The sequence below is a fragment of the Hemitrygon akajei genome, chromosome 1, assembly GCF_048418815.1.
Source record: "Hemitrygon akajei chromosome 1, sHemAka1.3, whole genome shotgun sequence".
NCBI lineage: Eukaryota > Metazoa > Chordata > Chondrichthyes > Myliobatiformes > Dasyatidae > Hemitrygon > Hemitrygon akajei.
This window is the reverse complement of record NC_133124.1, coordinates 181,779,823-181,893,618: the sequence shown is the minus strand read 5'-3', so window position 1 is coordinate 181,893,618 and position 113,796 is coordinate 181,779,823. Positions and strand designations below refer to the sequence as shown.

Sequence of the window (113,796 nt, the reverse complement as noted above, 5' to 3'; positions counted from 1 at the left end):
TGTTTTGGAGTTTAGAAGTTTAGTGAGTGACCATATTAAAACATTACAAATTTTCAAGGGACAGGGCAAGGTGTGTCACACAGTACAGAAACAGGCTCTTCAGCACTACTGATAGAGTGAAGTGGGCAGTATCAGTCTCCGAGTCCTGTGTCAATACCCAAACTAATTCCAGTGGCCAAATCCTCCCACAACCCTGTATCAGAGCCAAACCAACCACACTCAATGTGATGACGAAAGCTCATGCCATGGAATATCTGATTGGCCTTCACTTGTGACGTTTAAACAATGTTACCGTTTCCTCCTTTAATAAAGACCTGCACTCTATTGATTTCTGTTGAAGATTCATGCATTGCTGTGGAGTTTTAGTGACTGCTAATGTACCTATGCCCTATTTTTTTGTTTAGCTTTACCATGGGAATGCAATCTGTAAGACTGTTGCTAATATATTACGGTGAGTATTTGGAGCAAAATTTGACAAATATGATATTACCGTGTAGGTATTAAGTGAACGCGGATATCTTTTCTCTTAGCTCTGAGATCTAGAAAAGCTGGTTGAATGTGTGTGTGTGTGTGTGTGTGTGTGTGTGTGTGTGTGTGTGTGTGTGTGTGTGTGTGTGTGTGTGTGTGTGTGTGTGTGTGTGTGTGTGTGTGTGTGTGTGTGTGTGTGTGTGTGTGTGTGAGAGAGAGAGAGAGAGAGAGAGAGAAAGAGAGAGAGAGACAGAGAGACAGAGAGAAGGGCAGAAGAGGGGGAAGAAAGAAAAGGAGGGAGAGAGGAAGAGAGAAGAGAGAAGAGAGGGAAGGGGAGGGAGTGAGAAAGGAAGAAGGGGAGGGAGAAGGAGATGGAGAGATTTTGAAGGTTCGCCTCGGCAGCTACCTAAAGTAGGCGAATAGGTTTAATCTGCTACTGTGAATTGCCTGCACCGCGCACCCTCTGCTCTGGGTCGGTGGGAATTCAAGGAGAATGAAATGGGATTGACGACAATGTGAGTGTGATAGATGTCTGAGGGGTTTGTTATCGTTCTATGCAACTCTATGACACTTCCTACTTAGAAACAATTCCGTTGGATCTGAGGTAAAGTTCCCGCATCTGTCTAATGCGTGTTTCCATCTCCACCACAGTTTTCCTATCGGAGGTAGCTTTCACGGTGTTCTCCTTGGGTAAGTCATTGCAAATTATTATTGCGTCTTCCTTTACCAGGTTTGTTGGGCGCTACGTTCTGAGCGCAGCGGCTGTCCCGATCTCTCCGTTACCTTTTCAGCTTTGTACCCCGATCCCACATCGACCTGTCCGTCCTCGGACATCTTCACCACCGGTCTCAGGCCCAGCTGAGTATTGTGTATCTCTGGGAGGGATGAACGTTGACATTTTAAAGCATCACGGAACTGTTCCCACAACCGATAGACTCACTTCCAAGGACCCTTCACAGCATATACTCGATATTCATTGCTTATTTATTTATTATAAATATTATTGATTTTTTTTGCATATGCGCAGTTTATTATTTTTTGCATATTGATTGTCCACTCTCCTGGGTGCGTTCCTTCATTGATCCTGTTATAGTTATTAGATTTATTGAATCTCAGGGTTATACAGTATATGGTAAAGCAAATGCACTTTGATAATAAAATTTCTTTCAACTTTTAAAGTTAAATTTGAGCTTATTGTCAGATGAACAAGTCCATTTGTGTACAGGTGCAATAATAAACGTACTTTTAGCAGCATCACAGACACACATTCACAAGAAAAGGAAAAACAAATTAAACATCAATTACGCACAGTTGTTGCAAGAATGAACATAATCGGAACAAAACAGCGAAGCCCTTTATGGTTCTAGTGTTGCTATACTGAGGTAGTGATCGGGGTGTGCCGGATGGTTCAAGAACAGAATGGTTGGTTGAAGGAAAGTAACTGTTCCTGAACCTGGTGGTGTGGGACATCAGGCTTCTGTACCTCCTGCCAGTGGAAGCTGTAAGTAGATGGCATGACCTAGACCAGATGGTGAGGATACTTAATGATGGATGTTAATAAAGCATAGCAGCGGAAGTAGGCCATTCAGCCCATCAAATTTGTTTCAATCTATGACAGCTCATTCATTTTGTTGCCGTCTTAATGCAACATCTCCTGTGGATACAACCGATGGTGCAGTGAGATGTGCCCCTGATATATTGAGCTGAGTCCACTTTTCTCTGCAGGTACATGAGCTTGAAGCCCATGCACCACCAGATTCAGGAACAGCGACTTCCCATCAGCCTTTTGCTTCTTGAACCAACCAGAACAACCCCAATCACCACCTCAGTACAGCAACAGGAATAGCATCTTGTACTACAATTAGACTCTTATTTTTGTTTTGTGTTCTTTTGTTGTAAAATTGTGTTTATGTATAAATTCATATTTTCCCTGTGAATGTTGTCCATTTGATACCCTGCGCGTGTGATGCTGTTGTGAGCAAGTTTTACTTTGCACCAGTGCACATGCGGACTTGTGAACCTGGCAATAAACTTGACTGTGACCTTGACTCCGGCACTGCTGAGTGTTTGAATTGCCATTCCATGCCATTTCCCTGTCATGCTAGGCTGCAAGTGACATAGCGGTAATTTCTCCACATCAAACCCAAGAAGAATAGAGTCGAGTTAACTCCTTGATCTCAGCTTTGTGAATCCCATCTCAAAACACACTATCCAGACAAACCAGCAACAACAATTAATAACTGTATTTGCAGTAAACACACTAATCGTGTTTGACCATATTATATACTGTACTCCTCTAAAAGATGTTACTAACACTTGTACAGGTGTTCATAAATCAATAATATTATTTATTTATTTACTTAGACATAAAGCGTGGAACTGGCCCTTCCCGCCCTGCAAACCAAACATCAATCCTTGCCTAATCATGGGACAATTGACTAATTAGGAGGTTAATGACTAATTAACCTACCAACCAGTACTTTATTTTTGGACTGTGGGAGAAAACTGGAGCACCTGGAGGAATCCCACACATACACAGGGAGATCTACTTTATCTGGTGCTCCCAGTGTGGCCTCTTCTATATCGGAAAGACCCGAATGGCCTAATCCTGCACCTATTTTCTATGTTACTATGTTTCTATGTCTTTACATCATCCCCTCTCCATCTCCTGGTTTCACCTTTCACCCACCAACTTGTACTCTCCCCCTTCCCCACCAACCTTCTTATTCTGACTTCCCATCTCTTTTTCCTGTCCTGCTGAAGGGTCTCTGCCCAAATCGTCGACTGGTTACTGTTCTCCATAGATGCTGCCTGGCCTATTGAGTTCCTCCACATTTTGTGTGCCTGGCATTGAACAAGATGGGACTTTTCTCTATGGAGTAACAAAGGTTAAGAGCAACTTGATTGAGGTGTATAAAATTATAAGAGGCATAGATAGAACTTAGAGCCAACATGATTTCCCCCAGGTCAGCAGCGGCCAATACCTAACTGAGGATGTACGGGGTAGGAATTCTTATACATGTTGAAGGTCAGTGGAGGAAAGGATAGTGGGATATTGGTGGTAGGTATTTTACACAAAGTAGTGGGTGTGTGGAATGCACTGCTGGGGTGGTGGTAGGGGCAGGTACATTGGGGACATTTAAGAAAATCTTAGATAGGAACATGAATGATAGAAAACTGCAGGGTTGTGAATAGTATAGGACGGAAGGGTATGATTCAATGTGGTGTGGGTTTATACAGGTCACACAACATCATGGGATGAAGGGCCTTTGTTGTGATGTACTGTTCTGTGTTCTACAATCAAAGACACCAGCCATCTTCAACATTCTTTCTTCTCCCCTCTCCCAATGGGCAGAAGGCACAAAAGCCTCAAAGCATGTACCACCAGGCTCAAGGACAGCTTCTACTCCATGGTAATAAGACTATTAAATGGTTCTCTAGTATGATAAGATGGACTCTTAACCTTACAATTTACCTCGCTATGATCTTGCATCTTATTGTCTGCCAGCACTGCACTTTCTTCGTAAATCTAACACTTCATTCGTTCTTCCCTCATTACACCATTGCAATGAAATGATCTGTATGGATGGTGTGCAAAATCCATTATATCAGGTCACATGTGACATTAATCAACCAATACGAATTACGGAGATAATAGATAGGACTCACAGTTGTTAGCTCAAGATAGAGGAGTACAAACAACAGGGCCGAGGTTGAAAAAGAGAGGGTGAGATTTGAAGGGGGTGTTTTTCAAAGAGAGGTTTTGAATATATGGAATGAGCTACCAGACGAGCTGGGATTGGAATATTCTTGTCACATGTATCGAGATATATCTTGCGTAAAGTCCAAACAGACCAGATCATTAAACATAGCCTTGAGGCAGAACGAAGAAACGTGGTCACTGAATGCAGAACAAACTGTCACAGCCACAGAGCGAGCACAGTGCAGGAAAGAAGGTGCAAGGGCCACGAGGAGAAGAGATTGTGAGGCTAAGAGTCCCTTTTATTGTACTGAGGAATCATTTAATACTTTCATAACAGTGGAGTAGAAGCTGTTGTTCAGCTTGTGGTACATGTTTGCAGGTACTTGTATCTTCATCCCAATGGGAGTGAGGAGACCAGGGAACATGTGGGGTGGCTGGGGTCTTTGATTACACTGGCTGCTTCTTATGTCAAATTCAAGAATAACTTGAATGCTGCCCATTTCTGTAATGGTGAACTCAATGTTGCTGTGACTTTACAGGCGATTTGTTCTACCCATTTGGTACCAGTAGTGGCGATATCACCAATCCGATCAGAGATGATGGAAGCTCCCCAAACATATCCATCTCAACATGGTTCCCATTCTTTGAAAGATCCTACAAGTCCTTGTATGTAAGTGCACTGGTGGGTTTTGGGATGAGGTGGCTTCTCTATGGTGAGGAATAAATAGAATCGACCAGCCAGTGCCTTTTCCCCAGGGTAGACATGTTCAAAACTAGCGGGCCTGTTTCTAAAGTGAGAAGGGGTAGTTTCAAGGCAGATGTGGGGTCAAATCGTTTTACACACAGAGCAGTGGGTGGATGGAATGTTTTGTCAGGAATGGTGGTGCAGGCAAATATGTAAAGGCATTTAAGAGGCTCCTAGATAGGTAGACAAATATGCAGATAATGGAAAGATATCGGTGTTGTCTTGGCAGGCAGGATTACTTCAGTTAGACATTAAGTTACCAATTTAATTAGCTCAGCACAGCCACAGGGTTGGTGTTGGGATTGCTTCTTTTCATGATATCTGTCAATGATTTGGTTAATGGAATTAATGGTTTTGTAGCCAAAATTGAGAATGATATAAGGATAGGTGGAGGGGTAGGGTAGGTAAGATTGAGAAAGCAGGGAGTCTGCAGAAGGATTTTAAAAGTATCGGAGAATGGACAAAGAAAAGACAGTTGCAATATAGTATTGGAAAGTGCATGGTCATGCACTTTAGTAGAAGGAATAAAGACATAGACTATTTTCTAAATGGAGAGAATAATCAGATATCAGAACTGCAAACACGCCTAGGAGTCCTTGTGTAGGATTCCCTAAAGGTTAACTTGTAAATTGAGTCAGTGGTGAGGAAGGCAAATACAATATTAGCATTCATTTCAAGAAGACAAGAATATAAGAGGAAGTGTTTAATACTGACGCTTGAACAGGCATTTTTCAGACTGCATTTCGAGTATTATGAGCAGTTTTTGGCCCCTTAACTAAGAAAAGATATGCTGGTATTGGAGAGGACCCGAGGAGGTTCACGAGAATGATGCTAGTTTTGAAAGAGTTAACGTATGAGGACTGTTTGATGGCATGGACCTGAACTCGTTGGAGTTTAGAAAAATGAGAGGAGGTCTCATTGAAATCTATCGAATAGTGAAAGGCCTAAATAGAGTGGAATGTAGAGAGGCTGTTTCCTATAATGGGGGAGTCTAACAACAGAGCTCACAGCATTAGAATTGAGAGACGTCCATTTAAAATATAGATTAGGGTTAATTTTAAGCCAGCGAGCTGTGTATCAGTGGAAATAGATTGGTGTTTCTGCGGCCGGAAACGAGACTCCAGGATGGTATGTTGCCTCCCTGTTCCAAGGGTCAAAGATGCCTCTGAGTGGCTGCAGGACATTCTGGTATGGGAGGGTCGTGGTGGTGTGGTCAGAGCCAGTAGTCGTGGTGTACATAGGTACCAACGATATAGGTAAAAAAAAAACGGGATGAGATGCTACAAGATGAATTTAGGGAGTTAGGAGATAAACTGAAAAGTAGGACCACAAAGGTAATAATCTCTGGATTACTACCAGTGCCACGTGCTAGTCAGAGTAGAAATAGGAGGATATTGCAGGTGAATACGTGGCTTGAAAAATAGTGCAAGGGGGAGGGATTCATATTTCTGGGGCATTGGAGCCAGTTCTGGGGGAGGTGGGACCGGTACAAAGAGGACGGTCTGCACCTGGGCTGGACTGGAACCAATGTCCTAGGGGGAGCGTTTGCTACTGCTGTTCAGGAGGATTTAAACTAATGTGGCAGGGGGATGGAAACAAGTGCAGAGAGACAGAGGGGTGTAAAATGAGGGTAGAATCAAAAAGTAGTAATGTGAAAAGTAAAAGTGGCAGGCAGGCAAATCCAGGGCAAAAAGCAAAAAGGGCCACTTTTCAACATAATTGTATAAGGGCTAAGAGTGTTGTAAAAACAAGCTTGAAGGCTTTGTGTGTCAATGCAAGGAGCATTCGTAACAAGGTGGATGAATTCAATGTGCAGATAATCATTAATGAATATGATATAGTTGGGATCACAGAGACATGGCTCCAGGGTGACCAAGGATGGGATTTCAACATCCAGGGATATTCAATATTTAGGAGGGATAAGCAGGAAAGAAAAGGAGGTGGGGTAGCGTTGCTGGTTAGAGAGGAGATTAACTCAATAGAAAGGAAGGACATTAGCCTGGAGGATGTGGAATCGATATGGGTAGAGCTGCATAACACTAAGAGACAGAAAACGCTGGTGGGAGCTGTGTACAGGCCACCTAACAGTAGTAGTGAGGTTGTGGATGGCATTAAACAGGAAATTAGAAATGCGTGCAATAAAGGAACAGTAGTTATAATGGGTGACTTCAATCTACATATAGATTGGGTGAACCAAATTGGTAAGGGTGTTGAGGAAGAGGATTTCCTGGAATATATGCAGGATGGTTTTCTGAACCAACTAGAGAGCAGGCCATTCTAGATTGGGTATTGAACAATGAGGAAGGGTTAGTTAGCAATCTTGTCGTGCGAGGCCCCTTGGGTAAGAGTGACTATAATATGGTGGAATTCTTCATTAAGATGGAGAGTGACATAGTTAATTCAGAAACAAAGATTCTGAACTTAAAGAAGGGTAACTTAGAAGGTATAGGATGTGAATTAGCTAAGATAGACTGGCAAATGATACTTAAAGGGTTGACGGTGAATATGCAATGGCAAGCATTTAAAGATCGCATGGATGAACTACAATAAGTGTTCATCCCAGTTTGGCAAAAGAATAAACCAGGGAAGGTAGTGCACCCGTGGCTGACAAGGGAAATTAGGGATAGTATCAATTCCAAAGAAGAAACATACAAATTAGCCAGAAAAAACGGCACACCTGAGGACTGAGAGAAATTCAGAGTCCAGCAGAGGAGGACGAAGGGCTTAATTAGGAAAGGGAAAAAAGATTATGAGAGAAAGCTGGCAGGGAACATAAAAACTGACTGTAAAAGCTTTTATAGATATGTGAAAAGAAAAAGATTGGTCAAGACAAATGTAGGTCCTTTACAGTCAGAAACAGGTGAATTGATCATAGGGAACAAAGACATGGCAGACCAAATGAATAACTACTTTGGTTCTGTCTTCACTAAGGAGGACGTAAATAATCTTCCGAAAATTTATGAGGGACCGAGGGTCTAGTGAGATAGAGGAACTGAGGGAAATACATGTTAGTAGGGAAGTGGTGTTAGGTAAATTGAAGTGATTAAAGGCAGCTAAATCCCCAGGGCTAGGTGATCTGCATCCCAGAGTGCTTAAGGACGTAGCCCAAGAAATAGTGGATGCATTAGTGATAATTTTTCAAAACTCCTTAGATTCTGCATTAGTTCCTGAGGATTGGAGGGTGGCTAATGTAACCCCACTTTTTAAAAAATGGAGGGAGAGAGAAACCGGAGAATTATAGACCGGTTAGCCTGACGTCGGTGGTGGGGAAAATGCTAGAGTCGGTTATCAAAGATGTGATAACAGCACATTTGGAAAGAGGTGAAATCATCGGACAAAGTCAGCATGGATTTGTGAAAGGAAAATCATGTCTGACGAATCTTATAGAATTTTTTGAAGATGTAACTAGTAGAGTTGATATGGGAGAGCCAGTGGATGTGGTATATTTGGGTTTTCGAAAGGTTTTTGACAAGGTCCCACACAGGAGATTAGTGTGCAAACTTAAATCACGCGGTATTTGGGGAATGGTATTGATGTAGATAGAGAATTGGTTGGCAAATAGGAAGCAAAGAGTGGGAATAAAAGGGACCCTTTCAGAATGACAGGCAGTGACTAGCGGGGTACCGCAAGGCTCAGTGCTGGGACCCCAGTTGTTTACAATATATATTAATGATTTAGACGAGTGAATAAAATGCAAGTTTGCAGATGACACAAAGCTGGGCGGCGGTGTTAGCTGTGAGGAGGATGCTAAGAGGATGCGGGGTGACTTGGATAGGTTAGGTGAGTGGGCAAATTCATGGCAGATGCAATTTAATGTGGATAAATGCGAGGTTATCCACTTTGGTTGCAAGAACAGGAAAACATATTATTATCTGAACGGTGGCCAATTAGGAAAAGGCGAGATGCAACGAGACCTGGGTGTCATTGTACACCAGTCAATGAAGGTGGGAATGCAGGTACAGCAGGCGGTGAAAAAGGCAAATGGTATGTTGGCATTCATAGCAAAAGGATTTGAGTACAGGAGCAGGGAAGTTCTACTGCAGTTGTACAAGGCCTTGGTGAGACCACACCTGGAGTATTCTGTGCAGTTTCGGTCCCCTAATCTGAGGAAAGACACTCTTGCCATAGATGGAGTACAAAGAAGGTTCACCAGATTGATTCCTGGGATGGCAGGACTTTCATATGAAGAAAGACTGGATCGACTAGGCTTATACTCACTGGAATCTGGAAGATTGAGGGGGGATCTTACAGAAACTTATAAAATTCTAAAGGGATTGGACAGGCTAGATGCAGGAAGGTTATTTCCGATGTTGGGGAAGTCCAGAACGAGGGGTCGCAGTTTAAGAATAAAGGGGAAGCCCTTTAGAACTGAGATGAGGAGAAATGTCTTCACACAGAGAGTGGTGAATCTGTGGAATTCTCTGCCACAGGCAACAGTTGAGGCCGGTTCATTGGGTATATTTAAGAGGAAGTTAGATATGGCCCTTGTGGCTAAAGGGATCAGGGTGTATGGAGAGAAAGCAGGTACAGGGTTCTGAGTTGGATGATCAGCCATGTTCATACTGAATGGCAGTACAGGCTCAAAGGGCCGAAGGGCCTACTCCTGCACCTATTTTCTATGTTTCTATGTCTAAATCGTGCCACGGACAGCTGAGCATGCTAAGTCATTTGGGTATTTTTGATGCGAAAGCTGACAGATTCTTGATCAGTGAATCGGGTTGAGAGGGATAATAAATCAGCCACGATGGAATGGCGGAGGGGGCTTGATGGAGCAAATAGCTCGATTCTGTTATAAAGTGACTCTGAAAATTTCAGACACGGAGAGAGAATATGGGGGTGGAATCTGGAGCAACAAACGATCTGGAGGACCTCAGCGGGTCGAGGAATATCTGAGTGTGCGGGGAATTGAAGGAACTGTTGACCCTGGCACTGTTCTTACCCTCTGTGGTAAGGCGTAGGGTGTGCTGTACCGATTAGCGCTAACAATGCTAAACCCCACAGGTCAACAACAATGGCGTCATCTCCTTTGTCGTGCCTGTGAGCCAGTACACATCTACTGCATTCCCACTACCGGACGGGCGCGCCTTCATTGCCCCGTTCTGGGCAGATGTGGACAATAGTCTGCGGGGCAATGTCTACTATCGCCAGAGTACCGAGGAAGCGTTACTGCAACGGGCCACGGCGGACGTCCGCAAGTACTCAACCGGACTCCAATTTCAAGCCCGCTGGGTGTTTGTGGCTACTTGGGATAACGTTGCTTATTATGGGTCCCAGTCCACCAAGGTATTCATTCCGTCTATTCGAATATCCATTATGGTTTCTGAGATCCATTTCCAATAATCCGGTACCGTACCATTTGAGAACTCAATTGTTCATCAAGCTGTTTATTATCTGATGTTCCTCGCCCCCTTTAACCAACTGAGACCTTGTTTCTCGTTCTCTGTGAATACACGGAGACTCCAATTCCAGCTCCCGTGAAACCCACCCGACCCCGTTTCCCGCCCTCACTGATTTAACCTCGGTGTTATACTACCGCATTAGATTAAAAAGCTGTTAATAAAAGCTGTTCCTGAGTGTAAATAGGTCTACGTAATATCGAAAGAACTCAGCAGGCCAGGCAGCATCGATGGAAAAGATTTTCGGGACGTTTCGTGCAAAGACCCTTCATCAGGACATCAGCAAACGTCGACTGGTTACTCTTTTCCATAGATCCTGTCTGGCCTGCTGAATTCCTCCAGCATTTTGTGTGTGTTGCTTGGATTTCCAGCATCTGCAGATTTTCTCTTGTATGTAATATCGAATCCTGGCCGCCCTTGCGTCACGTTGACTATTTTTACATTGTAGGTGAACAGTTTCCAGGCGGTCCTGATTACGGATGGCTTACAATCATTTATCATTTTTAACTACGGGAATATTGAATGGACTACCGGAACAGCGAGCGGTGGCTACCCGTCGACCGGACTTGGCGGGACCCCAGCACAGGTATACGTGAACAGAATAGGAAAGCGGGACAGTAAGACTTTGGAGCAGAATCGGGCCATTAGGCTCATTGAGTAAGCTCTGCCTTTCCACCGTAGCTGCTCTATTGTCCCTCACAACTCATTCTCCTCTTTTCTTTCCCTTCCAGTGACACTCTTACTATTCAAGAACCCATTAACCTCGCTTTAAATATACCCAATGACTTGACCTCCACAGCCGCCCGTGCCAATGAATTCCATAGATTTACATTCCAATAGCTAAAGAAATTCCTCCTTGTTTTTGTTCTAACGAGACGACCTTTTATTGTGAGGCTGTGCCCTCTAGTGCTAGACTCCTGCACTATAAGAAACAAATTATCCTGTCCATTCCCTCGAGTCAAACGAGTTCCCGTTGGGTTTAAAACGAGCAGGAAATGGGGTCCCGGTGAGTTTAAAGCGAGCGGGAAGTGGGTTTCTGGCAGGTTTAAAGATAAAGTGAATTGTAGTCCCGGAGATTTAGGTGCCGGACCGCGATAACCGATTGCCGGAGTTAATGTCTCCTCCACAACCCCCCCCCCCCCCCACCACCACCACCTCCCACCACACCCCGCCCTATCCACGAAAAGGCTGGCTTCAACAGCGGGGACTCCCTGAACTTTTTCTCGATTCCTGGGTCCCGGACGTCAGAGATAATCGATATCGAGAAAACCAGCAACGTGGACGAACCTGGTCGATGGGTCTTCAGGGCGGATGCATTCAAAGCACTCGGGGGTTGTATATATAAAGGTAAGGAATATTAAATTAAATTAGCGAATTGAACCAGTGCTTTTAAATAGAATAGCTCTCTTTCTCACCTTTCACTCTCTCCTATCTCTCTCTTTCCCTCTACCCAGCCCCCCCCCCCCCCCAATGCGCCCGATTTCTAATTTGCGGAGAATATAATCTTCAATTAAGTCCCATTTCTTTCTCTTGTGATTACAATTAGACTCTGAACTGATTACCTCAACTTAATTATGCCTCATTGTGCTTTGAAATTGATACTAATCTTACAGCGATTGAAACTAAGAGGAGATCTTATCGTGATGTTAAACTCATGACCAGCATAGGTCTTTTGAATACATACTCAACTAGAAAGAGCGCAGAAAAAAAATTACAAGGATTTTGTCAGCACCTGAGGGACTGAGATATAGGAACAGATTTGATAACTAAGACTTTATTCCTTGGAGTGAAGGACTCTGGGAAGTGATTTTATAGAGGCATATAAAACCATGAGGCCATGAGGCTATAGATATGGTGAATAAACAGGATTGGGGAAAGAAGAACTAGAAAGCACAGATTTATCGTGAGAGGGGAGAACAAATAACAGGAATTTGAGGGCATTTTTCACTTAGAGGGTGGCCCATGTGTGGATCTAGCTGCCGGAGGAAGTTGCTGAGGCAGGGAGGTTGCCAACAGTTCAAAGACACTTGGACAGATCCACGGATAGGAAAGATTGGGCCAAACGCTGGCAAGTGGGCCTGGCTTGAATGGGGGACTTGGTCTGCAAGAAAATTGAAATAGGCTTGAAAGAGTGCAGAGAAAATTTACAAGGATATTGCCGGGACTTGAGGATTGGAGTTACTCAGACAGGCTGAGCAGGTTCCGACTTTATTCGCTACAGTGCAGAAGATTGGGGGGCGGGGGAGTGGTGGGAGGGAAGAGAGCTTGTATAGACGTGTGTAAAGTTTGAGGGGTATAGAGAGGGTGACAGCATGCAGAACTAGATGTTATTCGTTAAAGTAAAATACTTAAGGGTGAGGGGATTCTAAAGAAGAACTTCTTCACTAAGAGCGTGGTATGAGTGTGGAATAAGCTGCCAGTGCGCTTAGATCGTTGAAAGTGGCTTCACAGACGGATAGGATCGTTAGGAGGCACATTTGCCTTCACAAATCAATGTATTGAGTACAGGAGATGGGATGTTACGGTCAAGTTGTATAAGACTATAGTGAGGCCTAATTTGGAGTATTGTGTGTAGTTTTGGCCACCTACCTACAGGAAAGGTTGAAAGAGTACAGAGAATATTTATAAGGATGTTACTGGGTCTGGTAGACCTGAATTATCGGGAATTATAAGGAAATATAGGTTTGCACCTTATACCATGGAACGTAAAAGATTGAGGGGAGATTTGATAGAGGTATACAAAATTATGAGGGGTATAAATAGAAGCATAGAAACATAGAAAACCTACAATACAAGGCTCTTCGGCCCAAAACGTTGTGCTGAACATATTCCGACCATAGACGTTACTAGGGTTACCCATAGCCCTCCATTTTTCTAAGCTCCATGTACCTATCCAGAAGTCTCTTAAAGGACCCTATCGTATCCGCCTCCAACACCGTTGCCGGTAGCCCATTCCATGCACTCACCATTCTGAGTAAAAAAAAAACTTGCCCCTGACACCTCCTCTTTACCATAAACCTGTGCCCTCTTGTGGCAGCCATTTCAGCCCTGGGAGAAAGCCTCTGACTATCCACAAGATCAAAGCCTCTCATCATCTTATACACCTCTATCAGGTCACCTCTCATCTTCCGACGCTCCCAGGAGAAAACGCCGAGTTCACTCAACCTGTTTTCATAAGGCATGCTCCCAAATCCAGGGCACATCCTTGTAAATCTCCTCTGCACCCTTTCTATTTATTTCCACATCCTTCCTGCAGAGAGCCGGCCAGAACTGAGCACAATACTCCAAGTGCGGTCTGATCAGGGTTCTATATAGCTACAACATTGCCTCTCGGCTCCTAAATTCAATACCACTAATACGATAAATGCAAACAGGCTTTTGTTCCACTGAGGTTGTGTGGGACTGCAACCAGAGGTCATGGGCTAAGGGAGAAAGATGAAAAGTTTAAGGGGAACATGGGAGGAAACTTCTTCAGCCAGAAGGTAACGAGCTGCCAGCGCAAACGGTGCATGTGAATTTGAGAAGTCTGGATGTAGGAGTATGGAGGGCTGGGGTGCCGGTGCAGGTTGATGCGAGGGGACAGGTTAAATGGTTCGGCATGGTTAAGATAAGTGGAAGGACCTGTTTCGGTGTTATGTTTTTCTATGGTTCTCCAATACTAGGTACACGAATGAAAGGAAAGTGTAGAATTGGACTGAAAATCAATCAGTGGTAGGAAGCAAAATGCTCGAGGGTCCAGTACAGACAAGACAACAGCAGTGGAAGCGGTTCGCCGTTCTGACGTTCAATATGACAAAGGTCGATCTGCCCCAAGGTTCATCTCCTCTCCTGTTCCCCGGTCTCTATTGCCCTCAATCCTGAAAGGGAGGAGATTGTAAGGTACCCTTCCTGCAAAAAAAAAATCAATATCAGGTCTTTTTTTATCACTAATATATGTTGTGAAAGTTCTTTTGTGGCAGGTGTGCAGTGCAATACTTAAAGGTACTATATGTTACAATAAACAACTAAATAAGAGAATGAATAAATAAATATGGACAAAATACATACTGTACATAAATAAATTAGGTCGATAGCTGGATGGATGGATAGATAAAGAGATCGAAAGAGGTTAGATAGTGCAAAAGAGAAATAGCGCGGTAGTGTTCATGGGCTCACGAAGCATTCAGAAATCAAAGCAAGAAGTTTCGTGTCATATGTCAATGATAACAAACCGGATTCTGATTCCTGTTAACCTGAGAGGTTGCTCCGGAGTAAGTGTGTAATGCATTAAATATTTCCGCAGGAAGGTACATTCGGGAAAACCAGACAGTGTGGGTCAATGGAAGCTGCCAAACCAAATGTAAATGTTCCTCGGAGGGGTCGCTAACGTGTGTTTCTGAACCGTGCGGCGCGGCCGAAATCTGCGTCCCTGCTCCACCGTTCCACGCCTGCCGCCCAGTCTCGATGAAGACCTGCAACGTTTACGGAGACCCCCACTACTACACCTTCGACCAGAGGGTCATCCACTTCCAGGGGACGTGCACCTATGTCCTGTCCGAGCTGTGTGATAGGCTGTCTAGCCTGACCTACTACAGGGTGGAGGGAGAGAACGAGAACCGCGGGAGCGTGGCCGTATCGTTCGTGAGACTCGTCCGTCTCCTGGTCTACGGAACTGAAGTTATCATGCTGAAGGGGACTACCAACTATGTACTGGTAAATCGGTGGGAGAATAACTGGTTCATTTCATTAATTTTAGCTCGAAATAGTTGGAATTCCTCCTGATGCCGGAAGCTCTCTTGGCAGAGAGTTATTGGGATTGAATGTTTGGGGTTTGATGTGGGTCAGTGGGATTCGTTTCAGGGCTGAATGATAAGGCAGTTGGGAGAGCGCGGGTCATGGGTTTAGGTTGGGGACTGATCGTGCTGTGGGAGAGAAGGGGGCAGTGGGATGAGTTATGGGACTGATGCGGGGCTGTGGGATTTGTCGTGGAACTGATACAGCCCTGACGATTCTCTTGCAGGTGAACGGGACCCGGAGTTCCGTCCCGGTCTTCCTCGAGGATGGCCGACTCCAAGTCCTCACCGCCGGATTCACTATGAGGGCGACAGCGGACTTCGGACTGACAGTGACCTACGATGGCTCCCACCGCGCCTCGATCACCCTGCCAGGATCCTATCACGGAGCCGTCTGTGGGATGTGCGGGAATATGAACGGGGACCCCTCCGACGACTTGCGCACGCGCAGCGGGAACCTTACGACCTCGCCCGGGATATTCGGGGCCAGTTGGAGGGCGGACGGCGGAAGCGGAGGGGACGGATGCCGGGACTCCTGCTCCGATAGGTGCGGAGTCTGCACCGAGGCGGAGCGCTACTCGTTGCCGTCCTCCTGCGGCCTCCTCCGAGCCCAGGACGGCCCCTTCCGACATTGCCATGCCGCTATCGACCCTCGGGATTTCGAGCAGAGCTGCGCCTATGACCTCTGCGCCACCGGCGGCCTGGAGGCCAGCCTCTGCCAGGCTCTCTCCAGCTATGCCGAGGCGTGCCGCTCAGCCGGGATGAGGCCAGAGCCCTGGAGGACCGAGACACTCTGCGGTAGGGTCCACCTGTCGGAAATATCACGGTCTTACAGCACGGAAGCCCTCTAGCTCTTGATTCCCCAGCCCCGGGGGTGGGGTGGGGGGTGGAACTGCATGCTTATACTTTATCTATGCCCCATTTATGAGTATTCTTCAGTTTCTATGATCCAGTAAGTAAAGTCCCAACCTGCCCAACCTCTCCCCATATCTCAGGTCTTCGAGTCCCGGCAACATCCTCGTAAATCTCATCTGCTCCCTTTGCATATTAATGACATCTTTCCTACAGCAGGGTGGGTGCATCATTTCTAATATGGCCGCAACAACATCTTCCATCTCAACTCCTCTACTCAGTGATCTGGCTGATGAAGGCAGCGTGCCAACCGCCCTCTTTGCTGTCCTGTCTACCGGTGTCACAATTTTTAGGGAACCATGTACCTGTACCTCTCGGTCCCTGCTTTCTACAACGCCCTCCAGGATATTAAAATTTATTGTGAAAAATCCTGCCATCCTTTGTCTTCCCAAAATGCAAAACCTCACACTTAACCAAATTAAACTTCACTTGCTATTTCTCAGCCCACTTACGTAACCTATCTTGTAAATCCTGATGAACACCTTTACTATCAACGACACTGCCTATTGTGGTGTCATCTGCAAATTCATGAATCATGCCTTCTAAAAATCATTGATGTAGATGACAATCACAAAGACTGAAGCAGATAGTCACAGCTCAGGGCTCTGAACACCACCAGTCCCGTGCTTCCAATACAAGAAACACCCTCTGCTTCCTACCACTGAGGGATTATGTATCCAATTAACCAACTCTACCTGGATCCCACGAGATCTCGTGTTACCAGGATAAGACTGGGGTCACTATGAACTAATCTGAGGAATGGGTGGGGAGCCTCGCAAGGGATTGTTAGAAACATGGGAAACCTGCAGCACTATACAGACTCTTCAGCCCACAATGCAATGCTGAACATGTACATACTTTAGAAACTACCTCGCATTACCCATAGCACTCTAATTTTCCAACGTCACGTACCTATTCAGGTGTCTCTTAAAAGACCCTATCGTATCCACCTCCACCACCATCACTCGCAGCCTATTCCACGCACTCATAACTCTCAGCGTTTAAAAAAAAACAACTTACCCTTGATATCTCCTCTGCATTTACTTCCAAGCACTTTAAAACTGTACCCTCTCTTGTTAGCCATTTCAGCCCTGCGATTAAGCCTCTGACTATCATTGATGATCATTGCCTCTCAATCTTCTTATACACCTCTATCATGTAATCTCTCATCCTTCATCGCTCCAAGGAAAAAAGGCCAAGTTCTCTCCACCTATTCTCATAAGGTAGGCTCCCCAACAGGAAACATCCTTGTAAATCTCCTCTGCACCCTTACTATAGTTTACACATCCTTCCTGTAGTGAGGTGACCAGAACAGAGCACAGTACTCCAGGTGGGTTCTGACCAGGGTCCACTCGGCACTTGAACTCAGTCCCACGATTGATGAAGGCCAATACACTGTATGCCTTCTTAACCACACAGTCAAACTGCGCAGCAGCTTTCATTGTCCTATGAACTCGGACCCCAAGATCCCTCTGATCCTCAACACAGCCAGGAGTCTTACTATTAATACTATATTCTGCCATCACATTTGACCTACCAAAATGAACCACCTCACATTTATCCTGCTGGAACAACATTTGCCACTTCTCAACCCAGTTCTGTATCCCATGAATGGCCCGCTGTAACCTCTGACAGCCCTCTAAACTATCCACAGCACCCCCAACCTTTGTGTCATCATCAAATTTACTAATCCATCCTCCCACTTCCTCATTCAGGTCATGTAAAGAAATCATAAAAAGTTGGGGTCCCAGAACAGTTCCCTGAGGCAACCTCCATGCAGAATATGACCCATCTACAACCACTTTTTGCCTTCTGTATGCAAGACAGTTCTGGATCCATAAAGCAAGATCCCCTTGGATCCCATGCCTCCTTACTTTCTCAATAAGCCTTGCATGGGATACCTTGTCAAATGCCTGCTAAAAACCATATACACTACATTACATTGTTTGAATTTTTGGGGATTGTATCTGTTGGAGTTTAGCAGATTGAGAAAATTTTGCAGCATTATATCCATCTGAGCCAGTCCCATTTGCCCGCATATGACCCATATAGTGTAAGCATTTTATTATCCACAAACCTGGGTAAAGATTGTAATTGTACAAGCCTCTGCCACTTCCCCTGGCAGCTCGTACCTCACTTTGTGTGGAAAAACACGACCCTTAATCCTTTTCCCTTTCACCTTAATCATGTGCTCTCTGGTTTTCGATACCCTACCCGGGAAGAGACGGACAGAGCATTCTCCTTATCTACACCCCTCATGATCTTGTGCACCGCCATAAGATTTCCCCTCAGTCCCCTGCGTTCTGGGGATAAAAAAGCCCAACCTATCCAGCAGAGAAACGGGCGCTTCGGCCCGCCAGGCATGCTGACAAGACATTCACTCATACCTGCCTGCGTTTGGCCCAATTCCCTCTCGGCTTTTACTGTCCAAATGTCCTTTTTGATTGCACCCCGTCTATCACTTTCTCTGACAATTGGTTCCACACACCCACCACCCTCTGCGTCCACTCTCTTTCCACTCTCACTTTAAACCCTTGCCCACTAGTTTTAGACTTCCCTATCCTAGGACGAGAAAAGGCTGTGACCACCCATGTTATGTGTAGCCCTCGTGACTTCATAAATTTCTGTCAGGTCACCCCTCAGCCCCCGAACGTCCCACCTGAGCCTGCCCAACCTATTCCTCTCAACTCAGTCCATCGAGTCCTGCTAAGGTCCCCGTAAACCTTCAGAATCACAGTCGAGTTTATTGTCACGGAATAAATCATGACAATTGCAGTTTTGTGAGGCAGTGCAGTGCAGACGTAATTATTTATTCTGCTACAATAATAAATAAACAATGCAAAGGAAGCATGGAAAAGTAGTGTTCACGGCCAATCAAAAATCTGATGACGGAGGGGAAGAAGCTGCTCCTGTAACATTGCCTGTGGATCTTCGCGCTCTCTAACTCCACCCCTCATAGTAGTAATGCGAAGAGGACACAAACCGGATGGCAAGGGTCCTTAGTGATAGATGCCGTGCGGCACCGCCTCTTGAAGATATCCTTGATGCTGCCGAGGCTTGTGCCCGTGATGAATCTGGCTGACTCTACAACCCTCTGAAGCCTCTTGCATTTTGGCCACTACGCGAACTAATAAAGCAGCTGTCAGAATGTTCTTCACTGTACATATGTAGAAATTTGCCAGATCCGTTGGCGACACAGCAATGACTTTTCCGAACGCCTTCCAGCTTCCAGACCAATGGCTGCTGAGATTTACAGGTCAACCTTGTCGGACCAAAGAGACTGTTTCTGTGCTGTGTTAGTGCGGTAGGTGACGAAACGAGCTGACAGAGTGGACAGGTACACGGCCGGGAAAGGTTTGGAGGGATATGGGCCACACAGGTCGAGTTTAAATAGGCGTGTTTCTGCGTAGCTTCACGGGTGTCGCGGTCAGCGGCGTGAGTGTGGGTAAAGAAGATAAATACGGTTGAATTTACGACAGTGGCTGCGCTTGACGAACTTACTGGCGACCGCCTGCCGCTCCCTCCATCTTCTGTGATGCGTCAGTCTACACTGAGGGTTCAGTGCTGGAGAAGCTTTGAATTCCTGGACAGTTCACCTTTCCGGTGACCTGTCCTGGGCCGAACACAAAGAAGGCGCGCAGGCGTCTTTACTATCTCGGTGCTTAAGAATGTCAACGGATATTTTAAAACCTCTACAGATGTCCTGATTGGTTTCACCACGGTCTGATACGGCAATTCGAATGCGCAAGAACGTAGGAAGCTGTAAAGTTGTGGATTCAGTCTAATACAACACAGGCGCATCCCTCCACACCATCTGTAGTATCTATAGGAGGCGTTGCCTCGAGAAGGCAACAAAGATCCCCACCATCCGGGCCACGCCATCTTCTCTCAACTACCATGGGGCAGGGGGTATAGAAGCCTGAAGTCCCACACCACCAGGTTCAGGAACAGCTACTTACCTTCAACAATTCGGTTCTTGAACCAACCGGCACAACCCTAATCACTGCCTCAGTATAACAACTTTGCACTACAATGGACTTTTGTTCTTCTAATCGTGTTATTTCTTGTAGAATATTTTTTTTTCTGTTGAATTTTGTTTATGTCATGCTGACGTGAGCCTGTGATGTTACTGCAAGTAAGTTTTTCATTGCACGTGTTTACCTCGCCGCCTTGGAAAAACAGCCAATGTAATCAAAGACTCCGCCTCACGCGGGGAAGTTTCTATTGATAATGGTAATAAATCAGGGAGGGGCATCGGGAACACGCTGAATTTGTTTAGCTTCCGGGGGAATCAAGGGCACGGCAAGCTTTCTTGGCTTCACCGAGGCAGCAAAATGTACAGAGTTCATGTAGAGAGGGTTTGAGAGCATTGCTCAGAGCGTTGGCGAGGTTTATTCTGTCGGTCTCTCTTCCAGGCATCCGGTGTCCGACCAACAGTCACTATGAGGCGTGTGGGAATGTGTGCGACCGGGATTGTGTCTTCAATTCCTCCACTTTACACTGCAACGAGTCGTGCTCGGAAGGGTGTTTCTGTGATCCGGGATACTTCCGCGACGGGAGCGAATGCGTCCCCCGGGATCGCTGCGGCTGTTTACATCACGGTGTCTACATGAAGGCAAGAGAGGGAGTCAAGCAGAGCTCAGTCTCGTCGCGGTCTTACGCACAACTGGGCCCGTGAACCACGGTGGCCCGAGGCTGCGAGTTTTTTCGCACATATTTACATACTCATTTCTTTCTCTCTCGCTCTCTCTCGCTTCTCCCCCTCTCCTCCCCTCTCCTCCTCCCCTCTCTTCTCCTCCTCTCTCCTCCTCCTCTCTCTTCCTCATTTCTCCCCCCTCCCCCTCTCCCCCTCTCCCCCCTCTCCCCGTCTCCCCCCTCTCCCCCTCTCCCCCTCTCTCCCCTCTCTCTTTCGCCCCCTCTCTTTCCTCCTATCTTTCCAGCTCGCTCTCTCTCGCTTCCCCCCCTCTCCTCCCCTCTCCTCCTCCCCTCTCTTCTCCTCCTCTCTCCTCCTCCTCTCTCTTCCTCATTTCTCCCCCCTCCCCCTCTCCCCCTCTCCCCCCTCTCCCCGTCTCCCCCCTCTCTCTTACGCACTCTCTCTGTCTCTGGCTCTGTGTTTCTCTCTCTGTGTCTCACGCGCCCTCTCCCCCTCGCTCGTGCGCTGTGTGTGTCCGTCTCTGTCTCGATCTGTCTGCCTCTCTCTCACGCACTGTAGCTAAAGTGCACACAGAATTATCTATTTCACCTACACAAGAACGTACACAAACCCGAGAAAATCTGAAGATGCTGGAAATCCAAAACAACATACAAAATGCTGGAGGAACTCAGCAAGCAGGCCAAGCAACATCTATGGAAAAGAGTCGACGAGGGTCCGGGCCCAAAACATCAACTCTTTTACTCTTTTCCATGGATGCTGTCTGGCCTGCGGAGTTTCTCCAGCGTTTTGTGTGAATTGCTGTACACGTATGTAGTTTCCTCTTCCAACGCACATGCACACATTGTGTTTCGCACGCACTGTCCCTAACATGCACAAACAGATGCATTATCTCTATGCGTCTCTCTCTCTCTCTCTCACACACACACACACACACACACACACACACACACACACACACACACACACACACACACACATACACACACACACACACACACACATACACACACACACACACACACACATACACGTCTCTCTATCTGTCTCTGTCTCGCTCGCTGTCTCTGGCTCTCTCTCTCTCTCTTTCTCTCTCTCTCTCTCTCTCTCTCTCTCTCTCTCTCTCTCTCTCTCTCTCTCTCCCTCGGTCTCTTGCCCTCTTACACACACACTGTCTCTAATGCACACATATTCTATTTTGCACACAAATACTCTGTCACGCAAACAGCACTGGGGGTTGGAATCAAACCCGTATTCCGGAGATTCGAGCCAGTGTTTTTACACACTGTTGCAGTGGCTGTCCCTCAGCTAGGAACTAATGTTGTTCTATCTATTTGCAGTTGGGAGAGCGAAAGGTGTCTCCGGAGTGTGCAGAGGTGTGCCAGTGCTCCCAAGGAAGAAGGGTCCACTGCGTCCCCTTGGGCTGTGGGGCCGGGGAGATATGCACCATCCGCGGGGGCAGGAGGGGCTGCTTCACCGCCCAGGCCCTCTGCACCGTCACAGGCGGAGGGGCCCACCTCCTCAGCTTCGACGGCCGACCGGCCCGCCTCCGCGGTCACTGCACCCACACGCTGGCCGAGGTCTGCTGCAATGCCTCTGCCCCCTGGTTCCGAGTGACGGCGGAGAAGTGGCAGGAGGGCGAGATGGCAGAGGGGGTCACCCGTGTCAGGGTCCAGCTGGTGGGCGCCGACTTCGTACTTGAGAGGGGAAGGCCGCCGACGGTGAGTCGCGAGGGATGAACCACGAAGAGTCAAGCAGCGTGGCGAGTAGCGTAGTGAGTTTAGTGAGTAGCGTACAGTAGGAGGTAGACTAGAGTGTGTGGACAGGAGTCAGTATCATTGATCAGAATAGTGTGTGTCACAGAATGTAGTAGTGATTGCATAGAGTATCGTGCAGCGTAATGCAGCCCGCAAGGGTCGCCAAACCTCTGGTGTCAACATAGGATGGCAACTACTTACCAACACTGGTTAATGCGCTAGGAAACCGGAGCATCACGAGGAAACCCATGGGCTGCAAGCGCGTGAATTGAACCAGGATCAGTGAGGCTGGTAGTGTAAAGTGCTGCGCTGACCTTTACACTACAGTGCTTGTGAATGTTGTGTCTCCGATGCTCGGTGCCTGTGATGCTGCGGCAAGCAAGTTTTTCTTTGCACCCGTGCACACATGGACTTGAACATCAGACAATAAAATCAAAATTGATGGGATTATGAGGAAGGAGCTCCCATTTGTAGCTGATGTTATGAGTGCGCGATGGGACAGTGTGGAGGGAGCTTTACTCTGTGTCTGACCTCAGGAGTGTACGATGGGATGGAGTAGATAGAGCTTCACTCTGTGTCTGACCTCAGACCTGAGTGACGGCATGGAGTGGAGGAAGGCAGAATGGTATCAAGTGGACATCCGGACTAACTTCTGATCTTGCGTTTCCACTCAGATGAATGGGACACTCATCTCTCTCCCCTTCACCATTCCCTCCGTCGCCAGCTTATCTAATGTGGGTGGCGATGCCATAGCAGTCACAGCATCCCAGCTGGAAGTGCGTTTCGATGGGGAAGGGACCATCTTTGTGAGGGTGGGACCGTCCTACGCCGGCTTCCTGCGTGGGATGTGTGGCAACTGGAATGACGATCCTTCTGATGACGATCTGGAGCCTTCCAGAAACGGCAGCGAGCCCAGGTACCTCTAGGGAATCACCAACAGCTCTCAGAGGTGGGAATGGCCTGCAGAACACTTGTTTATACAGTCCCATTTGCTTAGGGAAAGCATCTGAGCACATGGAACTGTACAGCCAGGATAGGCCTTTCAGCCCACAGTGTTGAGTCAACCTATTAACCTACTCCGCGATCAATCCTTATGAACTTTTCCTATCCAAGTATTTGTCCAAATATCTTTTGAAGGTCTTCGTTGTATCTGGTTCTACCATTTCCTCCTCCAGCTCCTTCGATTCGTTTCTGTGGAAATCTTTCGCTTCCCATCTTAAACTGTGCCCCCTGGTTTTAGACTCCCCGACCCCAGGGGAAAACTGTGACTGTCCACGTCATCTATATCCCTCATGGTTTTATAAACCTCTATAAGGTCACCCCGCAACCCCCTTCACTCCTGGAAAACAGACCCAGCCTGCCCAGCCTCCTGTACCTCTCCAGTCCAATGGCATTCTTCCTATAGCTGGGGGGCAAGAACTGCACACAGTTCTCCAAGTGCTGTCTCTCCAACATCTTGTATTGATTGTAGCATGACGTCCCATCTCCTGTACTCAGTGCCTGGAGTGGTGAAGGAAGAGTGCCAAACACTTTCTTCCCTGTCCTATTAACTTCTCTGGAGCGGCAGAGGCCTGATTGTAGTCAATAAGATTATTAGAGGCATAGACAGAGTAGATAGGCGGTTTCTTTCTCCCCAGTGTTGAAATATCTCATATTACAGGGCATAGATTTAAGGTGAGCAGGAACAGTTTCAAAGGAGTTGTGTGGGGCATTGTTACATAGTGAGCGGTGGGGGTCTGGAGTGCGCTGCTCTGGGGAGGGGGTTGGTGAAGGTTGATTCGATAGGTGCATTTAAGAGGCTCTTAGAGTTAGACACACATGAATATACAGGGATATGGACATTGTGTAAGGAGAGAGCTGATTGTAGTTTAATTTGCCCCACACACCTCCTTTGAACTTTCCCTCTCACCTTAAATGCATGCCCTCTGATATTAGATATTACATTGCAGGAAACCATTCCACTTCTTTACTCTTTCTATCTACCTCGTAATCTCATAAACTTATTTCCGCTCTCCCCTAGCCTCGGCCACTACAGAGAAAACAACCAAGGTTTGTCCAAATTCCCCTTATAGTTCATTCCCTTTGATACAAATAGCATCCCGGGGAACCTCTTCTGCACCCTCATTGTAGTCTCAAAATCCTTCCTGTAACATGGTGACCAGAACTGAATACGATAATCTCAACCAGAGTTTTAAATCTACATACGATGACTAATAAAGGCAACCCTGTTGTCTGCATTCTTTACTACCCTAGCAACTTGTGCAAAAATTAACAGCTTCTAGGGAGAAGGCGGTTCTGTCCCACAAACCAGAGATACGGGGTCAGTGGGTTATACAATCACTGTAAATTTCCACCTGGTGTCTGGGCGAGTGGAGTATCTTGGAGGTAGGGCAGCGGGTGGGGGGGGGTGTTGGGGGCAGAGTGGATACGAATGTGAAGGAGAAGGAAATGGGATTAACATCACCGAGTGTCGGAGGCATCGAGTTGTACAGTACAGAAACAGGCCCTTTCACCCGCCACTGGAGGAGATATCTCTATCTCTCTGTCTGTCTGTCTGTCTGTCTGTCTGTCTGTCTGTCTCTGTCTCTGTCTCTGTGTCTCACTCTCTCTCTCTCTCTCTCTCTCTCTCTCTTTGTTTCTTTATTTCTGTCTCTCTGTCTCTTTCTGTCAATCGTTTACACACACATGGGGTACCCCTCCTTCACACACACTCCCTCACGGGTGAACGGGTCTCACGCAGCCAAAATAGCCTACTAACATAACTGACCTGCCATACACTGAAGTTTGTTTGCCTGTAGGTGTGAAGATAACTCCAATGTGACCGAACCTCGGTGCCCCCAGTCTCCCTCTTTTGAGTCCCAGTGCTCCATCATCCTCGACATCGCGGGACCCTTCGCTGCATGTCACCGTCGTCTGGACCCTGAGAACTATTACAGGTCCTGTGTGTACGACCTGTGCCTCCACGGCTCAAATGGTACACGGCTTTGCAGAACCATCACCTCTTACGAGAAAGGATGCATCCTCGAGGGAGTGCATGTTCCCGCCTGGCGCAATCCCAGAATTTGCCGTAAGAACTATTTTTATTCATTCCTATGTTCTAGAAAAAGAAAGTCTCTTGCTACATGAAAGAGGGGTGTGGTACGAGAGGGCATAGCTTCAAGTGCAAGGGGTCTGGGGAGGAATTCTTCTCAATTTTATTTTGGTCAGGGTGACCTTAGTCCTAGAGAAAGTTAGTGGGAAACTGAATGATAAGGAAGACTTCAAAAAGAAGAGAAGAAACACAAAGAAATCAATAAAAAGTGGAAGAATGATTATGTAAGTAAACAAACACGAAATAGAAAAAATGGACAGTAGAAATTTTGGTCATTACATAAAACGGATAATGTGCCTTAAGTGAACATAGGAACTTGTAAGATGAGAAGGGGTAATTATGTGGTTATCGCTGAGGCCTGTGAGATCATTTTCTGATGGTTTTCACAAAGGCACGTCCAACATGCCAAAGACAGATGTTATGTGGGAAGAGAGAACCTCGATACAGTTATTGACACTAAAGAGTGCAGTGATCAGCAAACTGGTAGATATGTCCGCAGGTCCTGGTGGGATGTGTTTAAGGACACTAGAAGTTTTGGCAGAGGTTCTAATATATACATTTATGATAATTTACCAAAATTCGCTGGACTTTGGGCCTTCTTATCAAAGTCAAATTAAGTTTATTATCAAGGTATGCATATGCCACATGAGTTTCAATTTCTTGCAAGCATTTACATAAAAAGATATACTATGGCATTTATGAAAAGTTATACATAAATAAAGAATGACAAAGGATCAATGTGCAAAAGATGGCATATCTGTGCAAATACAAAAACATCAAATGATAATACAATGGATTCTAGTTACTTGGGACACTTCAGGACCAGTACATTTTAGCTCAATTAAGCATCTGTCCCTATTCGCTGAAGTTTCATAGAAATAATTAAAATGGTATCAAAAGACAAACTACCATTTAACTGACGAACATATTATGTATTCAAGTGAAATATGGAGCACATTAGAACACTACCAATACCACTACAGCACTATAAAATTGTGTACTAGTTCCTAATAGTTATCAATTGAAGAATTCATCCAAAGGATGTGTGCATGTGATTGATTTGTAAATGAACAAAATTAGTGTATTTTTCTGATCTTGGACATTGGTGTTTCTGAACCAGGCTGTGATGCAGCCAGTCTGGATACTGTCCACTGAGTACCTATGGAAGTTTGTGAAAGTTTTAGATAACAAGCTGAATCTACACAAACTTCTAAAAAAAATAGAGATGTTGTCGTGTCTTTTTGATGGCATATATTTGGTGGTTCCAGGACAGATACCTGAAATGATAATGCCAAACAACTTACAGTTACTGACCCTCTCCACCTCTGATCCCTAATGAGGACTGCTTCCTGGGCCTCCGACTTCTTCCGCATGTTCTCGATAATCAGCTCTTTGGTTTTGCAGACATTGAGTAAGAGATTGTCGTCGTGGCACCATTCGGCCAGATTTTCTTATGTTCTCATGCAGGTCAGAGAATGGTGAAGAGTTCACTCTGAACAGTGAAGGACAGGGTCCTGGGAAGCACTGGAGCTCAGGCAGTGTTTCCCAGATCCCAAACACCCTCTGGGAAGGGAGGGATTATAAAAACAGATTCCTCCGAACCCACATATGCTCACCCTAAACCTTCAGACATCCCTGCTCTGCAGAGAAAGGTTACTCCATCCGATCTGACTTTGGTGACCTAGTATGCCTCGATAAAGTCCACCCTTCAGCCTTCAGGAAGGACAGACCCTGCCTCTGTAGGCTGAACAAGCTCCACTCTTTGAGTTTCTCAACGAGTTGGTGAAAGCAGCCTTTTCGGCCCAACCAATTCATGCCAACCACGGTGTCCAGTCCAAAATAGTTCAATTTTCCTGCATTTGGTCGATATCCCTCTAAACCTTTCCTATCCATTTACCTTTCCAAATGTCTTTTAAAAGTTGTTATTGTAGCTGCCCTCATCACTTTCACTGGCAGCTCATTGCACATATAAGCCACCCTTTGAGTAAAATGGTCGTATTAAATCTTTCCCATCCTACCTTGAACCTCCGCCCTCTAGTTCTTGATTTCCCAGAAAGAAGGGAAAAGACAATACCCTCACCTTGTCCATTCCCCTCATGGTTTTGTCCACCCACTAGAAGCCACCCTTCATTCCCCTACACACCTAGGAATAAACAGCACAGTATGGGCCCTTTGGCCTATAGTGCGTCCTGGACTTTTAAGCTACACTGAGATCAATCGAACACTTCCTTCCTATATTGCCCTCCATTTTGTATCATTCATCTGCCTATCTCGCGATAGGCAGTTTCTTAAATATCTCGCGAGTATTTACATGTACTACCACTATCTTGGTCGTGTGTTACACACAAACACACACACACACACACACACACACACACACACACACACACACACACACACACACACGCACGCACACACACACACACACACACACACACACACACACACACACACACACACACACACATACCTCTGATTTTAAAAAAAACTTACTTTTGAATTACCTCTGACATCCTCCCCACCACCACCAATATGTTCCTCCAGACACCTTGAGATTATGCACCCTTGTATTGGAAAAAAAAAGTCTCTGGCTCTCTACACTATCGATCCCTCCTATCATCTTGTATACCTCTATAAAGTTGCCTCTCATCCTCCCTCACTTCAAAAGAAAAGCCCCAGCTCGTTCAATTTATCCTCATACGACAATGTTACGCCAATATTTTAATCTACTGCATGTTTGGTCTAACCATTCCTTCCCACATAGTCCTCCATTTTCTTTTCATTCATATCCCTACCTAAAAGGCCCTTAAATATCCTTAATGTGTATGCCTCTTCTACACTCCAGCAGTGTATTTCATGCATTTACCACTCCTGGTGGAAAAGCCCATCCTTCTGCTATCTCCTCTAAACTTTCCTTCACTTGCCTTAAAAGAAATGTCCTCTGGTATTAGCCAGTTTCGCTCTGGATAATGTCCCTAGCTGTCCATTCTATCTCTGCCTCTTAGAGACACCTATTGCATCACCTCACATCCTCCTCCATTCCAAAGAGAAAAGGCTCGTTTGCTTTACTTTCCTCATAAGACATGTTCTCTAATCCTGACAGTGTCCTGGTAAAACTCCTCTCCCCCCTCTCTAAAACCTCTGCATCCTTCCTATAATCAGGTTGCCAGAAATGAACACAGTTCTCCAAGTGTGGTCTAACCTTGAATGCCTGTGATGCCGTTCTTGGGGGAATGTACTCCAAGGTCTCTCTGACTCTACGCAACACTGTTTAGAGTTCTATATAACCTTGTGTATCACTCCACGGTCCACAGCGGGTAGAATATTTAGCCAGGTTTCTGTCAACGATGAATGTCTGTGTGTGTAGATACATCGAGGTTTGATTCTCACGGTGAACTAACGCCCTGGTGTTTTCTTCAGCGATGCCCAATCCATGCAGAGATCAGGAATGCACGGCGGAAGAGTGGTGTGGAGAGCGAGGAGGCAATTACGGCTGCTTCTGTAATACGACAACCAATCTCGCCAATCACCGCGCTTACGGTAATAGAACAAGCTCTTCTTCCTGAATTAGTTTTGTTTCCTATCGAACAGCTGATAAATTTGCAAATATATTTTTTCATTACAGCAAGTACTGCAAGGCTGACGGAGGCCGACAGGGTGCACGTTACTCTGAAAGTAGCGAGAATCAGAATCGCGTTAATTATCCTTGATATTCCTATGCTGTGAAATTTGTTGTTTTGCAGCAACAGTACCGTGCAAAGCATAACAATGTTGCAAGTAGCAAAAAAATTAAATAGTATGAAAGAGGAATATCAAGATACCGTAGTATCCATGGACTGTTCGGGAATCCAATGGCGGAGGGGAAGAAGCTGTACGCAAATCATTGAGAGTGAGTCTTCAGGATCATGTGCTTTTTTCCCTGATGGTAACAATAAGAGAGTTTGTTCCAGAAGGTGAGGGTACTCGATGATGGGTGCTGCCTTTTTGAAACACAGCCCCTTGAAGATGTCCTCAATAATGATGGAGGCGGCTGAACCTGTAACTCTCTGCGATACCAGGCTGTCAAAGCCTAGTGTATTGTCATGCACGTGTGCAGTGAAAGGCTTGTAACATCATCATAGACAATTAGCATCGTATAACCACAGAGCTAAATGAAAATTAAAGACATTGGAAATAAATACAAACTAAGCATAAATTAATCAATATTTTGGTGAGAAAGAACACAATTAGAACAAGAAATAAAGCCCATTTTAGCGCAAAGAGCAAAGTGCATGCATGCACAGGTGCAACATGAGGTATAGGAGAAGAATTAAACCATTTTGTCCATTACGTCTGCCATTCAAACATAAAAACTTTTTTTTTCAACTCCACTCTCACGCATTCACTCCATAACCCTCAAGAACCCCTACTAATTAAGCATCTCAAAATGTTCATCTTAAATACACCCAAATTTGGAACAAATTGCATCGATTCATCCCCTGCTGGCTGAAGAAATTTCACCTCATCTTAGTTCTAAAGACTCTGATGCTGTGCCCTCATAGAGATGGAAAAATCTAAACATCCATGCTATCTAGGACTTCCACTATCAGGCATTCTCAATAAGATACACCCCTTCCCCCATCCTTTTGAACTCCATCAAGTACACGCCCAAAGACATCAAACGCTCCTCATACATTAAGCTTTTCATTCGGTGATCCTTCTTGTGGACCTCTTCTGGACCCTCTCCAATGTCGGTGCATTCTTCCTTAGATATGGGCCCAAAATTGCTAAAAATATTCCAAATATGGTCAAACCTGTGCCTTGTAAATTCTCAGCAGTTCATCTTTGATTTTGTATTCTAGTCATACTCTGGTTTCAAAGTTCAAAGTAAAATAATTATCAAAGTACATATATGTCAACATATATAACCTTGAGATTCATTTCCTTGTGGGCATACTCTATAAATCCATAATAGAATGTTAGACATAACAGAATCATTGAAAGATCCCACCAATTTGGGCATTCAATCAGTGTGCAAAAGACAATACATCAATCAATCAATCAATCAATCAATAGATAGATTAATTGATGGATGAATGAGTGAATAAACAAAGAAATAGACAGATTAATTGATAGATAAATAGATAAATAAATAAATACATCCATACCAAGAACATGAGATGCAGAATCCGCCTAAGTGGGTCCAAAGATTGTTGGTAGATTTCAATGATGAGGCAAGTGAAGATGAGTGAAGTTATCCCCTTGGCTTCAAGAGCTTGATGATTAAGCCGCTCAAGGGCATCGTTGTTTCCATACCAGGCCGTGATGCAGCCAGTCAATATACTATCCCTTACACATCAAGAGCTCAGACTTCCACACAAGAAATCCAGAATGTCCCCAATGGCTATCAATGATTCTTATCGATGAACCATTGAGAAAGCTCCTATTTGGATGCGTCACGGCTTGACAGTAACTACCCTGCCTGAGACGGCAAGAAACTGCACAGAGTTTTGGACACAGCTCAGTACATCACAGAAACCGGTCCCCCCTCCACGGACTCTGCACTTCTCACCTGTTCAGTAAGGCAGCCAACATAATCAAAGACCTCACCGACCATGGACACTCTCCCTTTATCCCCCACCCCCAATGAGCAGGCTCAAGGACAGCTTCTACTCTGCTGTTAAAAGACTTTTGAATAATCTTCCAGTATGACAAGACGGCCTTCTGACCTTGCATCCTGCTTCATCGTGACTTTACACCTTATTGTCTGCCTGCATTATACTTTCTGTGTAATTGTCACAGTTTATTATGGCTCGCTGTGCTTTTCCCTTGTACTCCTCAACGCAGCATTGCAATGAAATAATGAACACAAGCAAGTTTGAAGGCACTGGAAATCCAAAGCAACTGCCACAAAATGCTGGAGGAACTCGGCAGGCCAGGGAGCATCTGTGGAAATGTATCAGCAGTTGATGTTTTGGGCCGAGACCCTTCTTCAGATCTGAAAAGGAAGGGGGAAGACAGAAGGTGGGGGGAGTGGAAGGAGGATAGCTAAAAGCTGAAAGGTGAAGCCAGGTGGGTAGGAAAGGTAAAGAGCTGGAGAGGAAAGAATCTGATAGGCAAGGAGAACAGACCATAGGAGAAAGGGAAGGAAGATGGGACCCAGGGAGCGGTGATAGAGATGAGAAGACGTAAAAAGCTAGAGTGGGGAATAGAAGAAGAGGAAAATTCAATATTCATGCCATCAGGTTGGAGGCTGTAGCCCCTCCATCCTGATAGTGGTCCCATCTTGGCAAAAGAAGAGACCGTGGAGTCCATGTCGGATTGAGAATGGGAATCAAAATTAAAATGTTCGGCCACTGGGATCTTCAGCTTTTTGCAGATGGAGCGTTGGTGTCCCCCGGTTTACAACGGGTGTCACCAATGTAGAACCACATCAGAACACCTGGCACAATATTCGACCCTGGCAGACTTACAGATGAATTGTCCCCTCGCCTGGAAGGACCGTTTGGGGCCCTGAATGGAGGTAAGGGAGGAGGAGAATGGACAGGTATAGCACTTGGGCCGCTTGCAGAGATAAGTGCCGGGAGAGATGAATGGACAAGGGAATTGCAGAGGGAGCAATCCCTGTGGAGAGGTGGTTAGTGGTAGGATCCCTTTGCAGATGGGGGACATTGTGTAAGATGATGTGTTGGATGCAGATATCCAATGAAATGTTCTGTATGGATGGCATGTAAAACAAAGTTTTTCTCTGTATATACACAGAGGGATATTGGGTTTCAAGTCCATCGCTCCTTGCAAGTGGCAACATAAGAAGACAAGTTGGTGAAGAAAGCAAATGTCATGCTTGTCTTCATCGGTTGGGGATGAATACAAGAGTAAGAACGTGGCACATGGCAGCTGTATAAAACTTAGGTCCATGGTGTATGCTTGTTTGTACCTGGACAGGCTATTGTTGATCTTCACTCCCCAGGAAACTGACCCTGTCAATCTTCAGTTACTGACACAGATGGTCTTCCTTTTGCAGACTACCAGCTGACGTGCTGTGGCGACAACAGCAGCATCTCATTCGCACGCTGCCTTTTATTCAGCGATGGATGGGCGGCTCAATCTTTTCACCTGAATGATCCCAACTGCAAGGCCAATCTCAGCCACGGGAGGGCTATTTTCACTTTCAATAGTCATCAAAGATCCTGCGGCTCGAAGCTCAAGGTAATTATATACCAATTACATATTGATCCCGGTAGCCATCGCTTCAATTCCACTTGCCATTCCCACACCAACATGCCTGTCCATAGCATCCTCTACTGCCAAATGATGTCAGACCCAGGCTGGAGAGATCCGGCATGTCTCCGTCAACCCTTACCAGTTTTTATCAATGCACTAATTTCCAAATGCAGTCTGACCGGCACCGTATAAAGTCTAAGCTGTACATCCTTGCTTGTATTTTATATCCCAATCTTTCCGCAGTTTGACTTCACAAAAAGAAATCTGGCATGTCCCTAACAACTTATACCAACATTTATCGATGCCCCATTCAGGCATCCTATCCGAATGCATCTCGGCTTGGTCCGGCAATTGCACTGACCATAACCGCCAGAAACTTCCAAAGAATCATGGACGTAACTCATAGAAATCAGCTTCACTCTGCCCAGGCTTCCCACTGCCTTGGTAAAGTATCCCTCATAATCAAAAACCACCCCCACCCCCCCTCCCCCGATCACGGATATTCCCTCTTCTCCCCTCTCCCAATGTGCAGAGGATACAAAGCCTGAAATCACATACCTGACAGCTTCCATCCTGGTGTTTTAGGATAGTTCCCTAATACAACGAATTGACAATCTACTTTGTTATGATCTTGCACTTTATCGTTTTCCTGCAATTGTTACACTTTATTCTGCAGTCTGTTATTGTCTTGTCATGTCCATACTGCACCAGCCGCCACTACTGGGCTATAAACGTGCAGGAGCAGTGTGTGGTTAAGTCCCTGGCTCAAGGACACACTCGCTGCCTCGGCTGAGGCTCGCTAGCCCAAAGCCTTAACCGCTTGGCCACACGGCAACACCTTATTGTTTTACCTTGTAATGATCTTACCTGCATGAACAGTATGCAAGACAAGCATTTCACTCTATCTCGGTACATGTGATGATAATAAACCAATTCCAACAGCAAATTCCCCCCGTTGATTTCTCACATTCTTCTGGCCCCATCCCCTCCTTCTCTTACCCTCTCCTACAGCCCTCTGTTTATCCACCTCCTGCCCTTTATCCCATAGTTTACTGTAAGATTCATTTTACTTCAGCACAGTCATGCGCCTATTTATCTAAAGAATGCCTCCAGTGCTCCTGGCAGTACATTCCAGGCACACACCAATCTCGGCATAAAAGAAACTTGCTCCTCACTTCTCAGTTAAACTCACCGCGTCTCACCTGAAATGAGTGCCCTCTGGCATGTGACCTTTCGACCCTGTAAATAGGTAAGCAGAGCGAATGAGCTGATCTACGTGTTTATGGAGCAGCTGGAAATTTGATGGTGATAGGGAAGATATTGTTCCTAAACCATTGAGTGTGTGTCTTTATCTAGTAATGAGAAGAGGGCATGTGTTACACTAAGTGATGGATGGTGCCTTCTTGAGACACCTCCTCTAGAAGATGTCCACGATGGTGGGGAGGACTGTGCCCCTGATGGAGAGAGCTCGGTCTCCACCTCACTGCAGCGTCTTGCGATCCTGCGATCGGGAGCCTCTGCACCAGACGGTGATGCAAACCATCTGGATGCTCTCCATGGTACATGTGTAGAAGATTTCTAGCTCCTTTGGGCAAACTCCTAATGGGGTGCAGGTGTGGGTGTGCCGCCTTCATTTTTGTGGAATGAACTGCCAGAGGAGGCAGAGCAGGCAGGAGCAGTTCCCCTATTTGCGTGTCATCTGGACATGGACAGCCGAACATGGAGAGGTATGAGATTAACGCACAATTAGTATAGAGGGGATTACAGATGAAGCAAACGCAGTGTGCTGAATCTGTGCTGTACAATTCAATTACTACAATTTCAGAGTATGCTGCAGTGTGCGCTTCCAGAGATGTTTAGGGACTGCTTGCCCCACTCCCATCAGGGAGCAGGCTCCGTAGCATCCACGTCAGGACCGCTAATCTGAAAAAATGTGACCTTCCCCAGAAGTCAGGCTGATCAACACTGATTAACCCAACCCACCACTACATCTACATCAGTCACTTTATGAACATACGATCAGTCTATGTACAGTATATAAGACCACAGACCACAGATATAGGAGGATGATCAGGCTAGGCACACCATTGAGTCTGCTCCGCCATTCCATCATGGCTAATTTATTATCCCTCTCAACCCCATTCTCCTCTTTTCTCAACTTTACTTTTGACGGCCTTTCTAATCAGGAACCTATCAACGTTTACTTAAAATACACCCAATAACTTAACCCTCACCGATAACTCTGGCAATAAATTTCACGGATTCACCACCCTCTGGCAAAATGAATTCCTCCTCATCTCTCTTCTAAAGGGACATCCTTTAACTTATATCACATTCAAACCGATGAGTGCATTGTGTTTTACGAGAGTGATTTATACTTATATTTTTGTGTTTTTAAGCTTATTCTGTGTGTGCATGTGTGTTATGTGTATAACTAGTAGAGTGGATAGGGGAGAGCCAGTGGATGTGGTATATTTAGATTTTCAAAAGTCTTTTGACAAGGTCCCACACAGGAGATTAGTGTGCAAACTTAAAGCACACGGTATTCGGGGTATGGTATTGACGTGGATAGAGAATTGGGTGGCAGACAGGAAGCAAAGAGTGGGAGTAAACGGGACCTCTTCAGAATGGCAGGCAGTGACTAGTGGGGTACCGCAAGGCTCAGTGCTGGACCCCAGTTGTTTACAATATATATTAATGATTTAGACGAGGGAATTAAATGCAGCATCTCCAAGTTTGCGGATGACACGAAGTTGGGCGGCGGTGTTAGCTGTGAGGAGGATGCAGGGTGACTTGGATAGGTTAGGTGATTGGGTAAATTCATGGCAGATGCAATTTAATGTGGATAAATGTGAGGTTATCCACTTTGGTTGCAAGAACAGGAAAACAGGTTATTATCTGAACGGTGGCCGATTAGGAAAAGGGGAGATGCAACGAGACCTGGGTGTCATTGTAAACCAGTCATTGAAGGTGGGAATGCAGGTACAGCAGGCGGTGAAAAAGGCAAATGGTATGTTGGCATTCATAGCAAAAGGATTTGAGTACAGGAGCAGGGGGGTTCTACTGCAGTTCTACAAGGCCTTGGTGAGACCGCACCAAGAATATTGTGTGCAGTTTTGGTCCCCTAATCTGAGGAAAGACATTCTTGTCATAGAGGGAGCACAGAGAAGGTTCACCAGATTGATTCCTGGGATGGCAGGACTTTCATATGACGAAAGACTGGATCGACTAGGCTTATACACACTGCAATTTAGAAAATTGAGCGGGGATCTTATTGAAACGTATAAAATTCTAAAGGGATTGGGCAGGCTAGATGCAGGAAGATTGTTTCCGATGTTGGGGAAGTCCAGAACGAGGGGTCACAGACGAAGGATAAAGGGGAAGCCTTTTAGGACCGAGATGAGGAAAAACTTCTTCACACAGAGTGGTGAATCTGTGGAATTCTCTGCCACAGGAAACAGTTGAGGCCGGTTCATTGGTTATATTTAAGAGGAAGTTAGATATGGCCCTTGTGGCTAAAGGGATCAGGGGGTATGGAGAGAAAGCAGGTACAGGGTTCTAAGTTGGATGATCAGCAATGATCATACTGAATGGCGGTGCAGGTTCGAAGGGCCGAAGGGCCTATTCCTGCACCTATTTTCTCTGTTTCTATGCGGCATTGGATCCAAAGTAACAATCATTTCGTTCTCCTTTATGCCCGTTTACTAAAGAATGACAATAACCAATCTTGAATCTTGAAACACTCAGCAGGTCAGGCACCATCTGTGAGGAAAGAGGGACAAAGTTAATATGGACACTCAATCATGGATCAGTTGGGGCGTAGGGCTCACTTTAATTCTCTGTGACTCAATAATATGATGTTTTCTAACCATTAGGTAAATAGAACACACTTTATACATTCCAACACCGTCCACGGATATTATGGTGCAGACAATGGAATTGTCCTAAGGAACCGGACACTATCCATAGAATTCTCCTGCACAGTCCCGTTGACAATTAATCTGTCCCTGCCTTTGGGGAAAGTTGTAATGAGGTAAGGACTTAATGTCGGCTGGTATATCAATGTCAACAGCTTTCATTTTTATTAATTTTCAACAGATGTTGGGTTTCATTGACAGGGCCATTTTTTCTTTACATTATCCCTGACTACCTCCCTTGACAAGGTGTGAGTGAGCCAGGTCTTTGTTGCAGTCTGTGTGGGGAATATAGTCCCATGGTGGTGTTTGTGGTAGGAAGGGACCCCGAGGTTCAGATCCAACAGAACTGAATGAATGGCTGATAGATTTCCGAGTCAGAAAGGGAAGGGGTGTGTGGAATCCTGTGGGAGGTGCTGTTCCCCTGCCACCCCCATCCCCACTGCTCTTCCTTGCTGAGCAGGGAGAGCTGGGAGGAGTTTTTAGAAAGGGCTGTTGGAGTAGCCAAGGGTGAGTAACCATGGTGCATTCTGGCGAATACGCCCAGTGTGTGCCAGAGGTGGAGGGAAGGAATTTTCAGGGGGCTGGTGACTGGGGTGCCAATGGAACGGGCGCCGATCTTAATTAACATCAGAAAACATCTCTTGACCCCATTAGCTCCCACATCCCAACAATGTACGGGCTCAGTGGGGTAATTTACCAGCCCCGGAATAACGAAGCATGTCATTAAAACTGAGCTGCATTACTTCTCCAGAATCAGAATCAGGTTTATTATCACTGACTCAGCTGACATGAAGTCTGTTGCTTTGTGGAAACAGTGCAGTGAGAAAAACATATTATATGAGAAACAAATAGTGTAAAAATAGACGAGAAATGTGGTGGTGAGAGAAGCTGGCTGAGTCTAGAACTGTCTGATAGAAGTCCTTAAGATGATGAAAGTTACGGAGCATCTTTCTCTCCAGGGTCAAATTGTGTAATACCAGAGAAAGGAGATGTGAGAGCAATCGTTTTACACAGAGAGTGGTGGATGCCTGGAATGTGCTGCCAGGGGTGGTGGTGGAGGCAAATACAATAGGGGCATTGAAAATGTCCTCAGATAGGCACATGAATGTTCAACGAATGGAGGAATATGGACATTGTGTAGGAAGGAGGGATGAGTTTAGTTGGACATTTATTAACTATTTTAATTGGTTTGGCCTAACATTGTGGGCCAAAGGACCATTTCCTGTGCTGTACTGTTCTATGTACAAACTCCTCTGAATGGTGAGGCAAGATATATGTTCCAAATAGCCGACTTCTCACATGTTATTGTGGTTTTTTGTTGTAGTTTCATCATTGTTGTACTGCCCTATGTTCTGTGGTTTCAAACATGTCTTCCTTTCATTAAACAGCGTTGTAAACATCGTGTTGCCTACTGGTACCGGCTGCCTCGAAGCGTCAATGATTATGTACCGGGATGCGCAGTACAGCCAGGCCTACACCGAGACACCCATCTTCCTCGAAGTCGGGAGTATGGTTTACATCGGGATTCACGTCCGGGACCTTGATGCTGACCAGTTTGTAGCGACACTGGAGAACTGTTGGGTCACTCCCATAAGTGACCCGTCATCACACGTTAAATGGGCACTTGTAACCAATCAGTAAGTACGTCACAGAGGAAGGGAGTCTTGTACTAGTTGGGAGAATGGGGAAATAATTGGCAGATGGAATACAGTGGAGGGAAAAGTGGTGTTTTGCACTATTGTCTGTTCTTAAGCCCATCATCACCACTGGGGCATAGGATGCCAACAACAACTCGCCAGTTTCCTCTGTCCTGGGCCTGTAGAAGTTTGATCGGCTCCCTGGCTTCCACTTTCACCACATGATTTCATACATCTTCTGGACAAAGTTCCTTCCTCTCCCAGTGATGAGGTCTTTGGAGCCTCTGTTGGCGTTCCTGTTGGCCCAATGCCCAACCCTCCTCTTTTCACAGACGGGCTTGGAGCCACCCATGGGGGTGTTGTAATGCACTTTGGTACGAAGAATAAAGTGTAGACTATCTTCACTCAGAGGCTGGTGCAAATGTGGATTGAGCTACCAACAGAAGTGGCGGATGTGGGTTCTAAGATAAGTTTGGATAAGTACGTGGTTGAGAGCGAAATAGTCTGGGTACAGGGGCATGGGACAAGGCAGAAGTTTGTCGCCACGGACTAGATGGGTCAGAGGGCTTTTGTCTGTGCCTTAGTGCTCTATGGCTCCAGAGATCATTCTGAAATTAGAGTGCACAGGGAGTTGGGAGTTCGAGTTCAGCATTCCTTTAAGTTTAACTTTCAAGTTGGGTCGGTGGTTAATTGGAAAATTAGTTTATTATTGTCACATGTGCGGAGCTACTGTGAAAAACCACATTTTGCACGCCATTCATAGAGATCAATTCATCACATCAGAGCATCAGAGTACAGTTACAGTTACAGAGAAAGTGCAGTGCAGTCAGACAACTAAGTGCAAGGGTGATGACAAGGTAGATTGTGAGGTGAACAGTCCATCTTATCATAGTAGGGGCCATTGAGTAGTCTTTTAACAGCCCGATAGATGCTCTCCTTGTGTCTGCTGGTCTGTGGTTTCAGGCTTTTGTATCTTCTTCCTGATGGGGGTGGGAAGAGAGAATATCTGGTTCGGTGGGTCTTTGATTATGCTGGCTGCTTTACCGAGACAGTGGGAAGTGTAGACACAATCCATAGAGGGGAGGTTGGTTTCCATGATACGTTACAGTTTCTGGTGATCACGAGCCGAGCTGTTGCTTCACAAAGCTACGATACAGACCACGCATCCACACCAGCCTGTGTAACTCACTATCGCTTCTCAGTAATGCTATGTTCTGCAATCGGTTTCTCTTTTTCACTACCTCGATGTACTTGCATGTTAAATTATCGGTCTGGATGACAGTCAAGCAAAAGCTTCTCACTGGATCTCGGTACACGATACAAAGATAAACCTATACCAGTTCAAAAGACGCGTGCATTCCGAACCAGTAATAGAACATAGAATAGTACAGCACATTACAGGCCCTTCGGCCCACAATGTTGTTTTGACCCTCAAACCCTACCTCACATATAACTCCCCACCTTAAATTCCTCTATATACCTGTCTAGTAGTCTCTTAAACTTCTTAAACTCTTAAAATGAAACAAAAAAGATTGGAAGAGCACAGCAGGTCGGAAATAGAGAAACAGTTATAAACATAAGAGATTGTGCAGATGCTGGAAATGCAGACTAACAGGCATGCAACACGCTGAAGAAACTCAGCAGATCAAGCAGCAAGGGGAAGATTAGTTGAGACTCTTCATCAGGACTGGACAAGAAGGGGGCAGAAGCCAGAATAAGGTGTTTAGGGGAAGGGGAGGAGCACTTACCTAGTTTGTACTCCTTCCACTCCCCGGCCTTCTTCTGGCTTCTTCCCTCTTCCTTCGCTGTACTGATGAAGGGTCTTGGCCTGAAAATTCGACTGTCTACTGCTTTCCATGGATGCTAAGTTCGTGCACATTTTGTATGAAAAACGGAGTAAGCTTTGCCAATTTGAGTGGGTGCAGCATTCCCAGTGTCCTATATTTTATTATTTATTTTTTACGCAGGTGCCCGAATGCTGTCAGTGAGGTGGTGATCGAAGAAAGCGGCGTCTCCTCGATCTCCCGATTCAAATTCTCAGCTTTTAAGTTTCAGGGCGATGTGAATGATGTCTACGTGCATTGTCAAATTCAGCTGTGCAATTTCCGAACGACCCGGTGCTCCCTGGTAAGCTCACATCCCATCCTTGTGGCTACGCAGATATGTTAATAAGACCATAAGATACAGTAGCAGAAATAGGCTATTATACCCATCAAATCTGCTTACTTACTTACTGCCCGCTATGCTGCTGATGCTTAGCGGAGCAATAACGGTCTTCCATCTCTGTTTACCCTTGACCATTTTTTCGTTTTGATCTTAGTGGTGTTCAGGGCTTCCTTTATCATGCCAGTAGCTACTTCTCAAAGTTCTCCACCGTCAGACATGCAAGTCCCCGGTGTAGACGACTCCGGAGTACCATCACTCCCAGATGTAGGATTACTCGTTGCTGTTTCGGTAACAATTTTGTTTGACCTGTCGAGATTGTTAGCCCTGATCTGATCTCCTGAACCTGGAGGACTGGTAGACCACACAGTCTGACCTCCACCCTTTGACCTGTTCGGCATGCGTCACCCTACGAACAGCCAAAGCATAGTAACCTGGCTCCAGCTAGCAGACCTCTCCAGATCAATGAGACACACAAGCCTCCAAACTCAATGTCAAGGTTATTGACTGCAAATGCTGGAAATGCAGAGTAACAGACACAAAACGCTGGAGAAACTCAGCAGATCAGGCAGCATCCATGCAAAAGACCTTCTTTAATGCCATTAGGCTTTACAATTCTACCGCCAGGACTTAAGAACTTTTTAAAAGCTATTATTAATGCTTTTTGAGATAGTGATTTAGATGCATATCAGATTTTTTACTGAGTTAAGTATTGTATGTAATTAGTTTTGCTACAACAAGTGTATGGGACATTGGAAAAAAGTTGAATTTCCCTATGGGGATGAATAAAGTATCTATCTATCTATCTATCTATCTATCTTTGGAGGCATCAGATTTTCCCCATCATTCAATCATTGCTAGATTTTCTCAGCCCCATTTTCCTGCCTTCTCCCTTTGATGCCCTTACTGATTATGAGCCTATCAACCTCCACCTTAAATATATCCAATGAATTGGCCTGCCTAGCTGTCTATGGCAATGAATTCCATAGATTCACCACCCTCTAGCTGAAGAAATTGGTTTTGTCTCTGTTCTATAGGGACAACACTTTATTCTGAGTCTGTGCCCTCAGATTCAAGACTCTCCTATTGATAGAAACGTTCTCTTCATGTCCATTCTACCCAGGCTTTTCAGTATAATGTGTGGTTCAGTGAGATTCTGCCAACCACTTTTCCCCCACCCCCCAATATCCCTCTGATCTTTATAAAGCTTCAGCATTACATCCTTATATTCTAGTGCTTTCAAAATGAAAGCTAACATTGCATTTGCCTTCGTTACTACAAACCCAATCTGCAATAAACCTGGAGGAAATCCTAGATGATAAAATTTTACTTCTCAACTAGCCACTCTATTAAATTAAAATGTTTCATCTCCTTAGTCACACACATTAGATGGCATAGGGTGAGGTTTCATTATACAGTCATAGTGTCAGACATCAGAAAAACAAGCCCTTAGGCCCAACTGGTCCATGCTGACTAAAGCGTCCAATGCAACCTAAACCCATCTGCCCACGTTTCAGAATCAGGATCATGTTTATTATCACTGTGTTATATAGAGCATAGAACAGTACAGCACAGTATAGGCCCTTCAGCCCACAATGTTGTGCCAACCTTTTAAACTACTCCAAGATCAATCTAACCATTCCCTCCCACATAGCCACCCATTTCTCTTCCATCCATGTACCTCAGAGTCTCTTATGTATCATTAATATGCAGTGCCTCTACCACCACATCTGGCAGTGCGTGCCACACACATACCACTCCTACCCTACCCGATACTTTCTTCCAGTCGCTTTTAAAGAACGCCCCTCATGTATTAGCCATGGCTGCTCTAGGAAAAAGGTGCTGCTATTTCACTCCATCTATGCCTCCCATTATCTTGCACACCTCTATCTAGTCACCTCCCATCCTTCACTCTAAAGAGAAAATCACTAATTTGTTTAATCTCTCCTCATAAGTCCAGGTAGCATCCTGGTAAATCTCATCTGCACCCTCTATGAAGCGTCCACATCCTTTCTATAATGAAGCCAGCAAACTCCAACACAATACCCCAAGTGTGGTCTAACCAGAGTTTAAAGAGCTGCAACATTTCTTTATCGATCTTGAACTCAATCCCCTGGTTAATAAAGGCAAAGGCGCCAGACGTCTCTTTAACCACCCTATCACGTTGCGAGGATCTGTGGACATGGACCCACATTACTAAGAATCCCGCATTTGGGTTTGTAGTGAAATTTGTTTTTCTGTGGCAGCAGTACAGTGCATGGCATAAAATATGTCTATAAGTCACAATTCTAAAAATAATAAATAATGCGTCTGGGCCGGTCATTAATCTGATGGTAGAGAGGGTAAAGCTGCTGCTGAAATACTGAGTGTGCGTCTTCTGGCTCCTGTACGTCCTCTATAATTCTGTGAACCTTTGTAATGTCACCCTTTAGCTTCTTTCGCTCCAGAGAAAACAGTCCCAACCTGCCCAGCCTCTCATAACTCAAGCCCTTCTCTCATGGTCACACCCGGCTGAATCCTTGCTACATCCTCTTCAGCTTAATCACACCCTTCCTAAAGCTGTGTGACGAAATATTCTGTGCAGTCTCACTAATGTCTTGTACACCAATAATACGATATCCTGCCATCTTCACCACCTTGCCCGTTTGTGTCACACTTTCAGGAAAGACTGCACCTGTTCCTCTAGTTCCCTCTGCTTTGCATGATTGCAACCAGTGATACCTCTTGTGTATATTTCAGAATTGTCCACACCAGAGAGCCGCTAGGAATGTTAGAGGTATGAAGCAAACAGGAATTTTCACCATTGGCCCAGTCAGAAAGTTGAGTAATACAGGTACGTCAAAAACAGATCAAAGCCATCGGGCTTTTAAATCCGCTGTATTCATTGTATGCGCAACTCTTGTTCTATCTTAAACACTTTGTTCAAAGCTACATCGATGGGTGTCTTATGAAGTCCTGGGTGTTAACATCACCAATAGCTCCCTTCCTCCCCCTCCCATCCTCACCCTATCTTCTTCCCACTCCCTTCTACCCCCTCCCTTCCTCCCACTCCCTTCCATCCCCATCCTTCCTGCCCCTCTATTCCACTCCTCCTCTCTCTCCCACACACACTGATTTTTACTGGGGATGGGTTAGTCTCACACACACACACACACACACACACACACACACACACACACACACACACTCACACACACACACACACACACACACACACACACACACACACACACACACACACACACACACACACACACACACACACATTGAACCTGGAGTCTGTGTGAGAATGTTTCTACCACTGTTCCCCATTCCATGAAAGCGTTCCTTGCCCTGAATAAAGACCCTAACACTGTGTCACTTTTCTTTGACAGATTTCATGGTCGATGGCAACGACGTAATCTTAAGCTCTCCATGACGTCTGGCTTCTTTTTACTCACCTGCCTGTTCCTTCAACATGTTCTACAAATTTGAGGGCCCATTTTCAGTTTTGAAATCCAATGTTAAGTCAAGCTCGATCAATAAAACAATCAGACCCTTTTGCATTCTCTCCCCTATTGATAGGATCTTGTGTGTGGTTTCGGTGTCGTGAGCTTTTCTGTCTCTGATGCTCCTTTCTGAATAAACTACACTCATCAGAGCAAATTATTTTGTTAAATGTTAGTTTTCAATATATGGATATTTCAGTGTCAAAGACTCATACAGCATGGAAACAGGTCGGTGCAATTAGTTGGTGTATGGTGACTTTGACTCAGTGGCCACATTCTTTCCAATATTTTTCATTAGTTTCTACATAGAAGAACACTGAGTACATGGAAGTATCTACAAAAGGTCAAAAAAGACGAAATAAAACTACCAACTGTATTATATCTGTTCATAATAACAATCTCATTACCCCGTATTCATGTAAGTTAATCAATAGTTATATTGAAACTAACATATTACAAAAACACAAGAATCTAACCCCTACCAAGACTGAAGCTGTTTATTAAGGCGAAAAGAAGGTAAAATACCTTCTCACATAATAACAATTAATAATAGCCAACTTCTTAAGTTAAACAACCAGTTGAAGGTTTTGAAAATAATTCAGAAAAGTTTCCCACAATGTTTGAAAGTCTTGACGAGATTCAGAAATTGAACAACGAATCTTCTCTAAATCTAAACATGACATAACGTCGCATAACCATTGGGCATGAGTAGGAGGAAAAACATCTTTCCATTTAAACAAAAATGGCCTCCTAGCTTTTAGAGAGTTAAAAGCAAAAATATGTAAATCAAATGCCTTCAGCTTAAGATCTAGCTCTGCAACAAAATCGAATCGGGCCGTCAGAGGGTGAGTCTTAAAATTGACTTCAAAACGTAAGAAAAAGATTGAAAACTTTCCTTCCAATATTTTTCAAGATTCAGACAAGTCCAAAACATATGAATTTATGAAGCTTTTCCATTATTACATCTGTCACAGTAGGGAGAAATATCCAAATAAAACTGAGATAGCTTATCCTTAGTCTTATGAGCTCTATGTACCACCTTAAATTGATTGAGGGAATGACGAGCACATTAGCGATGAAGTATTAACCAGTTTAAAAAATTATTTCCAAGTTTCATCAGAAATTGAAATCTGTAAATCTTGTTCGCGGAGATTCTTAATTTTCTCGAAAGGAACATTCTCGACTCCAGTAACGTACCATAAATATTAGCTATTGAACCATTATAAAAAGGTGTCAAACTAAAAATTACGTCTAGTGAGTTCTTATCTGAGCTTGTAGGAAATGTGCATAATTGATATCCCAAAAACATTTAATACCCAACCTGACGCATTCTTTAAAAACTAGATCAGTCATGGAGGGTTTAAAAAGATTAGAATAAATGGGAGTTGAAAAGGAAAATCTCAATAAACCAAAGTGTTTTCTGAATTGTATCCAGGTCCTCAGAGTATGTTTAACTACTAAATTATCAGTTCGTTTACTTTCAAATAAAAGAAGTGACGATCCAAGAAGAGAAATAATAATGATTTTTAAAAAAATCAGAGTTAGCTTCTAAAGAGACTCATACCGGTCAGTCTACACGATTAATATAATATAGCCAAAACGTAAGATATCGTATATTAACTGCCCACTAATAAAATCTAAAATTAGGTAAGGCTAAACCTCTAGACGTTTTAGATTTTTGAAGATGAACTTTATTTAAATGAGGACGTTTATTTTTCCATATATAGGAGGATAAAAATAGGATCAAGAGAGTCAAAAAAGCATTTAGGAATAAACACGTGTAAAGCCTGAAAAAGATATACAAATTTAGGTATAATATTCATTTTATGGAATTCATTCGTTCAATCAACGATATTTAAAGAGGTGACCAATTTAATGATATCTTTTTAACATGATTCAATAAAGTAAGAAAGTGTTCTTTAAACAAGTGTTTCTAATTCTTTGTGACGGTTACACCAAAATAAATACATTTTAAAAGGAAGATGGCGTATATTAAAATGGGAATGTTAGGCTTTCATAAATCCAGTCTGATCATCAGAAATAATAAAAGGTAGAATATTTTTAATCCTACGAGCCAGGATTTTAGGAAGAATTTTAGTATCAACATTGAGTAATGAAATTGGCCTATATGAAGAGCATTCAGCTGGGTCCTTGTTCTTTTTTAGGACAAGCGAAATAGAGGCTTCATAGCAAGACTAAGGCAAGCTACCCAATTTGAATGAATCCAAAAAGCTACGTGTAACTGCGGTATAGTTAATGAAGAAAAAGCCTTATAAAATTCTCCAGAAAATCGATCTGGACCCGGAGCTTTCCCCGAGTGTAATGAACGTATAGTCTCGGCAATTTCCTCATAAGAAATAGGTTGATCCATCTGTTTACAATTATCTGCAAAAAGTGCAGGGTTATCTAATTGATCTAGAAAATTATTCATTATAGTATTATCTTTAGGGGAATCAGAACTATAAAGTTTAGAATACAATTCTCTAAAGGTATCATTTATTTCAGTGATCAATTGTCCTATCACCATTAGTTCTGCAGATTTCTTTAATTTGTTGTTTAACTACAGAAGTTTTTAACTGGTTGGCCAATACTTTGCCTGGTTTATCTCAGTGAATGTAAAATTGATTTTTATTTTAAAGGTTTGGCAAAATTATCAGAATGTAATTATCAGCCTTTATATAAAAAATTAAGGAAGATATGGCAAGATGGAACCTGATTACTTTTTTCTGTCTCAGTTCAAGGACTGAGTCTATTAAAATGAATATACTGCCCACACTGTTATATCTCTTTCAGACCCTACCAATAGAAATTAATCAAAATCAGTTCAATGAATGGAACAAGATGGTATCAAGGTATATTTGGCAGGGTAAAAGGCATAGACTTCGTCTCAAAACTTTGCAATTAGCAAAGGAAAAGAGGGGATGGGGCCCTCCTGCTCTTAGAGATTATTATGTTGCAGCACAGTTGAGAGCTGTGATATGTTGGTGCAACCTATCATATGGCGCTAAATGGAAAAACATTGAGGAGCGGGTACCTCCCATGCCCATACAAGCAATTTTGGCTGATAACAACCTGCAAAGGTACATAAATACTATTGATAACCCATGGGTGAAATAGACTCTTAAAATATGGAAAACTACTATAAAAGAATAGAATATAGAGGGAGATATTGCAATTCTTAAATGGTGGGCACGTGACTCGGATTTTACAACAAATAAATTGGATGCTAGATGTAAGGACTGGACAGCTAAGGGAATAACAGTTCTTTGCAACATAATGAAAGAAGAAACACTATTCAGTTTTGAAATGCTTAAAGAGAAATACTTATTAGAAAAACAAGATTTTTATCGGTATTTACAGATGCGACAATATGTTAATAAGACGTTTAAAAATGTAACCACGGCAAATACATGCTTGATAGAGCTCTTTTAAAAAGCATATAATTCAGATAATGGTAGTAGAATCATTTCAAGCATGTATAAGGGGTTGTCAAAACTTAAAACAGATTCGACTTCACACATTCAAACAAAATGGGAGAAGGAAGGAATAATTATATCTGAGGAAGAATGGACAACAATATGGAGATATCAATGGAAGTATACCAGTTCACAGAAATGGGGGGAGTTTGGATGGAAAAACTTGATAAGATATTTTATTACACCCTCTCAGAAATCCCATTATGATGGTAAACTCCCTGTTTGCTGGAGAAACTGTGGAAATCAAATTGCAAATCATTATCGTATTTTTGGGACTGCCCTGTTATCAAAAACTATTGGAGGGGGGAACACAATGCTTTACAAGACATCTTTAAATGTGAAATACCCTTAGAGAGTAAGACCATATATTTTGGATATATACCTCAGGAATGGTTGAAAAGAGATAAATATTTAATGAATATACTGTTGGTGGATGGTAAAAAGACTCTTACTAGGAAATGGTTATCACAGGAGAGCCCAACTTTAAATACATGGATGGAAATTACAATGGACATTTACAAAATGGAGAAGATAACAGCATCTGTTAACCATAAGCTGGAACAACCTGATTCATACCTGGAAAATGGTTTAACTACATAATGCCTCATAGGCCTGATTTTATTCTCACAAATCAATGAATCTGTTGTAAAAAAAAAAGATCACTCCCTACTAGTACATAGTTCTTTCCTTTTGCTTGTTTTTTTCTTTCCACTCTTTTCTATAACTGTATACCTCAGATAGATACTTGGTGGAGATTTGTGATATATATGATTATATGATATATATGTACAATGTCTGAAATACTTCTTATGGAAATGTTTGTTTGATGATGAACTTCAAAAAAAATTACAAAAAAATGATTACTTTCTTTCTCTTTTATTTCCCATAATTCTCCACCTTCCCCCTAGCCCATTTCCCTCCAGCCTATCACTTCCCAGCTCTCTACTTCATCCCCCCCCCCCCCACTTCTTATCCCCTCTCCACCATCCCATGTTACTTCACTCCTGATGAAGGGTTTCGGCCCGAAATGTCGTCACTACCTCCTCCCATAGATGCTGTCTGGCCTGCTGAGTTCTGCCAGCATTTTGTGTTTTTAGTTATTTCCAGCATCTGTAGATTCACTTGTGTGCCTTTGAAATATCAACCATATCACATTTCAATAAAAAAAGATTGAATAAACAAAGCTGATTTATTAAGAGACGCCGGTTTAGAAGATGTTCAGTCTAAAACTGGGTCTAACCAACAATTAAAATTTCCTCCCATCACTAAACAATAAAGACTCATATCTGGTAAAAACACAAAAAACGCTCAAAGAATCCTGGATCATCTACATTTCGGGCATACACATTGGAAAATACTATCAATTTAGTAACTAGTTTTTCTGAAACGATAACAAAACGTCCATTTGTATCAGAGGCTACTTTATGCCGAACAAAGGAAAGTGTATTATCTATAAGAATCGAAACTCCTCTAGTTTTGGCCGGAAAAGAAGAATGAATAGAAAGTCTATCCCAACGGCTAAAAAAACGTAGATTATCAGATTTGCGTACGTGAGTTTCTTGTTAAAAAAAAAGGGACCTTAAATTTCCTAATATAAGCAAAAAATCTTATTACGTTTAACAGGGGGATTTAACCCTTTCACGTTAAAACTGAGTAAATTAATAGCTTGGTCCATTTTTATTATTATTTAAAGGGAGGGTTAAAATGTAAGTTAAAACCAACCCATACACCTTGAGAAATGGTAATCAAGCAACAACTGGCTAAAAAACATTCGAAAGCAGCTTCTCAGAAAAAAAAAACAGACCCCTGCCCACCTCCCAATGTTGGGATCAGGTCCGGAGCCCGCCTTCCGGGTCTGGCTACGGTCTGCGGACTCCGGGCCTTGCAGCCAGCCCTCCTGTCACACAGAGCCATTGGATCATCTTGGCTAAAGGAGGTACACCTGTTGCCTATTAGGGGGCAGATATTTATAAGGGGCTCGGGGAGTGAGCCTAGTTGTGGGGTCGTCCTGCTCTGAAGCCGGTTTAACCCGCTCTGTACCTGGACCGGCGGCTCGGAATCCTGTCCTGCCCTGGTTGCTGGCCTGTTCTGTTGTGTGGATGCTCTATCTGGTTGGTCATGTTCCCCTGCTTCTCCCCTGTGCGCTGGTCCCGCTGTTCCGCCTTATTCGCCTTGCCCACGCTGTCGGTTGCCTTTACCAATGTACCCGGTGTATCATGGTAGTCCTGCTGCTCACCTTGGACCCAGCTTCCTTCTGATCCCTTGCCTCCGTCGGGCAGATCCGGCCGGACTGCCGCTGCCCAGCGGGGGTTCTACCCCTTCCTACCCGTTGCCTCCGTTGGGCAGCTCCGGCCGGACTGCCGCTGCCCGGCGGGGGTTCTGCTTTTTCCTACCCGTTGCCTCCGTCGGGGAGATCCGGCCGGACTGCCGCTGCCCGGCGGAGGTTCTGCCCTTTCCACCTATTGGTCCCTAAGGGTTGTGCCCCACACCTGCCCAGGTGTCTGCGCCTTGCCCAAGCCTCCGCGTTTCTGCCTGGGTGGCGGCACTGCCCTAGATCCATGCGGCCCGCCATGAGGAATTCTCCTGCCCTGCCTAAACACTGGGATCCTCCTGTCTGCCACGAACTCTGGGATCCTCCTGCCCTGCCTGGACTCTGGGATCCTCCTGCCCTGCCTGGACTCTGGGATCCTCCTGCCCTGCCAGAACTCTGGGAACCTCCTGCCTGCCACGAACTCTGAGATCCTCCTGCCCTGCCTGAGCACTGGGATCCTCCTGTCTGCCACGAACTCTGGGATCCTCCTGCCTGCCACGAACTCTGGGATCCTCCTGCCCTGCCTGAACTCTGGGATCCTCCTGCTCTGCCTGAACTCTGGGATCCTCCTGCCCTGCCAGAACTCTGGGATCCTCCTGTCTGCCACGAACTCTGGGATCCTCCTGCCCTGCCTGAACTCTGGGATCCTCCTGCCCTGCCTGAGCACTGGGATCCTCCTGTCTGCCACGAACTCTGGGATCCTCCTGCCCTGCCTGAACTCTGGGATCCTCCTGCCCTCCCTGAACTCTGGGATCCTCCTGCCCTGCCTGAACTCTGGGATCCTCCTGCCCTGCCTGAACTCTGGGATCCTCCTGTCTGCCACCAACTGTGGGATCCTCCTGTCTGCCACGAACTCTGGGTTCCTCCCGCCTCGCCTGACCTCCGGAATCCAACCCCTGTCCAACCCCTAGTACTTCAGTGTCTGCGTCCTGCATTTGGGTCCAATCCTGTCCCCGTTCTTGACACCCAAAGAAAGAAGTCAGACCAATAGAAAGCCGGCATCTACAACTACGGACAACCCCCCCAGAAAACCTGGTGATCGCTCCAATTACTTTCAAGGTTATTGATATTCCAACGTAGACTAAACAATATCCAAACAAAAAGTTCAATTCTCGTCTATCAAAAGTACAGTATTAAAATACAAAAGGAAATTAGATACAAAGGTTTACCAAAAGTAAAAGAAACAATTATACATGCAGAGGCATTAAACATTTAATCTTATATCTTCATGAAAAAATAGGCTAAGCAGTTAGCTTTCAAATTTAAAAAATCGTTGTGCTGCAGCATTCAAACGAAACTATTCGAAGTCTCCATCTTTAATGAGATTCTCAGTCAAACTGGGTCAAAACACTTGTTAAAAAATTCCAACAAAGCTTATTTAAACTTAGCACGTTCCTGCATAACCTCAAGAGAATAGTCTTCGAGAAATAATTCTTGCAGAAAGTTTGCAAAAGATTCCCTAGGATGATTACTTTCGGTTAAATCTTCGAGACCCAGAACCGTAGGCTGTTCCTTCCACTTCTATTTTCTATGTTGATAATCTTCTGTCTTAACTTTTCGTTGGACTTCGATTGCGGCTATCCACGGGACAGCTCCCCGGAACGACGAAGACCTTATGCCAGGAGGAGCAGGAGTCGATACGACCTGACCGAGCTGGAGAGGGAACGGGATCGCTGCCGCATCCCTGCCCGGTATTCCCGCCATGGCGACCCCTTCTTGGATGACGTGCTGCGCCAGAAGGCCGGAGGAGGAGGAAGAGGGCGAAGGGGCTTGAATGACGGCAGCACACCCACCTAGGGTAGAGGAGGAGGAGGCGCTGCCGCTATCCCTACCCTACACCGAGACCGAGTCGGTAACGTCCTCAGCCAGAGGAAGCAATGAGAGGAGACTGAGGAAGGTAAGGACTTCCCGTCGGACTGGATGGAGGGAATATGGTGGGTGTTGGATTGGGGTTTAGATTTGGGTTGGAGCTGGCAAGATGCTGGTAAGGTTTGTGAATTGGTTGGGGTTGGTCTTGGCAAATGGGATTGGGTTGGAACTGCCTGTTAGGTTGTGAATTAGATTAGTGTTGTTCATTGGGGGTTCAGAAATGGAATGGGTTGTGTTTTGCAGTTGTGTTGGTTTGGGAAATGAAATGGGTTCAATGTTGGGAATAGTTGTGTTTAGACATTGGTGTTGGGAATAGGGTAATGTTGGGATCGGTACTGGCAAAGGTGATGGAAATTGAGTTGGGTTGAGGAAAGTATAGCATTGGGTTTTATAAATTAAGTATGTGGCTGAAGGTAGTGGGATTAGGAAGTGAGAGATGGGAGTAGAAAGGAGATTGTGGTTTTGAGAATGGGGTTGGGATTAGGGACACGGTAGGGGGTCAGCATTACTGATGGGATTAACGCTGGAGCATAGCTCATATCGTGGTCTGGGACACGGGCACATTTTCTTAGACCACACATTCCTTCTCACCTCTAAAGACAGGGATTGATCCCAACCTCTGGCACTGAATATATGTGTGGGAATTGCATCTTCTCCCTAGGACCCAGTGGGTTTCTCCTGGATTCTGTAGTTTCCTCCCGTGTCCCCCAAAAAAGACAGGTGGAATCATCCTCTGTGAGTTAAAACACCCTCCCCCACCCCCAGTGTGTGCAGGTGAGGAGTAGACCCTGGCGGTGAGGGGTGAAGTTGACGGGAATGCAAGGATGAATGAAACAGGAAGTGTCGATGCGTATGTGAGGGACAGCAGGGATTCAGGTCAAATAGCTTGTCACCTCTCTCTACAGGAGGGAGGAAAGTTGAGAGTTGATAGTGAGCGAGGTGTAGGGGCAGTTTATTTGTTACCTGTCACACTTAATGATCCTCCTCGCTTGTTTATAGAATGAAGCAGTCAGCCGGGAGAGTTTGATGGTTTATCAAGCGGATGGGTGAGATCAAGCGGACCAACCCAAGTTAAAGGTTCAGGCAGTTCCGTTCGACTCCACCGTTTTTATGTACAGCAGGATCCCATCCACATGTGGGGTGAGAGTTTTTATAGATAGTAACAGATCAATGGCAGTGGGTTACAGGCTGTGATCTTATTGAGGGACTTGTGGGTTTATATTGAGAAATGGAACAACCCAGTTTTGAGGGGCTTATGTACGGAGTTTTGGATGCTCGCAAACATTCCCAGATTGGAGTCGAATTCTAGGGATCCTGGGAGGTGTGAAGCTGCTTCTGTTACACAGGAATACGCTTCCGGAATTTGGACAATAAACACTGAAGTGCTTTGTTCAGTCCAAATGTAATGTTATGGCAGCAAGAATGTTCCCACCATTGGTCTATTAATCGGTTGTACGTTATCCTGCGTTGAATCATATCCAAACCATCTACATTACCTACCACTGGTAATTAACCCAGGCATCTGCTGATTGGTGGAGTGGCATTTGTAATTTTTCAATTTTCCGGAACCATTCCAGAATATAGTGCTTCTTGAAAGATCGTCACTAATACATACTTTAGCCAGCTCTTCCAGAACCCTGGGCCAGGTGACTTATCTTCCTTCAGACCTTTCAGCTTGAAGGTATCATCAGACATGGAATAGCACAGCAGACTCCATTGGCCAAATGGCCTAATTCTGTTGCTAATTCTGTTTGTTATTAAACTGGACAGAGTGCAGGAAAGACTCACGAGGATGTTACTGAGAATGGGGGAGGGGGTTTGAGTTATAAGGAGAGACTGGATAAGCTGGGACTGTTTTCCTTAGAGTGAAGGAGGCTGAGGGGTGACTTTAGAGGTTTCTAAAACCATGAGGGGTGTTCATAAGGTTGACCATTACAGACGTTTGCCCAGGGTAATGGACTCTAAAACATGAGAGCACAGGTTTAAGGTGGGAGAGGTAAGAATTAAAGGGGCAGAAATTTCACCCAGAGGACATTGGGTGTATGGAATAAACTGTCAGAGGAAGTGGTAGATGTGGGTCTAATTACAATGTTTCAGATATATCTGATCCGATTCATGAATGGGAAAAGTTTAGAAGGGTATGGGACAAACCGAGAAAATGGGAAAAGCTCAATAAGACAACTTGGTCAGCATGGAGGATGTGGGCTGAAGGGCCTGTTCCTGTGCTGTATAATTCTCTAACTCTAACTGTATAATTGGGACACATCAGATCTTTAGAAAGATGTTGGCGGATCTCAGCAATTCTCTGTCCTGGCATGTGCTGTAGGCCAAAAGACCAGCAGAGGGAGCAAGAGAAATGGAATAGGAGTTGAAGCAACGGCAGTTCAGCTGGCATCTCACAGAATGAGATCAAGAGAATTTAGAAGTTACATCACCACTTTATAAAACTCTGTTCAAGCCACATCTGGAGTATTGCATTTAGTTCTGGTCATGCCATTACAGGAAGGCTATGGAGAGAGTGCAGAAGTAGCACAGCCCTCCTCACCATCGAGGATATCTTCAAGATATGGTGACTCACGAAGTCAGCATCCATCACTGTGGACTCTCACCATCCCGGACATGCACTCATCTCTTTACTATCATCAGCAAGGAAGTATAGAAGCCTGTAGACCCACACTCAACAATTCAGGAACAGCCTCTTCCCCTCTGCCATCAGACTTTTGAATGGAGCATGAACCCATGAGCCCTGCTTCATTATTCATGTTTTGCATGTTAATTACTTTTGCAACTTGTACACCTTTATGTCTTGCAGCGTACTGATGCCACAAAACAACAAATTTCATAAAAATGTCAGTGCTAATAAACCTGATTCTGATTCTTAAAAGCAAACTTATATTAATACAGCCAGGGAGTGGTGAATTGGAACCAGGACCCACAATCCACACTGCCACCAGAGGGCAATGTCGAGCCACCTCACTCCCCCAGACACTTACAGAGTCACAAAGCAGAGAAAAAGGCCCTTTGGCTCAACTGGTTTATGCTGACCAAGATTCCGATCCAAACTAATCCCATTTACCTGAGTTTGTCCTATATCCCTCTAAATATTTCCTATTCATGTACCTGTCCAAGTCATTCTACCAGCTTCAACTACTTTCTCTGGCAGCTCGTTGGGTGAAAAAATTTACCCCTCCTTTTCTCTGATATCATCTTAAAATTATGCCCTTTGGTTTTTACACCTCACCTTTATACACCTCAGCTGCCTTCACTCCAGGGAAAATAGTCCCAGACTATTCAGGGACTATTATAACCCAAGCCCTCCAGTCCTGGTAACCTCCTTTTGTATCTTTCCTGCACCCTCTCCAGCTCAATGACATCCTTCTTAATGCTGGGCGATCAGAACTGCACACAGTACACCAAGGCCTATCGCACCAATGTCTTCTACAACACTTCACACAGGGGATGGTGGGAATATGGAGCAAGCTTCAGGATGGAAAACTTAGTGGCACTTACATAACAACATAGAAAACCTACAGCACAATATAGGCCTTTCAGTCCACAAAGCTGTGCTGAACATGTCGTTAGCTTGGAAATTACCTAGGGTTGCCCATAGCTGCCACACGACTCTGACTAACTGTTAGTGCTCAGCATCCACAGCACAGTCTGAAGCATCAGTTGTAATGGCTATGGGTGCATTGGGGAGTGGGTGTGCCAGTAGGCTCGCGTTATAAAGAACTCGTTTGGAATCATAAAGTGCCCTGGTCAATTCCACTGACCAGTCAAGCATGTGATTAGTGGTATTGCCTTTCTGCGCACTGTGCAGGGGAGTACAATTTCAGCAGCTCGTGGAATGCTCTGCGAGCTCCATAGTATCCAAGACATCTTCAAGGAGCAGAGCCTCAGCGAAGCAGCTTCCATCAGCAAGGACCCCGCCACACAGAGCACGCCCTCTTCTCACTGTTACCATCAGGATGAAGGTTCAGAAGCCTGAAGACACACATTAGGTGATTCAGTAACAACTTCTTCCCCTCTGCCATCTTATTTCTGAATGGACATTGAAGCCATAAACATTACCTGATTACTTTTTTAATTCTATTTCTGTATTTTGCACTGCTTATCTTAATTTAACTATATAATATACAAATATATGCTTCCTGTGATTCTTTTTTTGTTTATTTATCATGTATTGCATTGTACTGTTCCTGTATAGTTAATAAATTTCATGACATATGCTAGTGATATGAAACCAGATTCTGATAAATAAACCATGCCTAAAAACTTCTGTAACTTTTTAGTGATGATAGAGGCTACATTCGATGGGAGAGGTTTCATAGCTTCTGCAAGATGTGATGGCCAAGAAAGTTAATGGTTGTCAACCCAAAATGACATTTAGCAAGTTTAATTATCAACCCGTGTTGGCTTAAGCGCTTGAAAAGTGCACGGAGATGAGGTACGTGTTAGGTTTTGGATGTGATGTTGACAAGTAAGAAGAATTAAATCTTTTTAAAGCAGAGTCCATCAGCCATTGGAATGTCTAGGTTTCAGACCAAGTGGCATCAGGGTCGTTTCAAGAACGACTTCTGAGAACATGGGCGTCGGATGGCAGCCTATATTGCCATCAATATAGCCTATAAAGCCTATATTGACTTTGGAAAAATTAACTTTCAGGCTAAATGTGCCGGGAAGTTTTGGATTTGTAGAACCCGGTAACGATGGGGGGTGTTGGCCTCACTGAGGCGTCAGTAATCGCCACACAACCACCATCGGACTTGGGGACCATATGGAAGGGTGAAGCCCAGGGGCTATTCAACCAGCGTACAATGGTGAGTCTTTGCATGTTGGCAAACTCAGCCTTCGTGATTGCCAGCTCTTCTGGGTCCAGTCTATGCGCGCGGGATGGATTGACGGGCCAGTTGCAGAAACGCAGTGCTCTGCCTATGTTTTGTGACTGTCGTGGAGAATGTGGGCTTGGTAAGGTTAGGGAATTTGTCCAGCAGTCGAGTAACATCACATGCAATGTTGCATACTCTTGACTGAGTCGTTGTGGGAAACTTACTCTGGGAGCAGTGTAACGACCCAAAGTCCTTGATATCCACAAGCTGGCAGTTCTTAAGATTGAATGACAATTTTTGGCAGGCAGGACATCGGCTCCGAGCAGAGGTGTAGGCACTTTAGCCAAGATGAATTCCCATGTGTGATGACGCCAACTGAAGCAGAGGATCACTCGTCGTCCCATGAGTCTGGATCCTGCTGCCTCCAGTGAGGTTTCATTGTTTTTTGCCTTCTCATCAATAAGCGATGCTAGATCTCCCTCCCTTGAGCAAACGTGTCACACAGGAAACGTCGGCCCGAAGGTTTGTAATGAACAGTAGACGACCCTAGAAGCCGGTTTTCAGACCTCTGATGTCCAGATGCACTGGTACTGTCGAAGCTGCAAGGTGGTCATGAATTCCTAGCGCTCGTGGTAAATACACAGACCCAGCATCGTCTGTTTCTCAGCCGCGGACGTCGTTATGTTGGCGGCCTTGCTGACTGGGCTTATTGAGGTAGAGGAAGGAGGCACCACTACCCGGCTGAATGTAAAGCAAGGATGGTGATTTCCCAGAAGACACAACATGTAGCCAATTAGCTCCGAGGCCAACCAAGGAGAGCAAATGTTTGGCGCGCTCAGACTCCGTTAGCAGTGGCATATCTAACGTATGGCAGGTATGGCACGTGCCCTGGGCACCACTTGAAGTGGGGGGGGGGGCTCCACTGAGCAATTTCTATTAAAGTCAGACAAGCCATCCTCGGACAGTGAAAAAAGAATTTTCTTCAGATGTATGATCTGTCTTTGATTATCATGAATGAGAAGAACTAGGATGGCCTTATTTCAGAGCATTGTGTAAGAAGACCATGAAACGTTTCTTCACGAAGAAGAAGGAAAGTGGAGCTGAAGAATGGAAGAGACAAAAGTTGGAGGCAGAGGAAGCCAAGTAGTCAAGCAAGTTCTTCATGCCCTTCTTTGAAAAGTTCGGAACAATCAGTTTGACACATCCCATGGAGTCATCTGCACCTGCTACAATTTTGTTAGAATCCAAAGGTGAATCAAGTACAAATGCCTCACATGCCAAGGAGGATGTCAAGTCAGATAACTCCGAGTATGGCGCGATTAAGAGTGAGGCTGCCACAGAGAACGTGGACATGACAGGAGGGGAAGACAATGGTGGTGATGGTGATGTTGAGTTTATTGGAGAGTTTACCCGATGAGATTAAACCTAACAACACTGAACCTAGTGAACTGGATGGTGTCGAAATGTCGTACCAGAAGTGATTGAACAGCATGACATTGGACTTGTCAAGTTCAACAAGAATACTGGACAAGCAATTCTGCCTGATGCATTGAGAACAGAAATAATAAAGCTCGGTTGGACGTATTTCCAGTACAGTGAGGGGCCTTTCCTACCAACGAATAATGGCTCAATGCACAAAACTTCGTTCAAGAGGAAATTGGGAAATGGTCATGGTGAGGAAGAGACTCGCTCCCCTTCTAAACAGTTTGCATTTTGTATCTGTTGTCTCCTCTATTCCGGTCAGACTATCAATCTTCATTGGAACAGGAAAGTGGATTCAAGCAGTGGAAAACACCTGAAAGGATTAGTGTTCATGCAAATGCCAAGAATCATTGGGAATGCTTCACACAGTGATAAAAAATGATAAGAAATTTAGCTGGAAACAGAGGAGTTATTCACGCAGTATTCCAGTCACGGATTGAGAAGGAAAAGCAGAAGTGGTGTGATATCTTGATGAAAATCCTTCACTGCATAAACTTTCTGGCAACTGAGAACCTGGCTTTGCGAGGATACAGGCAGTCACTTCAGCTAGACGATGTGGGAATGTGGGAAATTTCATTGACTTACTGAAACAACTGGTCATTTTTGACCCTGTGATAAAAGAACACCTCACTTATTTGCAAAGTCATCCTGGATCCATGTCTTATCTTCCACCAGGTGTCCAGAACAAATTCATCCACATGATGGCATCCACTGTTCACCAGAGTTTACTGAGAAACATTCATAAAGCAAAGTACTGTGGTCTCATGTTCGACTCAACTCCTGATCAGGCACACCGTGAGCAGATGTCAGTAGTAGTGAGGTGTGCGGAAGTTGACTTTGAGAGGAAAACAGTCCATGTTAGAGAGTCCTTCCTTGGTTTTATCCAGATAAGCCAGAAGGATGCTGGCTTCGAATCTGCATCAGCATCAGACATCTTGAAACAGCTAGAGAAGGACGAAATGGAGCTACAAGATTGTCGGTCACAGTGCTATGACAACGCTTCTGTGATGGCTGGACACAGAAGTGGTGTTCATCAAAGAATAAGTGAGAAAAACAACCTGGCAGTGTTTGTGAATTGTGACCATACCTCACTTAAACTGGTGGGTGTACATGCAGCCAAGCAGGATACAATGATGGTCATGTTTTTTGGAACGATCAAAGCCCTCTACGTGTTTTTCTCTCGTTCAACACAGCGCTGGAAAAAACTCAAAAACGCCGTGTCTGAACTCGGAGTCTGAAACCAGGTGGAGTGCAATGACAGAAGCAGTGAAGCCCATTAACAAGTACCTTGAGGAGATACTTCAAGCTCTCTGGAACATGATAGACAACGAAAACGATACCAGTGAAACAAGAAGTGATGCAAGGCAGCTGTACAACTGCATGTTGAGCTACGAATTTCGGATTTTGCTACAATTTTGGAACAAAGTATTCATTCGCATTGACCGTTTTCACAAGAGGCTGCAGGATCCTAGCATGAACTTCCACGATGCTGCCCTGGATTTGAAAGCCCCCTGAGATCATTTTTATGATGAAAGAGAAGTGTTAGTCAGTGAGTCACTCGAAGGAGTCAGTCCCTGTCAAGAATGGAATATTGAAGCTGAAAGACATCAGACACGAAAGAAACGAATGACAATAGACAATAGACAATAGGTGCAGAAGTAGACTATTCGGCCCTTCGAGCCTGCACCGCCATTTTGAGATCATGGCTGATCATCTATTATCAATACCCAGTCCCTGCCTTGTCCCCATATCCCTTGATTCCCCTATCCATAAGATACCTATCTAGCTCCTTCTTGAAAGCATCCAGAGAATTTGCCTCCACTACCTTCCGAGGCAGTGCATTCCAGACCCCCACAACTCTCTGGGAGAAGAAGGTTTTCCTTAACTCTGTCCTAAATAACCTACCCCTTATTCTCAAACCATGTCCCTGGTACTGGACTCTCCCAGCATCTGGAACATATTTCCTGCCACTATATTGTCCAATCCCTTAATAATCATATGTTGCAATCAGATCCCCTCTCAATCTCAATTCCAGCGTGTACAAGCCCAGTCTCTCCAAACCTCTCTGCATAAGACAGTCCTGACAACCCAGGAATTAACCTTGTGAATCTATGCTGCACTTCCTCTACAGCCAGGATGTCCTTCCTTAACCCTGGAGACCAAAACTGTACACAATACTCCAGGTGTGGTCTCACCAGGGCCCTGTACAAATGCAAGAGGATTTCTTTGCTCTTGTACTCAATTCCCTTTGTAATAAAGGCCAACATTCCATTAGTCTTCTTCACTGCCTGCTGCACTTGCTCATTCACATTCAGTGACTGATGAACAAGGACTCCTAGATCTCTTTGTATTTCTCCCTTACCTAACTTTACACCACTCAGATAATAATCTGCCTTCCTGTTCTTACTCCCAAAGTGGATAACCTCACACTTATTCACATTAAACGGCATCTGCCAGTATCTGTCCACTCACCCAGCCTATCCAAGTCACCCTGAATTCTCCTTACATCTTCATCACATGTCACACTACCACCCAGCTTAGTATCATCAGCAAACTTGCTGATGTTATTCTCAATGCCTTCATTTAAATCGTTGATGTAAATCGTAAACAGCTGTGGTCCCAATACCGAGCCCTGTGGCACCCCACTAGTCACCATCTGCCAGTCCGAGAAACACCCATTCACCGCTACCCTTTGCTTTCGATCTGCCAACCAGTTTTCTATCCATGTCAATGTCTTCCCCCCAATGCCATGAGCTATGATTTTACCCACCAATCTCTTATGTGGGACCTTATCAAATGCCTTCTGAAAATCGAGGTAAACTACATCTACTGGATCTCCCTTGTCTAACTACCTGGTTACATCCTCGAAAAACTCCAATAGATTAGTCAAGCATGATTTACCCTTGGTAAATCCATGCTGGCTCGGCCCAATCCTATCACTGCTATCTAGATATGCCACTATTTCATCTTTAACAATGGACTCCAGCATCTTCCCCACTACTGATGTTAGGCTGACAGGTCGATAGTTCTCTGTTTTCTCCCTCCCTCCTTTCTTAAAAAGTGGGATAACATTAGCCATTCTCCAATCCTCAGGAACTGATCCTGAATCTAAGGAATATTGGAAAATGATTACCAATGCATCCGCAATTTCCAGGGCTACCTCCTTTAGTACCCTAGGATGCAGACCATCTGGACCTGGGGATTTGTCAGCCTTCAGCCCCATCAGTCTACTCATCACTGTTTCCTTCCTAATGTCAATCTGCTTCATTTCCTCTGTTACCCTATGTCCTTGGCCCATCCATACATCTGGGAGATTGCTTGCGTCTTCCTCGAAAACTCGACAGACGCTGAGTTAACACCTAAGGAGGAAATGGAAAGAGTCAGAAGGGAACACTCCACCGTCTTCAGAGAAATGGACGAAAGGTTCGCTCGTTTGCACAACACTGACAAAAAGATTAACGAGCTCGATTTATATTTTTGATCTGACATTATGGTAAAGTTATCTGAAAGATGGGTGTCAGATATTTGGACAGGAGCGCAATTTCAGTGCTTGCCATAGGCGCTGTTTTCCATAGATTCGCCCCTGTCCGACAGTCCAAATGTCCGCACAAGGTGAGTTTTCAGCGATCGGTATTTATCGTGTTCGGGGCGGGGGGGGGGGGTGGTGTTTCTAGTAGACTCACCACTCTTGCAGCCGTGGATTTGCTGAGCGACGCAACCACATTGAAATTTTTCCTGCTGTCGGCAGAGATTTCTTGCAGCGCGACCTGGGCCTCGGTTTGTACAGACCAAGCAACAGCACTTTGTTGCCATAAACTCCGGCAGTTTGAAAGCGACTGCATTGGCCGACACGTTCAATAACTCTGGAATCACCAATGTAGGTTTTCGCAAAATAAAAACGACTAAAGCGCTTTATGTCATGAAATACCGTAACCACTCCAAACACTGAACAAAAGCACGGCAAAAAAAAGCACGTTGCGTAATTATGTCATCGCGTCAGGACAGCCTCTTAAAGTAAACCACAACTCAATGTCGGTGGCTGTGAATTTCATACGTTTCCACCATTACCTTACACTACGAGACTATTAAATTGTTCTCTAGTACAATAAGATAGACTCTTAACCTCACAACCTACCTCTTTATGAACTTGCGGCCATTTAGTATGGATTGGCAACACCCCCTGCTGCATAGGTACACTGGTGTATCACAAGATGTGTGCTTAACCCCGAGCCCTACTCACTTTATGATTGTGTGGCTAAGTACAGCTCCGATGCCAAAGTAAGTTTGGCTGAATCAAAAGTGGTGACGAATCAGCATATAGAAGGGAGACTGAAAATCTGGTCGAGTGATGCTACGACAGCGATCTCTCACTCAATAGCTGCAAAATCAAAGAGCCGATACGAACAACAGGAGAAAGAAGCAGGGAATCCATTAGCCTGACTTAATAGGGGAACGGAGATGGAGAGGGTCAGTAGTTTTGAATCCCTTGGCGTTAACAGATCAGAGGATCTGTGCTGGGACTAGTAAATGTCAGCACAAAGAAGACACAACATTGCCTCTATTTTCTTGGAAGTGTTTGTATTTTCAGCATGTCACCAATAACTTTGACAAATATCATTACATACAGAGAGCAGAGTATCTTAACTGCTTGCATCACGGCCTGGTATGGAAACAGTCAAAAATGGAAATGTCTGTTGAACTGGACGATACAGTCAAGTCCATCACAGGCAAAGTCCTCCCCACCATTAAACACATCAACAAGGAGTGTCGCTACAAGAAAGCAGCATTCACCATCAAGGAGCCACACCATCCAGACCATGGCCCCGTCTCACTACTACCATCCGACAGGAGGTACAGAAGCCTTAGATCCCACACTTCCTGTTGAGGAACAGTTGTTGCCCTCCAACCATCAGGCTCCTGAACCAGCCCCGGATAACTTCACTCACCACTTTTCTGAACTGATCCCACAACCGATGAACTGACTTTCAAGGACTCTTTACAACTCATGCAATCAGTATTATTTATATCTGCACGTTTTCTTTTGCACGTTGGTTGTTGGTTGGCCTTTGACAATTTATGGATAGTACTTCAGAGCTGTCAGGTCAAGAGTCCACATTCACTGTAGCTGTTACACTTTATACTGCATTGTTATTGTTTTAACTTGCTCTACCTCAACGCACTGTGGAATGATTTGAATGGTATAAACAGTGTGCTCTGTGTATGTGACAATAATAAACCTTTTTCCAATATGGAGACAAGTTGTTTTCAATATATCCTACCTTGAAGAACAAACAATGATCAATTTGATCCTCTTCTCGTTAATCCCAAACCACTCAATGACCACTTAATTAGCACACCTATACACTTGCTCATTAATGCAAATATCTAATCAGCCAATCATTAGAAAGCAAATCAATGCGTAAAAAACATGCAGACATCGTCAAGAGGTACAGTATACTTGTTCAGACCAAACATGAAAATGGGGAAGAAATGCGATTCTAGGTGACTTTCACTGTGGAATGATTGTTGGTGCCAGATGGGGTGGTTTGTGTACTGTATCTCAAAAACAGCTGACCTCCTGGGATTATCACACACAGCAGTCTCTGGGATTTACAGACAAAGGTGTGAAAAACAAAAAAAAGCATTGAGTCAACAGCAGTTCTGTGGGCGAAACTGCTTTGTTAATGGGAGTGGTCAGAGGAGAATTCCTGGACTGGTTCAAGCTGACAGGATGCCCATGGTAACTCAATGCTGTGTGTACAAAAGCAGCTCTGAATGCACAACATGTCAAGTTTTGAAGTGGATGGGCTACCACAGCAGAAGATCATGAACATACTCTCAGTGACCACCTTTATTAGATATAGGAGATACTTAATAAAGTGGCCACAGAGTGCAGTGTTTTATTCTGAATCAGTGCCGTTCAGATTAAAACACTGAGTCATTTCACTGTCTTTTGTGTCAGCGGCTGAATATTGGGTCATTTTACATCCAGACCTACATCTGTCATTCACAGAGTGGGAAGACAATTGAGGCACATAAAGGGATTTATGAGATCTCAACACAAGAATAACTAGAAACCTGAGTACAGTGGGAGGCTATAGAGCAGAGGATGTTCCACTGGTTTGACAGCTCACCTCACCCACTTCACTGTTCCTACAGTGCGTTCCCGGAATTGAGTGTCTCAGCTGTGATCTGGAAAAGAAAGAAGCTAGAATACAGGACATAGAACACAGAATATAGAACATAGAACATGGAACATACAACATAGGGCTTAGACACAACAAGGAACATGGAACACAATATAGGACACAGAACCTGGAGCATAGTAAATGACAGGATCAGGCCCTTTAACACTTAAGTAAACTTGTAATTTAATGCCTAATCATTTTCTCTCTGGACAGTATATATTCCTCCATTCTCTGCACATCCATGTGCCTGTCTAATTGACTCGTACCTCCATCACCCTGTCATACATACATTACAGGTACCCACCACTCTCTGTGTAAAATACTTCTCCTTTAAACTTTCTCCTTCTCATCTTAACCATGAAAGAAAGCTACCAACTGCATTTATACTCTCATAATCATAGACTTCTATCAGGGCTCCCCTCAGCCTCCTCCGCTCTAGCTTGTCCAACCTCGTCTTGTAGATCATGCCCTCTAATCCGGGCAGCATCCTCGGGAATCTGTCCTGCACCCTCTCTGAAGCAGTTTATAATATTATGAGAGGCATAGAGAGGGTAATTGGTTTGAGTTCAAATGACGAATCCTAGAGGGCCTGAATTTAAGGAGGGAGGAGGAAGGATCAAAGAAGATGTGCAGGGGTGGCGATGGAGGCGGATACGATAGAGATGTTTAAGAGGTTATTAAACAGGCACAGAAGTGTGCAGGGAATGCACATTTTGTAAGTAAAATGATGTAGTTCAATTAGGAATTGTATTTGGCACAGCTATCATGGACTGAAGGGCCAAGTTCCTGTGCTGGACTTTTCTACTTTCAATGTCTCATGTTTTATGTTGTATAACAGTGCTTACATCCACATCTGTTTCTAAATTGTGACTTTAATTTGTGATCGGATTGGGATGAGGATTTGCTTTATTATTGTCACAGTGATAAACACAATTTTAAATGCTACTCATACAGAATATTTCACCACATGGTTAACAACTAATAAGGATAACCCTGGGAAATATAAACTAGTTAGTCTTACATCAGTCATGGGAAAATTATTGGTGAGTATGATGAGACAGAGAATTTATGAGCATTTGGAAAAGTATAATCTGATTGGAGATAATCAACATGGCTTTGTGAAGGGGCAGGTTGTGCTTCACGAACCAGATTGACCTTTTCAAGGAACTGACAAAACAATTTGATGAAGGCAGAGCAGTGGATGTGTATGGATTTTAGTAAGCTGTTTGACATCGTTCCCCATTGGAAACTCATTCAGAAAGTCAGGAGGAGTGAGATACAGGGGAACTCAGATGTGTGGAATCAGATTTGGCTTGCCCACTGAATGCAGGGGGTGATAGTAGATGGTAGTTCGTTGACCAGTGGTGTCCTGGAAAACCCTGTTCTTCATGATTTTTATAAATGACGTATAAGGAAATGGGAGGCTAGGTGAATAAGTTTCCAGATGCCATAAAGGTTGGAAGTGTCATCAGAGTGCTGTAGGTTACAACAGGGCATTGACAGGATGCAGAGCTGAGCTGAGAAGTAGCAGATGGAGTTTAATCTGGTAAAGAGCGAAGGTCAAACTTGAAGATAGACAAAAGATAAATGGTAAAATTCTTAGCAATGTGGAGGAGCAGATGGATCTTGGGGTCCATGTCCATAGATCCCTCAGAGTTGACTTGCGGTTCCTAAGGTGGTTAAGAGAGCACATCATGTATTGGTCAAGGTCTGTCAAAGTATATATATGTCACCATATACAACCTGAGATTTATTTTCCTGCAGGCATAGTCAGCAAATCTATAGAGGATCAGTGAAAAAAACTAGAGTGCCGGAGACAACAGAGTAAAACGCAAATGCAAATAAATAGCAATAATAACGAATACATGAAATAACAAGATAAAGAGTCCTTAAAATGACATCATTGGTTGTGGGAACATCTCAATGGATGGATAAGTGAGAGTGGTTAATCCCTTTGACCAAGAACCTGATGGTTCTGGGGTAGTACCTGTTGTTGAACCTGGTGATGTGAGTCCGGAGGCTCTTATACCCTCTACATGACAGCAGCAGTGAGAAATGAGCATGGGTGGTGAGAATTTCTGATGATGGATGCTGCTTTCCTACAACAGCATTTCATGTCGATTTGCACAATGGTTGGGAGGGTTTTACCCATGATGTACTCTGCCGGATCCACTTCCTTTTGTAAGATTTTCCATTCAATTCTCTGGTGTTTCCATACGAGGCCATGATGCATCCAGTCAATACACTCTCTCCTACACATCTAAGGAGGTTTGTCAAATTTTTAGATGTCATGCCTAATATCTGCAAGCTCCTAAGGAAGTAGAGGTGCTGACGTGCTTTCTTCATAATTGCACTTACATGCTGGGTCCAGAGCAGGTTCTCTAAAATAGTAATACCAAGGAATTTAAAGTTGCTAACATTCTCCACCTCTGATCCTCCAATGAGGACTGGCTCATGGGCATCTGTTTCCATCTCCTGAAGTCTACAATCAGTTCCTTTGTCTTGCTGACATTGAGTAAAAGTTATGACACCACTTAGCCAAATTTTCAACCTTCCTCCTGTATGCTGATTCATCACCACCTTTGATTTGGCCCACAACAGTGGTGTTATCAGCAAACTTGAATATATTGTTAGAGCTGTGCTTAATCACATGGTCGTAGGTGTAACACAAGTAGAGTTGGGTCTTCTACCTTTTACACACAGCGCTCAGGTGTACCTGTGCTGATAGAGATCATGGAGGAGATGTTGCTGCCAATCTAAACTAACCGGGGTCTGCGAGTGAGGAATTCCAGAATCCAATTGCACAAGGAGGTACTGAGCCCAAAGTCTTGGAGCCTATTGATTAGTTTTGAGGGGATGATAATATTAAATGCTGAGCTGTAATTGATAAAGACAATCCTGATGTATGTATCTTTGCCGTCCAAATGTTCTAGGGTTGAGTGAAGAGCCAAAGAAATGGCATCCACTGTAGACTTATTGCTCCAGGACGCAAATGGGAATTCAGCAACAGGTCAGGCAGGAGTAGATATGCTCCATCACCAGCCTCTCAGAACACTTCATTACTGTGGATGTAAGTGCAACCGGGCGATTGTCAATGAGGCAGGTCACCACGATCTTCTTGGGCACCGATATAATTGAAGCCTGCTTGAAGCAAGTGGGTACCTCACATTACCAAGCGAGAGTTTAAAGATCTCAGCGAACACTCCAGCCAGTTGCACAGCACGGGTCTTTAGAACATGACCAGGTACCCCGTCCGGTCCAAATACTTTCCTTGGATTCACTCTCCTGAGGGCTTCAGCATGTCAGCTTCAGATCATAGAATCATCGGGAGATGTGGGTGTCTGCAATTGTTCCCCCATGTTCAAAGTGAGAATAGAAGGCATTGAACTCAGCGGAGAGTGAAACTCTGCTGTCTCCTGCTTGCTTTAACTTGGCAGAGGTGGTAGCATTCAAACCCTGCCAAGGTTTTCAAGCGTCCCTCGTTGATTCCAGTTTGGTGTGCCTATGAGATGGCTTTACAGAACCACCCACTTCACCCTTGAGGTGACTTTACAGAGATCACACCTGCACCTCCTTACAAACAAGAGAAAATCTGCAGATGCTGGAAATCCGAGCAACTCACATAAAATGCTGGAGAAACTCAGCAGGTCAGACAGCATCAATGGAAAAGAGTACAGTCGACGTTTTGGGTTCGTGTGTGGGTCCATGACCCTGTGTGTGCTGGGGCTTGGCGTTGTGTTTAAGCTTTTGCCTTGGGGCCGGTTGGAAGAGGATCAGGGTCATCATTTCAGGACCGGTAAAATAGTGGAAAGTTTTGGCAGGTCAGTCAGCATCTGTGGAGGATTGAAACCAGGTAAAGACCCCTCCTCAGACCTACGAAAAAGTATAAGCAAGCTTTTTTAAAGTTGTAAAGAGAGTGACGGATTTAAGAACAGGAGGTAGTGCGGATGGAGGAGATGTAAGCTCACTGTGCACATCAACCCCAGCCCCACCCGCGACAGTCCTTACTTCCTTAATCGTTTCTTATTTTTGCTTTATCCCATTCACTCAAAACTATATATAGGTCAGTGAACCGCCGCAGGTGCTGGCATACACAGACACATGACGGAAATTTACCAGCAGTGTGCGGAAAACCCAAAGATAATGAATCCTTTGCTCATCCAATCCGCGGGCATCATCGGATGGAATAGCGCTGGGAGATGACAGCGCATCGCGACGCTATTTAAGGCTGCTGGGAACGAAATTCTCAAACGATCCTCGAGCGCCCTGGATGTGACGCGCTGCAGGTGAGTGAGTGGCAAAAAACGCGAGAACAGGGGATTTTTGAGGGAAGGGGTCGATTGCACCGGGAGGACTGGGCAGGTTAAATCGAGGGTCTAGGAAGACGACCCGAACAGAACGAACCTCGGTTATTGGCCAGGGATGCTCCAAAAACCATCCCGATCTCCCAACCTCTCCCACATATGAAAGGGTCGAGAACGGCAGGGTGATGCAGCGGGTGGAGACGGTGTCTCCCTGTGTCAGCAGTCAATGGTAGGTCAAATACATTTGTTCGCGCTGGGTGTAATGGTACGCCAGCACCCACAGGCTATCCCTCAGCCCCGACAGCTCCGTAGGAACCCCTTTCCTACACGGACTGTGACGGTTTGAGGGTGGAGACTGCTGGAACCACCCCCCACTCCACTTTGTCAGTGGACGGGGCGAGAGGGGCGATAAATTTTGGCCAAAGGACGGAAATAAATAGATTAAAGAGCTGTTGCGGAAGAATAGTTTGAGATGTCTGTGATTTAAATAAGTTGCGTACAACTTCGACCATCTCGAACATAAAAAATGTAGCATAGGAAAAGGCCTTTCAGCCGCAAAGATTATGCCGAACACAATACTAAGTGTCTACATGTGATCCATGTCTCCATTCCCTCCGACATCTCCGTACCTGCCGAAAGGCCTCATAAACACCTCTCTCATATCATATCTCTCATATTATAGGCGCTCACCAAGCCAGGGTTGAAAAGTTGATAAGAGAAAAAAATGAAGTTTAATGTAGTTTTAGGATTCTCAGGTTGGCTGAGTTAAAGAGAAAGGTTGGGTAGGCTGGGAATTTATTCCTTACAGTGCAGAAGATTAAGGCCTGATTTCACAGTATCATAAGGGGCATATATAGAACAAATAGCAAGTCAGCCTCCAACAGACAGGGCAATGAGTGCGAATGTTGGGAAGTAGTATGGAACACTGACGAGTCAACACTTGGAGTGCACTGCTCAGCTATAGCAATGGTGTACGAGATTGTTCTGAGACAGATTAAACCATCCACCTTCAGATTCAAGATTGATTGCTGTCATTTCCAGTACACAGGCGTAAAGGAGAATGAAAGAATGTTGCTCCAGATCTGCAGCACAGAAACAACACAATCAGCTAACAAACACTATAATGAAAGAGAAATAAATATGAATACATAAGATAGTTTATCTACATAGATTGATAATGCTCGGCACAGGATTGTCTGTGCATAGAGAGACTCTGATAATAAGCGATAAAGTAGTGCTGGTGGGGTTTTTGATCAGTCTTACTGCTTGGGGAAAGTACCTTTGTTATTAAACTGGAAAGAATGCAGAGAAAGTTCTCAGGGATGTCGCCAGGACAATAGGAGCTGAGTTATCGGGAAAGTATGGATAGGCTCAGACTTTACCCTTCAGAGCATAGGATATTGAGAGGTGATTGGATAGAGATGTAGAATATTATGCAGGGCTGACATAGGGAGATGGTACACAGTCCTTTCCCCAGTGTTGGGGAATCAAAAACCAGAGGGCACAGTTCAAGATGAGAAGGGAAAGATTTAGTAGGACCCATTAAGAAGCACCTGGCAGTTGTCTCCTGTACCATCACTGACCTTACTGACTCTGGGTATCTCTCATCCACTACCAACAACTTCATACATGCCTCTCCCGTTTCTACCTCCTACTCAAGTTGCCGGAACCTGTTTGTTCAGGTAAACCCATTGTTTCTGCCTGCTCCTGCTCCACCGAACTTGTGTCTGCATACCTTGACTCTGTTTTATCAACCCTGGTTCAGTCTCTTTCTACCTACATGCGAGACACTTCACACACTCTTGGCCTTTACAATTACTTTAAGTTCCCTGACACTGATTCTCATTTTAACTGTGCATGTCCAGTCCCTATACACATCCATCACCCATCAGGAGGTCCTAAAAACCCTCTGTTTCTTTCTGGAAAACAAACCAAACCCAGTTCCCCTCCACCACTTCTCTCCTCCGCCTGGTGGAACTATTCCTCACTCTCAATAATTACTTCTCCGGCTCCTTGCACATCCTTCAAACCAAAGGTGTAGGCATAGGCACGCACATGGGCCACAGTATTGCAGGCCTTTTCATCAGATATGTGGAACAGTCCATAATCCAACCCTACACCAGCATCACTCCCCAACTCTTTATGCACTGCACTGATGACTTCATTAGAGCTGCTTCCTGTACCCATGCTGAGCTTATCGACTTCATCAACTTTTATTCCAACTCCCACCCCGTCCTAAACTTTCCTTGGTCCATTTCCAACACCACCCCTCTTTTCTCAATCTTGATGTCTGTAGACAGCTTATCTACTGATGTATATTATAAGCCCGCTGACTCTCACAGCTGCCTGGACTACACCCCTTCCCACCCTGTCACTTGTGCAAATACCAGTTCCTTCACTCAGTTCCTCCGTTTCTGATGGAACTGTTCTGGAATGCTGCCAATATTCATTGCTTGCTTATTTATGATATCGTTTTCTTTTGCATTTGCACAGTTTGTTCTCTTCTACAATTTAGTTGAACGTCCTTGTTGGGCCATATTTCATTGATGCTGTAATAGTTATTATTCTACAGATTTTTTGAGTTTCCCACAAGAAAATTAATTTCATGATTAATATGGAGACAAATATGTATCTGGATTAAAATTTACTTTGAACTTTGACATTTGAATGTGTTACTACTGGAGTAGATCACTGACGATAAGCCATCTATTGATCTCCATGCTGTTGTATTGATCAGTTACTACAGGTCCCACCGCTTGCCTTTGTAGTGGTACTACACCACCACGTGCAGGCTATCCCCAAACTCTGTCAGCTTTATGGAAATCACTTTCCTACACAGACTGTGGTGGTGTGAGGGCCGAGGTAGCTGACTCCACCATCTTCAGTGGGCATGCTGAGAGAGTCAATAGATTCTTGCAAAAACGCCAGATGTGAATATATTAAAGAGATATTTGGGAAGTGTAGTTTGAGATGTCTATGATTTAAGCAAGGTAGCTAGAACTTCTAACATCTCAAACATTGATAAACGTAGCACAAGAACAGGCCTTTCAGCCCACAATGTCTGTGCCAACCATATCAGCCTCCAACAGACAGGAAAATGAGTACGAATGTTGGGAGGTCATGTTTTGATTCTGCAGAACGCCAGTGATTCAACACGTGGAGTATGCTGTTCAGATTTTGGCACTCTGCTGAGGAATGATGTTGAAGGGAAGGGTTAGAATAATCTTGCATAGATTTAATCATCCACACACAAGAATGCATACTGTGCTGTATTGCTACATTACAGCTTTAGGATTCAAAATTGATTACTGTCATTTCCAGTACATGGGCATAAAGGACAACGAAAGAACGTTGCTCTGGATCTGCAGCACAAAATTAACACAAACAGATAACAAGCACAATAATGAAAGAGCAATAAAAATTAATACATAAGATAGTTTATATACATAGATTGATAATGCTTGGCAACAATGTGTCGTGTAGTGTGACTCTGACAGTAAATGAGAAAGTAATGCTGGTGGGGTGGGGATTGTTGATCTGTCTTACTGCTTGGGGAAAGTACCTATGTTATTCAATTAGAAAGAATGTAAAACAGTTTCTCAAGGAAACTACCAGGACATGAAAGGCTGAGTTACAGGGAGAATGTGAATAGGCTAGGACTTTATTCCTTAGATCACAGGACACTGAGAGGTGATCTTATAGAGATGTTGGGAATTATAAGGGGCAGAGATAGGGTGAAGGCACACAGTCCTTGCCCCAGTGTTGGGGAATCAAAAACCAGAGGGCACAGTTCAAGCTGAAAAGCGACCAGCTTAGTAGGACATACTAAGGAGCACCTGGCTGTTGTCTCCTGTACCATCACTGACCTTACTGACTCTGGGAAACTCTCATCCACTGCCAGCAACTTCATAGTTTCCATAACCTGCACCTCCCAGTTCTACCTCCTACCCAATATGCCTGAACCTGTTTGCTTCGGGAAGCCCTTTGTTTCTGCCTGCTCCTGCTCCACCGAACTTGGGTCTCCATACCTCAATGCTGTTTTATCAACCATGGTTCAGTCCCTTTCAGCCTATATGCGAGACACTTCACTCTCTTGATCTTTACAATTACTTCAGTTCCCCTGGCCCTGATCATCTCACTTTCACTATACATGTCTAGTACCTATAAATCTCCATCACCCATCAGGAGGTCCTAAATGCGCTCTGCTTGTTTCTGGACAACAAACCAAAACAAGAACTCCTCCACCACCACTCTCCTCCACCTGGTGGAAAGAGTCTTTAGCCTCCATAATTTCTCATTTGGCTCACCTCACTTCCTTCTAAGGTGTAGGCATGGGCACTCACATGATCCCCAGCATTCCAGTTATTTTCATCGGATACGTGCAACTGACCAAATTCCAAGTCTACTCTAACACACCCCCCCCAACTCTTCCTACGCTACATAGATAACTGCAGTGGTGCTGTCTCCTGCACCCACGCTGAGCTTATCAAATTCATGAAATTTGAGTCCAACATCCAGCCTGCCCTCAGATTTATTTGTTTCATTTCAAAACCTCCCTCTTTTTTCTTGATCTCTCTGACTCCATCTCAGGAGATGGCTTATCTACTAATATCTTTTATAAACCCACTGTCTGTCACAGCTACCTAGAACATACCCGTTCCCACCCTGTCACATGAACAAATGCAGTTCTTTCACTCAGTTCCTCCATTTCCAACGGAATTGCCCTTAGAATGAGGCTTTTCAATCCAGAACTACTGATATGCCATACTTCTTTCAAGAAAGGAGCTTGCCTTTCTCCTCCATCAATGCTGCCCTCACCTTCATCTCTTCCAATTTTTGCACATCAACCCATCCTCCTGCCGCTACTCCTGGGAGAGGATTCCTCTTGTCCTCACCTAACATTCCACCAGACTTTGCATCCATCAGATAATTTTCCTTAAATTTCTTCATCTCCAACCGGATCCCATCACTAAACAAAACTTCCTGCCCACCCCCACTTCCTGCTTTCCGCATTTATTGTCCCCTACACAACACCCTGGTCCACTTGTCCCTCCCACTGATTTCTCTCCTGAAACACATACTGGCAAGCAGAACATGTGCCTTACCTACACTTGCACTTCCTCCCTCACTATGATTTGGGGTCAAAACAATCCTTCCAGTGAAGCAACACTTCACCTGCACTGCTGTTGGCGTCACCTACTCTGTCTAGTGCTCCTGGTGTGTCTTCCTGTATATCGTTGACAACTGATGTAGATCGGAAGACCGCCTCCTCTCTGAGGACATTTGCTCCATCCACATCAAAAAGCAGAGTTTCCCCATGTCCACCTCTTTCAATTAAACTTCCGATCCTCATACGAGCATGTCAGTTCATGGACTACTCTACTGCTGTGCTCATCACACTCAGGTTGAATGAGCAACACCTTGTATTCAATCTGGGTAACTTCCAACCTGAGGGCATGACCATGCATTTCTTCAACATCCAGTAATTATCCCTCCCCCCAACCCTTCCTTCCTCATTCATTGTTCCAATTTCTCTGACTCACCTTATTGCCATACCTGCCCATCACCTCTCCCTGCAGCCTGCCCCCCTTTCCTTTCTTCCATTATCTTCTGTCGTCTCCTATCAGATTTCCACTTCTCTGGCCTTTTGTCTCATTCACCAAACAACTTCTCAGCTCTTTTCTTCACCCACTGCCCCCTCCCAGTTTCACCTATCACTTCTCAGCTTGTACCTTCCCCCATCACCTATTTACTCTGACTTCTCTTCTTGCTTTCCAGTCCTGATGAAGCTAGCAGTCCAGAACATCCAGAATTTACTCCTTCTCATAGATGCTGCCTTACCCGCTGAGTTCCTCCGGCATTTTGATGTGATACTTAAGTTTGAATATAAACCTGATGGGCAACTTGTTTTACAAAGGGTGGTAGTTTTTGTTGAAAGAAGTGCTTGAGGCAGCTAAAATAACAACACTTAAAAGGCATTTTGATAGGTGCAAGGATGGGAAAGATTTAAAAGGATATAGGTCAAATGTGGATAAATAGAGCTAGTTTCGTGGTTGGGGATTTTGGTTTACAGTGCACCATGTGCCCCCTCTGTCTGGGGGTTTACTTGTGGCTTGAGAGGGCAACTTGTCCACAAACTCTGCAGGAGCAGGAGGCAGGAGCCCCCACCCATGCAGGATACTGCTCCCAATATTCATTGCTTGCTTATTTATGGGTTTTTTTTTTGCATTTTCACATTTGTTGTCTTCCATAATTTAATTGAACATCCTCATTGGGTCGTCTGTCATTGATCCTGTTAGAGTTACTATTCAATAGATTTGTTGAGTATGCCTACAAGAAAATGAGTTTCACAGTTAATATGGTGACACATGTATTTGTATTAAAATTTATTTTGAACTTTGACCTTTGAATGTCTCACTGCTGGAGTAGATCATTGATGATACGATATCTACTGTATTGATCTCCATGATCAGTTACTACAGGTTCCACTGCTTGTCCTTGTTGTGGTATGACACACCACACACAGGCAATCCCCAACCTCTAACATCTCCGTGGGATCCCTTTCCGACATGGACTGTGGTGGTGCGAGAATCGATTCAGCTGACCCCACCATCTCCAATGGGCACGGTGAGAGGTGCAATAGGTTCTTGCAAAATGCCAGAAGTGAATATATTTCGGAAGAGTAATTTGAGATGTCTGCGGTTTAAACAAGGCAGGAAGAACCGAACATCTCAAAGTAACGTAGCACAAGAACAAGCGTTTCAGCCCAGAAAGTTTGTGCTTGACAGTGTCCTAAATGAAGCCATTTTTTTTTAATGTCTGCATTTGATCCGTATCTCTCACAGTCCCCACACATTCATGTGTCTGTCTAAAGGCCTCTTAAACACCTCTCTCATGTCTGCCTCCACCGCCACATCCGGCAGCCCATTACAGGCACAGAACACATTCTGTGTTAAAAAAAAGTAGCCCCTCCCCCACATTTTAAAGTTAGCCCAGTTAAAACTATGCCCAGCTTGTCAGCTTGACATTTCCAGCCTTGGGAACGAAGGGTTTCTGACGTTCTATGGCTCTCATGATCTTATTAACTAATATCATTTCTCCCCTCAGCCCGTGCAGCTCCAAGGAAGGTTTGTCGAGAGTTCAAATTTGTCTAGAGTTAAAAGTTCGGTGCACCTAGCCAGTGTATAAACACCATGAAAGTTAGCATTTTGCAGCAGCAGTACAGTATTTTACAAACATAACAAGCATAAATTCTGATGAGCCACGACTGAAAGGCTTGTCGTATCACGTGCATTTCATGGCTCTGGGCCTGTGTCCATTAGAATTCAGAAGAATGAGGGGTGACCTCATTGAAATTTTTTTGAATGATGAACGGCCTTGATAGAGTGGATGTGAAGGATGTTTCCCATGGTAGGAGAGTCTCAGACCAGAGCACACAGCCTTTTAGACCTTCTTTTAGAATGGAGAGGAGGAGGAATTTCTTTAGCCAGAGACTGGGAATCTGTGGAATTCTCTGCCAAAGGCAGCTGTGGAGACAAATAACTTATGTATATATAAGCAAGAAGTTGAGCAATTCTTGATTTGTTAGGGCATAAAAGGATATGGGGAGATTGGGGCTGTGAGGAAAATTGCATGGCCCAAATGGTCTAATTCCGTTCCTATACCCTTCGGTTTTATTGTAAATAAGTTAACATAAATGATCATAAAATGCATAAAAAATAAACATAATGATGACAGTGCAAGCTGATAGAGAAAAAGAAATTACATTTGAGGCAATATTAGGGTTTACAGTTTAGCTAGGTTATTGAGAAAGTTTGAGAAAGTGGGGCTTTATTCCATTACATAAATAGAGAAAATGGCACGCCAGCCTCCAATAGCCAGGCCAAAGAGTGTGAGTGTTGGTAGGTCACGGCATGGTTGTACGGAACGCTGCTGAGTCGACACTTGGAGTACGCTGTGTCACCCTCCAATAGGAATAATGTAGGAGCGAACGGTAGGATTGATCTTAGATAAAACATCGACACACAAGAATATACACTGTGCTGTAATTTTACATTTCATCTTCAGGATTCGAGATTGCACAGGCATAAAGGAGAATGAAAGATCTGCAGCACAAAAATAACACAATCAGACAACAAACACAATAATGAAAGAACAATAAATATGAATACATAAGATAGTTTATCTACATAGATTGATAATGCTCGGCACAGGATTGTCTGTGCGTAGAGTGACTCTGATAATAAACGATAAAGTAGTGCTGGTGGGGTAGGGTTTTTGATCAGTCTTACTGCTTGTGGAAAGTACCTATGTTATTCAATTAGAAAGAATGTAAAACAGTTTCTCAAGGAAACTGCCAGGACATGAGAGGCTGAGTTACAGGAAAAATGTGGATAGGCTGGGACATTATTCCTTAGATCACAGGGCACTAAGAGGTGATCTTATAGAGATATTGGGAATTATAAGGGGCAGGGATAGGTTGAATGCACACAGTCCTTTCCCCAGAGATGTAGAATCAAGAATCAGAAGGAACAGGTTTAAGATGAGAGTTGAAAGATTTAATGTGAACCTGATAAGCAATATTTCTACAAAGAGTGGGACGTAGTAAGGACTACGTTAAGGACGTAGTGTAAGGACGTAGTTGAGGCAGATACAATAACAACGTTTAACAGGCACCTTGACAGGTAAATTGATGGGTAAGTTTTAGAACAATATAGACCAAATATGGCCAAATGGAGCCAGCTTATATGGGAACCACGGACATCAGGAACACCATGTGCCTCCTTTATCTTGGAGATAAACTGAGGCCTGAGAAAGTAATCTGTCTGCCAACTCAGCGGAATGAGAGGCATGAGTCCCCAGCCATGCTGGCACTGTTCTGGAATATTTTCAATATTTCTTGCTTATTCATTTGTATTATTTTTTCTCATTTTTGCATTTGCAGTTTGTTGTCTTCTGCACTTTGATTGAACGCTCTAGTTGGGTGCTCTTTCATTGATTCTGTTATAGTTACTATTCTATATATTTGTTGAGTATGCCCACAAGAAAATGAATTTCACGGTTAATCAGTGACAGATGTGTACTTTCATAATAAAATTTACTTTGCTGGTCATTCGTTATAGCGGACTCTTAAACTCTTTGGAGTTAAATGACTGCAGTTCAGAGGCGACACCAAGAATATTCTGGAGGCTGCTGAAAAGGCCTCGCGGAGGCTGTGGTTGGGGATCCGTGGATTAGTGTGCCAATTGGACACAAGTGGGGGGCTGATCAACCCTGGCTGGGTGGCCCGGGCGAGGGTGTCTCATAATTAAAGACCCAAAACATCCTATGACCCTGAGTCCAAGTAGCACCAGAAGGTGTATTCTACAACTACTTTGTACCTTGAACGTTGAACGTGTTGCTGCTGGGGAAGAGCACTGGTGATAAGCCAACTGTTGACCTCCATGCTATTGTATCAATCAGTTACTAGAGTTCTCACTACTTGCCTTTATTGCAATAAGGTTTTAATTGCTATTTATATCGTACTTTTCTTGTCATTTTAAACTGGAATAGGAATTGGTGTGTTATTGTCACAAGTATCGAGGTACAGTGAAAAAATTGTCAGAATCGGAATCAGGTTGATTATCACTGATACATGTCATGAAATTTATGTTTTGCCTAATTTTGCCTACATTTCTTACCTAACCTGCTGAAACTAGCTTGCAATAAATTGGTACTGGTTTATTATTGTCACGTGTACCAAGTTTCAAGTAGACAGGGTGGTAAAGAATGCGTATAGTAGGCTTCTCTGAATGTAGAAAATTAGATACAAGGTTTCTCATTGGTTGAGGAAAAGAGTATAGAAGAGTCAGGAAGTCACATGGAAGCTGTAGAAAACCTTGGTTAAGGCCACGCTTGGAGTACGTTGTGCAGTTTTGGTCACCCCATTACAGGAAGGGTGTGGAGGCTTTGGACAGGTGTTCACCAGGATGCTGCCTGGATTAGAAGGTATGAGCTATAAGAAGAGGATGGACAAAAATGAGTTGTTTTCTCTGGAGCAGAGGAGGCTGAGAGGACACCTGGCCTGTCTATGAATTGGAATTGGAAATGGTTTATTACTAAAGGTACAATGAAAAGCTTGTCTAAACATTACACAGTGCATCGACGTAGAACAAGGTAAAACAATAACAGGGTGCAGAATAAAGTGTACCAGTTAGAGAGAAAGTGCAGTGTAGGTAAACAGTAAGATGCAAGATCATAACAAGGTAAATTGTGAGGTCAAGAGTGTAATTTTATCATTCAGGAGGTTCATTCAAATGTCTGATAACAGCAGGATAGAAGCTGCCATTGAACCTGGTAGTATCGACTTTCAGACTTTGGTATCTCCTGCCCGATGGGAGAGGAGAGAAGAGAGAATGTCCAGGGTGGGTTGGGTCTTTGATTATCCTGTCTGCTTCATTGAGGCAGTGGGAAGAGTAGACAGCCCATGGAGGTGAGTCTGGTTTCCCTGAAGTGCTGAGCTGTGCCCACAACTCTCTGCAATTTCTTGCGGACTCGGCCAGAGCAATTGCCGTACGAAGTCGTGATGCTTCTGGACAGAATGCCGTCTATGGTGTATTGATAAACGTGGCAGGTAAATATTTTCCTGGACAACATTATCGCCAGCATCACCAAGATTCAAAAAGAAGCTGCTGGATTGTTTTACAGGCAGCAGACGAGGTTGAGTTCCAGTTGACACACAATTGACTGTGAGAGATCGGGCCCAGGTCCACAGCTCCTTGAAAGTGGCCACACAATTCGAAATGTTGATAAAGAAGCTTGCTTTCATGGGTTGGAGGGTTGGGCACAGACTCAGGAAGTCACATTGCAGCTGGAGAAAACTCCGTTTGGACCGCCCCTGGAGTATTAGAGCAGAGAACAGTATGGCAGAGTACAGGCCCTTTGGCCCACAGTGTTCTAACCTTTCTCCCCCACACAACCACACAACCCTCCATTTTTCTTTCTTTCTTGCCTATCTTAGAATTTCTGCAATGTTCCCAATGTGTCTGCCTTTACCACCACCCCCAACAATGTGTTCCATGACTCACCACTCTCTGCGTAAAAGAAAATACACCTCTGACTTTCCCCCTGCACTTTACTCCAGTCACCTTAAGCTAACATCACGTAGTATTAGCCATTTCTGCTTTGAGTTTAAGGTGAGGGGAAGGGGGTAAGTTCATATGAGATGCATGGAACAAGTTTTTTTATTACAAAGAGAGGCTGTCCACTCTATCCATGCCTCTTATCATCGTATAGGCATTATCACATCACCTCTCTTCCTCCTTCACTCCAAAGAGAAAAGCCCTAGCTCACTCAATCTTTCCTCATTAGGCATGCTCTCAGAGTCAGGTAGCATCCTGGTAAATCTCCTGTGCAACCTCTCTGAGGCGTTCAAATCCTTCCTATAATGTGGCAGCTGGAAGTGAACACAATACTCCAAGTGTGGTCTAACAAAATAATAAAGCTGCAACATTACTTCATGGATGATGAATTAAATCCCCCAACTGATGAAGGACAGCACATCATACATTATATTGACTGCAGTTCTGGACACCCTATTACAGGAAGGATATGGAGATTTTGGATAAGGTCCAGGAGAGGTTCAGCGATATGATGCCTGGATTAAAGGGTATGAACATTTAGGAGAGCTTGGACAAACAAGGATGTTATCCTTGAATAGCAGAGGCTGAGTGGAGATGTGATAGAACTTCAGAATCAGAATCAGTATCAGGTCGTGAAATTTGTTAACCTAGCAGTTCAATGCAATACATAATATAGCAGAGACAGAAAATAAAATAAACAAGTAAATCAATTGCGTATATTGAACAGATTATTAAAACATGTTTAAGAACAGAAATACTGTATATATTTTTTTAAATGATGTAGTGCCCAAAGCTTCAAAGCTGTGTAAGATGATGAGAAGTAGAGATAGTCAGCCGTATCTTTTTTCCCCGAGGTCAGAATGTTTAATAGTAGAGAGCATGCATCTAAGGTGATAAGGGGGAAATTCAAAGGAAATGTATGGGGCATGTTTCTTACACAGAGAGTGGTGGGTGCCTTTGGCAGAGATGACGGTGGAAGAAATTTACCAAATAACAAACCAATTTACCAATTCAAATAAATCAGAGGCATTTCAGAGGCTGTTCGGCAGACAGATGAATGTGTATAGAATGGAAGGAAATGGATCACATGTGGGCAGATGGGATTTAATTCATAACAGCCCCATGATCAGCACTCACATGGGCTGAAGGGCATGCACCTGTTCTGTACTGTTCTTTTTTCTACCAAGTAATGTGATTCAGGTATAATTATATACAAGCATCTGTATGTTTAGCATCAGGTTACACCATGTAACCCAGAATACCGTTGCTGTAATTGGATCTCAGTCTTGTCCCAGTTTAAGATTGGGTTAACAATCTCCTTATGAATTGCTCTCTTCTACTATTCCTCCTTTTACTCATGAAATCACCATGGCAATGTTATAGCTGTGTAACATTTACTAAGGTCACAGCTGGAGCATAGTACTATTACACTTAATTAGCAAATAATATCATGTTGACTGCAGTCTAGAAAAACATTGCAGAACTAATTTCTTGATTAAGAGGGTAGTCCTAGCTCCAGGGGCAAATGAAATTCAATCTACTTGTTTTGGAGTTTAGAAGAATAAGGAGTGACCACACTGAAAGGGACAGGGCAAGGTGTGTCACACAGCACAGAAACAGGCCCTTCAGCCTTACTGCTAGAGCGAAGTGGGCAGTATCAGTCCCCGAGCCCTGTGTCAATCTCCAAACTAAACCCAGTGGCCAAATCCTCCCACAACCCTGTATCAGAGCCAAATCAACCCCAGTCAAAGTCATGACAAAAGCTCATTCCATGGAATATCTCATCGGCCTTCACTTGTGATATTGAAAGAATGTTATTATTTCCTCCTTTAATAAAGACCTGCCATCTATTGATTTCTGCAGAAGATTTATGCATTACTGTGGAGTTTTAGTGATAGTTAATATATCTGTGATCTATTTTCCTTGTTTAGCTTTACCATGGGAATCGAATCAGCAAGACTGTTGCTGATATGTTACCGTGAGTATTTGGAACATCAAGATTTGACAAATATAATATTACTATGTAGGCAACTGTTACTAAACATTAAGTGAACTCGGATATCTTTTCTATTAGCTCCAAGATCTAGATAATCAGGTTGGATATCAACCTTCACGTGTGTGTGTGTGTGTGTGTGTGTGTGTGTGTGTGTGTGTGTGTGTGTGTGTGTGTGTGTGTGTGTGTGTGTGTGTGTGTGTGTGTGTGTGTGTGTGTGTGTGTGTGTGTGTGTGTGTGTGTGTGTGTGTGTGTGTGTGTGTGAGAGAGAGAGAGAGAGAGAGAGAGAGAGAGAGAGTTTAATCTGCTACTGTGAATTGCCTGCACCCCGCACCCCCTCCAACGGGTCGGTGGGAATTCAAGGAGAATGAAATGGGATTGACGACAATGTGAGTCTGATGGATATCTGAGGGGTTTGTTATCGTTCTATACAACTCTATGACACTTCCTACGCAGAAACAATTCCATTGGATCTGAGGTAAAGTTTTCGCATCTGTCTAATGCGCGTTTCCATCTCCACCACAGTTTTCCTATCGGAGGTAGCTTTCACGGTGTTCTCCTTAGGTAAGTCATTACAAATTATTATTGTGTCTTCCTTTACCAGGTTTGTTGGGCGCTACGCTCTGAGCGCAGCGGCTGTCCCGATCTCTCCGTTACCTTTTCAGCTTTGTGCCCCGATCCCACATCGACCTGTCCGTCCTCGGACATCTTCACCACCTGCGTCAGGCCCAGCTGAGTATTGTGTATCTCTGGGAGGGATGAACGTTGACATTTTAAAGCATAAACGGAGCTGTTCCCACATCCGATGGATTCACTGTCCAGGACCCTTCACAGCATATACTCGATACTTATTGCTTATGTATTTATTATTAATATTATTGTGTTTTTTCTATTGTATATGTTCAGTTTGTTATCTTTTGCATATTGATTGCCTGCCCATATTGGGTGCGTTCCTTCATTGATCCTGTTATAATTATTAGATTTATTGAATCTCAGGGTTATACAGCATATGAGAAAGCAAATGCACTTTGATAATAAAATTTCTTTGTACTTTTAAAGTTAAATTTGAGCTTATTGTCAGATGAACAAGTCCATGTGTGCACAGGTGCAATAATAAACGTACTTGTAGCAGCGTCACAGACACAGAGCATCAGAGACACAACATTCACAAGAAGATAAGAAAGAGAAATTAAACATAAATTATGCACAAGTGTTAACAAATCGGGCTAACCATGAACTACCATGGCAAGAGTTAAAAGCATACAAAATCATTCTACATGATAACTGTACATAAAACATAAAACATTACAGCTCTTCAGCCCACAATGTTCTGCCAAACTAACTAAACGAATCCCTTCTGTCTACACAATGTCCATATCCCTCCATTCCCTGTACATTCATGTGCTTAGCTAAGAGTCTCTTAAACACCTCTATCATATCTGCCTCCACCATCACCTCAGGAAGCACATACAGGCATCCACCACACTCTGTGTAAGAAAACTTGTCCCGCACATCTCCTTTGAACTCCCCCCCTCCAACTTCAACACATGTTCTCTAGTAGTAGATGCCATCTTTCTACTCTATCTATGCCTTTCATAATCTTAAAAACCTCTATCAGATCTCCCCTCAGCCCTTGCCACTCCAGAGGAAACAACACAAGTTCGTCCAACCTCTACTTATAGCGAATGCCCTCTAAACCAGGCAGCATCCTTGTGAACCTCTTTTTCACTCTCTCCGAAACCTCCACATCCTTCCTGTTTATGGGCGACCATAACTAAATTTAATACCCCAAATGTGACCTAACTAGAGTTTTATAAGGCTGTAACATAACTTCCTGACTCTTGAAATGAATGCATTGACTAAAATGGTCAGCACAGATTCGATGGGCCAAAGAGCCACTCGCTACGCAGGAAAAGCGTGTTGACACTTCTAGGCAGATATGAATTTAATACAAGATAGAATCAAAGAAAGAGAGATAGATAAAGATTCCCTAAAAGTGGTGACACAGGTGGACAGGGAGTTTGGTATTCTTATCCGAGTGATAAGAACAGGACTGGGACGTTATGTTACAGTTGTACAAGACATCAGCGAGACTGCACGAAGTATTGTGTTAGATTATGGTCGCCCATCTGCAGGGAGGATGTACGGTACTGGAGGGCTTGAGGTATAAGGAGAGGATAGATAGGCTGGGACTGTTTTCCCTGGAGGAATGGAAGATGAGGAGTGATGATCGCACTGCCTCAGTAAAGAAGCATTGAACAAGATGGGTGGAACCATCCATGTTCCAAGCCTACACCAGTATCACTCCCTAACTCTTCCTACACTACATCGACAATTGCATTGATGCTGCCTCCTGCATCAATGCTCAGCCCGTCGACTTCATTAACTTCCACCCTGCCCTCAAACTTACCTGGTCCATTTTTGACATCATCCTCCCCTTTCTCAATCTCTCTGTCTCCATCTCTGGAGACAGTATATCTATTAATATCGTTTATACACTTTCACAGCTACCTGGACTATGCCTGTTCCCACCCTGTCACTTGTCTTCCTCTGACTCCGCCGCATCTGCTCTCAGGAAGAGGCTTTTCATTCCAGAACTAACGAAGTGTCCTCCTTCTTCAAAAAAAGAGTCTTTCGTTCCTCCACCACCAATGCTGCCCTCACCCTATTCTCCCACCACCACACCAGTGAAAGGGACCTTGTCCTCACCTACCACCCCACCAGCCTCCGCATGCGGCATGTAATTCTTTGTAACTTCCACCATCTTCAACGGGGTCCCACCGTCAGCAGAACTTTCCCTACCCCTCCACTTACTGCTTTCCTACATGACTCCCTTGTCCACTTATCCTTCCCCATCGATCTCCCTCCTGAAATTTATCCTTGCAAACGTACAAGTGCCACACCTAGTCCTACACCACCTTCCTCACTACCATTCAGTGCCCGAAACAGTCCTTCCAGGTGAGGCGACACTTCACTTGTGAGTCTGCTGGGGTGATCTACTTTATCTGGTGCTCCCAGTGTGGCCTCTTCTATATCGGAAAGACCTGACACAGATTGGGAGATCACTTCATCCACACTCATACACTCCATCCATCAGAATAAGCAGGATAGCCTGGTAGCCACCCATTTCAATTCTACTTCCCAGTCGCATTCCAACTTGTCAATCCATGTTACTTCATCCCTCTCCATCTACTGGTTTCACTATCACCTACCACCTTGTTATCCCCACCCCCTCCGTAAACTCCTATTTCTGACATCCCGTCTCTTTTTCCAGTCCTGTTGAAGGGTCTCTGCCCAAAACGGCGACTGGTTACTGTTCTCCATAGATGCCGTCTGGCCTGTTGAGTTCCTCCACATTTTGTGTGCCTGGCATTGAACAAGATGGGACTTTTCTTTATGGAGTGACAAAGGTTAAGGGGCAACTTGACAGAGGTGTATAAAGTTATGAGAGGCATAGATAGAACGTAGAGCTGACCCCAGGTCAGCAGTGGTCAATACCTAAGTGAGGATGTACGGGGTAAAGTTTCTTATAAATGTTGAAGGTCAGTGGAGGAAAGTTTGGCAGGATATCAGTGGTAGATATTTTACACAAAGTAGTGGGTGTGTGGAATGCACTGCCTGGGGTGGTGGTAGAGGCAGGTAATTGGGGACATTTAACTAAATCTTAGATAGGCATATGGATGATAGAAAACTTTAGGGTTGTGGACTGTATAGGGGGGAAGGGATTGATTGACTGTGGAGTGCGTTTATACAGGTCACACAACGTCAAGGGATGAAGGCCCTTTGTTGTGATGTACTGTTCTTTGTTCCACAAAGCCACCAGCCATCCTCGACATTCTTTCTTCTCCCCTCTCCCAATGGGCCGAAGACACAAAAGCCTGAAAGCATGTACCACCAGGCTCAAGGACAGCTTTTACCCCATGGTGATAAGACTATTAAATGGTTCCCTAGTATGATAAGATGGACTCTTAACCTCACAATACATCTCGTTATGATCTTGCATCTTATTGTCTACCAGCACTTCAGTTTCTTCGTAAATGTAACACTTAATTCGTTCTTTCCTCAATGCATCATTGCAATTAAATGATCTGTATGGATGGCATGCAAAATAAAGTTTTACATTATTTCAGGTCACATGTGACATTAATTAACCAATACACTTTACAGAGTTTATAGATAGGACTCACAGTTGTTTACCTCAAGGTAGCGGAGTTCAAAACTATAGGGCATAAGTTGAAAAAGAGAGGGTGAGATTTAAAGGGATGTTTTTCACAGGGAGGGTGTGAGTATATGGAATGAGCTAACAGGCGAACTTGAATTGGAATATTCTTGTCACATGTATCGAGATGAATCTTGCATAAAGTCCACGCAGATCAGATAATTAAACAGTGCCTTGAGGGAGAACGAAGTAAAGTGGTTACTGAAAGCAGAACAAAGTGTAACAGATACAGAGAAAGCACAGTGCAGACAATAAGGTGCAAGGACCATGAGGAGAAGAGACTGTGAGGCTACGAGTCCCTTTTATTGTACTGAGGAACCATTTAATAGTTTCATAACAGTGGAGTAGAAGGTGTTGTTGAGCTTGTGGTACATGTTTGCAGGTATATTGTATCTTCTTCCCAATGGGAGCGAGGAGACAAGGGAACATCTGGGGTTGCTGGGGTCTTTGATTACACTGGCTGCTTCTTATGTCATATTCAAGAATAATTTTAATGCTGCCTATTTCTGTAATGGTGAACTCAATGCTGCTGTGGTTTTACAGGCGATTTGTTCTACCCATTTGGTACTAGTAGTGGCGATATCAACAATCCGGTCAGCGATGATGGAAGCTCCCCAAACATATCCATCTCAACATGGTTCCCATTCTTTGAAAGATCCTACAACTCCTTGTATGTAAGTGCACTGGTGGGTTTTGGGATGAGGTGGCTTCTCCCTGGTGAGGCATAAATGGAGTCGACCAGCCAGTGTCCTTTCCCCAGGGTAGATATGTTCAAAACTAGATGGCTTGTTTCTAAAGAGCGAAGGGGTAATTTCATGGCAGATGTGGCGGCAAATCATTTACAAACAGATTAGAGGGTGAATCTTTTACAAACAGATTAGAGGGTGGATGGAATGTGTTGCCTGGAATGGTGGTGGAGGCAAATATGCAAAGGCATTTAAGAGGCTCCTAGATAGGTAGACAAATGTTCAAAGAATAGAAAAATATGGGGATTGTCTTGACAGGCAGGATTACTTCAGTTAGGTATTAAGTTACCTATTTGATTAGTTCAGCACAGCCACAGGGTTGGTGTTGGGATTGTTTCTTTTCATGATATTTGTCAATGATTTGGGTGATGGAATTAATGGCTTTGTAGCTAAAATTGAGGGTGATATAACGACAGGTAGTGATGAGAAAGCAGGGAGTCTGCAGAAGGATTTAAATACTATCGGACAATGGACAAAGAAAAGGTAGTTGCAATATAGTAACTAATATAGCTATAAGACGTAGACTATTTTATAAATGGGGAAAAAAATCAGAAATCAGAACTGCAAAGACACCTGGGAGTCCTTATGCAGGATTCCCTAAAGGTTAACTTGCAAATTGAGTCAGTGGCGAGGAAGGCAAATGCAATATTATCATTCATTTCAAGAGGACTAGTATATAAAAGCAAGAGTTTAATACTAACGCCTGAAAAGGCATTTTTCAGACTGCACGGGGTATTGTGAGCTGTTTTTGGCCCATTATCTAAGAAAAAATATGCTGGTATTTGAGAGGGCCCGAGGAGGTTCAAGAGAATGATGCTGGGTGTGAAAGGGTTAAAGTATGAGGAAAGATTGATGGCTCTGGGCCTGTACTCGCTGGAGTTTAGAAAAATGAGAGGGGGTCTCATTGAAACCCATCGAATAGTGGAAGGCCTAAATAGAGTGGAATGTAGAGAGGCTGTTTCCTATAATGGGGGAGTCTAACAACAGAGCACATAGCATTAGAATTGAGGGACGTCCATTTAAAGCATAGATTAGGTTTTTATTTAAGCTAGAGTGCTGTGAATCAGTGGAAATCGTGCTACGGACAGCTGAGGAGGCGAAGTCATTTGGAAATATTTAAGCGGAGCCTGATAGTTTCTTGATCAGTGAATGGGGTTGAGAGGGATAATAAATCAGCCCCGATGGAATGGCGGAGGAGAGTTGATGGAGCGAATAGCTCGATTCTGTTATAAAGTGACTCTGAAAAGACACAGGGGAGAGAATATAGGGGTGGAATCCAGAGCAACAAACAATCCGGAGGACCTCAGCGGGTCGAGGAACATCTGCGTTTGCGGGGATTGAAGGAACTGTTGACCCTGGCACCGTTCTCACCCTCTGTGGTAAGGCGTAGGGTGTGTTGTACCGATTAACGCTAACAATGCTAAACCCCACAGGTGAACAACAATGGTGTCATCTCCTTTGTCGTGCCTGTGAGCCAGTACACATCTACTGCATTCTCACTACCGGACGGGCGCGCCTTCATTACCCCATTCTGGGCAGATGTGGACAATAGTCTGGGTGGCAACATCTCCTACCGCGAGAGTACCGAGGAAGCGTTACTGGAACGGGCCACGGCAGACGTCCGCAAGTACTCACCCGGACTCCAATTTCAAGCCCGCTGGGTGTTTGTGGCTACTTGGGATAACGTTGCTTATTATGGCTCCCAGTCCTCCAAGGTATTCATTCCGTCTATTCGAATATCCATTATGGTTTCTGAGATCCATTTCCAATAATCCGGTACTGTACCATTTGAGAACTCAATTGTTCGTCATGCAGTTTATTATTTGATGTTCCTCGCCCCCTTTAACCAACTGAGACCTTGTTTCTCGCTCCTTCTGGACACAGGGAGACTCCAATTCCCGCTCCCGTGAAACCCACCCGACCCCGTTTCCCGCCCTCACTGATTTAAACTCGGTGTTATACTACCGCATTTGATTAAAAAGCTGTGAATTAAAACTTTTATTAGTGTAAATACGTCAATGTAATATCGAAGGAACTCAGCAGGCCAGGCAGCATCGATGGAAAAGATTTTCGGGACGTTTCGTGCCGAGACCCTTCATCAGGACACCAGCAAACGTCGACTGGTTACTCTTTTCCATAGATCCTGCCTGGCCTGCTGAATTCCTCCAGCATTTTGTGTGTGTTGCTTGGATTTCCAGCATCTGCAGATTTTCTCTTGTATGTAATATCGAATCCTCGCCGCCCTTTCACACATTGCGTCACAGTGACTATTTTTACATTGTAGGTGAACAGTTTCCAGGCGGTCCTGATTACCGATGGCTTACAATCATTTATCATTTTTAACTACGGGAATATTGAATGGACTACCGGAACAGCGAGCGGCGGCAACGCGTCGACCGGACTTGGCGGGACCCCAGCACAGGTATACGTGATCAGAATAGGAAAGCGGGACAGTAAGACTTTGGATCAGAATTGGGCCATTCGGCTCATTGAGTAGGCTCCGCCATTCCACCGTAGCTGCTCTATTGTCCCTCACAACTCATTCTCCTCTCTTCTTTCCCTTCCAGCGACACTCTTACTATTCAAGAACCGATCAACCTCGCTTTAAATATACCCAATGACTTGACCTCCACAGCCGCCCGTGCCAATGAATTCCATAGATTCACATTCCAATAGCTAAAGAAACTCCTCCTTTTATCTGTTCGAAAGAGACGACCTTCTGTTTTGAGGCTGTACCCTCTAGTGCCAGACTCCCGCACTATAAGAAACAAATTATCCTGACCATTCCCTCGAGTCAAACGAGTTCCTGTTGGGTTTAAAGCGAGCAGGAAATGGGGTTCCGGCAGGTTTCAAGATAAAGGGAATCGTGGTCCTGGCGAGTCAGGTGCCGGATCCGCGATAAAGGATTGTTGGAGTTAATGTCTCCCCACCTCCCACTGCACCCCACCCATTCTGTCACCAAACAGGCTGGCTTAAACAGCGGGGGCTCCTTGAACTTTTTCTCGATTCCTGGGTCCCAGACGTCAGAGATCATCGATATCGAGACAACCAGCAACGTGGACGAACCTAGTCGATGGGTCTTCAGGGCGGATACATTCAAAGCACTCGGGGGTTGTATATATAATGGTAAGGAATATTCAATCAAATTCGCGAATTAAACCAATGTTTTTCAATAGGATAGCTCTCTTCTTCTCCCACACACTTCCACTCTCTCCTATCTCTGTCTTCCCCTTTAACCCCCCACACCCAAGCACCCGATTTCTAGTTTGCGGAGAATATAATCTGCAATTAAGTTCCACTTCTTGCTCTTGTGATCACAGTTGGACTCTGAACTGATTATATCAACTTAATTATGCTGAAATTGATACTAATCGAATAGCGATTGAGACTAAGGGGCGATCTTATAGTGATGTTAAACTCATGACGAACATAGATCGTAGGAATACTTATTAAACTGGGAAGAGCGCAGAAAAGATTGATGTTGTCAACACCTGAGGGACTGAGATTTCGGAACAGGTTTGACAACCTAGGACTTTATTCCTTGGAGTGTAGGACACTGGGAAATGATTTAGAGGCGTATACACCATGAGTTTATAAATATGGTGAATAAACAGGAATGGAGACACAAGAACTAGAGAGCACAGATTTATCGTTAGAGGGGAGAAAAATAACAGGAATTTCAGGGCATTTTTCACTTAGAGGGTTGTCCATATTTGAAACCAGCTGCCAGAGGAAGTTGCTAAGGCAGGTACGTTGACAACAGTGCAAAAGACACTTGGACAGATACATGGATCGGAAAGGTGTTGAAGAGTGTGGGTCAAACGCTGGCAAGTGGGGTTGGGGACCTTGTTCTGCAAGTAAATTGAAATAAACCTGAAAGAGTGCAGAGAAAATTTACAAGGATATTGCCAAGACTTGAGGATTGGAGTTACTCAGACAGGTTGAGCAGGTTCCGACCTTATTCGCTGCAGTGCAGAAGAATGGGAGGGGGTTGGGGTGGGAGGTGGGGAGCTTGTATAGACGTGTGTAAAGTTTGAGGGTTATAGATAGAGTGAGTGCATGCAGAACTAGATGTTACCCGTTAAAGTAAAATACTTAAAGGTGAGGGAATTCTAAAGGAGAACTTTTTCACTAAGAGGGTGGTGTGAGTGTGAAATAAGCTGCCAGTGGAAGTCGTAGGTGTGCGTTCAATTATAACATTGAAGAGAAGCTTAGATAGCTTAGATCGTTGAAAGTAGTTTCACAGACAGATAGGATCGTTAGGAGGCACAGTTGCCTTCACAAATCAATGTATTGAGTACAGGAGATGGGATGTTATGGTCAAGTTGTATAAGACAACACTGATGCCTATTTTGGAGTATTGTGTGTAGTTTTGGCCACCTACCTACAGGAAAGGTTGAAAGAGTAGAGGGAACATTTACAAGGATGTTACTGGGTCTGGTGGACCTGAATTATAAGGAAAGATTGTATAGTTTTGGACTTTATACTGTACCTTGGAACGTAGAAGATTGAGGGGAGATTTGATAGAGGTATACAAAATATGAGGGGGATAAATACGGTGAATACAAGCAGGCTTTTTTCCCACTGAGGTTGTGTGGGACTGCAACCAGAGGTCATGGGCTAAGGGAGAAACGTGAAAGTTTAAGGGAAACATGGGAGGAAACTTCTTCAGCCAGAAGGTAGCGAGCTGCCAGCGCCAACAGTGCATGTGAACTTGAGAAGTTCTGGATGTAGGGGTACGGAGGACTACGGTGCTGGTGTAGGTTGATGCGAGTGGACAGGTTAAATGGTTCGGTATGATTAAGATAAGTGGAAGGGCCGGTTTCTGTGCTGTCTTTTTCTATGGTTCCATAACTCTAGGTACAAGAATGAAGGGAAAGTGTAGAAATGGACCTAAAATCAATCAGTGGTAGAAATCAAAATGTTGGAGGGTCAAGCACAGAACGCAAGACAACAGCAGTGGAAGCGGTTCGTGGTTCTGCCGTTCAATATGCCAAAGGTTGATCTGCCCCAAAGTTCATCTCCTCTCCTGTTCCCCGGTCTCTATTGCCCTCAATTCTGAAAGGGAGGAGATTGTAAGGTACCCCTCCATCCAAAAAATTATAATCAAAATCAGGTTTTTTTAAGCACTGACATATGTTGTGAAAATTCTTGTTCTGATGCAGCCGTCCAGTGCAATACTTAAGAGTACTATACGTTACAATAAACATAAAAGTTACATAAAAGTTCTATAAAAGTACTAAAAGCACATAAAAGTTACAATAAACAACTGAATAAGAGAATGAATAAACAAAAATGGACAAAATACATACTGTACATAAATAAATAAATTAGATAGATGGATGGATAGATAGCTGGATAGCTAAAGACACCATTAGAGAAGTTAGTGCAAAAGAGAAATAGCGCCGTAGTGTTCATGGGTTCACGAAGCATTCAGAAATCAAAGCAACAAATTTCGTGTTATATGTCAATGATAATAAACCGGATTCTGATTCTTGTTAACCTGAGAGGTTGCTCCGGAGTAAGTGTGTAATGCATTAAATATTTCCGCAGGAAGGTACATTCGGGAAAACCAGACAGTGTGGGTCAATGGAAGCTGCCAAACCAAATGTAAATGTTTCTCGGAGGGGTCGCTAACGTGTGTTTCTGAACCGTGCGGCGCGGACGAAATCTGCGTCCCTGCTCCACCGTTCCACGCCTGCCGCCCAGTCTCGATGAAGACCTGCGACGTTTACGGAGACCCCCACTACTACACCTTCGACCAGAGGGTCATCCACTTCCAGGGGACGTGCACCTATGTCCTGTCCGAGCTGTGTGATGGTCTGTCCAACCTAACCTACTACAGGGTGGAGGGAGAGAACGAGAACCGCGGGAGCGTGGCCGTATCGTTCGTGAGACTCGTCCGTCTGCTGGTCTACGGAACTGAAGTTATCATGCTGAAGGGGACTACCAACTACGTCCTGGTAAATCGGTGGGAGAATAACTGTTTCATTTCATTAATTTTAGCTCGAAATAGTTGGAATTCCTCCTGATGCCGGACGCTCTCTGGGCACAGAGTGATTGGGATTGAATGTTTGGGGTTTGATGTGGGACAGTGCGATTCGTTTCAGGGCTGAATGATAAGGCAGTTGGGAGAGCGCGGGTCATGGGTTTAGTTTGTGGACTGACAGTGCTGTGGGAGGGAAGGAGGCAGTGGGATGAGTTATGGGACTGATGCGGGGCTGTGAGATTTGTCGTGGAACTGATACAGTCCTGACGATTCTCTTGCAAGTGAACGGGACCCGGAGTTCCGTCCCTGTCTTCCTCGAGGATGGCCGACTCCACGTCCGGACCGCCGGATTCACTATGAGGGCGACAGCGGACTTCGGACTGACTGTGACCTACGATGGCTCCCATCGCGCCTCGATCACCCTGCCCGTATCCTATCACGGAGCCGTCTGTGGGATGTGCGGGAACATGAACGGGGACCCAGATGACGACTTGCGCACGCGCAGCGGGAACCTTACGACCTCGCCGGGTATATTCGGAGCCAGTTGGAGGGTGGACGGAGGGGACGTATGCCGGAACTCTTGCACCGACAGGTGCGGAGATTGTACCGAGGCGGAGCGCTACTCGTTGCCGTCCTCCTGCGGCCTCCTCCGAGCCCAGAACGGCCCCTTCCGACATTGCCATGCCGCTATCGACCCTCGGGATTTCGAGCAGAGCTGCGTCTATGACCTCTGCGCCACCGGCGGCCTGGAGGCCAGCCTCTGCCAGGCTCTCTCCAGCTATGCCGAGGCGTGCCGCTCAGCCGGGATGAGGCCAGAGCCCTGGAGGACCGAGACATTCTGCGGTAGGGTCCGCCTGTCGGAAATATCACGGTCTTACAGTGCGGAAGCCCTCGAGCTCTTGATTCCCCAGCTCCGGGGGTGGGGGGGGCGGGGTGGTACTGCATGCTTATACTCTATCTATGCCCCATTTATGAGTATTCCTCAGTTTCTATGATCCGGTGAATAAAGTCCCAACCTGCCCAAACTCTCCCCATATCTCAGGTCTTCGAGTCTCGGCAACATCCTCGTAAATCTCATCTGCTCCCTTTTCATATTAATGACATCCTTCCGATAGCAGGGTGAGTACAACATTTCTAAAATGGCCGCAACAACATCTTCCATCTCAACTCCTCTACTCAGTGCCCTGGCTGACCGCCTTCTTCTCTGCCCTGTCTACACGTGTCACCATTTTTAGGGAACCAGGTACCTGTACTTCTAGGTTCCTGCATTCTACAACGCTTTCCAGCACTTTAACGTTTACTGTGAAAACAGTGACCTCCTTTGTCTTCCCAAAACGGAGAACCTCATACTTATCCGAATTAAACTTCACTTTCTATTCCTCAGCCCACCTACCACTCCAATCTTGTAAATCCTCGCATTAGAACTATGCCTTCTACAAATCATTGATGTAGATCACAATGACAAACTTTGAAGTCGAGAGTCACAGCACAGAGCTCTGAACACCACCAGTCCCGGGCTTCCAATCCAAGAAACAACCAACACCCTCTGCTTCCTACCGCTGAGCAATTCTGCATCTAATTATCCAGCTCTCCCTGGATCCCATGAGATCTCTGGGGTGACAGCGAACTAATCACTGGAATGAGTGGAATGTCTCGCGAGGTTTTGTTACAAACATTGGAAACCTACAGCACAATACAGGCTCTTCGGCCCACAATGTTGTGCCGAACATGTACGTACTTTAGAAATTACCTCGGGTTACCCATAACACTCTATTTTTCTAACGTCCATTACCTATTCAGGAGGCTCTTAAAAGGCCCTTCGTATCCACCTCCACCACCATCACCGGCAGCCCGTTCCACGCACTCACCACTCCCTGCGCTTTTTAAAAAAAACAACAACTTACCCCTGACATCTCGTCTGTACCTACTTCCAAGCTCTTTAAAACTGTATCCTCTCGTGTTAGCCATTTCAGCTCTGGGATTAAGCCTCTCACTATCAACATGAACATTGCCTCTAATGATCTTATACACCTCTATCAGGTCATCTCTCATCCTCCATCGTTGCAAGGAGAAAAGGACAAGTTATCTCAACCTATTCTCATAAGGCGTGCTCTCCCATCCAGGCAACAGCCTTGTAAATCTCCTCTGCATCCTTACTATAGTTTCCACATCCTTCCTGTAGTGAGGTGACCAGACCTGAGCACAGTAGTCCAAGTGGGTTCTGAACAGGGTCCTATATAGCTGTAACATTACCTCTCAGCACTTGAACTGAATCTCACGGTTGCTGGAGTCCAATACGACGTATGCCTTCTTAACCACACAGCCAACATGCGCCACAGCTTTGATTGTCCTATGGACTCGGACCCCAAGATCCCTCTGATCCTCCACGCTGTCAAGAGTCTTGCCATAATCTACCATATTCATATTTGACCTTCCAAAATGAACCACCTCATACTTATCTGTGTTGAACTCCAATTGACAATTCTCAGCCCGGTTTTGTATCCTATGAATGTGCTGCTGTAACCTCCACAAAGCAAGGACACCTTGGATCCCATGCTTCCTTACTTTCTCAATAAGCCTTGCATGGGGTACCTTATCAAATGCCTCCTTAAAAACCCTATACACTACATTACATTGTTTGAATTTTGGGGGATTGTATCTGTTGGAATTTAGAAGATTGAGAACATTCTTCATCATTATATCCATCTGAGCCATTCCCATTTGCCCGCTTTTGACCCATGTAGCGCCAAGCATTTTTTTTATCCACAAACCTGGGCAAAGATTGTTATTGTACAAACCTCTACCACTTCCTCTGGCAGCACGTTCTAGGCACATACCTTCCTTTGTGTGGAAAAACCCGACCCTTAATCCTTTTCCCTCTCACATTCATCATGACAAGACATTCACTCATACCTGCCTGCGTTTGGCCCAATTCCCTCTCAGTTTCTCCTATCCAAATGTCCTTTTTGATTGCACCCCGTCTATCACTTTCTCTGACAATTGGTTCCACACACCCACCACCCTCTGCGTCCACTCTCTTTCCACTCTCACTTTAAACCCTTGCCCACTAGTTTTAGACTTGCCTGTCCTAGGGGGAGAAAAGGCTGTGACCACCCGCGTTATCTGTACCCCTCGTGACTTTCTAAACGTCTGTCAGGTCACCCTTCAGCCCCGGAACGCCCCACCTGAGCCTGCCCAACCTCTTCCTCTCCACTCAGTCCATCGACTCCTGCTAAGGTCCCCATAAACCTTCAGAATCAGAATCGAGTTTATGGTCACGGAATAAATCATGACAATTGCAGTTTTGTGAAGCAGTGCAATGAAGGCATAATTATTTATTCTGCTACAATAATAAATAAACAGTGCAAAGGAAGCATGGTAAAGTAGTGTTCACGGCCAATCAAAAATCTGATGGCGGAGGGGAAGTAGCTGCTCCTGTAACATTGCCTGTGGATCTTCGGGCTCTCTACCTCCACCCCTCATAGTAGTAATGCGAAGAGGACATAAACCGGATGGCAAGGGTCCTTAATGATAGATACTGTGCGGCACCGCCTCTTGAAATATCCTTGATGCGGCCGAGGCTTGTGCCCGTAATGGAGCTGGCTGACTCTACAACCCTCTGAAGCCTCTTGCATTTTGGCCACTACGCGAGCTCATTATGCAGCTGTCAGAATGTTCTTCACAGTACATTTGTAGAAATTTGCCAAATTCGTTGGCGACACGGCAATGACTTTTCCGAACGCCTTCCAGCTTCCAGACCAATGGCTGCTGAGATTTACAGGTCAACCTTGTTGGAACAAAGAGACTGTTTCTGTGCTGTGTTAGTGCGGTAGGTGACGAAACGAGCTGACAGAGTGGACAGGTACACGGCCGGGAAAGGTTTGGAGGGATACGGGCCAAATCTGGGCAAAATGGTCGAGTTTAAATGGGCGTGTTTCTGCGTGGCTTCACGGGTGTCGGGTACAGCGGTCTGCGGCATAAGTGTGGGTAAAGAAGATAAATGCTGTTGAATTTTTCCTAAGGCTCCGCTTCCGCCCCACACCCCTATACGACAGCAGCTGCGCTTGACGAACTTACTGGCGACCGCCTACCGCTCCCTCCATCTTCTGTGATGTGTCAGTCTACATTGAGGGTTCAGTGCTGGAGAAGCTTTGAATACCTGGACGGTTCACCTATCGAGTGACCTTTCCTCGGCCGAACACAAAGAACACAGGCGTCTTTACTATCTCGGTGGTTAAGAATGTCAACGGATATTCTAAAACCTCTACAGATGTCCTGACTGGTTGCACCACGGTCTGATACGGCAATTCGAATGCGCAAGAACGTAAGAAGCTGTAAAGTAGTGGATTCAGCTCAATACAACACAGGCGCATCCCTCCACACAATCGGTAGTATCTGCAGGAGTTGCTGCCTCAAGAAGGCAACGTCCATCGTCAAAGATCCCCACCATCCGGGCCACGCCATCTTCTCTCAACTACCAATGGGCAGGGGGTATAGAAGCCTGAAGTCCCACACCACCAGGTTCAGGAACAGCTACTTCCCTTCAACCATTCGGTTCCTGAACCAACCGGCACACCCCGATTCACTGCCTCAGTATAACAACTTTGCATTACAATGGACTTCTGTTGTTCTGATTGTGTTCTATCTTGTCGAGTATGTTTTTTTCTGTTGAATTTTGTTTATGTGATGTTGACGTGAGCCTGTGATGTTACCGCAAGTAAATTTTGCATTGCACGTGTTTACCTCGCCGTCTTGGTAAAACAGCCAATATAATAAAAGACCCCGCCTCACGAGGGGAACTTTCTATGGACAATGGTAATAAATCAGGGAGGGGCATCGGGAACACGCTGAATTTGTTTAGCTTCCGGGGGAATCAGGGGCACGGCAAGCTTTCTTGGCTTCACCGAGGCAGCAAAATGTATAGAGTTCATGTAGAGAGGGTTTGAGAGCATTGCTCAGAGCGTTGGCGAGGTTTATTCTGTCGTTCCCTCTTCCAGGCATCCGGTGTCCGGCCAACAGTCACTATGAGGCGTGTGGGAATGTGTGCGACCGGGATTGTGTCTTCAATTCCTCCACTTTACACTGCAACGAGTCGTGCTCGGAAGGGTGTTTCTGTGATCCGGGATACTTCCGCGACGGGAGCGAATGCGTCCCCCGGGGTCGCTGCGGCTGTTTACATCACGGTGTCTACATGAAGGCAAGAGAGGGAGTCAAGCAGAGCTCAGTCTCGTCGCGGTCTTACGCACAACTGGGCCCGTGAACCACGGTGGCCCGAGGCTGCGAGATTTTCCGCACACATTTACATACTCATTCTTGCTCTCTCGCTCACACTGGCTCTGCGTCTCTCCCCCTCTGCCTCGCTCCGCGTGGCGCGCGCTCCCCCCTCTCGCTCGCTCCGCGTGGCGCGCGCTCCCCCCTCTCGCTCGCTCCGTGTGGCGCGCGCTCTCCCCCTCTCGCTCGCTCCGTGTGGCACGCGCTCTCCCCCTCTCGCTCGCTCCGTGTGGCACGCGCAACCCCCCTCTCGCTCGCTCCGCGTGGCGCGCTCGCTCTCCACTCCTCCACTCTCGGGATCCCCCCTCGCTCTGTTCCTCGCTCTCTCTGGCTCTGTGTCGCGCTCTGTGTCTCTCTCGCTCTCTCTGTGTCACGCGCGCGCGCTCTCTCTCACTCTCAGGCTTTCTGAACCTGTCGCTCGATCTCGTGCACTGTAGCTAAAGTACACATACATTACCTATTTCATCCACACATACACGTATACAAACTCGAGAAAATTTGCAGGCAAATCCTAAACAACACACAAAATGCTGGAGGAACTCAGCAGGCCAAGCAATATGTATTTAAAAGAGTAAACAGCCAACGAGTGTCTCGGCTCAAAACGTCAACTCTTTTACTCTTTTCCATGGATGCTGTCTGGCCTGCAGAGTTTCTCCAGCATTTTGTGTGAATTGCTGTACACGTATGCAGTTTCCTCTCTCACACCCACATGCACACATTGTGTTTCGCACACACTGTCTCTAACAGGCACAAACACATGCATTATCTCTGCGTCTCACGCTCTCGCTGCAGTGGCTGTCCTTCAGCCAGGAACTGATGTTGTTCTGTCTATTTGCAGTTGGGAGAGCGAAGGGTGTCTCCGGAGTGTGCAGAGGTGTGCCAGTGCTCCCAGGAAAGAAGGGTCCACTGCGTCCCCTTGCGCTGTGGGGCCGGAGAGATATGCACCATCCGCGGTGGCAGGAGGGGCTGCTTCACCGCCCAGGCCCTCTGCACCGTCACAGGCGGAGGGGCCCACCTCCTCAGCTTCGACGGCCGACCGGCCCGCCTCCGGGGTCACTGCACCCACACGCTGGCCGAGGTCTGCTGCAATGCCTCTGCCCCCTGGTTCCGAGTGACGACGGAGAAGTGGCAGGAGGGCGAGATGGCAGAGGGGGTCACCCGTGTCAGGGTCCAGCTGGTGGGCGCCGACTTCGTACTTGAGAGGGGAAGGCCGCCGACGGTGAGTCGCGAGGGGTTAACCTCGAAGAGTCAAGCAGCGTGGCGAGTAGCGTAGTGAGTTTAGTGAGTAGCGTAGAGTAGGAGTTGGACTAGAGTGTGTGGAGAGGAGAGAGTCGGTAGCATAGACCAGAATACTGAGTGTCACAGACTGTAGCAGTTATTGCATAGAGTATTGTGCAGCGTAATGCAGCCCGCAAGGGTTGCTAAACTTCTGGTGTCAAAATAGGATGGCAACTACTTACCAACACTTTGGTTAATGTGGGAGGAAACCGGGGCATCACGAGGAAACCCATGGGCTGCAAGCGCGTGAATTGAACCACGATCAGTGAGGCTGGTAGTGTAAAGTGCTGCGCTGACCTTTACACTACAGTGCTTGTGAATGTTGTGTCTCCGATGCTCGGTGCCTGTGATGCTGAGCCAGATAGTTTCTCTTTGCACCCGTGCACACATGGGCTTGAGCATCCGACAATAAACACGAAATTTATGGGATTGTGAGGAAGGAGCTTCAATCTGTATCTGATCCCAAGAGTGTGCGATGGGACAGTGTAGAGGGAGCTTTACTCTGTGTCTGACCTCAGGCGTGAGCCATAGTATGGTGTGGAGGGTGCTTCACTCTGTGTCTGACCCCAGGATTGTGTGATGGGACGGTTTGGAGGGAGCTTTACTGTGTCTGACCTCGGGCATGAATATAGGACGGTGTGGAGAGAGCTTCTCTCTGTGTCTGACCCCTCAAAGTGTATGATGGGATGGTGTGGAGGGAGTTTCACTCTGGGTCTGACCTCAGGTGTGATTGATGAGACGGTGTGGAGGAAGACAGAATGGTATCAAGTGGACAACCAAACTAACTTCTTATCTTGCTTTTCTGCTCAGATGAATGGGACACTCATCTCTCTCCCTTTCACCATCCCCTCCGTCGCCAACGTATCCAGTGTGGGTGATGATGTCATAGCAGTCACAGCGTCCCAGCTGGAAGTGCCTTTCGACGGGGAGGGGACCATCTTTGTGAGGGTGGGGCCGTCCTACGCTGGCTTCCTGCGTGGGATGTGTGGCAACTGGAATGACGATCCTTCTGATGACGATCTGGAGCCTTCCAGAAACGGCAGCGAGCCCGGGTATCTCTGGGGAATCACCAGCAGCTCTCAGAGGTGGGAATGGCCTGCAGAACACTTGTCTATACAGTCCCATTTGCTTAGGGAAAGCATCGTAGAACATGGAACTGTACAGCCAGGATAGGCCTTTCAGCCCACAGTGTTGAGTCAACCTATTAACCTACTCCGCGATCAATCCATATGAACTTTTCCTATCCAAGGATTTGTCCAAATATCTTTGGAAGGTCCTTGTTGTACCCGGTTCGACCACTTCCTGCGCCAGCTCCTTCCATTCATCGTCTGTGGAAAACTTGTACGTTTAAATCTTTCCCTTCCCATCTTAAACCGCGCCCCCTGGTTTTAGACCCCAGCGGAAAAATGTGACCATCCACGTTATCTACACCCTTCATCGTTTTATAAACCTCTATGTCACCCCCTCAGCCCCCTTGGTGAAGGCTGATACGATATGTGCATTTAAGAGGCTCTTAGAGAGAGACACACATGAATATACAGGGATATGGAAATTGTGTAAGGAGAAGGCTGAGTGCAGTTTAATTTGCCCCGCACACCATCTTTGAACATTCTTCCTCTCGCCTTAAATGCATGCCCTCTGATATTAGATATTTCTAGATTGTAGGAAACCATTCCACTTGTTCACTCTTTCTATCTCTCCCGTAATCTCATAAACTTCTCTCCGCTCTCCCCCAGCCTCGGCCACTACAGAGAAACCAACCAAGGTTAGTTCAAATTCCCCTTATAGTACATTTCCTTTGATACAAATAGCATCCTGGGGAACTTCTTCTGCACCTTCTTCGACGCCTCAAAATCCTTCCTGTAATTTGGTGACCAGAACTGAATGCGATTCTCTCGACCAGAGTTTGATACCTACATACGATGACTAATAAAGGCAGGCCTGTTGTCTGCATTCTTTACCTCCCTATCAAACTGTGCAGCTACTGAACAGCTTCCAGGGAGATGGCGGTTCTGTCCCACAAACCAGAGATCCGGGGTCAGTGGGTTAACCAATCACTGTAAATTTTCACCTAGTGTCTGGGTAAGGGGAGAATCTTGGAGGTGGGGTCGGGAGGAGAGAGTGGATGAGAATGTGAAGGAGAAGGAAATGGGATTAGCATCACTGAGTGTCGGAGGCATCATGTTGTACAGCACAGAAACAGACCCTTTCACCCACCACTGGAGGGGTCAACTCTTTGTGTGTCTCTCTCTCTTTCCTCCCTCTCCTCCCTCTCCTCTCTCTCTCTCTCTCTCTCTCTCTCTCTCTCTCTCTCTCTCTCTCTCCCTCTCTCTCTTACCCTCTCTCTCGTGGTCTCTTTATTTCTGTCTCTCTCTCTGTTTCTTTACTTCTGTCTCTGTCTCTTTCTGTCAATCACTCACACACGCATGGGGTATCTCTCCTTCACACACACTCCTTCACGGGTGAACGGGTCTCACGCAGCCAAAGTGGCCTCATACCATAACTGGCTTGCCTTACACTGAAGTTTGTTTTCCTGTAGATGTGAAGATAACTCCAATGTGACCGAACCTCGGTGCCCCCAGTCTCCCTCTTTTGAGTCCCAGTGCTCCATCATCCTCGACATCGCGGGACCCTTCGCTGCGTGTCACCGTCGTCTGGACCCTGAGAACTATTACAGGTCCTGTGTGTACGACCTGTGCCTCCACGGCTCAAATGGTACACGGCTTTGCAGAACCATCACCTCTTACGAGAAAGGATGCATCCTCGAGGGAGTGCATGTTCCCGCCTGGCGCAATCCCAGAATTTGCAGTAAGAACTGTTTTCGTTCATTCCTATGTTCTAGAAAAAGAAAGTCTCTTGCTACATGAAAGAGGGGTGTGGTACGAGAGGGCATAACTTCAGGTGCAAGCGGCCTGGGGAGGAATTCTTTTCAATTTTATTTTGGTCAGGGTGACCTTAAGTCTAGAAACTAATTTAAAATAGAAAGAATGGACAGTACAAATTTTGGTATTTATATAAAACGGTAACTGTGGCATAAGTGAACGTGGGAACTTTTAAGATGAGAAGGGGTAAGTAATAATAGGTTGTGTGGATATCACTGAGGCCTTTAGTGACTATTTTCTGTTGGGTTTCACAAAGACTCGTCTAACATGCCAAAGACAGGCGGTATGGCCGCAATGGGAAGGGAGAACCTCGATACAGTCATTGACACTAAAGAGTGCAGTGATCAACAAACTCGTAGACATGTCCGCTGGTCCCGGTGGGATGCATTTAAGGACACTGGAAGAATAGGCAGAAGTTATAATCGATACATTTGTGATAATTTACCAAAATTCCCTGGACTTTGAGCAGGTCCTTCTTATCAAAGTCAAATTAAATTTAATATTAAAGTATGTATATACCACATGAGATTCAATTTCTTGCAAGCTTTACATAAAAAGGAATACAATGGAATTTATGAAAAGTTATACATAAATAAAGACTGACAAAGAATCAATGTGCAAAAGATGACATATCTGTGCAAATACAAAAAAAATCATCTGATAAATGACAAATGATAAAAATCGATGGATTCTAGTCAATTGAGACACATCAGGACCAGTACATTTTAGCTTAATTAAGCATCTGTCCCTCTTAGCTGAAGTTTCATGGAAATAATTAAAATGGTATCAAAAGATAAACTACCATTTAACTGAATAACATATTATGTATTTAAGTGAAATATGGAGCAAATTAGAACTCTACCAATACTACTACAGCACTATAAAGTTGTGTACTACTTCCTAATAGTTATCAATGGAGGAATTCATCCAGAGTATGTTTGCTTTTGATTGATTTGTAAATGAACAAATTAGTGTACTTTTCTGATCTTGGTCATTGGTGTTTCTGTACCAGGCTGTGATGCAGCCAGTCTGGATACTGTCCACTGAGTACCTATGGAAGTTTGTGAAAGCTTTAGAAAACAAGCTGAATCTACACAAACTTCTAAAACAATAGCGACGTTGTCGTGTCTTTTTGATGGCATATATTTCGTGGTTCCAGGGCAGATACCTGAAATGATAATGCCAAACAACTTACAGTTACTGACCCTCTCCACCTCTGATCCCTAATGAGGACTGCTTCCTGGGCCTCAGGCTTCTTCCGCATGTTCTCAATAATCAGCTCTTTGGTTTTGCAGACATTGAGTGAGAGATTGTCGTCGTGGCACCATTCGGCCAGATTTTCTTATGTTCTCATGCAGGTCAGAGAATGGTGAAGAGTTCACTCTGAACAGTGAAGGACAGGGTCCTGGGAAGCATTGTTGCTCAGGCAGGGTTTCCCAGATCCTAAACACCCTCTGGGAAGGGAGGGACTATAAAAAAAACCATTCCTCCGAACCCATCTATGCTCTCTCTAAACTTTTAGACATCTCTGCTCTGGAGAGAAGGTTACTACGTCTGATCCAGGAAGGACAGACCCAGCCTCTTTTGGCTGAACAAGCTGCACTCATTATGTTTCTCATCGAGTTAGTGGAAGCAGGCCCTTCAGCCCAACCAATCCATGCAATCCACGGTGTCCAGACCAAGCTAGTTCCATTTTCCTGCACTTGGTCTGTATCCCTCATAAACCTTTCCGATCCGTTTACCTTTCCAAATGTCTTTTAAAAGTTGTTATTGTACCTGCCCTCATCACTTTCACTGGCAGCTCACTTCACATATGCCACACTTTGAGTAAAATGGTCGTATTAAATCTTTCCCATCCCACCTTGATCCTCTGCCCTCTAGTTCTCGAATTCCCCGAAAAAGGGGAAAAGACAATGCCCTCACCCTGTCTATCCCCCTCATGGTTTTGTCACCCACAAAAAGCCACCCTTCATTCCCCTACACTCCTCGGAATAAACTGCGCAGTACAGGCCCTTTGGCCCATGGTGCGTCCTGGGCTTTTATGCTACACGAAGAATCATCTAACACTTCCCTCCGATATAGACCTCCATTTTCTATCATTCATCTGCCTATCTAAGAGTCTCTTAAATATCTCCCGAGTACTTGCATCTACTACCACCATCCTGGCTGTGTATTCCACACACACACACACACACACACTAGTCACTGCATAAAACAACTTACGTTTGAATTACCTCTGACATCTTCCCCTCACCACCAATACGTTGCTCCAGACACCTTAAAATTTTGCCCCCTCGTATTGGAAAAAGTCTCTGGCTCTCTACTCTATCGATACCTCTTATCATCTTGTACACCTCTATAAAGTTGCCTCTCATCTCCCTTCACTTCAAAAAGAAAAGCCCCAGCTCTCTCAATCTATCCTCATAAGACAATGCTGTGTCAACTTTTTAACCTACCGCACTGTCAATATAACCATTCCCTCCCACATTTTCCTCCATTTTTCTTTTCATTCATATCCCGACCTAAGAGGCCATTAGATCTCCTTAAAGTATCTGCCTCTACTGCATTCCAGCAGTGTATTTCATGCATTTACCACTCCTGGTGTAAAAGCCCACCCTTCTGCCATCTCCCCTAAACTTTCCTTCACTTGCCTTAAAACAAATGTCATCTGGTATTAGCCAGTTCCACTCTGGAAAACGTCCCTGGCTGTCCATTCTATCTATGCCTCTTAGACACCCCTATTGTGTCACCTCACATCCTCCTTCATTCCAAAGAGAAAAGCATAATTTGCTTTATCATTCCTTCTAGGACATATTCTCTAATTCTGACAGTGTCCTGGTAACACTCCTCTTCCCCCTCTCTAAAACTTCTGCACCCTTCTTATAATGAGGTTGCCAGAACGGACCACAGTTCCCCAAGTGTGGTCTAACCTTGAATACCTGTGATGCCGTTCTTGGGGGAATGTACTCCGCGGTCTCTCTGACTCGGTGCAACACTGTTTAAAGTTCTATTTAACCTTGTGTATCACTCCACGATCCACGGCGGGTAGAACATTTAGCCAGGTTTGTGTCAACATTGAGTGAGTGAGTGTGTGCGTGTGTGTGTGCGCGTGTGCGTGTGCGTGCGTGCGTGTGTGTGTATACATCGAGGTTTGATTCTCTCGGTGAACTAACGCCCTGGTGTTTTCCTCAGCGATAACCAATCCCTGCAGAGATCAGCAATGCACGGCGGAAGAGTGGTGTGGAGAGCGAGGGGGCAATTACGGGTGCTTCTGTAATACGACAACCAATCTCGCCAATCACCGCGCTTACGGTAATAGAGCAAGCTCTTCTTCCTAAATTACGGTAGCTTTGTTTGCTATCGAACAGCTGATAAACTTGCAATTATATATATTCATTACAGGAAGTACTGCAAGGCTGACGGAGGCCGATAGGGGACACGTTACTCTGGAAGTAGCGAGAATCAGAATCGCGTTAATTACCATTGACATTACTATCCCGTGAACTTTGTTGTTTTGCAGCAACTATACCGTGCAAGGCTTAAAAATGTTGCAAGTAGCAAAAAAAATAATAACCAGATACCGTAGTATTCATGGACTGTTCGGGAATCTAATGGCGGAGGGGAAGAAGCTGTACCTGAATCTTTGAGAGTGAGTCTTCAGGATCATGTACTTCCTCCCTGATGCTAATACCAAGAGAGCATGTTCCAGAGGGTGTGGGTGCTCAATGATGGGTGCCGCTTTCTTGAAACACAGCCTCTTGAAGATGTCCTCAATAATGATGGAGGCGGCTGAACCTGTAACTCTCTGCGATACCAGGCTGTCAAAGCCTAGTGTATTGTCATGCACGTGTGCAGTGAAAGGCTTGTAACATCATCATAGACAATTAGCATCGTATAACCACAGAGCTAGATTGAAATTAAATACATTGAAAGCGGCGTTCAGAGAAAAATACAAGCTAAGCATAAATTAAACTATATTTTTAGAAGAAAGAACACAATTAGCACAAGAAATAAAGCCTATTTTAGTGTAAAGAGCAAAGTGCATGCATGCACAAGTGCAACATGAGGTAGAGGAGAAGAATTAAACCATTTAGCCCATCGAGTCTGCCATTCAAAATAATTATTTTCTTTCATCTTCACTCTCCCTCCTTCCCTATATAACCCTCAAGACCCCCTACCGATTATGAATCTAAAAATATTTACCTTAATTACACTAAAATGTGGAACAAATTGGACCAATTATCCACCTGCTGGCTGAAGAAGTTTCACCTTATCTTATTTCTAAAGACTCTGATGCTGTGCCCTCATAGAGATGGAAAAATCACCTCAACATCCATGCTATCCAGGACTTCCACTATCAGGCATTCTCAATAAGTTACACCCCCTTCCCCCATCCTTTTGAACTCCAACAAGTACACGCCCAAAGACATCAAACGCTCCTCATACATTAAGCTTTTCATTCGGTGATCCTTCTTGTGGATCTCTGCTGGACCCTCTCCAATTTCAGTACATTCTTCCTTAGATATGGGGCACAAAATTGCTCAAAATATTCCAAATATGGTCAAGCCTGTGCCTTGTAAATTCTCAGCAGTAGATTTTTGATTTCGTATTCTAGTCATACCCTGGTTTCAAAGTTCAAAGTAAAATTATTATCAAAGTGCATATATGTCATCATATATAACCTTGAGATTCATTTTTGTGGGCATACTCAATAAATCCATAATGGAATATTAGACATAACAGAATCATTGAAAGATCCCACCAACTTGGGCATTCAATCATCGTGCAAAAGACAACGTTTATCAATCTATCAATCAATCAATAAATAGATAGATTAATTGATGGATGAATGAGTGAATAAGCAAACAAATAGATTAAATGATAGATGGCTAAATAAATAAATAGATAAATAAATACATCCATACCAAGAACATGAGATGCAGAGTCCTGGTTAGTGGGTCCATTGGTTGTTGGTATGTTTCAATGATGAGGCAAGTGAAGATGAGTGAAGTTATCCCCTTGGCTTCAAGAGCTTGATGATTAAGCCGCTCAAGGGCATCGTTGTTTCCATACCAGGCCGTGATGCAGCCAGTCAACATACTATCCATTACACATCAAGAGCTCAGACTTCCACACAAGAAATCCAGAATGTCCCCATTGGCTATCAATGATTCTTATCGATGAACCATTGAGAAAGCTCCTATTTGGATGCGTCACGGCTTGACAGTAACTACCCTGCCTGAGACGGCAAGAAACTGCACAGAGCTTTGGACACAGCTCAGTACATCGCAGAAACCGGTCCCCCCTCCACGGAATCTGTCTGCACTTCTCACCTGTTCAGTAAGTCAGCCAACATAATCAAAGACCGCACCTACCATGGACACTCTCCCTTTATCCCCCACCCCCAATGAGCAGGCTCAAGGACAGCTTCTACACTGCTGTTAAAAGACTATTGAATCGTATTCCAGTATGACAAGATGGACTTCTGACCTTGCATCCAGCTTCATCATGACTTTACACCTTATTGTCTGCCTGCATTATACTTTCTCTGTAATTGTCACAGTTTATTATGGCTCGCTGTGCTTTTCCCTTGTACTCCTCAACGCAGCATTGCAATGAAATAATGAACACGAGTAAGTCTGAAGGCACTGGAAATCCAAAACAACTCGCACAAGATGCTGGAGGAACTCGGCAGGCCAGGGAGCATCTGTGGAAATGTATCAACAGTTGATGTTTTGGGCCGAGGCCCTTCTTCAGATCTGAAAAAGAAGGGGGAAGACACAAGGTGGGGGAGTGGAAGGAGGACAGCTAAAAGCTGAAAGGTGAATGAAGCCCGGTGGGTAGGAAAGATAAAGAGCTGGAGAGGAAGGAATCTGATAGGCAAGGAGAATGGACCGTAGGAGAAGGGGAAGGAGGATGGGACCGAGGGAGAGGTGATAGAGATACGAAGAGGTAAAAGGCTAGAGTGGGGAATAGAAGAAGAGCAAAAATTGGATATTCATGACATCAGGTTGGAGCCTGTAGCTCCTCCGCCCTGAGGGTGATCTCATCTTGGCAAAAGAAGAGGCCGTGGAGTCCATGTCGGATTGAGAATGGGAATCAGAATTAAAATGATCGGCCACTGGGATGTTCCGCTTTTGACGGACGGAGAGTTGGTGTTCAACGAAGTGGTTCCCCGGTTTACAACGGGTGTCACCAATGTAGAACCGCATCAGAACACCGGGCACAATAGACGACCCCAGCAGGCTCACAGGTGAAGTGTCGCCTCAGCTGGATGGACTGTTTGGTACGTAGGGTGAACGTAGGTGAGGGAGGAGGTGAATGGGCAGGTGTAGCACTTGGGCCTCTTGCAGAGATAAGTGCCCGGAGGGAGATTGCTGGGCAGGGCTGAATGGACATGGGAATCGCAGAGGGAGCAATCCCTGTGGGAAGTGGGAGAGGTGGGGAGGTGGTTAGTGATGGGATCCCTTTGGAAATGGGGGACATTGCGGAAGATGATATGTTGGATGCAGATGCTCCAATGAAATGTTCTGTATGGGTGGCATGTAAAACAAAGTTTTTCTCTGTAGGTGGGTTGGTTAGTTGATGACATTGATGACAATTACAATTGATGACATTACAATTGTTGTGTTGTGAACAGTGAAGAGGTTTTCCAAAAGATGTAGCAGGATATAGATTAGTCACAGATCTGGGCTGAGATTAATCCAGGCAAGTGTGAGGTGTTGCACATGTAAGGGAAATGCAGACAGTTACTGGCAGGGCCCTTAACAGCACATATACACAGAGGGACGTTGGGATTCAAGTCCATCGCTCCTTGTATGTGGCAACATAAGAAGACAAGTCGGCGAAGAAAGCAAATGCCATGCTTGCCTTCATCAGATGGGGAGGAACACACGAGTGTGAACGTGGCACATTGCAGCTGTCTAAAACTTCGGTTCAGCCACACTTGAAGTGTCGTGTGCAGTTCTGCTCGCCCCACTGGAGTGAGAATGTGGAGACTTTGGAGGGAACGCTGGCTGGATTAGAGGGTTTGCGCTATATATAAAGCAACGGTGAACACACTTGGGTTGTTTTCTCTGGAGCAGTGGAGGCTGAGGGGAGACCTGATAGTGGTTTATAAAATTATGAGAGGCATATATCGAGGAGTCATCTGGCAGCTTATTACCAGGGTTGAAATGTCCAACACTAGAGGGAATACATTTAAGTTCAGAGGAGATGTGCGGAGTAGGTTTTCTACACAGAGCATGGTGGGAGCCTGGAATGTGCTGCAGGCAGAACGGATTCGTGTTGGATACAGACGTGAGGCTTGAAGGCCCTGTTTCTATGCTCTTCTGTTCCAAGGTTAATGTTCTATATTCTAGTTCTATGCTCTGTGTCTTTTGATCTTTATTCTATATTCTAACTATATATATGATCGATTACCCCATCTGGACCAGTCTCTTCACCCACTCGGTAAAACACCAACCGTGTTCTCAATAATTACGTGCGCAAGAGACAGGCACCCCATCAAGGAATTGAAAATGGTTTATGTACTGAGATACAGTGGACAATCGATACCGATCGATTCATTACACAGTGCACCATCCTCTGCCTGATCTGAGGAGGAACAGAGAATTTCCAGGGTGGGTGGGGTCTTGGATTACGCTGGTTGCTTTACCGAGGCAGTGAAAAATGTAGACAGAGTCCTGCATGGAGGAATCTTGTGGTTATGGAAAGAGCAATTGTGGCACAGGCCATGATGCATCCATTCATGGTGCAGTGATAACATCAAGAACATCTTTGAGAGATGATGCCTCAGGAAGGTGGTATCCATTATTAAGAACCCTCATCGGTAAACATGTGAGAGGTTTAATGGGGCATGTCAAATTTCTTTACCCCCTTTGAAGGACCGGAAGGTTGGTGAGCTTTATTGTCCATGGTGTATGACTGGTTGTACCTGGACAGGCTATTGGTGATGTTCACTACCCAACAAACTGACCATGTCAATCCTCAGTTACTGACGCAGATGGTTTTCCTTTGCAGACTACAAGCTGACATGCAGTGGCGACAACAGCAGCATCTCGTTCGCACGCTGCTTTTTATTCAGCGATGGATGGGCGTCTCAATCTCTTCACCTGAATGATCCCAACTGCAAGGCCCATCTCGGCCACGGGAGGACTGTTTTCACTTTCAATAGTCATCAAAGATCCTGCGGCTCGAAACTCAAGGTAATTATATACCAATTACATATTGATCCTGGTAGCCATCGCTTCAATTCCACTTGCCATTCCCACACCAACATGCCTGTCCATAGCATCCTCTACTGCCAAATGATGTCAGACCCAGGCTGAAGAGATCTGGCATGTCCCCGTCGACCATTACCAGTTTTTATCAATGCACTAACTTTCAAATGCAGTCTGACCGGCACCTTATAAAGTCTAGGCCGTACATCCTTGCCTTTATATGCTAGTCCTTCCGCAGTTTGACTTAACAAAAATAGATCTGGCATGTCCCCGATAACTTGTATCCATATTTATCGACGCCTCATGCAAGCATCCTATCTGAATGCATTATGGCTGGCGATGGCAATTGCACTGACCGTAACCGCAAGAAACTTTCAAAGAATCATGGACAGAACTCACAGAAATCAGCTTCACTCTGTCCAGGATTCCCACTGCCTTGGCAAAGCATCCAGCATAATCAAAGACCACTTCCCCACAAACCCCTCCCCCCCCCCCCAGAGCACGGACATTCCCTCCCATTCCCTCTCCTCCACTGTCCCACTGGGCACCCTGAGTGCACAGCTTCCATCCTGCTGTTATAGGACACAACGCATTGGACTCTTAGCGGACTCTTAGCCTCACAATTCTGCAGTATGTTATTGATACTGCACAAACCGCCGCCACTGGGCTATAAACGTGCAGGAGCAGTGTGGGGTTAAGTGCCTTGCTCAAGGACACACGTGCTGCCTAGGCTAAGGCTCGAACTTCACATCGCTAGTCCAAAGCCTTATCCACTTGGCCACGCGTCAACACGTTATTGTTTTACCTTGTAATGATCTTACCCGTATGAACAGTATGCAAAACTCCTAATGGGGTGGAAGTGCGGGTGTGCCGCCTTCATGACTGTGGAATGAGCTGCTAGAGGAGGCGGTGGAGGCAGGAGCAGTACCCGCATTTGCGTGTCATACGGGCACGTATTTTCATGAGCCGGACATTGAGAGGTATGCGATTAACGCATGATTAGTATAGTGAGGAATTACGGTTGACATAGACGCAGTGGGCTGAATCTGTGCTGTGCAATTCAATGACAATGATTTCAAAGTATGCTGGAGTGTGCAGTTCCAGAGATGTTTAGGAATTGCTTATCCCACTCCTATTAAGGAGGAGATGCCGTAGCGTCCACGTCAGGACCGCTAGACTGAGAACAAAGTGACCTGCCTTCCCCAGAAGTCAGGCTGATCAACACTGATTAAGCCACCCCACCACTACATCCACTTTATGTACATACAATCGGTCTATGTACAGTATATAAGACCACAGGATATAGGAGGGTGGTCAGGCCGCTCGAACCATCGAGTCTGCTCCGCCATTCCATCATGGCTGGTTTATTATCCCTCTCAACCCCATTCTCCTCCTTTCTCACCATAACCTTTGATGCCCTTTCTAATCAGGAATCTATCAACGTTCACTTAAAATACACCACATAACTTGGCCCTACAGCTATCTCTAGCAATTAATTTCACGGATTCACCACCCTCTGGCAAACTGAATTCCTCCTCATCTCTGTTCTAAAAAGACATCCTTATCTTATTGGACGCACAAGCAGATGAGTACATTGTGTTTTACGAGAGTGATTTATACTTATATTTTTGTGTCTTCAAGCTTATTCTGTGTGTGCATGTCAGTTAGCTGCATTGCATCAAGAGTAACAGTCATTTCGTTCTCCTTTACGCCTATGTACTGCAGAATGACAATAAACAATCTTGAATCTTGAAACACTCAGCAGGTCAGGCAGCATCTGTGAGGAAAGAGGGACAAAGTTAATATGGGCACTCAAGCATGGATGAGGTGGGCCGAAGGGCTCACTTCCATGCTCTGTGACTCAATAATATGATGTTTTCTAACAACTAGGCAAATAGAACACACTTTATACATTCCAACACCGTCCATGGAAATAATGGTGCAGAAAATGGAATTATTATAAGGAACCGGACACTGTCGATAGAATTCTCCTGCACAGTCCCGTTGACAATTAATGTATCCATGCCTTTGGGAAGCGTTGTGATGAGGTAAGGACTATATATCAACTGGTGCATCATTGTCAACAAATTTCATTTTTATTAATTTTCAACAGATGTTGGGTTTCATTGACAGGGCCATTATATTTTTTACATTATCCCTGACTACCTCCCTTTACAAGGTGTGAGTGAGCCACCTCTTTGGTGCAGTCTTTGTGGGGAATATAGTCCCATGGTGGTGTTTGTGGTAGGAAGGTACCCCGAGGTTCAGATCCAACAGAACTGAATGAATGGCTGATAGATTTCCGAGTCAGAAAGGGAAGGGGTGTGTAGAATCCTGTGGGAGGTGCTGTTCCCCTGCCACCCCCATCCCCACTGCTCTTATTTACTGAGCAGGGACAGCTGGGAGGAGTTTTCAGAAAGGGCTGTTAGAGTAGCCAAGGGTGAGTAACCATGGTGTATTCTGTCGAATACCCCCAGTGTGTGCCAGAGGTGGAGGGAAGGATTGTTCAGGGGGCTGGGGACTGGGGTGCCAATGGAACGGGCGCCGATCTTAATTAACATCAGAAAACATCCCTTGACCCCACTATCTCACATCCCAACAATATACGGGCTCAGTGGGGTAATTTACCAGCCCCGGAATAACGAGGCATGTCATTAAAACTGAGGTGTGGTATTTCTCCAGAATCAGAATCAGGTTTATTATCACCCTGACTCAGCTGACATGAAGTCTGTTGTTTTGTGGAAACAGTGCAGTGAGAAAAAACATAAATTATACGAAGAAACAAATTGTGTAAAAATAGACGAGAAATGTGGTGGGGAGAGGAGCTGGCTGAGTCTAGAACTGTCTGATAGAAGTCCTTAAGATGATGAAAGTTCCGGAGTATCTTTCTCTCCAGGGTCAAAATGTGTGATACCAGAGAAAGGAGATGTGAGAGCAATCTTTTTACACAGAGAGTGGTGCATGCCTGGAATGTGCTGCCAGGGGAGGTGGAGGCAGATACGCTAGAGGCATTTAAGAAGTCCTTAGATGGGTACATGAAAATTCAAGGACTGGAAGGATATGGACATTATATAGGAAGAAGGGATTAATTTAGTTGGACATTTATTTAGTATTTTAATTGGTTTGGCGTAACATTGTGGGCCAAAGGACCATTTGCCGTGCTGTACTGTCATATGTTCAATGTCCTATGAAGGGTGAGGCAAGATGGATGTTCCAAATACCCGACTTCTCAAATGTTACTGTAGTTCTTTGTCGTAGTTTCATCATTGTTGTACTGCCCTATGTTCTGTGATTTCAAGCAAGTCTTCCTTTCATTAAACAGCATTGTAAACATCGCATTGCCTACCGGCATCGAGCGCTTCGAAGCGACAATGATCATGTACCGCGATGCACAGTACAGCCAAGCCTACACCAAGACTCCCATCTTCCTCGAATTCGGGAGTAAGGTTTACATCGGGATTCACGTCCGGGACCTTGATGCTGACCAGTTTGTAGCAACACTGGAGAACTGTTGGTCCACTCCCATAAGTGACCCGTCATCACAGGTTAAATGGGGACTTGTAACCAATCAGTAAGTACGTCACGGAGGAAGGGAGTGTTGTACTGGTTGGGAGAATGGGGAAAGAATTGGCAGATGGAATACAGTGGCGGGAAATGTGGTGTTTTGCACTATTTTTCTTCTTAAGCCCGTCATCACCACTGGGGCATAGGATG

At 44.9% G+C, this 113,796-nt stretch overlaps 2 protein-coding genes across 2 annotated transcripts; both read left to right on the top strand.

Moving 5' to 3' along the window:
• The first annotated feature begins 339 nt into the window (after positions 1 to 339).
• On the top strand, positions 340 to 44,060 carry LOC140733040 (alpha-tectorin-like). The gene is made up of 19 exons (XM_073055833.1): positions 340 to 451; positions 1,120 to 1,158; positions 4,711 to 4,841; positions 9,918 to 10,199; positions 10,761 to 10,898; positions 11,500 to 11,659; positions 14,595 to 15,004; positions 15,312 to 15,882; positions 20,412 to 20,611; positions 21,988 to 22,368; positions 23,079 to 23,320; positions 25,203 to 25,471; positions 28,916 to 29,035; positions 32,499 to 32,683; positions 36,574 to 36,731; positions 38,004 to 38,252; positions 40,220 to 40,379; positions 43,155 to 43,248; positions 43,790 to 44,060. Exons 1-19 carry the CDS (start codon positions 376 to 378, stop codon positions 43,831 to 43,833), a joined length of 3,909 nt encoding a protein of 1,302 aa, XP_072911934.1. The 5' UTR covers positions 340 to 375; the 3' UTR covers positions 43,834 to 44,060.
• Positions 44,061 to 92,653: 48,593 nt separating this feature from the next.
• On the top strand, positions 92,654 to 113,657 carry LOC140727669 (alpha-tectorin-like). Its single transcript, XM_073045349.1, has 9 exons — positions 92,654 to 93,272; positions 97,427 to 97,626; positions 98,539 to 98,919; positions 99,789 to 100,063; positions 101,518 to 101,786; positions 105,053 to 105,172; positions 109,883 to 110,067; positions 111,973 to 112,130; positions 113,405 to 113,657. The coding sequence occupies exons 1-9, from the start codon at positions 92,654 to 92,656 to the stop codon at positions 113,655 to 113,657; spliced, it is 2,460 nt and encodes an 819-aa protein (XP_072901450.1).
• Positions 113,658 to 113,796: the final 139 nt, after the last annotated feature.

What these genes read in the sequence shown, in the direction of transcription:
- LOC140733040 (XM_073055833.1), top strand. Translation starts at nt 376, where the DNA reads ATGTACCTATGCCCTATTTTTTTGTTTAGCTTTACCATGGGAATGCAA. An exon ending in GAGGACCGAGACACTCTGCG is followed by an intron (nt 15,883 to 20,411) that starts GTAGGGTCCACC and finishes TCTCTCTTCCAG; the next exon opens with GCATCCGGTGTCCGACCAAC. An exon ending in TTGGGGAAAGTTGTAATGAG is followed by an intron (nt 36,732 to 38,003) that starts GTAAGGACTTAA and finishes TTCATTAAACAG; the next exon opens with CGTTGTAAACATCGTGTTGC.
- LOC140727669 (XM_073045349.1), top strand. Translation starts at nt 92,654, where the DNA reads ATGCGGGGCTGTGAGATTTGTCGTGGAACTGATACAGTCCTGACGATT. An exon ending in ATCACCAGCAGCTCTCAGAG is followed by an intron (nt 100,064 to 101,517) that starts GTGGGAATGGCC and finishes GTTTTCCTGTAG; the next exon opens with ATGTGAAGATAACTCCAATG. An exon ending in CCTGCGGCTCGAAACTCAAG is followed by an intron (nt 110,068 to 111,972) that starts GTAATTATATAC and finishes TCTAACAACTAG; the next exon opens with GCAAATAGAACACACTTTAT.